Below are 130,531 nucleotides of genomic sequence, written 5' to 3'. Positions count from 1 at the left end.
GCAGAATCATCTAGCATGACGTGAACTAATTAATAATTATTTTACGGTTTAAATTTTTGAATAAAAAGTAGTTTATATCAGTTTATTTCATTTATAAACATTCCAATGTTTTTGATTTAACATGAATACCAAAGTCAAAAAGAGTTCAATTCAAAGTTCATGGAATTTAGAGTTATGTTTTCCCTACAAATTAGTAGTTAGTAAAAAACCCTAGCGGACCGCTTATCTATACATATAATAAAATGGTAGGAAAGTCAAAACTGTACATTGAATATTTTTTTAACAGAATACTTGGGGTGTGATCTACAATCGATACCGAAGCCAAAAATATAGTACAATTTTTGTCTGTTTGTATGTCCGGGATAAACTCAAAAAGTACTGCATGGATTTACTTCAAATTTGGCAAGAATATTATTAAGAAGTCGGGTCAACATTATAGGCTACATAATATCACGCTACCACCTATGAGGAACGAGCAGGGAGCCTTTATTTTTTCAACGCATTCGGAACAACGTGTAATCAACGACGCATATTTGAATGTTGTTGTTATTATGTTAGTAACCATGCTATAAGCTAGCTTTACACTACAAATAAAGGCATTCTGTAGTATATTTAGTATCAGCATTGCACCCGTGCGAAGCCGGGGCGGGACGCTAGTAGTCAATAAAATAACTATTAGATCCCAATAATTTATTAATAAAAAGTTGAAAAAAAAGGAGTGCCACTTGTAACGTTATACGTACATTATTTGTGCTGCTAAATTAAAATATCATCATTACAGCCTATACAGTCCACTGCTGGACATAGGCCTCCACAAGTTTACGCCAAAAATAACGTGAACTCATGTGTTTTGCCCATAGTCACCACGCTGGGCAGGCGGGTTAAAATATGCTTAAATTTAATATTTTAAATACGTGAAATGATTTTTCTTTAAAAAAAAAACATTAATTTATTATAATTAAATCTTGCATGAAAATCTACAGTAATTTATAAAACATAATTTTATCATAAATTATTTTTTTTTCTACAAACAAATAATATAAATTCATCAACCGGCATTTATATATTCGCGCGGGCAACATTTTATCTTTTCAAAAATTCAAATGAATTTTTGTCTCGGGTTATAAAAACGGCAGTACTGGTCGCCGCCGCGTCATTCATTTTTTGAATTTTGTCTGAAGAAAGTAGTTAACGCACATCACATTTTTTATTACGGTCTCTAATACGGTGTCTAATATATATTTAAGCGTAACCGTAATTACTAAAATTAGTGTGATCCTTGCTTAGCGTTGTCTCGATTCAACAAATATATATAGTGTCAGTGTTTATCGCCCCCAAACTGGGTAAGTGGTATTTTTATATCGCAGGCAATTTATGTAGTTTTAATGCAAGTAAATCATGCCTAATGTAAAATATAATATTTGTATTCAGTAGCATAAATCTCATTTAAATTATGTTCTTAGATTTCATCATCTTTCAAGTCTACCCTCATTTTTAATATTTTTTTATTATAATTGTATATTTCAATATAAGTTAACCTACTTTTAAAGAATAATTATCTCCGCTTCTGGTTTTATGATTCCAGGGCACTACTGCTACAATTTAGGTGCTTTCTTTTATAACGCAGTGCCGTGGATGTTTGCAAATAGTGCTGGAATGCTTATTTTTATATTTTGATGGCGCGTTCCAGGGTTCAACGTTTGGGTCACCAATTTTGAAAGTTTTCATCTAACCCATTAACTCCAACGACGAGAGTGCACTCCGCCGGGTTTTGAACTACCCGTTCCTGCCGCCCCCGGTCGATAGCGGAATCTTGCCACGCGACTCCCGGGATTATCACCTGCACGGCGAGACAGGAGAGTACCTGAGCCGAACTGCATTTGGAGCTTGTGTGAATTGAGTGCTCGACCCCGCCCATATACATACATTTTTTTATCTACCTCACTGGGTTAATATAATAAATTTTTTTTTAATTCATGGTACCCTGGTTTCATTTACATCTTTAATAGACCAGGGGAACCGTGACACACTATACGTATAAACATCACAATCAATCAATTATAATCATCAAATCAATTATCACTTAACACTATTTTTTAATTGTTCTATTTCTAATTGTAATTTGATTGTTTCAAGCTCCACTTTTTTTGCCTTGGTTCGATAATAAGCCGCCATTGCTTGCTCCTTATCACATTGAGCTCTCTGAAGTTCCTCAGAGAGCTTTCGTTTTTTATTTTCTGAAAAAAAAAAAGTTTTACCATATGTCACAAGTATTATCTTCGTTATACAGGTACCTGTGTTAAAATATAATAAGTTAATTAACCTTACTTCAATAAAGCAAGTTCTAATAAAGACTAGGGTATAATCATGTTTATATAAATCTTAGGTGCAATACAAAAGGCAATTTTTCGCATAAGTTCTGTTTTAGCATTTATTGCTGATAGTATCTGTCTTTATGTCTAACAGAGGAATATTTTCATAAAAAAAATCTTTGATGAATATGAACATGTAACAAATATGAAATCAAATCATCATATATTTTTGTTAGTATTTTCCTATTTTTTATTTTCTATACTAACATAAATTAACTGAGTTACTTACGGCCACTTTTAGGAGTGTTAAAAACAATTTTTTTAGGAGTATGCTTCAAATGACCAACAGACTCTAAATTACTGCTACCTGCCAAAATTTCCACATTTTGTATTTCAGATGCAACTAGTTTCTCCCTATCGCCGCCGAACTTCACTGTGAACCCGCTACATAGTGCACCTAGCATGGATGCTACTCGGTCCAGTGCCTCATCTGGAGGGATGTAGGTCTTTCCGCCACCTGTCTATAAAAAAAGGATTTATTTAATTGAAATCTAATGTAGTTGTTGGCGAAGAGACTTAAAAAATATTTTTGCATTTGATAGACTAATTCTTTTAAGAATCTCAATTTACTATTGCTGCTTATTACTAATTCATATGCTATATATTCAACAGCACACTACAACTCGAAGAAACGGAGAACGGCAGTGCCCCGCTAGTTATTGGAAAAATGACATTAATACCACCTAGTTTGATCATGAAATAAGTACAAACCTTGATAGTGTTTTGTCGTATGAGTGCATTACGTTTTCTGGCAGCTTTCTTCAAATTTTCCCACTTGAGACGTAACTGCTCAGGGCGCTTAATTTCTCCCGTCATTGCACTGAACTCTTGAGCGATGGATTTCCAAGCTTCTTCCTTCAATTTATTATTAGTGGCGTTGGTCGCCTTAGAAGTAATTATATTGTGCTTGGAAATCAGATCCAGTAAGGACAGCACTTCATCCTTTCTTAGAGATCTCGATTTCATCTGAAATTATGTAGTGAGTGAGTTACATGTTTTTGCCGGGAAATTTACGCAAGCATTTGATGTCGTCTTCTTTTAGTTCTATAATACAAATGCGTTAGTAATACTTACGATTAATTGTTGAGCCATATTATTTCCAATGATCACGATTTTAATATATAAATATATATATATAATAGAATTCAATTGATAACACGACAACTAACGGCTGAACCCAATATTCAATCTAAAGATAGAGATAGGTAGTTATCATCGACTGCTAATAACTATCTATCCTTTGTAGTTGTCGCAATAATTCGCTTGGGATAAGTGTTTAATCTATGGGGGACTACTATCTCCAGTTAGCTGTAGATAGACCGGCTACCTGAGCTCTTCCTTACATTCCAGTATACGCAGCGTCACAGACGGCCTCAGTTATGTTACACAGATGTTTTGTAGTATTTAAATTTGTCATACAAATTTTATTCATATTAAAGTAATCTTGTTTATAAAAAAATGGACAAATTAATTTTTACACAGACTTTTTAATTTATAATGAATGATATTATTTTTATATGAAATGCATGGTAAATCTAGTAACGGAACGTTTTAACACGACGCGACAAGACGCTACGAGGCCATTACGCTTTATTGAATCGTCGTTTCGTTTGAATTTGTATAACTTTTTTACAAATCAAAATTCAAATTACACAAATCATTGCAAATTATACAATCATTCACCAAATTGTTTGTTTTATTCACAAGATGAGTAAAGTAAGTACTACTTCACAAGAAATTTATTATTTTTATTCAATTAATTGTTGCAAAAGAGCAATATCACTTGAACTGCTACTTGAACTTGAGTCTGCCATTATTTTTCACTCGAAATTAATTTATTTTAAACAAAGAAAATACTTTTGCAATTAATAAATCTTAGTTATCCCCCAAAAACTATAGATCGGATATTGTTGTTACCAAAGGTTGTTACTAAAGCCCATTATTCAGTTTATCTCTGGTTATGTCCTACTAGAGACAGAAATATCTATCTATCATTCATTTTACTGACCCAATAAACTTGTCGACGATAGGCAATCTTATCCTTCAAAGCTATCTATCGACGAGAGGGAGGATAGCTTACCAGAGATAACAGTTCGTATGAAAATGACAGTGTAAGCGTCCCAATAATAATAGAGTTCTACCTGTCAGTAACGTTGGTTATCTTTAGTAACAACAATATCCGATCATCTGAGATCCGATCTATAGTTTTCGTGGGATAACTAAGATTTATTAATTGCAAAAGTATTTTCTTTGTTTAAAATAAAATTAATTTTGAGTGAAAAATAATGGCAGACTCAATTTCAAGAAGCAGTTCAAGTGATATTGCTCTTTTGCAACAATTAATTGAATAAAAATAATAAGTTTCTTGTGAAATAGTACTTACTTTACTAATCTTGTGACCCTTGTGAAACAAACAATTTGGTATAACTTGGGTCGCAAATTATACAAATTCAAACGAAACGACGATTCAATAAAGCTTATCGGCCTCGTAGCGTCTTGTCGTGTCTTGTTAAAACGTTCCGTTACTAGATTTACCATGCATTCCATATTAAAATAATATCATTTATTATAAATTAAAAAGTCTGTGTAAAAATTAATTAGTCCATATTTTTATAAAACAAGATTACTTTAATATGAATAAAATTTGTATGACAAATTTAAATACTACAAAACATCTATGTAACATAACTGAGGCCGTCTGTGACGCTGCGTATATTGGAATTTTATTTATTTTATTTTATTTTCAAATTTTGAAAACTTACAGCTAAAATACAAATAAAAAAAAAAACAATGATCAGGTTACGGTCAATTACAAGTTTTCGCAAATAGTATGATGGACATATGGAATAAAAACAATTTAATATAAGATCGAAAACAATAATTACGCAAATAACTCCATACAACGGCCAAGAACACACCACTTCTGAAATAAATATACTACCGTTGATTTGCGAAAAAATCGATACACAACGCTCTTTTTAGTCTTGTCACAGTTGTGCTACATATATCAATATCGACCCTCCGGCACACCGCATTGAATAACCGACAAGCTCTAATCATGAATGAATTCTGCCTATAGATACTACGGGTGGCAGGAGTGTAAAGAAAATCATGTTTTCGTAATTTAGCTGATGGTACGCGCAGTCCAATTTTGCTCACCAGCTCGGCTACATCCGTCGACCCATTTGCAATTTTAAATAAAAAGGCAATATCCGCTATTATTCTTTGCTGCCACAAAGGAAGTAAGTGAAACTTTCAGCATCGGCTGAAATAGTCCGGCGAATATGTTTTGGAACGATATTGTATGAACCTTAAGAACTTTTTTTGAATATTTTCTAAACGTGAGATATATATATCATAATTGGGGTTCCATACCTGAGAAGCGTATTCGAGGTGACTACGGACAAAAGTGCAATATAAAATTTTGATCGTTTTAATGTTTTTAAGATCTTTTGATAACCTGATGATGAATCCTAATTCCTTATTTGCCTTACTAACTATGTTTGAAACGTGTGCATCAAATAAGAGCTTTGATTCGAATGTTACCCCAAGATCTCCGATAGCGTTAACTCTAGTTATTGCGATACCAGATATTGTGTATTGGCAAACTATTGGTTTAGGCTTGCGTGTAAAAGTACAAACATAGCATTTTGAGATGTTCAAGTCCAGTTTGTTCTTTGTACAGTAAATTCGGAACCGATCCAGGTCGCCTTGCAGGTCAATAGTATCCTCATATGAACATACTTTACGAAGTATTTTCATATCGTCTGCATACAAAAGTATTTTTGACGTACGAAAACAGGATATGACATCGTTTACAAATATATTAAATAACAGAGGTCCTAGCAAGGGCCCCTGTGGAATTCCTGAGGGGATACACAAAGACCTCTTCGACGAGTAACCGTTAAGAACAACAACTTGACTTCTGTTCTCAACATATGATGAAAACCATCTATACAGATTACCGCATATACCCATATGTAACAGTTTCTGTCTGAGAATAAGATGATCTATTCTGTCGAAACACTTGTTGTAATCTGTGTATACAACGTCTACCTGGAATCGTTGTGACATGTGTTCCTAAACTATAAGATTTGATGTGGTGGAGCGACCACCAAGAAAACCGTGTTGATGCTCACCAAAGTTAAGTCTAATAGCCGAATAGAGTTGCCTGTAAATAATTTTTTCGAGTATTTTAGCGAATACACACAGCTTGGAGATAGGTCTATAGTTCACCACCTCATCCCTCGGACCTTTTTTGTGTATTGGAGTTATATATGCCGACTTCCAAATCGCAGGTACTTCTCCCTCAATGAGAGACCGTTCAAAAAGGATCGTAATAGGAACAGTTAGAGATTTAGAACATTTAAATATGAAGATTGGTGGAATATTGTCGGGTCCTGAAGATTTATTCAGGTCAACCTGTTTTAATAACTTAAACACTTCGGCTTCTTGTATTTCTACCGAGCCTATACCTGAGTAATTCCCATAATAATAATTATGAGTCAGCTGGGACTCTTGTAAATCAGCGATCACGTTAGTATCTTGAGATCGGAGTGTTGAAAGTTAGAGTAGAAATATTCCGAGAACATATTGCATATGTCTTCCCCATTTTCCAATGACTGCCCCTTATATTTTAGTACAGAGGGATAAGAATGTGACTGATTTTTATATTTAATATGTCGCCAAAAAGCTCGTGGGTTCCCAGAAATATCCGACTCAATTTTTGGCATATATTCGTCAAACATAGTTTTCTCTAATTCCGTGGCACGCTGTCGCAGTGTAATGAAGGAAAGTTGATCAGATACATTACCATATTTTTTAAACTTTTTGTGTTATTTAGGCTTTTCTTTAAGAATTTTCATTAATGGTTTATTATACCAAGGGGGATATCTACAAATTGCCACAGCAGACCTGGTTGGGACGTAGGTGTTCTTCAGTTTATTAATAATATCGTAGAAAAACACCACGGCGTCGCCAAACGATCTACAACGCAACTCAGTGTCCCAGTCATAAGTATTAATTTCTTTTTCAATAGCAGTGTAGTCAGCCTTATGATAGATATACTTCATACTGGAACAAATGGGAAGCTTTTGTAGTTGAAAAAAATTTACCGATAAGGATATAGCTCTATGGTGTACATCTTCGGGAACCAAAGGATCGCTGCAGTGATCAACTTCAACTTCACTGTTAGACAGCACCCAGTCTAATATACTACCGCTGCCACTACTGAGATGATTATATTGTGACAAATTGCAAACCCTGAATGTATCTAACACGTTAATCTGACTTGTACCTTGTATGTTAGTAGGTAATAAAGTATTTTGATCCCCCGGCAGCCACATTATATTCGGCTGATTAAAATCTCCTAAAATTAAAAATTTGTCCGCGGGGTGTCTGAGGACAATGTCCATTACATTATCAGAAAAATTAACAAATTGTTCCCTCAGAGAATTGCCTAAATTTTGAGAGCAAATATATAAGACACCTATGTGCATCCTGTAGGATATCCTGGGTTTTTTCTGATGTAATGTTAAGGTCACCCATATATCCTCGGCAGACGAATACCAGTCACATCTGTGTGTTGCAACCAGTTCCCGACGCACGGCGATTAAAACACCCCTTCCCATTGTTTGATTAGTACTTACGTAATTCCGATCACGTCTCCATACTGAATATCTATCGTCGAACAACTCACTGTCGCCAATACCGTCAATAAGCCAGCCGGCCTAGCATGCATACAACGAGATATCTCTTGACGAGAGAGAGAGATAATGTCTACATCGAGTATTTTCTCGATTACCCTAACATGCGCACTACGAGAGACAAAATTCTCTTCCGAAAACTTCGCCTTGTCGAGTAGAGAAACATTATCAACCATAATCACAACTGAATATCATTCTTATTTCTTATGTCGTAAAGTTGAATTTACAAGGTTATTGACCAATCGTGCCAAACCGGGATGAGCCAACGTTTGTATAATTTCAAACGAGTGACACATGTTTTATTTAACAATGTTCTCGGCCTTTTGGCTAAGATAAAAAGTGTATATCTAATTTAAAAAATCTAATATTGGAAAATAAAACGCGAAAGTAAATGAATTTAATTATATATGTAAAACAATATGCTCGTGTTGTGCTTTATATCTTGTCGCACATTAGATAATTGTAATTCTATCACGCATTGTTTTTTTTTTTTTAATTTTTAAAATTTTTTGAATTTTTGAATTTTTTTTTTTTTTTGATTATTGATTTTACTTTTATTCTATTTAATTTTATTTTTACTTATTGATTTTTTTAATATAATTTTGTTTTGTTTTTTATTTTGAATGTTGTCTTGTCTTGTTGTACTAACCCAATATGGACTTATACTTTGGTCTGAAATAAAGTATTATTATTATTATTATTTAGAATAAGAAGCAACAGGGCGCAAATACGTTTTTTGTGTCATTATATGGCACACTTCACTCGACTTTTCGCATTTCCCGCTCTTCGTATACCGAAATTATATAATTATAATAGGGAAACGCCATGGTATACAAAAAATAGGCACCCGGTTTTATTTATTTTTTATTTATCGTCTTTCTCGTCGATAATATTGAAAACGAGAAGTTTCTCTTCCTAAAACGACAAAATTCGACAAAATTACGATGTCATGTTAGCTTCCGTAGAGATAAATATCACAGATCACTAAAATTTAATGATTGTCTCTTCTATTGACGTAACGAGAAGAGTATCGCGTGCACGCATGTTAGCTACTGTAGACATAGAGAGATAATACGAGAAAAGGGGTAGACAAAATTTTGTCGTGGCGCGCATGCTAGGCCTGCTGGTCTCCGTCAAACAAACAACATCAAAGTTACTAATGCACACATTTCTAAAGAAAACAGCTGTTTTAGTCCGTAATCCCCGCACATTCTGATAATAAACGCTAAGAGGTGCCATCATAACACATTGTAAATAGCTCGAAAATCGTAGTGACGACTAGTGCGTTTGTTAATTTTTTTCGTCTACTTACGTTATATTAAGTACTTACTTGTCAATGTAATTGAAGTCGGTTTTTTCGTTTGCGAGCAAACACAATTATTCGGTATTTCAAATTCTTGTCTCAAGGATTGGCATCCTCATGAAACCTCTGATCGGGGCTAGTACCCCCGTTTGCCCCCCCCCCCCTCCCCTCTTAGATCCGGGACTGAGTACCTATTGCATAAGTGAACAAACACAAACTACAGATTTTTTTACTTTAAAAATACATAATTAACATCGCCACAAGTTAGAGATACATAGATACACCAGACATAGATGAAACAAACAATATTCGTTGCGCAATAATTTAGATAAATATTCCAGCAATGAGCCTCACATTGGGAGCTAGACCCTTTATTTTAAATGAAAACGCAGACGTGTTTACGTAAATGTGCGTTTGCGTTACGTAAAGAGGTTTGAAATGCGCGACGGGGCGCGCGGGCTTATAGTCACGTGTCGGCGAGCGTGGCGCAAACACAGACTAACTTCGATATAGACATAATAAGTTGCTTGCTGTGCCTCGCGGTTCCACTTTCGTTAATTTAAGGGAAAATATATCAAAATATCTTCAAACCATTACTGTTCAACTCGGGTGACTTACACTAGTCACGACGCGACGTCGTTTCATTTAATTTTACATTGTCTCATAAATTATAAGTCCAAATTAAATGCTATAGTAGTAGTAGTAGTTCCTGAGATTAGCGAGTTCAAACATACAAACTCTTCAGCTACATAATATTAGAAGCTGTGCTTCGCAGTTTTACTCGCGTTTTGTCTTCAGCGGCTTCAGGTGTATTTCTTACAAGACTCGAATTTTCGGTCGTAAAATAGTTTTCACATATCATTCTGTGATTTCTTCAAACATGACAGCATCACTGTGTGTAATTCGATACGTACACGAATGGCAAGAAGAATTTAAAAGGCACAGGGGTAACGTTAACGGTGTTTCTCACTACACCGACAAAAAAAATAAATAAATGTAATGTAAATAAAAATAAATAAAAATAAATGTTTGGTATCACCAAGTATTGGGCAAGAAGTGGTACTGTTATACCCTGGATACAGATGGAACCAGGCACCGTATTAACACTAAAACGGATCTTGATTCTTTTGCGAGTTAGGTTGACACTAAAACTCCCCTCCCGTCGGAATGGACCCCAAAACTGTAAAGGATTCCAAACCTCTCCTTCCTAGATCAAAGAAGGTTATTAAGGTACTCCTTAAATACCGTAAATAATAAATACCGTAAGATTATTTACTAATAATCTTACGGTGTTTATGATTTTCGTCATCGTCGGCATCGCTTACAACGTTCTACCTTACCACTTCATTTCTTTTTTTTTCTATTATAAACTTAAATTTTATCATGTCTTCTATATTTAGTGATTAATTTATGTCTTTCTCGTCTAGCGATGATTCTAGTGAGGCTAGCTTTCGAATTACAACTGAATGTAACTTTAAACTCTTATTTCTCGGATTCACCGAAAGATTTTAATATTATCCACATACGCTTACATGTCAGATTAGGCTTTAATCCTTCGTCTATATAGAGACAAGGCCTTTTCCCAGCGGTATGGTGTTAACAATTTGATTCTTCCAAGGTCCGTTGAAATACAATTTTGTTATAATTTTATTCAATAAAATAATCGTGTTATCTAAAATCGTCGTTACATTCCTCATGCCATTTCTATGGTGACTATATTTATATTTATTTACCAGACCTGGATCAATATTGTTAGTCTAGAATGCCAAAAGTTTATGTTATACTGAATATTCTAGAATAAATTATAAAATATACACATTCACATTTCATATTATAATTTATATTTTATCATAGATTTTATCATCCAAAATTGATGTAATAATTAAAACCAATATTATTCCGTTGACACATTTACGATAACGTAGGTCAAATATGTGGTCAAATATATGGTCACGACATGATATTTACAATAATTGTGTTTGCTCGCAAACGAAAAAAAACCGACTTCAATTACATCAACAAGTAATACAACGTAGATCGACGAAAAAATAGTCAAGCAACTACGCGTTATCAAAGATTACTCAAAAAGTAGTTATCGAATCTCGATAAAATTTATATGTGACCATATGATAAACATCAGCTTTCGATTAAATTAAAAATTATCAAAATCGGTACACCCAGTAAAAAGTTAGTGCGGATTTTCGAGAGTTTCCCTCGATTTCTCTGGGATCCCATCATCAGATCCTGGTTTCCTTATCATGGTACCAAACTAGGAATATCCCCTTTCCAACAAAAAAAGAATTATCAAAATCGGTACATCCAGTAGAAAGTTATGCGGTATAATACAACGTAGGTCGACGAAAAAAGTGTCAAGTAAAAACGCATTATTAGATATAACTCGAAAAGTAGTTGTTAGATCTCAAATAAATTTAAATGGGACCAATTGGCACACACCACCTTTCGATTAAAACAAAATTTGTCGAAATCGGTCTACCCAGTCAAAAGTTCTGATGTAACATACATAAAAAAAAAAAAAAAAAAAAAAAAAATACAGTCGAATTGAGAACCTCCTCCTTTTTTGGAAGTCGGTTAATGACGAAGAATGAAAAAAAAATACATCAATTACATCGACAATAAAGGTAGACGAAAAAAATTGTCAAGTAAATATGCGTTATCAAAGATTACTCAAAAGTAGGTACTCATCAGATCTCGATCAATATAAATAAGACCACACGACACGCAACACCTTTCGATAAAAAAAACCGGCCAAGTGCGAGTTGGACTCGTGCACCGATGGTTCCGTGCAAACAAAATTATTAAAATTATTTTTATTATATGATGTAACTAAAAATTTATACTTTTCGCAATTTTTTCTGTATCTGTACTATAAGATGTTACTTCGTACCAAATTTCAAGATTCTGAGTTCACGGGAAGTACCCTGTAGGCTTTGATTCCCTTACGAGTGTCGAAAATTTACAGCATAAACGGCTGTATCTTTTAATTGCGTTAGGTTAGAAGTTTGATTTTTTCACAGCACCAATGGGATAAGTAGACTTGAGACACGCGTTCCTAAGAAAAAGGGTCTTGACAACAAAGTGATCCTATAATCGTTTCGTTTTTTCCTTTTGAGGTACGAAACCCTAAAAACTATTAAACCCAGTCAAAGGTTCTGAGATAACATACTGAAAAAATACAGTCAAATTTGGAACTTCTCGTTTTTATTGAAGTCGGTCAAAAACAAGCCTGTGATGTGTTTGTTATTCTAGATTTCAGCTATTTAGGTATCAATTTATTGGTTCAGTGGTTTTTGCCGTAGATTAATAAAAATATAAATACAAACTCTCGCATTTACATTAGTAGGATTTTGTTGGATGATTTTGAATGTATAAGGTGAGTTGTCTGTTTGTTTACATACTCTATGTCCCCGAGCGGGCGTGGACCGCCACGTTTGGTCAGGGATCTGATGTTATTAACACAGATCTTATTATTACGTCCGATTCATATATTCGATATACTTTCATTAATAAGTACAATCTACGTATCGATGCATAAAAAAAACATAAGTATATGACCTTTCTATGAATTCACTATATGCAACTGGTACAAATTTATGGAAACGTTTTTATTATTAACAAATATAGGTATATATATATTTTAGCTCTCAAAACAAAGAACTTACAAATGAAATTTATTAGTTTATTAGTACAGTAAAACAAACAAACGAGAAGTATTTTTAAATAAGTCTCACTGTATGCGACAAGTCCCTAATTTTATTAGTAAGTAACTACGTTTACTCTTAAGTAATAATACATACTTAACATGCCAACATATCAGATTTTTTTTTTTTTTTTTTATGTCACTAGGTCGGCAAACAAGCGTACGGCTCACCTGATGGTAAGCGATTACCGTAGTTTATAGACACCTGCAACACCAGAAGCATCGCAAGCGCGTTGCCGACCCAATCCCCAATCCCCCAGGAGCTCTGGTCACCTTACTCACCAACAGGAACACAATACTGCTTGAAAACAGTATTATTTTGCTGTGATCTTCTGTAAGGTCGAGGTACTACCCCAGTCGGGCTGCTCCATATTTTGAGCAGGAAATTCCTGCTGTGCCCTACCTCAGTTAGAGATCGATCAGATACTTTTTCATAAAATTAAAATTCGTTGTACATCCTAAAAAAATAATAAAGAATAGTATGAGAGTACAACATTTCTATTTAACACCCTATGGAAAAAAATCTCATAGAACATGGACAAATGCAGACCAAATTCTCATACAGGGTTATGAGAGTCTATGAGATCTGATATAAGTTATACCTATGTATAAATCTAATTAGAATTACCTCTATTTGTATATACCTACATACTAGCTGACCCAGCAAACGTTGTTTTGACATATATATTATTAACTCCCTTAATCCCCCCCCCTCCCCCTTGTAACTTAGGGGTATGAAAAATAGATGTTGGCCGATTCTCAGACCTACTCGATATGCATACAAAATTTCATAAATTCGGTCCAACCGTTTCGACACGAGACGAGAATTTTATATACAAGATTGATTTATTGTAATCTATTTTTTAACCGACTTCAAAAAAGGAGGTGGTTACTCAATTCGACCGTACATTTTTTTAATGTATGTTCGGGGATAGCTGCGTCGTTCATCAAGCGATTTTAATAATTCTTTTTTTGGAAAGGAGTTATCCCAGGTGTGGTACCATGATAAGGAAACTAGGATCTGATGATGGGATCCCAGAGAAATCGAGGGAAACCCTTGAAAACTCCGCACAACTTTTTACGGGTGTACCGATTTTGATGATTTTTAATTTAACCGAAAGCTGATGTTTATCATGTTACATTTCAATTTCATCGAGATCTGATCGTATTGACTATTTTTTCGTCGACCTACGTTGTATTACTTTTCGATGTAATTGAAATCGGTTTTTTTTCGTTTGCCAGCAAACACAATTATTACATTATGCATTAGAAGACGAATGTTATCAAACTACGTCATCAACGAAAACCTACACATTCCTATACCCGTGCTATATTTTGACGGCTGTGTAATCACATGACTAGCCGGCCGGCGTCAACTCGAGTTCACGAGCAGACCGACCGCGAACGTCTCTCGGTACTGACGTACGTGAATTGCGTATAACAAAAGAAATAACAACAATCAAAAGTTTTCTATCTCAAAAATATGGTAAGCGAGGAGCTCACCTAAATATAAAAGTGCTCAGTGAAGTGTTGTGCCCAATACGGGAACAATGTGACAGATAATCAACGAATAATATTCGGTGATAGTGTTGACAAAGTGATATTTATTTATTGTTGTGACAGTATTTTAACATGGAAACACGTCACTGTTGGGAAGAGAACGGTCATGCCGTTAAGTATGACAAGTGAGTAGCTTTGTTCTCTACCGGATATAAGTAATAAGTTCGGGATGATACAAATCAAAAACAATTCTATAAATATACTTATTGGTCAATACATTTTGGTACATATGTAAGATATTTCAATTATATGCTCGAAAATATCGTTTTGATCATAGTGCAAATGAATTTCTTGTTTTGTAATCTAAGTACTTATATCACTAGTGTTCAAGGACGTTAATTCACATATATTACTGATGAAATACCCCGTGCACATCAACTACTTTTATTATTCTATTGTCAATACACTTCCTTTTCTAAATATATATACTAACTACTAACTATGTAGGTATATAGCAGGTTTATGCTATATCAGCTGTGTCCCGCGGTTGCAATATACAAATTTATTCGTATAAACAAACATTTTTATACAAAACCCGAAAAAGACAGTATACCTATACGAAATAGGAATAAACTAATACCTCCAAGCACTCGGTTAACTAAACTATATTCATCCATATTTGTTAAATAAATAAGAGATGTAAATTACAATATATTTATAAATAAAAGTACAGAAACTACTATTTAGTAAATGTTACTGTACTATGAGATTAATACTTTAATGATAAACTATAATACTGTAATAACATTATATACCTAAAAGAGCTTTCTGTCTAACTTTACTGAGGTAGGGCACCGCACGAAATATCCTGCTCAAAATCTGGAGCAGCCCGACTGGGGAAGTACCTTGCAGAAGATGACAGCTAAATAATACTGCTTTCAAGCAGTGTTGTGTTCCAGTGGTCAGTATGGTAAAATATGGAGCAGCCCGAATGGGTTAGTAGGTACCTCGAACTTACAGAAGATCACAGCTAAATAATACTGCTTTCAAGCAGTGTTGCGTTCCAGTGGTCAGTAAGGTGACCAGAGCTCTTGAAGGGGATTGGGGGTAGGGTCGGCAACGCGCTTGCGATACTTCTGGTTTAGCAGACGTCTTAAGGCTACGGTAATCGCTTACCATCAGGTTGCGCAAGTCGACTTAGTTGTATAAAAAAAAATACTTAATAAAAAAAACTTAAACTGTGGTATCTATAATTATACCTTTCGTGCCTAGTTTTTTTTAATAAATTGAGACTTACGGATATGAAATGAATAAATAACAACACGAAGATTCAAAGTACTTAGCTTGTTCTTGTTGTATATGTATGTTGTTGTACTTTGCTCAAGGGAAAAAGGGCAATATTCTATTTCCGCTTCTTATTACATAATTTTATTTTCTATACATATTGCGTATCTCTAATAAGACGAGGAGTATATATGATAAAATATTAATTAAATACAACAGTTTGTTGAAAACAAATGTCATAGATGTATATTCGTTAATTATATTATAATCTGTGAAAACTCACAACTAAAACCACACCTGTTATTCTAAAGGAAAAATATTTAATATCATGTGATTAAAGTCCAGTTCATTTATATTTAAAATTTTAGTTTTTAAAATCTATATCTACTTATTTCGTAATGTATTGTAACTAATGCAAACCTAGACGAATCGGTGATTCCACACGCGGCTTACTGCTCCGATTGTATGAGAATGAACAGGACAAAAGTCGGCACATTAGATCTCGAGATGAGCACCAATTATCAAATTCTATTGATTTACAGTCTGGTATAGATTTTTAAGAAATGCCGGCAAAAAGAAAAAAAGTCCTGGAGACTTCTATTATTCATTAGAAATATAGATTATCCAGATTGTAATACATCATAATACGGATAACGTTAGCAGTAAAAATAACAACCTTACCTCAAATATAGTATAGTTTTGATTCTGCGTGACATTGGCATGATCAGTGCTATCTTGACAATGACGAAAACCATTAATTTTAATTGTAACTAAAATACCGTTTTAAATTTAATAACTTTTTTATTTTAGTAGTCGCAAGTCTTGTGACCGATATCGAAATAAGTGAAGAACTACGTCACTATAGAAATCAGGTCACCGAGTTATAATATCACGAATCACGAGGTAATGATTATAAATAATATTGTATCATATCCTGCTAATATTTTAAAGACGCAAAAAAATCTACTTATCCTTGTTACGTTATTTGTAACAACTGGGTTGGCAATCAAGCGTACGACTCACATGATGCTAAGCGATAACTGTATCTTGTAGACGCCAGCAACACCAGAAGCATCGTAAGCGCACTGTCGACTCTTCAGAAGCTGTGGTCACATTACTCGCCGTAGGAACACAATACTGCTTGAAAGCCGTATTATTAAGCTGTGATCTTCTGTAAGGTCGAAGTACTTCCTTAGTCGGGCTACTTTAAATTTTGAGCAGGATATTTTCTGCTGTGCCCTACCAGATGGCTTCTAGACACTCAGAAGTACTCAGAACACAGTCGACTTTTTTTCGAACATTGCCACGATAGGTAGTTAGTTATAAAGCTAAAACCGCGAGACAAAATTATTAATACATATTTTGTAAATAAATGTGTTTGTAAGGTAGATAAGATGCGAAAAAAAAGCTTTTGCGTAATTACCATTGCATGTAATAATCGTAGATAGATACGTAAATGAAATATCTGATTTTAATTTAAAAAAGAACGATTTATTTCATCATTAACATATTTCTAAAATTATATATAGGTATAATATTTATAAAATGTTTCGTTATGATTACGATTTTTTTTTTAAATAACCTAGTTATTGAAGTAGAGTTCGTTCAGCTTATTGCAGCCCACAGCAGCACATAGGCCTAAGTTCGTGCCAGAAATCACGGTTCTCCGCAATCCTCATTCAGCCTACACAGGCAATCTTACGTAGTATATAAATATCATGATAAACATTATACTATTTGTTTCCATTAAAACTCCTTGGTGAGTCACAGATACTGACACAGTTTTATCAGTTATCATAAACAAATAATATACTGTGTTAACTTGTGAAGGATTTAATCAATCAAACATATTTTACTAATAAAAAATTAAAATATCGTTTTTCAAAAACTGTAAGGTGTGATTTTAAGTGCAATTTAATAAAGAAAATCAGTTTAATGATTCCTAAATAATTGCTTGTGGGAAATCCCAATAGCACAAAGATTGCTAGTAATATAAATGATAATATAAATGAATCATCGTTTATTATACTCAAAATTGTAGTCTCTCTTTCTCTCTTTCTTCAGAAATGTATATATTGTAACCAAAAATATATTTAAAAAAAAGAGTAAAAGTACAATATTATCGTAGTTTTTAATGCATTCGCATCATAAGTATGTTGAAGATTTCCATGAATCTTATCGTATCGTCGTGTCGTACGATAAAATAATATTATGTTATATATAATCAATCATTCAGTATTTCATCAATTTAACTAATTTTCATTGACTTCAGACAATAGCCTATGAGTATACAATATTAAATTAATAAATGCTCGCAAACGAAAAAAACCGACTTCAATTATATCGACAAGTAATTACAACGTAAGTAGATGAAAAAAATTAACAAACTCAATAATCAAAATCGGTACACCCAGTAAAAAAAGTTATGCGGATTTAACAAACGCATTAGTCGTCATTACGATTTTCGAGAGTTTCTCTCGATTTCTCTGAGATCCCATCATCAGATCCTGGTTTCCTTATAATGGTACCAAACTAGGGATATCTCCTTTTTAACAAAAAAAGAATTATCGAAATCGGTCCATAAACGACGGAGTTATCCCCGAACATACATTTAAAAAAAACATACGATCGAATTGAGTAACCTCCTCCTTTTTTTGAAGTCGATTAAAAAAGAAAAGGACAAATAATAAGGTGAATTTTATGTTAGTTTAAAAACAGCGTAACATAGTTTAACAGCTATGACTGTGTCACCAGTTGTAAATAAAGTTTTTTCTGTAATATATAACTAGGTCGGCAAACACGCGTACGGCTCACCTGATTGTAAGCTACTCGTATTACCGTAGAGACGTCTACAACACCAGAATCATCGCAAGCGCGTTGCCGACCCTATGCCCAATTCCCCCCAGGAGCTCTGGTCACCTTACTCACCAACAGGAATACAACACTGCTTGAAAGCAGTATTATTTAGCAGTGATCTTCTATAAGTTCGAGGTACCTACTAATCCAGTTGGTCTGCTCCATATTTTGAGCAGGAAATTTCCTGCTGTGCCCTATCTCAGCTAAGTCAGGTAGACTGGAAATAGCATTTCTAATGTTCTGAAGTTTATATTAATAGTTGTTATTTAAACGAAAAAGTTTACTTGTTTGATTTAGATAATCTTGGGTATTATATTACCAATTAAAATAAAATACTTCTATGTTGCTAAATCTTATTTAAACCCTTCTCAGTTTATAATCATCTAAGCATTTTTTTATATAAATTAATATAAAGAGTAATGTTTTTCTTAATTCTTTATGAATAGGATTGTAATATACTTAAAGTAATCAATCAAAATCAAATCAAAAATTACTTTACTACGTATACCTACTACAATAAACTTTTGAATCGTCATTTTCTAAATTAAAATTTTTATATCATTAATATCGAAATAATATACAATTTCGCTACATCATATTACTAATTACATCTTTTATACTATAATATAATATTATACCTATAGCTGAAAAGTTTGTTTGTTTAGACGCGCTAATCTTAAGACCTGCAGGTTCGAATCGATTTTTTTTTTTGTGTTGGATAGTCCATTTACCGAGGAAGGCTATAAGGTTATTTTTCCTCAAATTAGTGCGTGTGAAAACGCGGAGCACAGCTAGTAAAAATATATCGATTGTTTTAAACAAAGCGCCCCGTACCTCCGATTAGAAGTAGTGTGATTTGTGGCGAAAGCGCGCGATAAAAATAACCGAACACGTGACGCGGGGACGGGGAGCGCTACACGCGTGGAGCGCCGGCCTCCACACGCCGCGCGAAACGTGACCGCGCGCCTCACGCACACATACATGAAGCGCTGTCACGTCCGCAGGCGTATGATCGCACGCACACTACAATATTACACCACGAATCCACGCACGATCAAGTCGCCTGACTTGATCGTCGATTCGGCCTGAGGATTTTTTCATTTATATAATTTGTTTAAAACGAATATAGAACTATCGAAAATAGATTTTTAATTATGATTAATAATATGCGTTATATTTAAATCATATTGACTAAGCGAGTGACATTCAACAAAATATCCAAGGTTTTCCTTTTAATATTGTGACTAGTGCAATTATGCTGCTAGAATTACATATGTTGCAATGACTATGATGTTTTTGCTGACACGTGTAGTATTAATGAAGCAACAAATAAAGGCACATTACACCTGAAACGCAAATTATGATACTTCCCGAGACATATTGTGATTTTTTGTAGTCTTTCATTTATCCAAATAAGTTAATTAATATAATACTTATAAATAAATAAATACATAAAAACACATTAAGTATATAGGTATATATCTAAATATATATATTATATTTATTTATTTATTTTACAATAAAATAAATAATAAAATAACAGGATCGAAACCTTCAAAGTGGCAATATTTAAGTCACCGTCACCTTATGTCTTACTCTTAATATATCAATGAAATAATTTTTTTCATTCTTGTATATTATCTAACAGCCTGTGTCAAATATCCAGCTCTGATATCGCTAGCTAAAGATACAATTTTGAAAAAACTTTACATGAATGACATCAGAAATCTGTTAATTCATTCATTTACATTAATGGCTTCCAAAAGTGCCAACGTAACACGGATGATTTCGCTAATGTCACGTAGAATGGAGAAGACAATCAGAAATCTATTGATATCTTATTATAGATTGTCGAAAGGGCCGATTGGAGAATTAAGCAAAACCTATTTGGATACACGTACATTGCGCATGTCCACATTTAAGCCTGGTTTATATATTATTGTGTTGCTAGTTGTGCAAATAAAAAAAAACCGACTGCAATTATATCGATAAGTAATACGAAGTAGGTAGTCGATAAAACAGTCAATTAAATACGCAAAATTAAGGATAACTCAAAAAGTACTCGTCAGACTTCGATCAAATTTAAATGATACCACAAGAAAGACACAAGCTTTCGATTTCAAAAATAACTTTCAAAATCGGTACAACCAGTCAAGTAGGTAAGTTAGGAGGTAACTAACACACATAAAAATACAGTTGACTTGAGAACCTCCTCCTTTTAAGGTGATTTGAAAACGACTCGAGTTTTCGTGACCGTTCAATTTCGAACACGACATTTAAAAAAAATCAACTTCGAACACTACTACGTGTTTGAATATGTGTAACATGTACATTTTTCTATATGAACAAAACGAATAGTTTTTTGAATAATGAAACCGGACTTAAAAGCATGAGGTAATCATAATTACATAGGTAAAACGAAAACGAATCCACGCTTTTGAGTCAGATTAGAAGTAGTGTGACCAATATTGCAGGTGTTAGCGCGTCTTATCTGACTTAAGTGTATATTATATTTTGCTTTTGTAAGTAATTATATTGATTTACTTAGTATTTTAATGAAATTTCATGAAATAACGATTAATTGTAAACAGTCTTTTGATTAAGCTAACATTATGTAACTAAACCCACAACAAAGACTAATTTTATTTTTATTATAGGTACTAGCTGACTCGGCAAACTTTGCTTTCTTCCGCTAAATGCTATTTAAAAATACTACCTTTAACATTTAGGGGGATGAAAAATAGATGTTGTTCGATTCCCAGACCTACCCATTATGCACACAAAATTTCATGAGAATCGGTCAAGCCGTTTCGGAGGAGTTTAACTATTTTACAAACACCGCGACACGAGAATTTTATATATTAGATAACTGTTATTAAAAATTGTATTATATTTTTCAACGTAAGTATTCAGTATAATAAATAAATTCTTATTTGTTATCTTTCTCACACAAAACAGAGTACTCAGTATGATAATGACTTAATTAATTAAATATAAACTTATTAAAATAACAAAATCTTATACAAATTACACATCTATTTATAAGTTATCTCTCTCACGAAGTCTGACTTGCACGTAAAAAATTAAGAAATTAATTAAACGTGTCGTCTATTCCTTGCACTTGACGATTTGACATAATTATACTTTATTTTTGTGCTGTGTGGCTACGGCACTAAAGAATTTAGCCACCCCCTCTCTTCCCGTGGGTGTCGTAAGAGGCGACTAAGGGATAACAAGGTTCCACAACCACCTTGGAACTTAAGAAGCCGACCGATGGCGGGATAACCATCCAACTGCTGGCTTTCAAATACACAGGCCAAGACGGGCAGCAGCGTCTTCGGTGCGACAAAGCCAGTACTGCGGTCACCAACCCGCCTGCCCAGCGTGGTGACTATGGGCAAAACACATGAGTTCACGTTATTTTTGGCGTAAACTTGTGGAGGCCTATGTCCAGCAGTGGACTGTATAGGCTGTAATGTATGTATGTATGTATACTTTATTTTACAAATTTTTTTTTTCCTATATTTTAGTTATAAACATCAGGCAACCTAAAACCTACCCCTAAACCTAAACCTAGCTAGGGCTAGGATCCGTATCTATACTAATAAATGGAGAGCCGGTTTTTTGTTGTAATACTTATACCATAAGATGATGTGTGTTTCGGAGGAGGTTTTAGTATATGACATGTCAGAGGACAGAGGTCGCTAGTATTATATAAGTCATGAGAAATGTTTGTCACGCTACGTACGCACTTTCAGAGACAGTAACATAATTATAAATAATTAGATTTATCCCGTCTTATTTTTGAACGTATTTTATAGAAAACCCTTAAAAGGGTCCGTATCATCAGTTGCTAATTAAATTTATAGCGAACATAACTTTCAGGCAGATTTTATCAGCAGGTGTAACAGATCCTTATTGACTGTTTTATTTCAACTAATAATAAATAAATATTATTATGTTAACAACATACACACACGGTCGTTTGTTCCTACGGTAAGCAACTTCAACGCTGCAGCCCGTAATATCCCTCAGCTGGGCATAGGCCTGTTTCTCCATGTAGGAGAAGGATCAGGGCATTTTAAATCATTTATAGATCTATATAAATAAAATGGTATAAAAGTACTGGACAAATTACAGTAAGTTAATACATCAGGTTTTTTTTTTTTTAGTAAATTGGTCACCCTTAACTAAAAGAAAAAAAAAATTATATCTTTGTAATCTCTATAAACTTACACATCACTTAAAAAAAAAATAAGCATTGCATGTTTATGATGACTTTTATTGCAGTCTATTGGAGTCTAGCCTTTCCATGTTTTTTTCTTCTTCTTATATAAAATACACCGTTGACATGATAAGTAAAATTCATACGGAATCGCGAATATCAGCTAGCTATGAGAACTTTGGTCACTTCGCTTGGTCATCGTCCTTCTCAATGTCAAATTTAAAACACGTGCGCGGCGACAGCTGGTCAAGCATCAAAATAAAATCACGTTTGATACGTATTGATAATTTTATACGATTACTATTTGAACGATTAAATGCAAATATATATTATTTGCTTTTAATTTGTAATTTTACACAATTTTACCGTGTTTTTCTTCTAACTTCGAGCGTTATTTTTCGTTAAAGGAATGTGTGTTATATAGGGTTATTGCGCCTGTTCGCGTCCACCGCCCAATTCGCGTCCATTTTACGGATCTCACTTTGGAAAGTCTCGAAATTAAGAATACTAAGACACCAATAAGTCGAAAAGTAATTACCGGCAATACCTCAATGTATAAGAGGCACGCACGCATAGACAAAAGTTCCGGGCGTCCAAGCAATCCTGGGTAAAAAAAATAATTAGTGAGGGCTGTTCAACAAGAGAGCGCGAAGGCACGGAATAATGAGAAGAAAATAGTGGGCAGCGGTTCGTTTGAAGGTAAGTCTTTTATTGTTTTATGTCTATTTTAGATACATAGCTGTTTCTAGGCGTTGGTTATGATAAAAGGAATTATAATAATTATGAATTTGCTTATTTTTTTTATAGTTAACAGTTAAAATAAGGTGGACGCGAACTACTACACCGAATTTATAAAACTTCCACTTTGCGTCCGCAATGGACGCAAACTATACCTAAAGGTATTAATAATAAAACTAAATCGCGTCCATTTCTTAAATTAATTCTATAAGTTTAATACATAAAACTAATAACTACAAGTTTAATACCTATTCTACTTTGAATGAAATAAGTGATTTCTTTCTTATTTTTTTTTTCTGTTTAAGATGAGTTCTTTGCAGATAAGAAAGAAGAAGGAAAAAAGAACATACACAGAGGAAGATTTAAGGGAAGTTTTGCATGACATTCAAGAGAAGTAGAAATCGGTAAGACAAGCACCTATGCAAAAAATATGCTATTCCGATATTGGACAAAATCCGTGGGTGCAGACCAAGAGGGTACAAAACTTATCTACACAAAAAAAAATTGGAGTGTCTGTTTGTAATATTAAAGTAACAGCTTTTTACTAAATGCATATTGATTTATACACGGTACATATACCAAAATAACATTTTTTAGAATTTTTGTCTGTTTGTTTGCTCCGACTAATCACTGAAACGACTGGACTGATTTTGACGGGACTTTCACTGGCAGATACCTAATGTAATAAGGAGTAACTTAGGCTACTTTTATTTTAGAATTTTATTTATTTTGTAATTCTACGAACAGAACATTTTTTTTTAAATTCCACGCGGATGAAGTCACGAGCACAGCTAGTATCAAATAAAACCAAGTAACGAAGAAGAAAACATAACGGTATTATTAATATTTAATGCGAATAGAGATATGTGTCCACCTTGTATTTTGTTTCCATAATTATTATTAATCAAGACTAATCTTTGTGGTGCTGTGTGCTCACGGCATCAAAGAATATGGCCACCCCCTCTCTTCCCATGGGTGTCGTAAGAGGCGACTAAGGGATAACACAGTTCCACTACTACCTCGGAACTTAAAAAGCCGACCGATGGCGGGATAACCATCTAACTGCTGGCTTTGAAATACACAAACCGAAAACGGGCAGCAGCGTCTTTGGTATGACAATGCCAGCCCTGCGGTCACCAACCCGTCTGCCCAGCGTGGTGACTATGGACAAAACACAGGAGTGAACTTGTCGAGGTCTATGTCCAGTAGTGGACTGCGAAAGACTGCTGTGATTGTAATTGCAGGCTGATCTTTAGTTTGCTTACATTCCTTTAAAATTCACAGAACAGATAATTGTGGATTTTTAAAGATGAAATTCCTATTTACTTACTACATAGGTACCTAATTTTTTTTTTTAATTTTAAGTTCTATCAATGTTTAGAAGAATAAATAGGTGTTTTATTTTCTTTATAGTGATTTATTGAGTGTTGATTTTGAAATAACTATAATTCTTCAATAAATAAATTATTAAAATACAATCTCTCTTTACATTATCATAAAAATATCACCTCTTTATGCCTTTTCTAAGCGAGTGGACGCGAAGTGGTCTAGCGGGTGGACGCAAATTGGATTTTATGGACGCAAACTGGGTAAATCGCCTAATTCTGAAGTTTGTATTTAAATAAAATAATAACAAGATGTTTCGAACAAAACTGAAAATCAATCTTGAAATAGACTATATAATGAACACAGTAAATAAATTTTTCATAGAAATTAGTGCGGGGACATTTTTATTTTCTTCTTCAAACTTGCCAACTGCACTAAGTGGACGCGAACAGGCGCAATGACCCTATACCTATATCTTTAAATATCATTCATTGAATCAGCCTGTAACATCCCACTACGAGGCCTCTTTTCTCTTTGTAAGATGCAGATCGGTTCCAATGTATTCTTTATGTTTTTTAACCGACTTCAAAAAAAGGAGGAGGTTACTCAATTCGACTGTAATATATATATTATGTATGTTCGGGGATAACTCCGTCGTTTATGAACCGATTTTGATAATTCTTTTTTGTTGGAAAGGAGATATCTCTAGTTTGATACCATGATAAGGAAACCAGGATCTGATGATGGGATCCCAGAGAAATCGAGGAAAAGCCTCGAAAATCCGCATAACTTTTTACTGGGTGTACCGATTTTGATGATTTTTAGTTTAATCGAAAGCCGATGCTTATCATGTGGTCACATTTAAATTTCATCGAGATCTGATTACAACTTTTAGAGTAATCTTTGATAATGCGTATTTACTTGAAAGACTATTTTTTCGTCTACCTACGTTGTATTACTTGTCGATATAATTGAAGTCGGTTTTTCTTTGTTTGCCTGCAAACACAACTATTACATTAAGAATTCCGTAAATTATGCACTGATAAGGATTTTTTTTTTGTTGTTTGCGAGCATACATTATTCTTTTGATGAAAATATAGGCATGAGTTTTTGGGCTCTTTTTACAATTAGTTACCTTGAAGATTTTTCCTAATATTATTTTGATGTCGATAAAAGCAAAGCGCGATATTTCCTGCCAATTATTCAAAATTTGTGTTTCTTTTATTTGTTGATGGGTTTATACTGGGTTTATATTAATTCATAAACGTTATTAGCTAACCTTAAAAAACAAAAACAAGAAATAGTTTAATTTATAGTTTTGTTTTTATCTACACTACGAGTAGTCCAATCCGTGCCAAAATAGCACTGATGATTTCGCCAATGTTTAAACGTAGAACAAAAAAGGACGCGAATTATAATGATTAACACTAAAGAATAATTTCGTTTGACAATTCCATAGCACTACATAGTATAAAACAGTCGCTTCCCGCTGTCTGTATGCTTAGATCTTTAACACTACACAACGGATTTTGATGCTGTTTTCTTTACTAAATAGAGTGATTCCAGAGGAAAGTTCATATGTATAATACATGCATAATGTAGTAGAACACTGATAGTTTTAGAGGTATATCGGTAAATAATCACATTATGAGGTGATGTCGTAAATAAACATATTTTTTCGCGCAAATATTATATTTATTTTATTTTATATACTCAGTATTAGCATTGCACCCGTGCGAAGGCGGGGTGGGTTTTTAATAAACTTATTTTGAGCGCCATTATGTAGAAATAAATGAATGAAACATTCGATTTTGAGGATAAATAAGTAACATAAGAAATCATTCTGTTATATAAGGATATTTTTCCAATACCAATATAGAAGCAAAACAGCTAAGTTAAATAATTTTTGTTTTGATAAAGATTAAATTACAAAAAAATGTAATCATTAAAAAAACGAATTGTGTGGTTATTGCTATCTTTTTCTATCTTAAACGTGGAAGGATAAACCTTTATTTTTGTTTGTTGTCTCATGTTATTATTTGTAACGAATTTTGAATACGACAAAGAGTGGACAGTTTTTGATTTTAAAGTGTTACGAAATTTACACTAAACTACATAGTTTTTCCGATTTTGTGGCATTTCTTTTTTGGATTGCTATACGTTTTTAAAATTACATAAACTCGAAAGGGAATATTTATAGGTAAAACATTTTTTACAATCCACACACAAATTATTTAGGGCTAAGATGAGCACGTGAACTTTTGAAGGGTAAGAAAACGAATACATTGACTTTTTTAGATTCCGTTGTTCAACTTTGAACTCTTTTCTGAAAAACATAAGATTTAGTATTTTGTTTGTAGACGTGACTATACTAAACTCATTGACCTTAGATTTCTAACTATATACGCGATAGACATCGCGACCAGAACGATCTTGGCTATTGGCTTGGCATAGGTTATGTTTATACAGTTATAGTGTGTAGTTGGCCTTTTAGCTTAAGATCCCGCTGCAAAACCATTACGTACATCACGTAGATAATCAATCTCTAATTTCTACAAAACTTTACGAATAGGTAACAGAATATATTGATAACAGAAGCCAGTCAAAAAGTGCTTGAAAAAAACTTTTGATTAAAACAATTTTAATTAATTTTCCAAAAAAAGCATTCGTTTCTTGGTTAAATTAAATATTATTCATATCACATCACAGCAATCGTACTTGAAGATTATTTCAAACAAACAAAATAATTATTTGGTGTATATGGAGAAGATGTATTATTTGATGTAGGTATATGGAGAAGACAGAAAGCCAGTACAAAAACTTCATTGTAAAAAATGGATGCAGAAATATTTATTTTGAAGACCCACCACGGTCTGGTAGAGAATTTAAAACTGACAGAGGCTCAACAAAGGCATGATTGATATCTATATAGGTAAAGTATTTATGGTAAAATTGATTTCTAAAACAGAAAACACTAGAATTATTCAATAGAAAAGGTGTAGTGTTTCATCAAAATAATACGACCCCTCGTACAAGTTTGTTACCTTGAGATGATATGACGGGCTTCTCGCAAAAGTGTTTTGAAATATGAGAACCTTTTCTGGCAAACAGCCCTCTTCTATCAGGGCTTTATGCGATAATTTGCGTTAAAATAGCTACGTCACTGATCCTCGGTCATGTTATGTTATGTTTTGTGTAATCTGTGGACGCGAATTAGTGATTCAAAAACATCTGTCAAAGCTTATTTATTGTTAGAAATGTTAAAGTAACAGGCACAGATGTAACAGGTATAACACTTTTTACCTTTAAATATAAATACCTAATAATAATAAAAATAATCAAAATTTATCTGTAATTGTATTCTTATTAATAAATTACTAACTTATATTATTTTAATCCCTTATTAAATGTTAGCAATAAGTAAACAACTTTCAAACTTATCTTTTTCGGTTTGCCGCCAAATATGTATTAAAACCGTTAAAAAAAATGTCAAAAAATTTGTTTAAAAATTATTCAATTTTACTTATTTTAATTATTACTGAGGTAGATTAGAGCAATAGATAAGACTAAGAGTAATGAGTAATCGCTAATTATCGAATCCTGTCTGAATATTTATTAGACAGGATTCAATTGAGCGGGTACTGACTTTAGTTTTCGAACTTGTGTATTCTTTTTGAAACTGGCATCAGAATAAAATTTCTAAGAATTTCCTCCAAGTCACGTAGGTCAAGGTCAACACAGAATTGGCATTTCTTAAAATAAACTTCATTATAATAAATAGTAAGACAAACAATGTAGTGGCGGTCTAGTTTGAACTAGTTTTAAAATATAATAAACTCTTGAACACTGTTCAAACACTAACATTAAAAAAAATTAATGTCATTGCTCGATAATCGATTTAATGAGGTTTTATTACCAAACTAGCTTCCCGCCCTGGTTTCACACGGGTATTTAACAAAAATTTCCAATCCCTAATTTTTTTTTAAATAACTTCTTTCCTTTTCGTTTCGAAATCGGTTGTTTCTGTGTTCAAGTCGAACTAACTCTGGCGGGCGACACCAGTGTATATATTCAGAGAGCTAGGCTCTAGGATATTCGAGAAAGTTTGAGATTATTTTCTTTCTCACACCTTCTAGAATGTTCTCAACATTATCGTATATACGTAGTAAAGGTGCGAAATTTAAAAACTTAAATTTTGAAATGTCTTCAGATCTAATTTCAATAACTAAAATTATGTCGTTTTAACTCCAAAATGTAAGATATCTACTGCTGTATAAATACATAACATTTAATAACTTTACTATAGTAACAAATGTAATTTAAGACTATTGAAATTGGAATTTTAAATTTCGCGCCATCACTACACATGCTGCAATTGCTCGCAGCGCCTTTCGAAATACAACCCAAATAATCGTTGTTCTGAATGAAGTTAAAATACTCGACAACAGATGGCGCCACTACAGTTAATTTCCAAGTTGAAGGGTTGGAAAAGCCCTTGTATCTTTAATAACACGCCCTTTCGGTTAAAACGGGAACTTTCTTGTTCGAGGGGGGATAAAGGGCTATCACACTATATAAGTTCATTTATGGTGCCGGGACTCCTTTTTAAGTTTTATCGGCACGCACATTTTATTAACTTAGTTTTATTATATAGTTTAATGATTACCAAACCGTAACCGCATTATTGTATTAATAAAGTAAAAGGAAATTTATATTGTTAACAGAGTTCAAAATAAATGAGTTAAAATACAATTAAAGTGGACTTAACATAAAATTTACATAACAACATCAGATTTAAGTATATAAACAAGTCAGCAAGACTGAAAATTATTATCTGTAACAGTAGATAAGGTAATCTTAACAGTGTACTTACATTATATCGTTCTATGACTAAAAAGCCACAAAAACTACTTATTTCTTAGATTAATGGAGGCAGATAATTTATTATTTTTGTACTTCGTATACTTAATTTATGCCAACAGTCCTATGTTTAGTAAATATTTTTATTTTTTAAAATAACAACAATATCGTAATCTTTATGTAAATACCTTCAAAATTAAACATTAATCTGTATATTATCAATTCACAACTTAAGAACTAATTATTTACAAATAGTTATGGTACAAATTTTTGGTATTTTGGGTTGCTTCCACTGGTGACAAGCCCACTTGTCACCAGTGGAAGCAATAAGGCGAGGAGATATCTCATTAAAAAAAAATTATGTGAAAATAAACGACTTAAGTGATCTATTTATTTATGTATTATTTGTAAATAGAATGCAATAATATTTAAATTAAATCTGTTGATTTACACACATGGGCTTATTATCCAGCTTGTCACTACGTCTATTTTTAAATGTTTAAAATTACAAGCTCGATATTATCTGAATATATATAGTATACACATATTATATACATTGTGGTGGGTAAAAAACAAGAAGTTGCAGGCACTTCCCCTCATCCGGCCGAAGCGGACGTGTAGTGCTTGCCACGACTGTCGATTATCGACTTAATATTAACGACTTATCACGTTGATAGTTAAAAAAGTAAAAAAAGTCTACTTTTTTTTAATAGACCCATAATATCGCCAGTATTGGGATGAAATTTTGTGTGTGGAGTGAAATATACAACACAAACTAAATATATAGCTAAATATACTGCTTACAAGTACTAGTAGTAGTGTGTGGCTACGACACCAAAGAATACAGCCACCCCCTCTCTTCCCGTGGGAGTCGTTAGAGGCGACTAAGGGATAACACAGTTCCACTACCACCTTGGAACTTAAGAAGCCGACCGATGGCGGGATAACCATCCAACTGCTGGCTTTGAAACACAAGACAGCCCTGCGACAAAGCCAGCCCTGCGGTCACCAACCCGCCTGCCCAGCGTGGTGACTATGGGCAAAATACATGAGTTCGCGCATTTTTGGCGCGAACTTGTGGAGGCCTATGTCCAGCAGTGGACTGCAATAGGCTGGAATGATGATGATGACTGCTTATAAGTAGTGTTGTGTTGTCCTGTGGTGAGTAAGGTGACCAGAGCTTCTGGTTGATTGGGGGTAGGGTCAGCAACGCGTTGTGATGCTTCTGGTGTTGCAGGTGTCTATAAGCTGCGGTAATATTATTTTATTTATTTATTTTTTAATTTGGGAAACATACAATTTTATATTACATTATTATATTATGACTAATTACAATAACTGAAATCAATAAAGTTTCCAATATTAGCTAATACATAAAACAGCACTATAACATTGCGTGAAACATATTGTTTGGGAAAAAAAATTATCAAAAGAAGGTGGAGATTTTTTTTGTTAAATTTAGGGTAAAAGAAAGGAAAAATCTCTTATCTAAGTAGGGTATATATAATATATAATATTTTGCAATTATAAAAAATATTGTCATACTTGTGCGTTTTCCAGACGTTGGAAATGTTCCACTTATTATCACTAGCACTCTATCACGTCGTACATCATGGTAGTGACAGTATAAAGTTATAGTATACTAAGACAGAGTATGCCTATGTCAAAACACATTGCTAGCAATTCTTCCTATATAGGACACAAAGCGTTTAATGTTTTAACGATTGTCAGATCTCTCAACTTAATAACTCAATAAGAAATATGTGATTATATTATAATTTTTCTCTAGTAACGTGAACTTAAAAACTCAAACCACATTAAATTATTTTTTGGGGCAACAAACAAAACAAACGCCAAGGCTACGAGGAACATTTGTATTGCAGTACAGCCGTAGAATAGCAACTGAAAGATAATTTGTAACAAAAATATTATGACTAATATGTTTATCACGCGAAGGAAACCTAACGCGCGAGGCAGCACGTGATCACAATCGACACACTATAATCTAAGCTGGATTCTTGTTATGATGAAATATACTTTTATATCTCATAACTTTCTACTGGGTGTACCTGTGACTTTAATGATTTCGTGTGATGATGGTGGTCTTAATAAAAAAAAATTTTCGTTTGTGAGCAAACATTTTTTTTTACTTATTATATTTTAATTAATTTAATTTTTGTCCAAAGGCCGTTTTCAATAATCTATCTCTATTTAACGACTGTTGAATGGAATTTTACTTTCATGATGGACAAAACATCATAATTTTCAAGAAAACATTTTCTGTATATCAATTTAAAAAAAAAACTTATGCACTACTAAATTATGGCCTTTTTCCTTTCCTGGGACTGGCCGATAAAGCACCTTACTTTCTTATAGCCTATTTGAGATTGTTGACAGCGGGGGTAGAGTCCGGAAGAGAACGAGCTTGCTATCAAATTTTAGTAACCGTTCATTATAAGGTGTAGTGCGTAAGCATAAATTTTTTATATAAACTAATGCCAAATTACTGTTTATAAGTAAGCAAAATCAGAGACCAATAAATGGTTGATTCTGTCTATTACCAACATAGACTTACGTCACAAGGCTAAATCAGACTTTTACACTTTTAAAAGGCCAAATAGTATCTAAAAATAACTCGCGTTTTGCGTTACTTAAAATAGAACTGTGTCGTAATAGCAGATAATTGTTGTTTTGCGATATAAAGCGACTGATAACTGTCAGATATGACAGCTGTAATACCGCTTAACCGTACTAACATTTCTTACATATAAAATCTCCTCCTCTATGGATTGATGACTGTATCGGGTCGTCCGATACAAGACGCTCGGATTTTTATAGCCTATATACATACAAATGTTTGTCATAAGCGGGGATTGAAAAAGAGACCACTAGTATAATTTTCTATTAAAGCTACAATTGTTTTATTTTTGTATTAATATGATGATTTTTTAATATGATACTTTGGTGATCCTTATAATAATAATAAATATAAAGATATAAATAGTTAATTGCTTTGACAACTGCTGCAACACAATATTTATATTTTTACAACGATTAAAACTAAATTATATTTACTAAATCGCCAGATTTTCAAATATGCCAGGGTTATCTTGTTCCATTTTGAAATACTCAAAAGAAATTGTAATTAATTAACTGGCATCTGTATAAACTGATAATAATTACACCTGCAGCACGAGTGGGCAAACCCAAACACGTGCGTACACTATAACACAGAACACAACAAGAAAATAATTATATAAATGGAAGGATTGGAAAATCCGCCAGAGTAATGACCGAAATTAGCGTTTATTTGTTTGTTTGTAATTGTCAGACAAAGTTTGAAGGTTTGCGTTTTTGTGCAAGAAAAATAAAAAATAAAAATGTATTAACGAAAAAACTAGCTAAGCGTAGCTAAACATCCAGAACAATACATAGGCACAATAAAAAAAAAACAATACATAGGCTACATTTTATCCCGATATTCCCACGGGATCAGAAGATACTCAACTAAAACCGTGGGAGTTAGTAATATATTATAAAAGTTCGAAAAAAATATAAATTCATTGAATACTATTCGTTAAAATAAATTTATTAAAAAGCCCGTTAAGAAGTCGTCTAATGTTATATATTTAACAAAAAATAACTTTTTATGATAACGTGCAGTCGAAACACGTGAATGGAAATTTTCGTGGAAAAATCCAGCGCTAGCACGTTTTATTTTACAACAATGAAGCTATGGTAATTTTTAAATAAAAATTATAATATTCAGTCTATAAATAGATATTTAAACGTAGTAATTTGTTTAAAATATTTTGCATTTAATTAATTTAGACACAAAAATATTTTTAAATATTTAATTGAACAAACAGCGTGACCACTTTTATATGTTATTGAAATAAAACTTTCTTACGAACGCTTGACTTGGGATTTTGATTGAATGCGTGATGAGAGCGTTACGAAAAGTGTTTTGCAGGTGAGACAAACGGAAGTTGAGAGAGAGATATAAGTAAGATGGAGCTAAAGAAGTTTTACTTTAGTTAGATTCTAAGGCAAGATTTCACACAAACAATTTTTATCATGTAAATACATATAAATTATGTTACATTACACAATATGCATGTTACATTCGGCATGTACCACGTTTTATCACACGAGCAAAAAAGCTACAATTTCAGAACTCTTGAGAGGTTTATTTATTACAAAATACATTTATCGAATATATGTTTTTACATTTAATTTTTAAGAATTTCTCACCACACTACTTGAACTATATCGAGTAATATTTGTACCTACATACTTCTCAAAGAGGGACGATATGTTTCCATAATCTATGTGTCGTGAAACTTATACTATTTATAGTAGTAGATTTTGATATTTTTAATTATTCTTTAAGCCTTAAATTTAGAGTGTAAAACAACACGCATTGTCTCACAATACCGAAACTATTGTTTTCCTTGTTATTTTTTTAGTGAATTGTTCTGTAAACAAGTCATTCTAAAATTCTTGAATGTTGGATCTTACTATGATTCGATATCACATGTATTAATTGAAAGTAAAAAAAAAATTCGATGTCACGTATGCGTCAGGGTTATAGCGTGACCGTTATAATGTTGGTTACGTCACACAAACGGCATTCGACCGCGATCGCCTCGTGTACCGCAACGTGACCGCACCGCACGTGTCCGACCACGGCGAGCGACGAATCGATCTATTTGATAATCACTTTGTTTATTCGGCTTTTCATTTTATATTTGCAACGAAAGCAGGGTTACAATGATGCGCGCTATTCCATTTTTAAATATTTTAATAATTATTTTATTTGAGTATAAATAAATGAAATACATTGTCAAAATTATTTAAAAATTGTCGTGATTTTTCTATTTAACAGATATTTCTGATGAGTGTGTTGATGACTTCGTATATATTTGATAGTACATACTTATCTAAAGTCTATTTCATGTGTTATTGTAATATATCATCAAAAATCTTTTAAATAATAACTATTATAATATTTCGTCAAAAATAAAAATAAAAACATTTTTGAAACCTATTCGCAATCCGCTATTTTGACATTTGACATTAAACAATAATTGTGTTTGCTCGCAAACGAAAAAAAACCGACTTCAATTACATCAACAAGTAATACAACGTAGATCGACGAAAAAATAGTCAAGCAACTACGCGTTATCAAAGATTACTCAAAAAGTAGTTATCGAATCTCGATAAAATTTATATGTGACCATATGATAAACATCAGCTTTCGATTAAATTAAAAATTATCAAAATCGGTACACCCAGTAAAAAGTTAGTGCGGATTTTCGAGAGTTTCCCTCGATTTCTCTGGGATCCCATCATCAGATCCTGGTTTCCTTATCATGGTACCAAACTAGGAATATCCCCTTTCCAACAAAAAAAGAATTATCAAAATCGGTACATCCAGTAGAAAGTTATGCGGTATAATACAACGTAGGTCGACGAAAAAAGTGTCAAGTAAAAACGCATTATTAGATATAACTCGAAAAGTAGTTGTTAGATCTCAAATAAATTTAAATGGGACCAATTGGCACACACCACCTTTCGATTAAAACAAAATTTGTCGAAATCGGTCTACCCAGTCAAAAGTTCTGATGTAACATACATAAAAAAAAAAAAAAAAAAAAAAAAAAATACAGTCGAATTGAGAACCTCCTCCTTTTTTGGAAGTCGGTTAAAAACAATAAAACTGTATGAATGATGGTATGATAAAAACAATTGAATATTATAAATAATAAATTCACTTCTTATTTTAAATAAATTAAGAAGGTAGCGTAGTATTTTAGTGATTATAACTAAACCTCGACTTCATCGCATCCGCCTGACCTCCATAATTACGCTCACGTGATGCGAACAGCTGTATTTACTATTTACCAACCATCAACTCACTGCACTTAATATTATTGGTTTTTACACATTGGGCGTAAGCTTGTCGCTAGGGCTTATAGCAACAGTAAAGAAACATTTTCATTAAACTACCTATTTTTTTGTTATTATTTTTTTTTACAAATTCTTGTTTAATTCCGTTGTTATTTAGACAATTTGTTACTTAGCAAAAACACCGCCTGGGTTCATTTATATTCTAATGTATATTTAAGTAATTTATGTTAAATCGTAAGTGACGTACAATTAAGTATATTCTCTTTTCTATTGTATTCATAAAAATATAAAAACATGTTCTGGCATGTAAATCAAAAAGTAAATTAAATCTTCTAATATATAAAATTCTCGTGTCATGGTGTTAAACATTGAACTCCTTCGAAACGGCTCGACCGATTTTAATAAAATTTTGTGGGCATATCGGGTAGGTCTGAGAATCGGCCAACATCTATTTTTCATACCCCTAAGTTATAAGGGGAGGGGGGGGGATTAAGCGGGTTAATAACTTAAATGGCAAAGAAACGTTTGCGGGGTCAGCTAGTATGATATAAAATACTCATTCTCAGGAGTAAGTAGGTGTATAAAGTTTTTAGTAGGCGAGTCTGCCTAACGAATTAACAAACAGTAAACATATCGCGTAACCCACACAAAGCAATACATTACATTAGAACTATCTATAAAAGTATTTGGTAAAGTTTTGCACGTGTATTTAACTATTTATTGTGAATTTAGAGGCGTTAATTTTTATTTCAAAATTTTAAGAATTCATCCTAATAGTATGTGCATAATTATGTGCCCGTGACCACACAACATACATAATTATAGCGAATCTAAATCCTAATCGTAATCTAATATCCTCTCAATACAAAACCAAAATAATAAGTGTTTGTGCTAGCTCCGATGGTTCTCGATCATAGCGCTGGTTTGTGGCTGTTGCGCTAGCGGTTGCGGGTTCGATCCCCGCACATGACAAACATTTGTATTTTCCATACAGATGTTTGCCGTGGTCTGGGTGTTTGTGCAGTCCTTGTGGGTCTCCCCACCGTGCTTCAAAGAGCACGTTAAGCTGTCGGTCCCGGTTGTTATCATGTACATGTACATCTAATAGCAATCGTCTCTCATAGTAGGGAATATATCCGCCAACCCGCATTGGAGCAGCGTGGTGGATTAAGCTTTAATCCTGCTCATACATGGGGAAAGAGGCCTATACCCAATAGTGGGATATTACAGGCCGAAGCAGGAAGCGGTTATACAACTAGTAGCTTTTAGCTAGCATTGAGTGTAATTAGCAGCTCGAAGTGAGCGTCATGTACTTGTAAAAAAAAGGAAAAAAAAAATTGGTTTTAGTTTTCAAGTTTACGTTACTAGCGTCTTTTCTAGCGTAATTTCTTATTAAACAATTGAGAATCGTTAAAATATTAAATGCCTTGTGTCCTATATAGGAAGTATTGCTAGCTTCTAGTCAACAACGCTTTCCAATGTGTTTTGACATAGGTATACTCTACTGTCTTTAACTCTATATTGTCTCTACGATCTCTACGTTCTCTACTTCTTACTTCTCATCTCATCTGATATGATTTACGATCGATATCAGATGAGATAAGAGTGCTAGTTATAATTAATAAGCGGATCGTTTTAGATGTTTGGAAAACGCACAGGTATGAAACAACAACACAAACCTTTTTTTACATCCTTTTCGTACAATCTTTTTAAAAAACTACCGTACCTTATAGAGACCTGCAATACCAGAAGCATCGCAAGCTCGTTGCCAACCCGGGTAGGGTACCTACCAATCTTCTCTAGGAGCTCTGGTCACCTTACTCACCGCAGGAAATTTTAAGGAATATTTAGTTCTGATCTTTTGTAAGGTACTTCCCCAGTCGGGCTGCTTAAGATTGTGCTTGTAACACAACCTAACAGTATACAAATATTTGCTTAAATACTTTTCCCGACTTAAAAAAAACGAGAAGCTTCTTAACTCAAACTTTTTTATATGTAACTTTTTAATGGATCTATTGATTTTTTGTATTACTTTGTCGATGTAAATTGAGGTCTTTTTTTCGTTTGTGAGCAAATACAATTATTTATTACCTAACAATCAGAACAAATGTTTTTGTATGACTACTTTCGTGTATAATTTCATCCAAATCAGTTCGAAACAATTTACCATCTTTTACCACCATCTTTACTTACCGTTTTTTATTGCGTACAATATGTTTAGTATTTCATTCTGAATTATCTGTTGCATTCTAGCATTATCTGTTGCATGTTCTCTCTCGCTCTTACTCTGTATAGATACTTTATAATAAGGACTTGTTTGAAGTGGTTCTGCAGTTTTAATTATAAAACACAAGTTAAAAGCAAGTGATCAACAACAATTTAATAGTATAAAAGTGATTGCCTGAGTGCCGCAGTGTAATAAAACTATAAATAAATACATATATATACAATAATCCCAAACACAATATTAAAATGTTTTTCAAGATTTCGAGATAACTGTAATGCAAATATTGCAGATCCGTCTGTATAGGTCAAGGTTACGCATTCACAATCGAAGTTTTGCATACGAACAGCCCAGACAATCAGTTCGACCCTCTTAATGTATTTTTTGTTCTCATTAAAATAAGATAAGTTCCATGGAAATCTATGGAGGACACGTCAAAGCAAGAAATATCTTACTCAAAATTTATTTATTCATTTACACGTTATATTATTGTAAACATTTTTAAAATATTATTATTTGTTATTAATATTATTTAAAGAAATCCTACTGGTAAAGTACCTTAACCTTACAGAAGCAATTATGTTTTATATGTATGAATTAAAATTGAACTTTGGCCATATAAATATTTCCTAACTTCATCATCCAAAGAAAATGAAACAAGACACTGAATACACGTGCTCTGTATAACCGTGCCTTGTTATTTGAGCCTGAATACCTTTACATTATTTTAAACTTGTGTTTGACTTTGAGTGATGTAAACAAAAAAAATAGGTATATTTATTGCATTTTTAGGGTTCCGTACCTCAAAAGGTAAAAACGGAAACCTTATAGGATCACTCTGTTGTCCGTCTATCTGTCAAGACCGTTCATCTCAAGAATACGTGGAGGTATCAAGCTTAAACTTCATATCAATTACTCAAGTCTACTGTCTCTTAGAGCTGTGAAAAATCAAACTTCTAAGCCAACGCAATCAAAAGATACAGCTGTTTATGCTGAAAGTTTTCGACACTCGCAAGGGAATCAAAACCTACAGGATACTTTCAGTGAACTCAGAATCTTGAAATTTGGTGCGAAGCAACGTCTATAGCACAGATAAAGGGAAAATTGCGAAAAATAGAAATTGTTACTTACATCATATAATAAAAATATTTTCGATAATTTTGTTTGTACGGAACCTTCGGTGCGTGAGTCCGATTCGCAATTGGCCGTTTTTTTTATTTATCTTTAAAATTATATTTAAATTCCACGTATAGATTTTATTATTAATTTATTGCATTTATTTAAGCACAATTCCCTACTATGAGAAACGATCGGCGATCGCTATCAGGTGTACTTAAATAACAACCGGGACCGACGGCTTAACGTGCTCTCCGAGGCACGGTGGAGAGACCCACAAGGAATGCACAAACGCCCAGACCACGGCAAACACCTGTATGGCCAATACAAATGTTTGTCATGTGAGGGGATCGAACCCGCAACCGCCAGCGCAACAGGTGCAATCCATGGCTGTGACCGATGCGCCAACGCGGCGTCAACCCGCATTGGAGCAGCGTGTTATCCACCCGGTAAGCTCTGATCCTTCTACATGGGGAAAGAGGCCTATGCCCAGTAGTGGGATATTACAGGCTGAAGCGATTTAAGCACAATCTGCATAATTTCGTGTGGAAGAAGACGTTTTAAAACTATTTTTTAAAGTAAAATTTCTTTATGCACGTTTTACTTAAGAAGTAAGCTGGTGAATGTGTGACGAGAGCGTTACGAAGAGTGTGATAGGGCGAGATGACCGGAAGTTAAGAGGAGATATAAGATAGTGAAGATAAAAAGTTTTACTTCAGTCGTGTGGTCTAAAGCGCACTCGTTTTTAACCGACTTCCAAAAAGGAGGAGGTTCTCAATTCGACTGTATTTTTTTTTTATGTAGGTTACATCAGAACTTTTGACCGGGTAAACAGATTTCGACAAATTTTGTTTTAATCGAAAGGTGGTGTGTGCCAATTGGTTCCATTTAAATTTATTTGAGATCTAACAACTACTTTTCGAGTTATATCTAATAATGCGTTTTTACTTGACGCTTTTTTCGTCGACCTACGTTGTATTATAGCGCATAACTTTCTACTGGATGTACCGATTTTGATAATTCTTTTTTTGTTAAAAAGGGGATATCCCTAGTTTGGTACCATGATAAGGAAACCAGGATCTGATGATGGGATCCCAGAGAAATCGAGGGAATCTTTCGTAAATCCGCAATAACTTTTAACTGGGTGTACCGATTTTGATAATTTTTAATTTAATCGAAAGCTGGTGTTTATCATGTGGTCACATATAAATTTTATCGAGATCTGATAACTACTTTTTGAGTAATCTTTGATAACGCGTAGTTGCTTGACTATTTTTTCGTCGATCTACGTTGTATTACTTGTCGATGTAATTGAAGTCTTTTGTGTTTTTTGTTTCGTTTGCGAGCAAACACAATTATCATTAATTATGGCAAGTATGGAGTATGAAGTGAGTGTAGGCGATCTTTGTCGAAAAAAAGTCTGTAGTTTTTTCTTTATATACATTAACATATTCAAATATTATTTATTTTGTAATAAAAGAAATAAGGGATGAATAACAAAAATGAATATATGGGTAAATTAACGAACAAAAGCCTGCGGCTATATAGCTATCTCTTCCCGATACCCTTTGGACTAGAGACACGAAGGATCTTAGCAAAGGTTAACGCGAATTCGGAAAAAGAAATTTAAGTGTCATTTAGAATCTTCGATACTTGCCAGTTTTCATAATAACTATTCCCTCATAAGCAAAGTAAGTATTGTAAATTAAGAATTATAAAATATTGTTATTAGTTAAGATAAAATTATAATAATTGTGTAAAATAATCATTAAAGTTGCTATAAAATGGAACACGTTTAAAATACATCCGTTAAGACGTTTACGAAATATAACTCTCATTATATTAAAATTTATAAAGGTTATTCGAGATGTTTATTTATGAAGTCACGTGCTCGTGACACATACGCAAGTGAAGTGCCGTGTTTCATTTCACGTTGATTTTATCATAATGGATTATTTATTTATTTATTTTTTATTTGTAAATATACTGGCCACCTGACGAAGTTTGATTTGCCATATTTTTTCGGGTGTCGTTTTTTTTTAACTTAAAAAAAACTTTGTCCTGCTCCTGACAACAATTAACACAAAAAAAAAAACAATATTGTGCCATCGTTCGAAAGATACATTTTGTGCCATAGTATTAGATATTTGTATTGGCCATATATGTTTGTCGTGGTCTGGGCGTTTGTACTTGTGTATTGTGTTTCCGGACCCCCGACACAGGAGATAATCATACTGGGGGCCGTTGAATGTGAAGCGTTTATGTTTATTGATTGTTAACTGGTAGACGCTACTTTGTCTGCCTTTCTTATTGTAATAACAACGGCGGTGTTGAGAAACGTTATTTCAAATCTATTTGTCAAAGGTATACAGGGAACATTTTAAAGAAAAAATGTCTATAACAATTACATTGCGTAAGTAATATTAATAAAATTCGAAGCTTTGACTAGTTTATAATAGCAAAAGTAACTTTATATTTGGATATTTAGTTGACTGAAAGTTTAGTTGTCACTTTGTTTAAGCTTCACTACAATTTTTTTATAATGACTCCTATTCTATACAGTGTATGCAGGGGCGGACCCACCGTAGTGGGCATGGTTGGCAATGTCCACAACCTTCACCGAAACATTTACACATTATTTTCCTTTGACTCGATTATTTTATGAATAAAATTATATACCTAAATAATTGGTGCCGGCATGCCTAAATAAAAGGTCAGCGGAAATATATTCCGGATATTCCCCTCCATTATTTTGATTATTTTATTCAACTATGAACCGGCTGGCATAAAAAAAAAACTGCCAAAAATTTCTTTTTCCCTTAATGCATGGGGAGTCAAATCTAAATGGTCTGAGTCTGCCCACAACCCTAAATCAGGTATTAGGTATACTCCACAACTAATAGATGTGCGATTAAAAGGAAATAATCAAATTCGTTATCATGTTTATTGATATTTTATGGTTGTTCATGAGCGAGTTTGTTCCGCGTACCCCTGGGATATGGAGATGAAAACTTCATTAGATGTTAAATTAGACATCCGGGATGATAGCTGTGAAATCTTTATCCAATTTTCATGCACCAGATTTTGCTTATTATGTGAACAAGCATCCGTAAAATGTCTAATAGTAATTGTTGGATTTACCTGTATTTCACGTTATTCAAAAAAAAAAAAAAATTTAAAAATTCAAAATAGTTTATTGATAATAATAAGTTTTAACAAACAAGTCGCAAGGGCCCCTGTACTGGGTGGTGTCCCGTATTACTGGGTACCCCGCTCATCCACCAAGGCTTACAATATAAATCAATATCAGACAAATAATAATCAAATAAAGAAAAAATGATATGATAATTCTTATTATCTCGTACATGTGTACTTATATCACTTATATACACGAATAAGCAAACCTCTTCAGATTTTTGTGATTTTTTTTTTAAATAGGTATCACAATTTTTTCTTTAATACAGAATATATTCAAAATATATAAAGTTACGGTTATTAATATATCAATTATAATTTTCATTATTTTGTCAACAGTAGAATGACGACAACCTTTTTGCTTTTGTTTTTTTTTTAAACGACTCGTAGGATGCTTGACACGTGTAGGTTATGGAGAATCCTATTACCGTATTCATTTTTTAAACGCATGTTTTCAGAAAACGTGGAATTTTGATGTGTTATTACTTTGTTATTGCCTTCGGGACTGGATCATATAAGCAGTGGTGAGATCACATTGACACTAAAATTATAATTTATAATATGATATTGCTATGATATCATTAAGGATATAAAGGTATAATATAAAGTTAAGGTAGAAAATATTCTGATCAACCTCAATCTTAGAAAAGATAAAAATATCTTTTTTCAAATAGGTTTCAAAAATACCTTCGAATAATCATTTTACAAATTAAAATTTTAATTATTTTAAAAGCGAGGCTACCACCGCGTGCACCGGTCAGAATGCAGATTCGATAGAGAAGAACAGACAAAAACCCCACCGTTACTCTTTAAAAAAATACAAACACTTTATACAAATTTGATAATATCTTGCATTAAAGCCCGTATATCTTTATCATTTATGTAATCCTGCACCGAATAAATAAGCTTTATTAGCAATCAATTTCTTTTTAATACAAAATTTAAATTTATTCGCAGAAAATTTCAATATCATTTTTGTGATTTTATTATACATGCGAATACTATAAACCAAAAATTAAACGTTTACGTTACGTTAACAGTCGGAAACTTGGAGTTACAATTTTGTTATTCCTTCTTGTGTTTAAACTGCGATTATTACTATTTATACCAAAACAATGGGTATCTTGTTAATATACGTATTATTGTTATAAATTTATTGTGATGTTAATATAACTAGCTTATGAAAAACATCCCGTAGGGAGATTCGAACTCCAAGGTCATAATGTCATATGAATTTAGTGAATAATATTATAAGGTCTTGTCAATTTATTAAATACATATACCAAAATTATTTTTAACCGACTTCCAAAAAAGGAGGAGGTTCTCAATTCGACTGTATTTTTTTTAATGTATGTTACATCAGAACTTTTGACTGGGTGGAGCGATTTCGACAAATTTTCTTTTAATCAAAAGGTGGTGTGTGCCAATTGGTCCCATTTAAATTTGTTTGAGATCTAACAACTACTTTTCGAGCTATATCTAATAATGCGTTTTTACTTGACACTTTTTTCGTCGACCTACTTTGTATTATACCGCATAACTTTCTACTGGATGTACCGATTTTGATAATTCTTTTTTTGTTGGAAAGGAGATATCCCTAGTTTGGTATCATGATAAGGAAACCAGGATCTGATGATGCGATCCCAGAGAAATCGAGGGAAACTCTCGAAAATCCGCAATAACTTTTTACTGGGTGTACCGATTTTGATAATTTTTGATTTAATCGAAAGCTGGTGTTTAATCATGTGGTCACATATAAATTTTATCGAGATCTGATAACTACTTTTTGAGTAATCTTTGATAACGCGTAGTTGCTTGACTATTTTTTCGTCGATCTACGTTGTATTACATGTCAATTGTAATTACATCGGTAATTGAAGTCGGTTTTTTTTTCGTTTGCGAGCAAACAATTATTTAATATTTAAAAAGGCCCTTAAAAATGAAATATTGTTCAGAGATTTTATTGTCTCTAGCTTTTGCGCATAAAATGATTTTTAAGTGATTTTGCCGGGCTTCTTAGTTTGTGAGCGGTACCACGTGACTTAAACAAATTGTCACATTTTTTCTTTCATTTAAAGTCAGTACGGCAAAAGAGACACACCATGTCGACGCATTACTGTGAAAGGGACTAAAATAAGAAAGTATTTTTTTTTTCATATTCGAAGAAAACAAAAATTCATATATTTTCATAGAAAAACCTTGAAGTGGTATGACATATACGCACCTTGAAATTAAAAACATGTAAGTACAATTATTTTAAACATTTCATTCTATTGATGGTTCTTATTAAATAAATAGTTTTTATTAATTAGATATTCTATATTATAGTTCTTTTTGAATAGATATTTTGGAAGTATCTCAACATAAATTTAAAGTTTTAATTAAAAAGAGATCAATAGATAAAGCGTATTATTTGGTGCAGGATTACATAGTTGATAAAGATCTGTGGACTTGTGGCGCTGTTTTTAATGCAAGATATTACTAATTTTATACTAAAACACAGTTTATTTATTATTTTCAAAAGTAACTGCGGAGTTTCTTTCCGATAATTCTCTGCAGAATCTACATTCCGAATCAGTGGTAGCTTATTTTTACAAAAATAATGAACACCTTAAAATTTTAAATTTGTAAAATGACGATTCGAAAGTGCTCTTGGGGCCTATTTGAATAAAGTTATTTTTGATTTTGATAAATAAAAGTACCAACTTTATAGTAATTAATGAATATATTTTAAAACGAAATTTAAATTAATCAACTAGTCTTTATTATTTTTACTTTACTTACTGTACTTTTATTGTTGTTATTTTACGTGGCATTGGAGATATCAACGGTGCTATGTTGACACTAGTATAATTATTAATGCAAATGAATAAATGAGGTTTACGTTAAATCTTATGTTTCATATCGGCTTGTTTTTGTTATTGCTATTACACATATTTATCGTAAGAAGTACGATTATTCGTGTTTACAAAATAAGCTTATTTTTTTTAATTTTTAAGTCATTCCGTACTATTTATTGAAATATATAGGTGTTCTTGTAAGCGATTTCGAAAAATCTCGAGAACAGTGTACCAAACTCATAGTGGAAAACTCGTAGCTGCGGAAGTGTAACGAATTAACGTTCTACAACTATTTTCGTTCTACGGTGTGGCGACTGATGATAATGATAGGAACACATTTTAATTTTCCAGGTTTACCTTAAGTGTTATATTTAATACTCATAACTTCTTTCTTCTTATTCACTTATTCATTACTGGGGCATAGCAGGACATAACCGGCTCAAAATCTGTAGCAGCTCGACCGGGGAAGTACCATTTTACATAAAATCACAGCTAAATAACACTGATCTTAAGTTGCGTTGTGTACTGATTAAGGTAGTCAGAATTTTTGGGGAAGTCGGAGGTAGGGCCGACAAAGCGATCGCGATGCGTTCTGGACTTCTGGTCCTGTCATCGTTTTTACGTTACGGTAACGGCTTAGCGTACGGCCGTAGGTACACTTGTTTGTTGACCTCCTAATCGTCTAAGTAATTAACTAAAAAAAATTTAACGTACGTTTTTAAGCGTAAACAACGCTTTAGTCTGTTTCCCACAGTTATAGGCCTCTTTCCCCGTATAGGAGAAGGATCAAAGCTTAATCCACCACGCTGCTCCAACGCGGGTTGGCGAATATATTCCCAACTGTGAGTAACGATCGCTATCAGGTATGCATGACAACAACCGGGACTGACAGCTTAACGTGCTCTCCGAGGCACTGTGGGGAGACCCACAAGGACGAACAATCCGATCAGAAATAAAATGTGTATAAGCTATCTATAAACCAAATTTTCCACTCCCAGCGGGAATCGAACACGCACTATTACACCAGAGCGGTCGTTTAACTGTTTATATCACATAAAAATATAGTACTAGTGGACTTTTATTTAATAAAATATTTATTATTTTCAGCTACAACTCGAACGACGGCTTCGGTCGCGCCGGCGAACTCAACTTCGCGGCGCCCTCCGAGGACGAGGCGGAGTACCCACCCGGCGCCTACCTCAAGAAGGGGAAGGTCTCGAGGGCAAGTCATACTGAACATGCCCATTTTAACAATCTCTACATTTTTTTTTTATAAACGCTTCACACTCAACAGCCCTCAGTAGGATTTTCTCCTGTGTCGGGAGTCCGGAAACACACACAATACCTACACAAGCACAAACGCCCAGACCACGACAAACATCTGTATGACCAATACAAATATCTGTCGTGAGCGGTGATCGAACCCGCGACCGCCAGCGCAATAGTCAGTACTGTGACCGCTGCGCCAACGCGTCGTCGACGTGTCATACATGTCTCTAATTATATTTTGAAATCATATCAGATGTAGATTGGCATTTTGCTATCGCAAAAACAATCGTATTCATGACTGTGTTTAATGATAAATTTTGACAGATTTAGTACCTATTACTACTAATTTTTAATTTCGTTAGTGTCATCATGACTTTATAAAATGAAATTATATCGATCGACAGAGTCTGAAATTGTTATGCTTTTGATGTTACGGTAACCGCTTGCCGAACGCTTATATATTATGACAACCTAATTGTATAAAAAATATGGCTAAAGATTGAGATGGTTCGATTTCTTTTCTCGAACATCTTATTTATTGTAAGGTGTTGTTAAACCAATTCGTTTTTAAGTATTAATTACATGATATAAATTTAATGTTTTATTAAACGTCATACATACAAACCGATATGATTTTAAAATTTTTGATGTATTGTTATTTATTTATTATTATCGATACCATATCTTTTCAAAATACCTATCCCCTACAAAGGTCATAGAAATCTTTGTTTTTTTTTAAAATCATCTGTAACAATTACAGATCCATCTATTGCAGTAATACTAACAAATTACATATAATTAATTGCCAGCTTAATCATTAAATTATTTTGGTAAAGAAAAAATAAATTAGAGCAAATTGTTCAAAATACGCTAAAATCCAATAAGGTTATTTTAAAAGTAAATTTCGTCTCCAGCAAGACCCGATGTCTCATCGTATCATAGAGAAGCGTCGTCGCGACCGAATGAACAACTGCCTGGCTGATCTATCCCGCCTCATACCCCCGGAGTACCTCAAGAAGGGCAGGGGACGAGTCGAGAAGACCGAAATCATAGAAATGGCGATACGTCACCTCAAGTTCCTGCAGGATCGCGTCAATGGTTTGTAAGGCAGGGTTCTGATTACTCCCAATTTCATATTTACCGAATTCTATTTTATAAAATATCTTTCAAATGTCACTCACTCTCTTTTTTAAACTCTTATAGATTCTCTCATTCATTTGGAAAATTATTTTTTTATTTTGTAAGTTAAAATTATATATAAACTACTGTAGTATTAGATATCACTCACTCTCTTTTTTAAACTCTTATAGATTCTCTCATTCATTCATTTGGAAAATTATTTTCTTATTTTGTAAGTTCAAATTATATATAAACTACCTTAGTATTAGTAGCCTCGGGATCGACTTTCGACTGTCGTATGCATAGTTTTCTTCAGATGATTTCCAGTGCTTTAAGATTGATGTAGAAATTCATTCACAATACCATTAAACAATATTTGATTTTTATTTATGATATTAAGATTTTTACTTTTCTTTATCATAAATATAATCATATGATTGTTGCATCTACACATATGTGGCTGTTTTTACTTTTTAATTGAAATAAAAATATTATTTACGTAAAAATTTGATTACATTTTAGCTCACAATTACTTACTTACTGTCAAAATGTCCTATTTAGTAAGTTAGAGGTTAGTTATCTGTGCGATGTCTTTTTTACTTCCCTTCTACAGCACGCATAATTTTCATTACTAAAATTTAGTAAATCTATTCTGTAAATATTCTCTGCTAGAAAAGGATCTTTACTTATACATACATATCTTGCTCTTTGATTAATAGGTTGTAAGCCTTTTTAGTTTCAGTATCAAAGTTTAATTTTTATTCAATTACCTAATATTCGTATCAGAAATATTATCAATAAATGCAAGTATGTTCATTAAACATTCGTTTGCACAGAATATATATCACAATAACGTTTTTGAAAACTCTGTGAAAATTCTGTATAGACAAGGTTACGCCTTTACCAGCTATTTGGCTTGTTTCTTAGCATCCAGCGTTTCAACTGAGCATTCCTAATGGGACAATTTTTGAAGTCAGTTAGACTTATTCGTCCTGTTAATCCTGTAACACAATCAAGGTAATAGGTATAATAATTGTGTTTGCTCGCAAACGAAAAAAAAAACCGACTTCAATTACATCGACGAGTAATACAACGTAGGTCGACGAAAAAAGCGTCAAGTAAAAACGCATTATTAGATATAACTCGAAAAGTAGTTGCTAGATCTCAAATAAATTTAAATGGGACCAATTGGCACACACCACCTTTCGATTAAAAAAAATTTGTCGAAATCGGTCCACACGGTCAAAAGTTCTGATGTAACATACATTAAAAAAAAATACAGTCGAATTGAGAACCTCCTCCTTTTTTGGAAGTCGGTTAAAAAGTCTAAACAGCCGCACATATCAATCAAAGTATAAGTACGATACGCTGAAGGATGCTAACGTTGGTCGCGAGTCGCCCGCCGGGAAATGTAGCGTCCTTCCTGGGTTGTTGCAGCGGAGCGCTCGGGGGAGGAGTACCGCGCCGGGTTCCAGGAGGCGGTGGGGGAGGCCGTGCGCTTCCTCGTGGAGGTGCAGGGCTTCCGGCCCGGGGACGGGCTGTGTCTGCAGCTCGCCTCGCACCTGCAGCGCCACTGCGAGATCGTCACTAAAGGTACTTCTGTTGTACTGTTACTGTACGTGTCTGCAGCTCGCCTCGCACCTGCAGCGCCACTGCGAGATCGTCACTAAAGGTACTTCTGTTGTACTGTTACTGTACGTGTCTGCAGCTCGCCTCGCACCTGCAGCGCCACTGCGAGATCGTCACTAAAGGTACTTCTGTTGTACTGTTACTGTACGTGTCTGCAGCTCGCCTCGCACCTGCAGCGCCACTGCGAGATCGTCACTAAAGGTACTTCTGTTGTACTGTTACTGTACGTGTCTGCAGCTCGCCTCGCACCTGCAGCGCCACTGCGAGATCGTCACTAAAGGTACTGTTGTACTATTACTGTCCGTGTCTGCAGCTCGCCTCGCACCTGCAGCGCCACTGCGAGATCGTCACTAAAGGTACTTCTGTTGTACTATTACTGTCCGTGTCTGCAGCTCGCCTCGCACCTGCAGCGCCACTGCGAGATCGTCACTAAAGGTACTTCTGTTGTACTATTACTGTCCGTGTCTGCAGCTCGCCTCGCACCTGCAGCGCCACTGCGAGATCGTCACTAAAGGTACTTCTGTTGTACTATTACTGTCCGTGTCTGCAGCTCGCCTCGCACCTGCAGCGCCACTGCGAGATCGTCACTAAAGGTACTTCTGTTGTACTATTACTGTCCGTGTCTGCAGCTCGCCTCGCACCTGCAGCGCCACTGCGAGATCGTCACTAAAGGTACTTCTGTTGTACTATTACTGTCCGTGTCTGCAGCTCGCCTCGCACCTGCAGCGCCACTGCGAGATCGTCACTAAAGGTACTTCTGTTGTACTATTATTGTCCGTGTCTGCGCTCGCCTCGCACCTGCAGCGCCACTGCGAGATCGTCACTAAAGGTACTTCTGTTGTACTATTACTGTACGTGAGCCTACAAAGCTCACGTTCAAGCAAGGGTTGGCAGTGTTGAATTTTCAAGTTGCTACAATTGTTTTTAATTGATAAAATGCTCGAGTGGAACGAAATTTGATGTTTTGATATGCACACGTCCCAATTCGCGATATTTGCTTTTAATAAGTCTTGACCGTTTGACTAGGTCTTCTCTAGTCAGTGTTGAAAATTGGTTGATTAATCGTACATTTTTTCTCAGTCTATTTCCAGAAATTTGCAGTAAATCGCTTTGTAATAGGTTATATTTAAAATGAGGACAAACTGAAAATTATGTTTCACAATACTATATCGGAATTGCTTTGAAAGAAGTACATTAGTTCCAATATTCAGACAAAATAGCTGAAAAATTTTGTCCAAAAATATACATATATATAAAATTCGAGGATACCATTTTTGATTTTAAATATAAAATTGCTTTACCTCAAAATTTATTATTTATTTGTGTGTGTAATGATTATCCCCAATAATTTACGCAACTCTTCGTACTCTCCCAAGTGCCCATAGACAAGTCCCGCGACAAGGCGCGCTCGCACGCCTCGTCGTCGGAGACGGCCAGCTCGTCCAGCAGTTCGCACGGGTTCGCCGTGAAGGTGATCCAGCGCCCCGAGCCGCCACCCTTCCCGGAGCCCTACGAGGAACGCCCCGAGCCCTTCGCCATGGAATGCGACAGAGGTATGCGTAAAGTGGACTCGAGATTGAATTGTTGTATCCTGCGATATTTTTGAAAATTAAATACGACTACGACGAATTTGTTTAACATAACCCAGCAAATTGTTATGGTAAAAAGTTATCACCATTCGTTTTATATTACTGTAAATTCAGTCTATAACGTCGCACTGCTGGTCAAAGGCCTCTTACTTACTCCATTTTTTTTTTATCACAAAAATGGCAAACAAACACGGTCTGCATGATTGTAATAGGATTCCATAGCTTAACCACGTAGCGTAGGGCACCAACAATACCAGGAACATTGCAAGCGCGTTGCCAATCCTATCCCCTCCCCTCCCCAGAAGCTATGTTTACCTTATTTACCACAGGAACACAACACTATTTTGAGACCAGTGTTATATAGCTTCTGTACGAAGTAATTCCCTACCCAGTCAGCTGTTCCAAATTTTGAGCAAGATATTTCCTGCTGTGCCCTACCTTACCCATATAAAGAACAGTCCATGCATACAGCTAACAAATCGTTCTATTTTCAAACTTTGTTTTTCAATCCATACTCGCCACCTGTTTTTCAATTTCAAATGACGTAAGAAAATATTGCAATAACAATAATCGTGTTTGTGGTCAGTGTCCGCGCTGCCGGCGGCGGAGGCGGACGCGCCGCTGGACGAGCGGCTCAAGCGGGAGCCCGCGCTGCGCAAAGTACGCAAGCCGGACCACGGCGACGACTACCTCCACTCGTATAAGTTCAAGAACTCCATTGAAAGACGATTCTCTAGGTCGCAGGATTCAGAGGTAAATCTAATAACTTATTTATTTTAGCCTCTAACTTTGTGATTATGATTTTAATACTTTTGTAATAAAATTATTAAATAAAACTAAAGAAATTGCGTTAAAATATAGCATTCAATTTTTAATCTGAGTATTAACGTTATTTCTTCACAAAATGTTATACAATTGATATTTGTATATTTGATAGTTCCAATTACAAATATACCTATATTATGCTCTCATAGTCTGTGTCATTGTCTGTTTTGTCTATTTCTAAACAAACACTTTATTATTTATTTATTTCCAAATAAAGATTAGTTCAGAAGGATGAAAATCAGTCCGTAATCTGCCAATCCTCAGTGGAGCGGCGTGGCGGATTATACGCCGCTCGAGTATTAAAAGATTGTAAAGCCATGTACCCAAGCACTGAATTTAAGTGTATATATACATAGCTTTACTTTATTTTTACAATGGACAAAGTATGTATAAAATATCACCCCCCAAGTCCCTCATATTGCCAAGATCTTTGGTATAAATTCTGATGTACTACTGAGGAAATTGAACTATTTATTCTTTTCATTTTCGTTGTCTTTCTAAAAGACTTACACTGGCGACTTTTTATATATTGATCATACCGTTGTTTAATATGTCTTACAATATATTTAAAGATGTAAAAAAAATCAATAGAGTTTTCTTTATGCCCAATAATTAAAACGAATCTTCAAGAAAACCTCATATTTCTTCGAAAAAAATCCTATATTCTTTGTCGATGTCGAGAAACACGGAATTTTTTAACTAGTTCTCTCAACGTATTATATGATTTGTATGGTCTTCTGTGACGTAAGGAGGGTTTCCCAGATCTCGTTAGAAGAAATCGACGGAAGCTATAATTTCTAAAAACTCTTGAGTTGTAACTCTAGTTTTTGCCACAATAACCATTTATTTTGCCACTCACCGAGATTTTAGCCTGGGCTATTTTAGTGATGAAAAATGTTTAGAAATTTGTAACTCAAATTAATACATAAACAATATTAACATTGGCATTAGCAAATGAAATCGGTCGAATTAATAAAATTTCCAAAATAGTTGATTGTCAAAGTTCTGACTACATCTTTTGTACAAAAGCAGTCCAAATTAGTTGCGCTTCATAATGCGCTTAAATATTTAAATTTGAATTAAATTGGACACAAAATAGTCGTCTATACATGGTCTTTATCTTCATGGTGTAATGTATTGTTTCGTAAATAGTAGCTTATTTATTAGGAGCAGACTTTCAAGATCAATAAAAATTTCGTTGTGTTTATAAAAGTATAAAAAATATAAAAACGGGTCGTCTATAAAAAGGGTTCGCAAATAAGGGGAAGGGAGTTTGCTTAGCCTTATGAGATACGACAAGGGAAAAGGTCTAAGAAAGCATGAGCATATTATATCGTAATAAATATAAAAAGTTTAGTTCAGTGTAATCAGTACCATCACGTTGAGCCCAGTCGCAGTGTCCCGTTCGGTGCGTGTCGCAGGCGGCCGAGGGCGCGGCGCGCGCGGCGCACGGCAAGCTGTACTCGCACAAGCGCCGGCGGGCCATCAAGCCGCCCGCGCCCGCCTCCACCTCCGCCTCTACCTCCGCCTCCGTCTCCACCGAAGACGCGCACGACACCTCGCCACAGGTACGGACACACACATACAGACACAGACACACACATACAGACACGGACAAACACATACAGACACGGACACTCAAAACACAGTCGTCATGTACTCACGCACGCATGCACGCAGCACGCATGAACTCACGAACATACACACACAAACACACACACACACACACACACACACACACACACACACACACACACACACACACACACAAACACACGCACGCAAACACACACACACACACACGCACACAACATACAACACGTACATACACGAGATTGAACTCAAAATCTGGAGTACCTCGAATAGGGAAACTAGAGCTCGGCGGGTTTGGATGGAACGGGGTTAGGGTTCGCCAAAGCGCTCGCATCGCTCCTAATGTTACAGGCGTCCGTAGAATACCTCGTACCATCAGCGGACTGTACGCTTTTTTGCCACATCGTAAAATCAAAAAATAAATTAATAACCCAGTCACTTGCACGCTGCTTACGCCTCGCCGCGGGTCATATCCAAACTGAGTGGCGAGTTCATTTATACGTCCAATAATTCTATTTATAGAAATAATAGTAGATAATAATCAAATATATAATCGAAACTTAATTTCATAATTTTCAGCCTAATATATGTATAAGTAGGTAAGTATATATGTATAAAAAGAATTTCAATATATGTTAATTTAGTAAGTGATATCACTTGCCGTCTCGTTTGTCGTCTGTTTTCAATACAAAACAGTTCCGGATTGTCAAAAAAGGTTAAAAAAAGGTTATTTTACATTCTAAATAATTTTATAAAACGTAATATTAAAACAGCTAGTTAAATAAAAACATAATGATGTGATTCCAGGACACATCGAGCGACTCCCCACACCACCACCAGTACGATAAGCCGCCGCCTCCGACGCAGTACGTTCCTGTTTTCGCTTTGAATTCTCTCGGTAAGTGAATAATCTAACATCATTAAAATTTATTAGTTTATCAGTCACGTATTAATCGATATCACGGATTGTAGACTCTCTATAAGCTATATGGCTACAGCAGTAAAGAATATAGCCACACCCTCTCTTCCCGTGGGTGTGGTAAGCGGCGACTAAGGGATAACACAGTTCCATTGCCACCTTGGAACTTGAAAAGTCAACCGATGACGGGATAATCATAAAACTGCTAGCTTTGAAATACACAGGTCGAACACGGGCAGCAGCGTCTTCGGTGCAACAAAGCCAGCCCTGCGGTTACCAACCCGCCTGCCCAGCGTGGTGACTATGGGCAACACAGATGAGTTCACGCCATTTTTGGCTCGAACTTGTGGAGGCCTATGTCCAGCAGTAGACTGCGATAGGCTGAAGTGATGAGATAGGAAACTCTATATGAAAAAAAATCATTCAAAATGGTTTTTCCACAACCTATATCAAACATCTACTTAATGCTTGTGTTATAGATTACAGCCGACTGGTATACAGCTACATTTTTTTTTCAATAAACATACTTATAAATAATACATATATAAATGTATAATTAAAACCGCGTAAGGTTTAAGAGGCCGCCCAAGGAAAGTGCGCCGCCGGGCCGTCGCAGCCGCGCGGGCGATCGATCGCAGCGCACGTTACAAGAAGCGTAGCCTGGCAACGAGCGCGTGACGTCACGTGCTGTAGACCTTCTAACGAGAGCTAGTGATCTAAATACAGTAGTGGCATCACACTAAAGAATACACTTCCTATAAATGTATAAATAAATATTTATATTACACCCAGACTCGGGGTGGGAATCGAACCCACAACCCTCGGAGCAGAAAGCAGGGTCACTACCAACTGAACGACCAACGAACTACCAACTTGACGAATATCACAACCTATTTGCTTATAGTTCAGACAGACTGATTGCAAATACTACTTAAAAGAAAAAAAAAAAAAAAAAAGAAAAACTACCAACTGCGCCAACGGGCTAGTCAAACACTCACAGCGTTGTCCGCAGGCAAGTACTACGTGCCGCTGAGCGTGGAGTACGCGTGCGTGGCGCGGCAGCTGGGCGCGCTGGAGGCGGGCGCGCGGCCGCTGACGGCGCTGCACCCCGTCACCATACACGTCAACTTCCAGCCCTGCCTCGACTACCACGTCAAGCGCGAGCAGCCCGACCACTGGCGCCCCGGCTGAGGGCAGTGCGACCTCGCGTTCGCTGTTTAAAAAAAAACAAAGAACTATTTTAATTCACCACCACGTCAATATTATAATGCTGAAGAGTTTGTTTGTTTAAACGCCCCGGCTGAGTGCAGTGTGACCTCGCGCTCGCTGTTTCAAAAAAACCTAAGAACTATTTTAATTGACTACCACGTCAATATTATAATGCTGAAGAGTTTGTTTGTTTAAACGCGTTAACCTCAGGAACTACTGGTTGGAATTGAAATTGCATTGGTTATATTTTAGCACCTTTTTTTTTAAATTAACCGCTGGGCAGTTAGTTAAAAAAATAATTGTCTTTGTTTGCAAACGAAACCGACTTCAATTACATCGATAATACGCGAAGGTAGACGAAAAAATTGTGCAGTAAATACGCATTATTATAGAATTTTTAAAAAGTACTCGTCGAATCTCGATCAAAATTTCGGGATCATTTGACAAGCACTACCTTTCGGTTAAAAAAGTATTTTCAAAATCGGTACATCCAGTAAAAAGTTATAAGGTAACACTCATAAAATAATAAGGTCGAATTGAGAACCTTGTCCTTTTTGAAGTCGGTTAAAAGTTAGGAAATATATTCATAAGAAAAGACAATGGCTGGAAATATAAAAATGTTCCAATTTTAAATTTTCATACTATTACTACATGTCAAACACAAATTATATTTAACAGTGAAGCCAAATTTTATAAATTTGGTTTAATACGCTATTTTTTACATTGTTTATATTTGTGAAATATCAAAAAATTATTATAACGGCTTAAGTAATTGAAAACTCTAGCAATTGAAATTTGTTGCTTCGCTTATTTTATTATTAAAAAAAAATATCTAGAAATAAAAAAAGGAACATAATGTTTAAATAAAATCAAGAATGAGTCAAATGGTAAACATTACTTTTATTGATACTTATTTTAAAATTAGATGGTATTCACGCAAAAAAACTTTAAGTGACAAATGTAAAATAATATAAATTTTTTATTATTCCTTTCAAAATTTATTTAATTTGCATTTTAATAGTGGTATATAAATTTCCGAAGTCAGAGACTTGTGTCTTAAAATAAGATGAAAGTGTCGTATACGAATTTATTATTAAGACTTAAAGATAAACGATGTCTAAAAGGATATTTTTAGACGTGTAAATATTCGTGTACAGAAAGTTAAATTTGTAATAATTTTAGTTTTAAAAAGTATATTTACTCGCTTTTTAAATATTTTATATTTTGGTGATAATGTATCTGTTAACATTTTATGTCATTCTTAGATTATAAAGTTAATATATTTATGTTAAAATCGAGTGCCCAGACAATTAATTCAAAACATTCCGCGATTATAGAAATGCTTGTTTTTTATATTGTTTTAAAATAACCATTAAAGTTTAAATAATTTTTAATTGAATTGATACACATTATACCTGTTATATGTTATATAATATCGACACCTGAAAGGAACAATACAAGTACTTGATTTATCGTAGGCATACGGAGAATTTTTTTTAACCAATTTTAATTAATTTTTACTTTGTATCCAGCTCATAGAAGAAATGTAATATTATGACATTTATGAGTATTAACTTATTATTTAACTGAGGTAGGGCACAGCAGGAATTTCCTGCTCAATATATGGAGCAGCCCGACTGGGGTAGTACCTCGATCTTACAGAAGATCACAGCTAAATAATACTGTTTTCAAGCAGTATTGTGTTCCTGTTGGTGAGTAAGGTGACCAGAGCTCCTGGGGGATTGGGGATTGGGTCGGCAACGCGCTTGCGATGCTTCTGGTGTTGCAGGTGTCTATAAGCTACGGTAATCGCTTACCATCAGGTGAGCCGTACGCTTGTTTGCCGACCTAGTGCTATAAAAAAAAAATGTTTTTCTCTTAAAAACTATCCTTAGAGGTGTCGATATTACTGATGAGATGAGCGCATTGAAACGCTCATTGTTGTTAATTCGTGGGCGAGCTTCAGTGTCCCGGCTGTGATACAAGATTGTACCTAGTCAAGTGTAGGTCATGCTTGACTAACTGATTTTTTGAAGATTATTATTAAGTCATAGCTATTATATCGTATTTTAGGATGAACATATTTAGTATAAATAGCAGCTATATTTTATTACTAGTTTATTAATATGTAGCTTTTAATTTTTGATTGAGTTGTGTAAAATATTGTATGTAAGTGATAATAGACAATATAATATATGTGCAGTATAAAATAATATTATTTAATATGGATATTATTTCTGGGCCGTTTCAAGCAAGCTTAAGGAAGCCTGTGTCCAGCTGTGGACTGCATTAGGGGGCGTTCATAAAATACGTCAGATGTTTAAGGGGTGGAGGGGGTCGAGTCAAATCTCATCTAATCTTACGTTGGAGAGGGCGGGGCAAATATCACGCAATTTTGAGATTTTTGATTGAGACAAAAAAAATATACTATTTTGGTCCGTTTAATCCAGATTGTACATGCTTAGATTTAATCTTAAGCGTAATCCGGTTAAGATCATTCACTAATTCGTTCGAAAGAAAATAATTTCATTCATACTTCGACGTTATACATCTACTGAATTTCATACCACTATATTTGTTTTATGCCAACGGCTTAGAGTGGCTAGATCAGAATGAAGTTGAAGGAGCAGTTTTTTTTACTGAAAATCATATGGACATGTTGGTTCCAATAGTCTCTCTTGAGACCGCGCATGATTCTGGACTGAATGACTTGGACTGAATTAGAGTAGATATTCTTTTTAATCACAGTAGTTACGATTTAAGTATTCTATTGTTAAATTTTTATTATACTTATAATTAAACTCGCAACAATATTGATTACTAGTCTTAACTAGTCGTAAATAAAAGCACGAAGCAATTTTTTTTCCTTTTTACAATAACAACGCGTTTACGTAAGAAACCCACATTTTGAAAAATCTCGCGTCAGATTGGGGGATGGGGAGGTTGAATAAAATCTCACGACATCTCACCAGGGGGGAGGGGGGGACAGAAAGCTTAAAAAAACACCTCACGTGATTTATGGACGCGCCCTTAGGCTGAAACGAGCGAGCGAGTTTTGGCAATTATTTTCACTGCATTTTATTATAATTATTATGACTGCAGTTTTTAAAGATAAATTGTAAATTAAAGTTAGTATGCTGTTTATTGTACATATATTGTTCCCGATTACCTATATTAGTGCCAAAATAATAGGATAAGTACAAAGGTTTCTGTTACGGGCATTACCGATTTGAGGTTTAAATATATACTTGTGTTCGGATTCGTAGTACTTATTATGTTGTGAGGTTAACTTGAGAAGTTGTTAATAGTACTGCTAACAGTGTGATCATTGGAATTATGTGTAAAGAAGACGTTTTCGGAATTCAAACGTAATACCCACCGTATGTTTGTTTATATAAGTCGATTTTATGGCGATTTAATCGGGAGTTAGTTTGCATGCATCATCGCATTTGCATAATCGAAATTAAGATTTAAACTAATAATTTAAATGTAATTATTATTATTGAATAATGTAACGGAAAAAATAATAGCGAGACGTCTTCAATTGGGTTTACCACTTAAAAGTGAAAGAGATGTTTAATATTAAAAAGTCCAATGTGTAGTTTTAATGTTTAAAGTTCGCTGTTTTGTTACAATGTATATGTCTACATGTGGTTACAATTTACTCAACCATTTATTGTTATATTTGGTAAATACGAAAGTTTAAGAAATAAATTTTAATTATTTTACGGCTCTTTTATTATTATTTGTTTCATTCTTTCATTGTTAACTATGCATACCCTGAAACATTAAATAACTTCCTTAATCACTAATATTTAGAAGGTAATCTTTAAAAAATAAAACGAATATGCTTCCACCACACGTTTGAAGTAAAACTTTGCACAATAGGCCTGCAGTGCACTGTGTCTAAAGGCTAGTTTACACTTTGATTAAGACGTGTGAAAGTGTTTAGTGCTTATCGATTTATTAATCGATACAAAACACGTGTGGACTGCAACTGATCAGTGCGAGTGATTAGTAATCAGCGTAGTCAAGTGAATAGAAATGTGTTCTATTTTTTTACGAGTAGCCCCGTCCCGCGCGCCCTTCCTACCCCTTGACTCGCAACTTTTTTTTAACGACCTATACATTTGTACAGGAGTATCTATAACTTGAATATAATCCAGTCCACACTTGCTGTTCGACGTCCAACCACATTATTGGACACAACTAGCACTAAGGACTCGTACTAAATATATAAAAATTAATAGGAATAGTAAATTTTTTTGGGCTTTCATTAGGTCTGAAAGGGCTTTAATAATATACCTAAAGACGTTTTTTTTAAAGAATGAGTGCAGCTCCGATGCAAGCAAAATATGACAATTTAAATACTGAACACTTTATATCTGTCTATTCAGCGCCGCCTAACATTACTAGTTTTTATGGGCCCCACTGATCAAATATCTCAGGTAGCGGAATATAGATAAGGGTTCTGGACCAGATGGCTTGCCACCTATTATGCCACAAATCTTTAGCTTATCCGCTTCTGCCTTTGTTTTCTATATCTTTACGATCGGGTATCATGCCTGATAAATAAAGCCTACGTTGTTCCTGTGTACAAATCTGGTGATAAGCATAATGTTGGAAATTATAGACCGATTTCAAAATTGTCTACTGTAATTTTATTTTTTTGTTAAATTGTTTGAGAAAATTGTGTATGACAGTATTTATCCAAGTCTTAGGTCATTCTTAATGAGTCAGCATGGGTTTGTAGACGGGAGATCCGCGGAGAGTAATTTGTGTGAGTTTACCATGGCGTTTCTATTACCATGAATCAGGGTTACCAGGTGGATGTCGTGTATACCGACTATTCTAAGGCATTTGACAAGATACCACATGCAATATTGATAAATAAACTAGAATGAGTCGGTATACATGGCGATCTACTTCGATGGCTTTCTTCCTACCTAGATAACCGTAGCCAAGCAGTGACAGTGAAAGGGCTGATGTTTCCTCTTTTGTGTCCGTTTCTTCTGGTGTCCCCCAGGGCTCGCACCTTGTCCTCTACTTTTCAATATTTTTATAAATTATATACATAAACTTTTCGAGAATTCAGATATACTTGACATGACATGTAAAATGTACAACCAATGTTTTCATCACATTGATTTTGCTACTTGTTCAGCGCAATCTTTAAAGAGTGAATTACGATATGCAGTAAATTTTTAATTTATTATTATTTACACAATTCATAAATTTCTAGTAGGTTAGTTGATTATTGTTTTTGTTATAAATTAATTTAATTATAATTGTATTGTAGTTGGTAGGATTCATTTTTAATGTTGTATAGAACTGAATTTGTTATCTTTTAATTATTTAATTGATAATTGTATGAAACTTTTCTATTCGTATGTTTACCTAATTATTAAATTTACTACTGTTTGAATTATTTATATTTCTGTGTGTATCGATTATTTCTTATTAATGTGTGCTTTTCAGCTTATTGATGAACTGTTTACTATTGGAAACTTTATTGGTTTACGTATCAGTTAAATGAGATTTTTTTTCCTTGTATTATTGTAGTTTATTTCTTAAATAAAATAAAAATAAAATTGACATCCTTTCGATGAACTTCTGAAATCCTACAATATATTTTTTCACTTAAATATTTCAGGGACTTACAATTGTGTAAAAACTAAACGTATTTCGGTAAATTTTCATTTCTAGTCGTATTAAAATTATAGTAATTTTTTGTAGTAGTGTATTGTTCAGGCCGAAGACGGGCAGCAGCGTCTTCGGTGCGACAAAGCCAGTACTGCGGTCACCAACCCGCCTGCCCAGCGTGGTGACTATGGGCGTAACACATGAGTTCAAGCATTTTTGGCACTAACATGTAGAGGCCTATGTCCAGCAGTAGACTGCAATAAGCTGAAATTATGATGATGATGATGAGTGTATTGTTGACTAGTAGAGATTGCTAGCTTTTCTTGTACCTGCAAAATTAACTATATTTTAAAATGCACTGAAAATAAGTTAAGGGTTTTACATTTCTATAAAACCCTTAACACGATGTAAAAGGAAAAGGAAAGGCAGTAGATTCAAATGAAGGTTTTATGTAATTAATTATCATAACATCTTTTATTCTATATTATTATTTTAAATTTTACATGCTTATTTCAAACATTAAGAGAGAAATAATAATATTTAACATCTGGATAATATACAGCGCCACTAAGTTACGATCCACTTAAGAATAAAAAAAATTATATAATTTTATTGCAAAATATTCCATTGTTACAAATTAATAGATCGAGAAAGGCCGATGTGGGACACAACACTGAGATACAAGCAAATTATAATTAATTTGCTCTTCGAACACCTTTAACAAAATATATGTAGCTTTTTTTCACTTATCATTAATATTATACTATTTTTACAAGACACAGTTTCTCTACTGAATGATATTTAAAAGTTATCACAAAGATTTTTCTCTAATTAACTACATATTTCATACGTTACAGCGCATTGTGCTGTTTGTATATCCAATCCAACTAAATGATATAAATACATAAACATTGATTTAAAATCGGTAAGTAAACGATACAAAACATTATATATGAATTTACGACATTTAATGTAAAAAAATATCAATCACTACACTACATAGCGTCTCCCACTCGTAAACACAAAATATAATTACAGCAAAATGCACTTTAACATTGGGAAAAAGCATTAAATTTAAATTCTATATAACAACCTGAGATATATACACAGTTCATGAATTGCGATCATGACGCACCACTTTACCAATACTCGAATATCTAAATTGGATCGAAAAAATAATCACCAATCATTTATTTATACAAAAATATAAAATTACACGAATTAAATAAAACTTCTTATTATTCCGAGCGCCTTCTCTTCTGCCCACAACACTTTTTGCCTTTAGGCGAATTATTGCAACACTTTTATTAATAACTAATTTTAAACATTATGCAAATGTGAGGTTTCTTTAAGTAGTTATTAAATAGTATAATATTGTCTCATCTTTGAAGTACCGCCTATAAAAATATATGTTACGTAAAGTTGAATATAGAAAGAAATGCCCTATTTTTAATAAATTAAAATATGAAATACGTGAAATTTTTTCACTCAACAAAAACTGTACATTTATTTGCATATTTAAATTTTAAAAAATTAACATTAGTTTGGGGAGAAATCATAATAACGTCCAAAAACGTGACAATACTATTTACAAGAAAACGTTCTTTATCCCTCGGTGATCGGTCGCTACTGAGTGGTCGTAGTATTTTAGTTTGAATAATATTATCAATAAATTATCTGGAAGATAGTATCACCTTGTGAAAGTAAAGCGTGACAAATAATATTAAGTATCGAATTGAACACAAACTTCGTATGGCTCAGCCTACTTATCAAATAATTTAGGCGGTAATTTAAGGCCATGCCCCATGGCTCGCCACCTACGTGGACAGTTATCGATTTAATAGCGATTATATTTATTATGGTCGGTTTGACTGTTATATTTTTATTATAAAATCGTTATTAAATTTATAACGTGAGCAGCTGCTAGATTTCGGTCTTTACTTAGGTATCTTTAAAGCAGTTTGGTTTAAAACAGATTTGATGTTTACACGCTGTGCTATTTATACATATTATTACCCGGGCCGATTATATTTTTGTTTCAGATGGGATAATACGAATAAGAGTATTTATTATTCGATCGTTTTGAGCAATATTAGGATGGATTTTAGCGCGCACTGGGCTTAGTTGTAGTATTACTATCAAAATTGACTAAAATTTATATGATAATTAAAAACCAATTAAACAAATTATCTAGCGCATTAATTGCTATTGAAATAAAATTCGAAGATAATAAACGAGCCATTCTTATTAGGCCACGACTGAAAGAGAGAAGTCTAAAAAATAAATAACAAACAGAATATTTTGCAAGTCGGTCGTAAGATTTCACTGGGATAGGTTTAGCCCGAATTTTTCACAACATATATTCGTTGTTGACGAGTCAGGTACTAACGACCGTGTTACATTATATTGTAGACGCCATTTTTTATATAAAAAAAAATTAATACCAATGTTACCAGCACAAAGAAAAAATTGAAATAATAAAAACTACATTGATATACAAAACGATTCATCAAATTAATTTCATTACAAATCTGTAAAAATGGCGCACACAGTTATAGTTATAAGATTCATCTGTAGAGTACAAAATACAATCACACTTAACTGAAGTCAGTTACGTTTAGTACGGCGTCTATGTTACGCGGTTGTTTAATTGCATTTCAAACTAAAATTTTATATCTATTTCTGAGAATAATTAAATAAATCGTTTTTAATCTATTGAAATCGGGCCAAATTGTGTCAGTTATAGATTCCATCAGGTCAGTTAGACTATTGTGATGATATCATCATCAGCTCACGGACGCCCACTGCTGGGCATAAGCCTCCCCTAAAGCTTTCCGCGACGATCGGTTCTGCGCAGCACGCATTCAGCAGCTTCCCGCGACCCTGACAAGATCGTCGGTCCACCTCGTGGATGTGATATGGCTAATTGTATTTTAAACTGGATTTAGAATTTTTTTTTACCGTCTGTTTATAAAACTAAGTAATATATTATAGTTTCTAATATATCTGCTTCATCATTAAACTCAACTTTATCTGTCAGATATTTCTATTATTAAGTAATGCAATTAAAAGTTGTTGTTAGATGAAACAGGCTCTTTAGGCTGAAGCCAGGCCTGAAACCTGACAAGTGACAGTTACATGTATACAATCAATTTTAACCACTTTTAACAGGTGTTAAATAAATTTTAACAACAATAGCTACTATAATTTTACAACAGAGGCTAAGAGTTTAATTTTAACTCGGAACGTTTTCAGAATTGTACGTATTGGATATCACATAACAGTTAGTCTAAGGGGGAATGGAATCTAGAACCGAGGTATCATGTCCAGCGATTACCCAGTCTGTAGAGTTTGTGATGGTGATGTATGCCACATGCGCTCTCTTAATTATGACACGTATTAAATTCTAAAAATGGCTTACGACGATTCGACACTAATTTACATCAGAAACACCTAACACTAATAAGATACCTATATACCATACGGGAGAACCGTCCCGTCGTATATGATAAAAAAACTTTAAAACAATAAAAACAACTATAATTTACTTACAATATTATAATGCGTACAAAATTCTTATCCGACGTCTGCTACTAATCTGCTCTCCGTAATAAATAAAATATCAATAAGATACATAAAGATTGTACATATATAAAAAATCTTTTCTTTCATTTATCATTATACATACGTTACGCGTGAATCGCCTCGATATTACTTTGTCTATATACAATATTTACAGTAGGAAATAAAAACAATTTGTACTCGCAGAGAAACCTTGGGAAATAAGGAAGAAGACTGAAATATATACAATAAACGAGACGCGACGGGTCACAAAGTCAGTGTTTCACAACAGTCGCCCTCGTCACTTTTGTCATTAGTACTACACGCGGGCGCGCCTCTACCTATCGCAGCGCTTGGCGCCCATGTCTGCAACAGAGAAAAACATACTTTTTATTTTCAGTTCATTATTTCCTACTTTACTTAAACATACCGTTGTAATTATGAATGAAGAACAAATGTATGCTCGCTTGTGTGTGCTTTTATATATGCGAGTGATATGTATAAAGTACACGTGTATTGACGTACATTATACAACTATGACATTATATTAGCGCACATCGATGATAGTTTTCATGTCTTATGGCAAAGAATTGCAGTAAGCCCCAAAAGGTTATAAATTGAAAAATAATAAAATAATCAGGATGGATCCCCTTCGCTTAATCTGGTAAGTATGGCATTGCACCAAGTGACGCGGTCCGTTTTTTGAGTCTCGGTCAAATTGTGTGGGATCCACCGCGAGCATAGCTTTCTTACACCCAAATGTTTATGTGGGATTGATTGTATTTGACTCATGCCTATGTCTAACGATGCCCGAATCTCATGGTAGGTCACATGCCTATCTGTTTCAATCATACGGCACACAGCATCAATGTTTTTGTTGTTCACAGCGGTGGACGGGCGACCATTGCGAGATTCATCACAAAGATTGACACGACTGCGCTTGAATTCCGCAAACCAGCTATAAATAGTTGTCTGGCATTGTGTTTCGTCGACAAAAGCAGATTGAAGCCGTACGAGGCTCTGCTAAACTGTCAAATTACACTTGAAATCGTAGAAAATCATACTACGAACATTTTCCCGAGTTAAACCCATCTTAACGTAGACACGCAATTTTTAAAATGGCGCCACAATATAAAAACAATTGACAGTCAGATAAAACAAACTGCATTCTACAGATAGAAAGTAACTCTACATAAAGAGTTCCATTTTCAAAGGTTATAATTACTCTGTAAATATTGTTTATGTAACTGGCCACTTCCGGAATATTTTAGTGCGCCCTATGTATATATATATAAAAGCGAAATACCACTCACTGATTAATCACGAAATCACAGAAACTATATTAGCTACAAACTTGAAATTTTGGAAAGTACGTTTCTTATAGGGTGTAGACATTCGCTAAGAACGGATTTTACGAAACTTCACCCCTAAGGGGGTAAAACTGGGGGTTGAAAGTTTGTTTGAAAGTCCTATGTTTTTGAAGTAAGATACTTGAAATTTAAAATGACTGTATCCGCTATAGATGATGTGGAGGACGTGGTTAATGAGGTTGAAGGACATACGTTGAAGTCACTGTGTGTGCGTTTCTCTTTGTCGTGCGTGTGTGCGAGTGAGTCTGGGTGTGTCAGTGGTGTGCGTCTTTCTCTGTAAGTGTGTATACGTGTGCGTGTGTGTCTGGGTGCGTCAGTGTGTGTGTAAGTCTGGGTGCGTTAGTTAGTGTGTGTGTGTGTGAGTCTGAGTTTGGGTGCGTCAGTGTATGCGTGTGTTTTGAGTCTGGGTGCGTCAGTGTATGCGTGTGTTTTGAGTCTGGGTGCGTCAGTGTATGCGTGTGTGTATGTATCTGGTGCGTCAGTGTGTGCGCCCCCCCTGCGTGTGTGTGTGCGCGCCCCCCAGCGTGCGTCAGTGTGTGCGCGCCCCCCAGCGTGCGTCAGTGTGTGCGCGCCTCTCCCTGCGTGTGTCAGTGTGTGCGCCCCCCCCTGAGTGTGTCAGTCGCCAGTGCTCACCGGGGGCCGCCTGCGCGTCGTCGTCGTCGGGCAGCGCGAGGCCGAACTCGCGGCGCAGGCGCGAGCTGAGGTTCTCGCGCTGCCGCTCCGACGCGGTGGGCTGCGCGTCGAACACGCCTGACACAAACCATACCATATAAAATAGGGATACAATTATTATCTAGGGGTATCAAAAATAACACTATTTTACGAAGGACAATATGCCACAGAAACGTGTTTTTGTTTCATTATTCTTTTTTACCATCGAACTTTACTATATTTATGAGATATTTTTATTCGCATATATCAATCTTAAAGTTGCAGTATAATATTTGAGCAGAAACAGGTCCTACTGGCCTATGTTTTAATAGACGAGGTATTTTTTAAAACCAATACATACAAATTTATTGAAAAAACACTATACATATATTATTATCTATTTTAATTAAAACAAATAAATACGATAACAGTTTAATGCATAATGTAAATAAAATATACCAACAAAATAATATCAACCATATTGTCCTGATTATCTCATAGTTGAAACACGTAGACTTGGCAATGATACAATAAACGTTAGTTGTCTACATACTCAACTAGTTCTTAAACACGCGACATAAGGATCAGAATCGATTAAACTATACATGACACAGTTGAGCGAGGTGTAAACAAGTACATCAATTATTCAAACATGTATTGTATTTGTAACAATGGAACACTCATTCTCATTACAATGACGATATAACTTTTATGAATGTTTAAATTTACATTGAGTTTTTAAGAGAAATGCTACTTTGTTGTGACTATTCAAATGACATAAAATGACGACTCAAATGCTTGTGACGCGCTTACTTGAACATTTTTTTTTAATTTTGAGTTTAGTAAGACCATTGTTAACTATTTATAAAATCATTCAAAATGTATTAATGTATAAAAAAACAAATTAAGGACCTCTTTATTTTATAGTCAATTGAAAATGACAAATGCAAAATCCAGAAACATTGCATGGGTTTACTAAGATTTCTATATACAAAGTGACTGATTAGAAGTCTATTCTTTTTTTCAACATTATTTCGTTTAAAATTTATATGATATTACACTGTTGTTTTGTATTTCATGAATGCTGTATTATCACTAAAATTATTATTACGAAACTATTATCACTGTACGAGTGTTGAGAAATTGAACTCATTGTGTAAACTATTTACGATAATTTTTTATTGTTTTGTCATTTAATTAAATTAGATGTTTTTATATATTTAAAAAAAACGAGTGCTTTAGACCACACGACTGAAGTAAAACTTCTTCAGCAATAGGCCTGCACTTTGTCTTAGATATAGGAAACGTAACTAGCTCTGAGAGAAAGAGAAACAAAATGTGTACTCGCACCTCTCTCTCTTGCTTTATTTGTCTCGCCCGATCATATCGTAACGCTCTCGTCACGCATTCACCAGCTAACTCCCCAAGTCAAGCGTGCGTGAAGAAGTTTTACTTCAAAGAACAAATAATTTTTATTTATTCCTAAGATAAACAAGAAAATACTTTTATAAGGTAGCAGTCGACTAACATTTAGTAATTCCGGGATATATGCCCAACTTTTTTTATTTTGCTCATTGCTCTTAGCATACGAATAATATACAATTGATTTTCATATGCCCCTTAACTTTATTCGAATAAACGTGTATTGTTTTTGTCGAATAGTCAATAAATAAACTGTTCATTATAAAATGAAAATACTGCATACCGGGATATACGCCACAAACGCGATATATATAAGAAATACATCAATGTCAGAAGTTACCGAATAAGATAAAAGAGAATGAAAATGATTAATTGTCATTAATATTTTTAATTACTTTATTGAAATAAAAGTTCATTAATTAAAAATTATGCTACAGTAAATTATTCATTAATTAATTTATGTATACCAACTTTTCGTCAATTAATAAATTACATATTTGTTATTAAAACACTCCAATCTAGCAAACTGTCGAATAACTCAAGAAACGTAGTCTGTCTGTTTACTACTGCGCTGGAGGACGTCCCTTAAGACATTCGATGGAGGGGGGGGGAGGGGGGCATAAACATCTACGGCAAGAGCATCTTACACCTTCGTTTCGCCGACAATATCGTCACCTTAGCTTACGTTGAATGAGCTAAGCGAAATGCTGTGTGGCCTAAACGAGTTCTCCCGACGAGTCGGTCTCAGTATGAACTTAGACAAAACGAAAGTTATATTTAACAACCAAGTCATACCGATACCGGTATCGGTCGATGGTACCCTTTTCAAAGTTGTTCAGGATTATGTCTACCTAGGCTATATCATCCAACTAGGCGGCAAAAACTTCGAGGAGACCGATAGGAGGATTCAGTTGAGCTGAGCAGCGTTTGGCAGGCTTTGTCGAGTCTTCACTTTGAAGACTTCGCAATGCTTGAAGACAAGTCATCGAACAATGCGTCCGCCTACACAGGCATGTATGTTATACGGAGCCGAGACTCGGATACGTTTAAAGTCGCTCAACATGCAATGGAACGGGCTATGCGTGGGGTTTTTTCTCAAAGATAGGATTAGAAATGAGACTATCTGCAAGAGAATGAAAGTAACCGACATAACCCACAGTTTTATCAAGTTGAAGTGGCAGTTGGGCCGTTGGAGCAGACGTGTCCTGGAGTGGAGACCGCGTCTTGGCAAACGCATTGTGGGACATCCTCCGGCCCGCTGGACCGACGATCTATGTAAGATTGCCGGTGTAGGCTGGATGAGGATTGCGGGAAACCGGGGTATCTGGCGCGAACTTGGGAAGGCGTATGTCCAGCAGTGGGGTGCGATAGGCTGAAGTGGGTAATGCAATTTCTGAATGGCCTAATAGGCAGCCCTATTTACGTCGTCACATTAATTTTTACTTCCCCCGAGTTCATTCATGCCACTTGACACTTGTTTTAGTCACTATTATTTTTTTACTTTGTTTGGTCACTTTCAGTGCTATCTTTAGTAATATCTGCGTAACTTGGGTTAAAGTTAGTCACTACTATTTTGCTTTTTTGCTTTGGTTTTTTCAAAGGAACTCTTTCTTTATATTTTTTCTCTGGTATCCCTTTCATAGCTTTTTTTCTTTTCATCCATTATTTTAAAATGGGGATTTCAGTACTCCAGCACCTTGTTTAATCTTCTTTGCAAAAGGCATCGGAAGCTTGGGAACTCACAATGATTCATAAAGCAGAAGAAAAAAAAATCAGAAGCAAATTTGCATATTTTGCATTTCTGCCATTGCTGCAGTCAGCGTTTTCTCGGTTTAAGTTATAAAACGTGGATGGACGCTGGATCTACGCTTACATTTATGGGGCATTTTTGATCTGAATCATATAAAGTACATTAAAATATAGCTAGCAATATATGCCTTTATGGCCATATACCCCAAAACATATCTAGGCACATATCCTTTCTCACAGAGATATACAAGCTCTTGAAAAAAAAAAATATAGAGTAAATACGATTATTTGACCATCAAAGTGTAATTAATAACAATTAACATATCCAACTCTTTAAGAAGTAAAAATAAAACAAACTTACTTGCTACATCCAAAATTATATAAGGTCGAAAATCATTCGCAAAGTAAAATTACGACTATATCTCGCCACCGCTAAAACTCTCATACGCAGCAAGGCTGCAAGCGTCAACCCTTTTTGGCAGACTGAAGTGGGGGAGGAGTGTATTCCTATTATAATTGTTTGTTCACATGTCTTCGAATTCACACAATCACATCGAGGCGTTATCTCGCTTGGCCGCATATCCCGGATTTACCCTATTTAATTATTATTTTTCGACAAATATACACATAAATAATCCAAAAATGACATCCAAACTCGAAGCGATAATCGAATAGATAACTTCAAGTCAAGGGGGTTAGTTGAATTAAACAGTATCGGCTATTTCCGTTTAATTTTGTTTTTAGGAAAAATTAAATGCCGAATCGACGTGTTTCAAGTGAAGCATATATTATCTGTTTGGGCTTAATTTGTAAACATGCTATAGTAGCGAGTATTATAGTAGTTATTATCTTAAATTCGCCTTTATTGATTGTTTCATTACTTTATGATGGTATATCATATTTTTATTTATTTATTTATTGTCTATAAGTATTAGAACGATGATATTTGTATCTATGTATGTTTATTACACAACTACACCACCGACCCCAATATTGCTATTAAGTTTTTAATTCTATGTTTGGGTTATCTGGAAAAAAATGGCTAATTAGCCATAAATCCACCCAGTGCACCACTTACAAACATACAACATACCCATACTACGTGACCCATTTTTTACAAATTCAAACCCCCCCCCTCTCGGTGACCAGCTTTAGTAGTTGCTAACATGTCATTTCCTCGAGTTTTCACGTAGTCATTCAAAAGTATAACTTAAATATTTTTTTGAAAAAAAAAAAGTTAAAAAAGAAAATTATAACCTGGGGATCTTTAAGTCGCGAGTGAATAGGTTACTTCTAGGTAAGCGTGCTCCATCTTAGACCGCATTTTCACTTATCATCAGGTGTAATAGTGGTCAAACGCAAGCCTATCATTGTATCAAAAAAAATAAAATAAAAAACTAAACATCATCGTAGATACAACAAAAGCGCCATATGGAATGCATCTCGACAGGGCCGAGCGCTAGGAGCGCTAGGGGCGCTAGGAGCGCAACGTACCGCGAGCGCGCGCGGGCGGCGACAGCGAGGCGGCGGCGCGCGCCGCGTCCCCCGCGCCCGCGTCCGCGCCGTCCTCCGCGCCCGCGCCCGCCTGCCGCAGCCGGTACTCGCTGATGGACAGCTGCGGGGAGAGCGCCGCTCTATATTCTCTTGTAAAAAGTATCGACGAGTGTGCTTTAAACCGCACGACCGAAGTTAAAACTTCTTTAGCTCCATCTAACTTATCTACTTTTCGTAATGCTCTTGGCGCTCATTTTAAAACTTACTCCCCGAGACGAACTTGCGTAAAGAAGTTTTACTTCAAAAATCGTTTGTGTTGCATCGATTCCAAATCGGACGGAAAAAATACTGACAATTTTTAAGGCATTGCATTCAATTTTAAATATGACAGTATTGATTAGTTTTTACATTTTTTTTTAAATAAAATACTTAAAAACTGATAACAGCGATTTATTACTAAAAAAATAAATAAATAAATAAATATAAACGACACGAGAAGTTTTATATTTCATTCTTTATAGGTAGTACAAAGGTATAACGGATAGCAAAAAATTAAGTTTTGCCACACCTCTATGTAAAATCAATAAATAGTATTAATAATTAATAAAATGCAAATACGAAAATAATAATCTAGTGCAAAGTATGTCAATGTAAATATTTTCATCATATTAATAGATTGTAAGGAATACAACAAATGTAAATCGTTATAAATAAATATTCTTATCAGAAATCTCGCTATAAATACGTAATCTTATCAGCAACCTTGATCTAATTGTAAAGAAATGTCACCACATACTTTCTTTTGTACTGATAACAAAACTATTACGTAAGTACATTTTGTGACAAAAAACTATATATATAATTAATTTGTTAACTATTATTTTTTTATGTTGACGAGGTTGGGCACATTAATTAAGTGATGCGTTAGTGGTCCATATATTAATGTTTGTATGTGTCATACAAATATTTTTATAGATAATACAAAATAATGTTCGTCGTGTTCTGTGCGTCTGTGATTGTGTTGTTTTCCAGACACCCGACGCCGATTCAGAACCTACAGGAGGCAATTGAATTTGATACTTTCATTTTTTTATCAAGTGCGTGTACATTAACAATATCAAAATCTAATAATGTATTTTATTAGAATATTTAACATTATTAAAAATATATATTTCTATATTTTGACGTCACAATATTTGCAGAAAAATGCATCTAAAAACTTGTACCAAATACATGTATCGAATTTAACGTTATACCGTATATTACCGTAAAAAAATTGTAACAGATACGCGATCGATAATCAGCACATGGTTTTAATCCGGTTTAAATCAAAGTCAATATACTACAATTTATTTTACGAAAAGTAACGAGACGCGTTGACTTTAATTATTTTTTGCATAAAATCAAGGTCAACTTATGGGCCTTGCCATCTCTGCTAAACCTGTTTTTCTGCATGATTTTTAATTCGTTATTCAAAAGCCACGCTTGCACATAATATGACGCAACTAAAATGCCTCAACATTATCGTTTTAAACCCAGTGCATAAATTGATAACGTTTTCGTCGTTTACTATATATCTATACCCATATAAATTGTTTGACAGTTTTAATATTGGAAAACTTAGTTATGTAGCAATTGTAACGCTGAGCTCAGTCCGTAGCGAGACGGTGCTGATGGTCAGTGCGAATACGATCAATTCACGAAGTATAGATACAAGGAATCCGAACGGTATAGGCTTTTTCATAGTATTCATTGTACACAAACACAATAATAAACCCTGATCTTATAACTCTTTTTTTTGCCACTGGCTGCGCTAGAATTTAGGATGTACCCACAGTGTTTTCACACTGAGGGGAGATCAGTGTCCAGAGGGAAAGAAAACGGGGAAAGACATGAAAAGGTGTAATCGAGGGAAATCGTAGGTAAAGATAGTGTTACCGTATAAAAGAAACAGTGGCGACACCTGCAGCTTTTATATATTACTGGTCAGGCTATAAATAGGAATACGAAATGTTGAATTACACTTACATTCTTTATTCATGCTGTCAATTTTTTTTAGATCCGCTTGCAGTTGCATTGGACTGTACTTGAGGTGTGGTATTTCAAACTGATAATTCTTTAGTTGTTCAAAGGTTCTTCCCGTTCTTTATAAGTCAGATTTTACGCACATGATTGATACAATTGTTTCATTATCGAGCTTATTACATTTATCCGTTTTAATAGTTTTTAAATCACTAAATAAAAATTCCTAAGAAAATGAAATCTCAACTGAGGTGCTGGGAAAGGAAATTATTACAGTGGAAAGATTAGTAAGGATTAAAACGAGTCCTTCTTGAACAATGGCGTGCTCTACCGGCAAAAATTAGAATTAAGATTCTGTCCTCTAAATTGAGATCATTCGTTTACGTTCGGACTCCTTGCATCTATACTTCGTGAATCAATTAATCAATAAGTAACATGTGGGATGGTTTTTTTTCTCACCTTTCTGCGTACAGGTTTTGGCTTGTCGCGTGGCGGGGGTTGCAAGCGCGGGTCCGCAGGCGCGCGGCGTGTGGGCGTGGCGGACAAGGTGGGCGTGGCAGACAGAGTTTGCGTGGCAGACAGAGTGGGCGTGGCAGACAAAGTTGGCGTGGCAGACAAAGTGGGCGTGGCGCGGAGCGGGCCAGCCGACAACGCGCCCGCCCCCGCTACCACGCCGCCCACCCCCGCGCCGTGCGCCTCCACGCGCGACAGTATCTCGCGCACGCTGCGCAGCTCCTCTGCGCCCGAGAACAGCCCCGACGAGCCGAATCGCGCCGAGAAGACCGCCTCCGCCGGCTCACGCTCCGCTAGAACCGCCGGCGGAGCCACGGGCGCGAGGGGAGCGAGGGACACTAGCGGCGCCACGGGGGCGAGCAGAGCGGCCGGCGCCAGCGGCGACACGGGAGCGAGCGACACCGCCGGGGCCGGGGGCGCGAGGGGGGCCGGCGGGGCGCAGGCCGGGCGCATGGGCTCCTCGGGCAGCGGGATGGTGGCGGGCGAGGGCGCGCGGGGCGCGGGCTCGGCGGGCAGCGGGATGCTCTCGGGCGCCGGCAGCGGGATGCTCTCGACGGGCGGCAGCGGGATGTTCTCGGGCGCCACGTCGTCGGGCTCCCCGCCGAGATCGGGCGAGGCGTCGTCCTCGGTTCGCAGCTGGATGCTGATCTGGTCGTCCACCATGTTGAGGTCGAAGTTTAGGTTGACCTTCTTCCGCTTCTCCTTGGGCGGTTTCTTGTTGCGGCTCTTCAGTATTTGGATGTTCTCCGTGTGGAAGGAGTGGATCTTCTTCTGGATGTCATCCATGTCGTCTCGCTGCGGCGAGGAGTTCCCGCTCGTGTCAGCCGACTGTGAGCTGTGCACCTTGTCGTTTGGACTCTCCGTCCCCTTGATCTCCTGTATGTTCTCGTTCAATTCTAGTTTTGATTGCATTATGACCGTCGTATCTATTTCCATGGGAACTACTTTATTATACATATTTTGCTCTAGCTCTAAGTTATTGTTATTTACGGCGACGTCCTCGGGTTTTGTTATCTCCGGCGGTATCTCCTCCTCGGGAGTGGGTACGCCGATGATCCTTCGTATGTGCTCGCTATCGTGAGGTCCTTTAATATTAACGTTGAGAACGTCGTGGTCAATGTTACACTGGTCGTCCGAGCCCTGCCCGCTATCGGATCGAGTTCGATCCCTACTGTACATTTCCATAATATTTCGCTTGTACTGTCGAGCTAGCGACAGAGCGTCCTCTTTCACAGGGGAGTCCTCGGACGTCAATACCGGTGAAGTCTCGTCGTTACACTAAGCAAAAAGAAAAACATACAAATACACAGAAAAGATATAATGCGATGTGTATTGCAACACGTTGTATACAAATTTTTATTAATGTTAATTATAATTCTTCGTTGATAATATAGTAATTATTATTAGTGGTCGCCTAGTGGTCTAGAACCGACAATAATTCATTTATATTATAAGTTTGAACTATATTAAACAAACTGAAACTAACAATACGTCAATGCGAAACCAACGTGTAACAAGTACTCCCAGTTTTTTTTTTTTTTTTTTTTTTTATCGAATTCACTGTGAAATTTAACCAATTTCTGCCACACATTGCAAGATTCTTTAGAAAGACGAAAGTTCTTAAGGTAGGTACGCTTAGATCCTTATAAAGCTTTAAAATTCTTGATTAAACACCTTAATATTCAAGTAAATAATACCACTTTAATATTAAAGTAATTTAATTTAAAACCTTAAGAATTAAGAGTAAGGGTGTAGAAATATTTCAAATTCCACTCAAAACCAAGAAGTGATAGATTGTAACATCTGACAGTGTCACCTGTCAGTAACAAGCGCAACCAGTGTTGCCAACCTTACATGATAATTACGTAGATATTATTTTGAATTATGAACCTGAAAATCAAATCTTGTTCCAGATACCTACAAAAAATTTCGAGCGGAAAATATCTGTCATGTTCTCTTTGTAATGAACGGTACGATTTAGACTGTGCTACTAGATCGTTCAATAAGTCCCGAGACTAACCTGGAAATGGCGCATATATTAAAAACTCTTTTGATTTTTAAAAAGTACTGGCTATCAATACAAGAATATGTGTCAAATTTTTAAAAATGGAACAATAAAATTATTGATTTTGAAACATTTAAGTGACGCTACGGTTGTAATTTCGATACAATGGAAAAAAACGAGTTTCGCGTGTTGGTAAAACATTGTTTTTTAATGGGAAAAAATATCGTTGAAGCACAGCAATGGCTTATAAAATGTTATGCAGGATCAGATCCCTCTAAAGCAACCATTTGTCGGTGGTATGCCGACTTCGAACGCGGTCGCATGGACACCAATGATGGGGAACGCTCAGGTCGTCCAAATGAAGCAGTGACTCAACAAAATATTAACCAAGTCCTCAAAATCGTATTGAAAGATCGGAAGGTAAAAGTGCGAGAGATAGCCGAGATAGTGAAGATTTCAGCTGGTAGTGTTTTCACTATTTTACATAAAAATTTGGCCATGAAAAAGCTTTTTTCTAAGTGGGTGCCGCGTTTGCTTACAACTAATCAAAAGGAACAACGTATCAATGATTCAGAGCGATGTTTGGCGCTGATGAATCATAATAAAAAGGATTTTTTACGTCGGTATGTAAAAATGGATGAAACCTGGATATACCATTTCACTCCGGAATCCAATCGGCAGGCAGCGGAGTGGAGAGCGGCTGGTGAAAGCCGCCCGAAGCGTCCAAAGACTCAGAAATCGGCCGGTAAGGTTATGACGTCTATATTTTGGGTTGCGCATGGAATACTTTTCATCGACTACCTTGAAAAGGGGCAAAATATAAATAGTGACTATTACATGTGCTTATTGGAGCGATTGAAGTACGAAATTGTGGATAAACGGCCTCACATGAACAAAAAGAAAGTGGTGTTTCACCAGGACAACGCGCCTTGTCACAAGTCCGTGAGAACGATGGCCAAAATTAACGAATTGGGCTTCGAATTGCTTCCTCATCCCCCTTATTCGCCAGACTTGGCCCCCAGCGATTACTGGCTGTTTGCAGACCTCAAAAAAATGCTTTAGGGTAAGAAATTTGAGTCAAATAGTGAAGTTATCGCAGCAACGAAGGCTTATTTTGAAGCCAAAGACAAATCGTTCTACACACATGAGATAGAAAAGTTAGAAAAGCGTTGGAGGTCGCTCTTGGAGGAGACTATGTTGATGAATAAAAATTAATTTTATAAAAAAGACCTTTTTTTTAGTACTTAGTCTTGGGACTTATTGAACCACGTGTTAGTATTAATTCTCATGAATTTTCTGTAATGTTTAAGAATAAGAAAGGTAAAAAAGAAAAGAGTGATAACATTAATACACCTGTTGTATCAACACTCAGTCAGAAGCGTGACCTACCTGTCAACTCTTATGTGCTCACTAACTGTTGTATAATAAATGGTGTATGGTGTATACAAAATATTAAAAGACATATCATACTGTATTGTATGTTTAACTGTGAATTTCTATTTGAATGTTTTTATAATGTGTCGATGATGTGTCTGTTTAATAAATAAATAAACATAAAAATGGTTAGCTTCACAGATTGAGGTAGTTGTGCACGTAATTATACTTACAGGCACAATGGAATTTTGTTCACACGATAACGACTCACGCGCCATTCGTCTTTTCTTCAAAGGTGTCAAAATTTCGTTTGGCAGCGACTCTGAAACAAATGCATCTACAATTGATATTGTAATACGACTTTCAGCTGGTTAATTATTAAGGTCAACTCCACAGAGCTTGCTTCATCAAAACTTGTAAGAAAACATTTTTATCATATCAGAGTAAAAAAAAAAAGTTGGTTATGATACATTAATTGATAACCACAAAACAGGCATGCGAAATTGACCTTCAAGATTTAATCTTCTCACCAGCCGAAGGGGTATCACTTTCTTCACTGATGGCTTGCCGCAGCCAACGTTTCTTTGCACTGTGTTGGACTGGGATCACCTCAGCTACTTCTACGGGCGGAGTACTTCTAGTTATCCTCTTAGCCTTCTTTGGTGGTCTATTTCTCTCTCTCCCAGGCGTCCTTGGAGGTGAAGAACGATCTTCGTGGTAATCCTGGTTTCCACTCAGGTCACCAATCATAGTCGAAGCCACTCTAACGAGGCTTTCTAATGACGGAGCGGACATTAATGGCGGTCTATAGGGCGAGGTGTAAGGCGACGGGGTACGTTCAGGCGACCTTCCTATCCATTCGGTAGCCATCGTCTTCTTGGTCTTGGGTAATTTGAATGCCGATTCAACAGAACCCACTGCAGCTTCAACAAGCAAACATGCTGAACTCAACCCAAGATCCTGGAGACAAATATTTATATATTTCAAAAGACCAAAATAATATGTCTATTAGGCTGATAAAAAAGATCGGCTATTTTTTGTTTTGAAAGCCTGCATCGAAATATTTTCAGAGTACCGAAAGAAGATGTCTGTAAAAATTGGCCCTCTTATTAGTATAGACATTATTAGGCTGATTAAAAAAATTGACTTTTTTAATCAGCCTAATGTCTATACTAGTATTAAAAGGAGGAATTTTTTTTATTTTTTCTTTGTAATGGATAAACTCAAAAACTGCTGGATCAGTTTTAGTGCTACGTTATCACTGAGTACCAATCCAAAACTATCCATCAACCACGTAATGCACGCGAGCGAAGCAATGAGACAAAATATATTTAATATTTTATACATAAATAATAAATTTAATTTCATAACATAATTCTAAGTTACCTCACTGACGGTTTCATGATGCCTTTCATTATCTGCCGTAGTTAAAGATTGTTCTGGTTGCGAAGGTGCTCGCGGTGACAAGGGCGTGGCTTCGTCGCCTGACGTCACAAGGTCACTGTCAGCTGAGTTTAATCGTCGTCTGTTTGACTGAGACGCCGTCCGAGCACGTCCTTTACGCCTAAAACGAGACATTACTTGTACTTTTATTTTCTACACCAAATGTACTCTAGGAACTAAATACTAAATAAATTATAGAGCTTACTTTTTCCGCTTTTTAGCACTGTATTGAATGTCATCTTCGTCGTCCTTCTCGTTGTTACTGGGATGCGGGTCAGACTCTCTACGCTTCTGTCTCTCTTTGACTTCTTGTTTTCTTTGTTGTGCTTTCTCCATCCTTTCAAATGCTTTCATTATCGCTTCCATTTTTCTTTCCTCCCGGGTCTTACATGTAAAAAAGAATTTTAAGTACACGCAACATACATATTTAGTTAAACTAGTATTCGCCCAGTGGTCGAAATTCAACCAATAAATTAATTTATGGTTATGTTTGACATTCAGACAAACAATATTAATCTATAATCTATTCTCAATTTGACCACAGACTTTTAAACAAATTATTATATATGCGTGTATGTTAAATATATGGTAGTGTGTAATGTTTTTTTTAAATTTATTTTTATGTATTATTTTTAAAAAATATTAGCATTCTGCACTCCACTATACAAGCTGACTGGTGAATTACTATCAATATTTAAGAAGGATAGCATGGTGTCGTCTTCTGTCAAAGATTTTCATTGTAATATGAAAGGGGACTGTCCATTTTCGGCCCAGCGTGAACAGAATTTATACAAAAAAACAAATATACCAAAAATTTTCATATATTATATCATGATTATTCGTGATTTTCAGTTGTATCAATAAAAACTGATAAAAAGTTTATATAATAAGTATTTTAATTCATTAATTATATACGTCTAGTTTATTTCCGGTTGGTGATTTGATTATACCACGTTGCCAGTCTTAAACAAACAATTATTATTAACGAACAATCGATTTTGAAATATTTTTAAATCAATTATTTGTTAAAATCGATTAAAAGTATTGTTAAATCGAATTATGTAATTAGAAAAAAAGTCTATAAAAGTGTATTTAGTAAAAAAAAAATAACTTTGATGAAAAATAAACTATTTTAGAAACATTGTTATTGACTACATAAAAAGCAAGCAATTAATTATATTAAATTCGATTATCGATTTAATCGATTTATTTTGTTTATTGAAAATATTATTTGTTATGGCAACCCTAAACTACAGACTTTTGCGTCATACATTCATTTGACTTCCATATTCTTTCATAGTGATATAGCAACCTACTGAAAAGTTTTCCGTCAACCGAGAATTCATCACTACTGCGACGTAAAATACACAGTAGGCATATTTATAAGTAGGAAAATATATTTTGTATTTATTTTATATGTAAACAATAAAGGTCAGGCAGAGAAGCCATAAAAAAAATATTATTGCAACTGCATGGTTGGTCGACGTACAGTAGGTTGTTGTGCCCATGTCATGACAATTATTTGGTTTTTGGGCTGGAAATGGTTTCAAGATTTTATAAATCTACCTGCCTAGTTTTTAGATAACATTCTGTTAACGTACGAATCCAATAAGTAGAACAAAAATAACAAAAACAATGATTTTTTATTTCAGAAACCTTCTTGTAATTATCCACAAAAAAACAAAAAAGAAACACCTGGACACAAAACTATATCATTTTTCTAATTCCTACTTGTTAGTACTACTAACATAATATATAATTATTATTCTCAGTGACTGTCCACTCGGGGCCGAAACCCCCATACAAAGTGGACAGTCCCCTTTGAATAGTTACGGGTCTCTGTAAAGAACTCACTATAGACGGCGCCACGGTTCGCTTAAACCGAAAATAAAAATCATCATATCAAGAATTTCGCTCTGGCGGGTACATCGTTCCATAGCTTAATTAGCTAGAGCGCCGACACGGTCAATCGGAGACGCGGGTTCGAAACCCGCTGGAGCGGTCAATTTTTGATATGATTTTCAAAAATGTTTAGAATCCCTAATGTGTGGGTAACACAAAAATAAAAATCGTACATTTTAAGAAGGATATTCGGTAATCGTTTCTCATTCGAATTATGTAAAAAAAATAGGTACTAATTTTTTACCAAATTGCCATACATTTCAATTTAAATAAATGAAATGTAGGCACATTAATTTTCAGCCATAACGGCGGCGCATGCGGCCTTGGCCTTGTACCGTGCCGCTTGCCACCGCCCACCGCAAACCCCGCAACCCCCGCCAATTCTAATTCCCACTAAATTCGATTAGTAGGTCACTAGGTTAGTTGGGCGAGCGTTGCCGCCACCGCCGCCGCCGTAAGATTTGTGCGTTGAAGTATGTATATCTTCCCGTGCGCACGCCTAGCGATCGATCTTAAGCGTATACCTAATATGTCGTGTGTGAATGTGACCTGTCATTAGTAATTAGGTATGGCTTATCAATACACAAATGCAGAGTACTTAAAAGTGACCCATTCGTGTTATATCGTGTGAAAGACAATAAGTATGGTTCATTTATTACGTTAGGGTCGACCATGTCTATTTTCTTACAAGGGGGTGGGAGGGAGCCTTGATAGTTCTTACGTAAGATCACAAAAATGCGCAAAGTTAAAATTATACTTTGAAAAATCGCGAGCAACCGCGCGAGTGCCGAAGTTCGCTCGGATGCGTATGGGTAAACTAACGACTAGTTTACTTGTTTGTAACGTCGATAAAAATCAATAAGTAAAACCAGTTTATTACTACCAAACAATAAAATTATTAGTACCTTTGTAAGTACAAATAAAAATAAACATTAAAACAAATCAAACGTGTATTCATTTTTTCCTTTAGATTCTTACGTAATAAATATAAATAATGGGGGAGGGCGACAGCCTATTCTTATCTTGGTATTTTTGCCTGCCCTAAGCCAGGATTAAAGTATGAAAGGGGATTGGATCATGCTTGTTTATCAAAATTAGCCTGCTACCCTGTTAACGCGTGACGGCGTTTGGGCGTAGGTAAACGACCGCGCGATAACGAAATGTACCTACCTACCTATACACCTGTTTTGTGTCGTCAGCGCAGCTAGGGCATCCAGACGACGCGTAATTAAGAAGATAACTGTTGGTTTACTTTACTCAGAAGTTTATTAATATTTAAGTTTTACTTATTAAGTGTTATTATTTTGTCATATATAATCGTCAAATATCACGTCCTTAAATATTGATAGTAATTCACCAGTCACCTGTATAAACTATAAGTGTGCGAAATTTCATACTGCTCCATCCGCACAATTTTCGTAAAAAGGGGTACAAACTTTTTGCTTCACATATTAATATATAGATAAAAAGTATCAGCTTACCATTTTACGTTTTTCTTTTTCTTTACTAGCTGTCGTCGGTAGCTTGTCCTGAGAGTCGTCAGTTTTGTCATCTAGCGAGTCCTGGTTGACGCACGTCGTCCGACTGGATCTCGAAGACCTGTCGTGGCAGGCAGACCGAGCCGTCAGCTCGCGAGTGACTGGCCTCTCTTGTTCTACCTTAGGCTCAATTACCTTCTCTTCGATTTTATTTTGAATGTCCTCATCACACTTTTTCTCTATTTCGTCGGAGATCGCCGGAGGCGGTAGTACTTCTTCCTTAATTTGAGGTTCCAGTTTTACGTTAATTTCATTCATTTCATGTTTTACCGGCATTTCAATCGGAGTTACTTGTTCCGGTTCCGTTTCCGGTTCTGGTTCTGGTTCCGGTTCCGGTTCTGGTTCTGGCTCCGGTTCGGGCTCAGATTCGGGTTCGGGCTCTTTCTCCGGCTCGGCCTCTATCTCAAGCTTTACTTTCGGCTCTATCTTGTCTACAAAATTTTCCATAGGGGGCTCTATTTTAACAAAGTCCAGTTCATCTAAATCTGGTTTCATTTCTTCTTTTGCTGTGAGATCCATTTCTTCTTTTTCTTCCTTTAACTCCACGGCTTTAGTAGGTGCATTAAAATCTAAGGAAAGTAACGGCTCCTTGACGGGCGACGTTGGCGGGTACTCGTGCTTGATAGGCGATTTCTTTTCTTGTTTGATAGATATAAAGGGCGACGATATGTCTTTGACAGGTGTTGTTATAAGTGACGCTAAAGGTGGCGATACTGGAGAAGATGAGCTAAAACATCTGTTTCTACTCCGTTTTTCCCTTTGCGGATACTCTAAGCTCTTTCGAGGCATAATTGGAGTTAAGCCGTTTGCCTTGCAATGTTTAGGATTACCACATGCGCACGGTTGCTTGCCGCCGTTCGTATCGTGTCCAACTGTAATCTCTGTGTTAGAAGGAATATCATTAGTAGTTACTAAATAGACGTGCAAAGTACCCTTAACAATACAATGTTGTAATTCGGCATTTGGTTTACATGAGCGCCGAACAAATCTCGCTTCGTTTCCATACGTTCGCGTGTCGATACATATTTGCGTATTATCTTTTGGTAATCTGTAGAAAAATACGAAGGGTCCGGGTTTTTGACTACCAGCGCGAGCCGAATTTTGTATTTGTGGTCTATGCTGATTTGACAACATGTATTTCCCTCTCAACTCGATAACTGGGGTATTTTCTTTAAGATCTTTCGTAGCTATGAGTATTTTACCCCCAGCGTGCGGCACGGTCGTGCACAAGTGCGCAGTTATCGCCGAAGCCATGTTCGGCGTACTACCGAGTTTACTGCTATATTTCATCACTTTAGCCCGCAACTCGGGACTATAATGGTTCGTCATCGCCAGCTCGTACAAATCGCGCCAATGCGATTGATTCGATAGAGAAGAGTTGTACTTATTCCTATTCAACAACATGTCCTTCTTCCGTTTGACTCTTTTCTCCGTGAGTTTTCGTTTGTTTCCTTTCCTCAGGACCTCGGTCTTCTTGGGTCGCTTGGGGCCTCGCTTGGGGAGCGGCGGGGTGGGCTGCGGCGGCGGGGGCAGCGCGGGCAGCGTGGAGTTGTAGGTGGTGACGCACGCGCCGCTGGTGTCGGAGTAGGTGGTGACGGTGAGCAGGCGGCGGCGGCGGCGGCCCGGGCGCGCCGCGTCGGGCTCCGAGTCGCTGTCGTCGGCCAGCGCGCTCAGCTCGGCGCGCTTGCGCTGCTGGATGGCGCGCGCGTGGCGCCGGTCCACGGGCCGCGGCTGGCACAGCTCGCACATGTAGGCGTCGGGGATGTTGGCGCGGTCCACGCCCATGCAGTCCACGTGCTGCCACTCGCCGCAGCGGTCGCAGCAGATCATGTACCCGTCGTCGTGCGTGAACTCGCAGATGCAGCGCGTCTTGCCCTCGTCCTCGCCCTCCGGCGCCGTCTCGGTGTCGCTACCGCCCGGCGCCGGCGGCCGCTCGCCCTCCAGCGACGAGATCACGGACGCCGTGTCGTCGTCCGGCGGCGCCGCGCTCTTGTACGAGAGCGCGAGCGCGGCCGCCGACGATATCGGCGAGCTCCCGACCGGCGCGGCCGATGTCGGTGGGGACTCGTGCGCGACGGGCGCCAGCGGTGACGTCTTGACCGGGCTCGAGGGCGCGGGGGTTGCGGGGACCGCGGGCGGCGACGGAACGATCGGCGACGTCGTCGTCGGCGCGGTCGGGCTGCCGACGGCGGGCTGCTTCTGGGCCGGTAGGGCGTACGTGTGATCCAGCATTAGAAACGCGAGTGTGCTGAGTGGGTACCGGCGCAGTTCCTCGGCTAGATTCGGTCTCTCCTCCATACCGACTATGTCTTCCGCGGTCAAAAGGGTTGATTTGTCACCGCTAAAAATAAAAATTATATTTTATTAATATCAAGGACAAATGCATAAAGATAATAATTTTCATTTTAATTCATAAATACTTACAAGACGTATCTTTTTTGATTCACAAGCTTAATTTCCACCGGTTCTTCAATATTAGCCACTGAATGATTAACGTTCATCACTTGATGAATAGGGGTGGGGCTCTGATGTAGCATGAGCTTCGGTTGAGATAGAGACTGTAATATCTGTGCAGTTAATTGTTGATTAGCTGATACTTGAGAGACTGTAGAGAGCTGGTTGTCCGGTCCATACGTTTGTACATATCTGAGGTTGGGTGTGCAGCCAGACTGTACATAATGTGGTCCTTTAGGCAAGTTTGTACCAATTGGAGAGGTAGATAGCAGCACTGGTCCACATGGTGATTGTAGAACAAGACGTTCATTTTTCGAAATGGGCTGTTGTGTTTTTTGTGTAGGACTGCCTACTTTTTGTATAACTTTTGAAGTATTAGATTCTACACCATAACTGGAGGCTGGGCTTTTGTACGTAACATTAGTAACAGGCCAAGCTTTATTTTCAGACTTATGAGTGGTCCCAGCCTGCTGAATTATTTTAATGGCTCTAGATTGATTCTTCTGATTAGATGTTTGAGAATTTTTCGATCCTTTAAATGTATTTATGGATTTTCGTCCAGAATGAACCGATATTTTATTTGGTCCAGAGACCACTCTAGACAGAATATGACATTGAGTACTACCTGATGAAGCAGCAACCATAGCATTCAAATTAGCACCATTATTTACCTTATTTAAATTTGTGCTTTTTGAATAAGTGTGACTATATGGCACATTTTTAACTGGACTACTATTTATAACAGATGGGGATAGTGAAGCAGTGCCTATAAGAGACTGACTCTTCGGTGGCTTTGTGCTTAACATAGCGTTGTTTAAATGTTTTTGTGACACAACATTGGCACTCAACTTGTAAACATGATTTTGGGTTCCATATACAGGCGCACTTATTTCTTTACTTTGAGCTATGTACTGCTGTGAATAATTTGAATTTTTAGGTAAAGATATGTTACTTAAAATTTGAACTTTGGAAGTCTTAGGGCGACTTATGTAACTTGTTTCAGTGATAATGTTTGTTCTTCGACCTGTTTGTTGTGTGTCATTTACATAGCTTTCACTGGTTATAATAATCTGTGATACACCTGGTTGTCTATCTTCTTCACTTTTACTGTCCGTAGCAGTACTAGTAGTTAGGATTGTCGGTAGCCAAAGAGTTTGGTTGCCTGAAGAATCCTGAGACACATTCTGTATAGCAGTAATATTACCAACAGCGGCATCTACATTTATTGTAAAGTTCTGTGGAAGCTTTGTAACGTTTTGAACAATTGCTGTATTTAATGGGGTTTGGATAAGAGTTGCAGCATTTTCAACATAATTTCCATCTCCCGAATCATCTGTATCTTGAATTATAGGGTAGGCTAAGCGGCCAACATTATCTAAAGTTTCTTCAATTCTTACAATCCTTGAGAGAGAATCAACAGACATATCTGCATCACATCTCTTTTCCTTAAAATGATATTCAATATCTTTGTCAACTTTATGAACAGCTTGAATTATGCTTTCAGGGTTAGTGGAATCAGGCTCAGGGTCACCTTGCGTAGGCGAAATGGGAACGGCCCTCAATACTGGGGTCCTTACACTAGATATATCCATAGTATCTGTTAATTTGTGATCCAACACACGCTCATAGATATTTTCACTGGAGGAGGCCGGCCCGTAACTCTATAACATTAAAATAAAAATAATTATTCTATAAACATTTTATGATCTATTCGCAAAGCTTAAACCACAAGTAAAAATCTATACAAATAAATAAAATTGGAGTGTCTATTTGTAATTTTAAAATAACCACTTTTTAACTAAATACATATTAGATGTATACAAGATATACCAAAATAACCTTTTTTTACAATTTTTGCCTGTCTGTCTGTCTGTTTGTTTGTTCCAGCTAACCTCTGAGATGGCTGGACTGATTTTGACGGGATTTTCACTGGTAGATAGCTGATGGAGTAAGAAGTAACTTAGGCTACTTTTGTTTTTAAAATGTATTTATTTTAAACTCTGCGAACTGAAAAATAACTTTTTTTGTTAAATTTCATGCAGACAAAGTCGCGGGCACAGCAAGTAAATAAAAAAATACTATCACATTTCAATACACAAATGTCTCTATATAATAAGGCACTGACATAAATATAACCTGCAATTATAAACAATAATCAATTTGTCAGTTACGTGGCTTTATAATTTATGATGAAAAGTTAATACTGAAACTTCATAACTTCTAAATACAGCACAGAGATTACTTTTTAGAAATTTTATATCTAATCAGGATATGAATACACATAGTTTTAACGGGGCCCTAAAGACGGAATGGTTTTCATAGGATACAACATAGCACTCTGTATTTGAATACAACAAAACACCATATCATATGCCCTCATTTGACTAAACTTCTGATAAGTTCACTGACAAAAATAATATATATAAAAAAATACACAACACTTGTTAAGTAAGTACTCACCACTAGAAAATACTACAAAAAAAAAAAAAAAAAATATATATATACAGGCTACAATGATACAACTTTGAATTTTTTGAATTTCAAATATTTATTATTATTATTTTTTCACTTTTTAGATGTTTTAGGATATGCAATGACAATATAATTTATAGTGGAATAAAAATTAATTATTTTATTAATGAAGATATGATATGTAAGATAGTAAATTAAATTGGAAAATAATGTTTCATAGCACTTATGTATTCATATAGAAATGAAATATATTCTTTTCATGTGTCTATTATTCTGTTTATTAATTAGCTTTAAGGGACACACACATATATAAATTATAGTGCAGCAAGTTTGAATTTTTTTGGGTTTTAAATTATTCAAACAAGAAAATTATAAGTGTTACTTACATGCCGGACCTTAGGTTCATATTCTGATGTCGCTGACATGCTGTGAATAGCATCTTGGGTCCAGCCCGAGATGACGCGACGGAGAGCTCCCGGCCTCCAAGGTTTATTTCATATGACTGCAATCGAAAATCGACTTTTTATCCATCCACCTTCGTAATCCTCACAACGTTTGACGGCATAACAATCTTGTTAAATATTTTTTTAGTCCAGAAATATATGACAGTCGAGGTCATTGTTCCAGAAAATACTCGAATATCACATTTTTATTGTTTCCTACGAGAAAATATAAGAAATAACAATAAAAATAAAATATGATAGCTTATGGTATTCAAGCGTAAATAAGAAAAAAATTACGGATAGGTTAAAATTGACTGCCGCCATTATTGTGGCACGAAAACTGAAATGTCTCTAAACATCAAAAAAAGTAAACACTAACCTTAAAGTGAAAAACAGCGAAGAAAAACAATTTTTAATGAAAACAACACTAAATTAATTGTAGAACAATATTAAATAATCCTCTTAGTAACAAAGGATTAAAATATATAAATACATACAAAAATGAGGTTTGTATATTTATATCACATCTTTTATCACATAAATGAATTAAATATAACAATATTAGTGCAAAGACATTGATTATATTGGTAATAGTACAAATAATTCTTAATAAAAAAGGACATTACAAAAGTTAGACTACGAAATCCAGATGTAAACACTTTTCTTCAAAATTAAGAAGGAAAACAGTACTAACCTTTTCACAAACAATTTAACGATTTCTACAACGTAGCGAAACGAATTTTATCCAGTATTCGCATAGCACAAATGAAAAAAGCCTCAAAGTCCGAAACTACGACCAAAACATTCACAAGAGTCGAAGATGGCGGCCATTGCATTTTCTTGATACAAAACAACGGGGGGTTTCACGGAACATGTCCAAGTACTTACGGCTTCCGGTTAGAATTAGCGTAATATACTTAAAGTTTCACTAAGGACAACAAAAACATTTAAATTAGATATAACATTATCTATAATTAAATATTTTAAAAATTTTATAATCATATAAAGTACAATTTAATTTATAGTATTTGCTGGTGAATAAAAAAGTTTTTAAATTTACTAGTATTTTCATAGCCAATAATAATAATTTACTATTTTATTTAGTTTATGATACTACCACAGCCAACAGTGTTGTTTTTTTAATTTTACCATAAACATTCATTTTTAATGCCGTGTTCAGAAATAAGAAAAAAAATTTTTTTAGCCGAACCTGAAAAACTGTTTTCATCAGAATCGTCGTGATCGCTGTGATAATACTTGGTTAGGGATAAATGCTTCTTTCCTCCTTTCTTCATCGTACTGCATCATTTAATTTGGCGTCGTTGCTGAGATACCACCTGTAATAATACGTGGAGTTCGTTTTAATGATCAATACACATTATTAGATAAAGTAGCATCACTGATCACACACACACACACACACATGAATCACAGAACAAATGAATGAAATGTACCTGACATTTCATTCATGTGTTTTATCTAAATCGTTAGATAAATAGCTAAATTTAAATAAAAAAATAAGATCAATCTAACCTTTTAATGTTAGGATTTTTTTCTTTCTTGTACGATGAAACCCAATAAGGTAGCGATACGACGCCATGTAATTAATTAGGTTCAGCTCTTTCACTAAAATAAAAATATTTTCGTGGTCATTCATGAGTATGAAAATTGCTATAATTCATAAAATAGTTAGGAAGGAACATTTAAATAGACCTACAAGTACAACAGGCAAAAGTTGAATAGGTATATTTAGATTTGATGAATTCAGAATAAAACGCATACCCAATAAACTTTAAATATTGTAAATGGTAATAATATGAATGGAATTATATCAATAAACCTTTTCATAGTTAGCACGATGATAGAAAACTCGCTTATAGTTAGTTGTAAAAAACCGTTATCTGCCAATAAAAAGTGGTTTTTGATGGTTAATTATTCTACTGTGATATGGAAATGTATAGTGATATTACCTGAAAAAAAAAATGTTTTAAGTAAACAAAGAAAAAAAAATCGAAGCACTATAAACAAAAATATTTACGATATTGACGATACGATGAGACACAATTTTTCGACGTATTCTCTAAGTCTTATTCAAACATTTACTGGTATGCATTTCTAAATTAAATTATTTTATTAGCACACATTCGTTTTAATCTTGTGGGCTAATATTTGTATTTTTTACCTATTAAGAACTAATATAAAGTTTCTAAGCAAAACCGATATACCTACACTGAACTATTTATTTATTTATTGTCTAAGTCTAAGAGTATTCACCGAATTATTGAAAAACACACGAGGTAAGTTAAAAAGTACCCGTGAATTTAAATAACTTCGCGCACTCAAATACTCCAAAGGCGCAGGAGTGGAAGCAATAACACAACCGTTCCACGAGGCAACTTTGAGCACACTGAAGCTAGACAGAGATAGTTTGTAAGAGAAAGTTTGTATCTCTTTTCTCGAAAGTGATAAGATTATCGTAAGTACACATAATTGTGTTTGCTCGCAAATGAAAAAAAAAACTGAGCTCAAACACAAAAGTACTTATCAGATCTCGATCAAATTTAAATGGAACTACAATACAAGCATCAGCTTTCGATTGAAACAAGAATCATCAAAATGGCTGCCCTCTAGTGGATAATATAACTCACTTCGTTATAGTAGATCCGGCCGTGTAACATCATTTGATCGATAGTTCGAACCGAAATAGTTTATGATAATGCCATCTTCAAAATATATTTATTTATTTATTTATTTTACACTTTATTGTACACCAAACAAATAAAGTAAACAAGCAACATTAACAATAATTTGTAGAAAAAAAAATGTACAAAAGGCTGCTCTTCCAGGCAACCCTAGGGCAAAGGAGATGATATACAGTTTAATTTTATAAAAAAATAATAGGAAACAACTCAATAAATAGACATACATACTTACATAGATAGATTGTTTACATACATATATATGTTGCAGTCAGAACTCTTAACCAGTCAAAAGTACTATTGACTAGCGAAATCAGTCAAAAGTACTTTTGACTGGACAAGTTGGTCAAAAGTGGTTTTGACTGAAAATTATTGGTTATTAGTACTTTTGACTGCAAATTCGCGGTTAAAAATACTTTTGACTGACGCTCTCCGTCAAAAGTAGTTTTAACTGCAAAAAAGCGTCAGTCAAAAGCACAATTAACTCGTTAGATGTGAATAAATTAAGTCAAATGATCCTGATAAACTATAATAAATTTATGCCCGCGATCTTCTTGCGACTGCATGTCAATCAGATCGACTTGGCGGCGACTGTTCATTTCAGTGTGCAGGATCGGATCCTAAACCTGACCCATCCTTTTCTTGCTTTTCTTCCTTTGGCGTACTTTGCACATTGATAAATATATATTAATCATTTCTTTTGTAACATTAACGTACTTTTTTGCCGTTTCATTCTTAAGTCTATCGCGACCACCATGCCCTATAGAAATATTAGCAGCATCAATAATGTCGTAGATTTCCTCAGCTGGCAAAAATATTTGACAGGTTCTGTGTTTGTAACTAATTTTTTTATACCACAAACTTCAATGTATTAAAGCATTGTAGCCTACTGTACTGTAATGGTGTTTCCTTTTCATTAAATTTCGCGTCTTCCACATCCATTGCAAACTTTTCGAATTTTTCTTTTGTCATCACATTGAAATGACTATCTTTCATATCTTCCATCGCTAAAATTCTTTACAAAAAGCCTTCTTTCTTTTCGTAGTCACTCATTTTTGTTCTAATATCAGCACGTTCTCCACTAATAATGAGTAATATAAAAGTTTATATGTGCGTTTGTCGTTATTTTTATCGACCACCTTAACTTTTTAAGAGTTTTGACTGATACAACCAGTCAAAACCACTTTTGACGGAATCATTTAGTCAAAAGTACTTTTAACCAGCTCCATTGGGCAAAAGTACTTTTAACTGTTATTTTAGTCAAAAGTATTATTGACTAAAGCAAACGGTCAAAAGTACTTCTGACTGATTTTGCTAGTCAATAGTGCTTTTGACTGGTTAAGAGTTTTGACTGCAACATATACACACACATAAACACATAAGTTCATACTACTTAAATAAGAAGTGTTTTAAACAAGATTAATAGTGACAGATAAAGATAATCATAAAACTGGAAACCTAAAGCAAAGGATTAAATACCATTTATGTTGAGAAAGTGTTGTTTAACGGATTTCTTAAAAATAGGAAGAGATTGAGAACGTCTAATCTACAAGGGCAAAGAATTCCAAAGTCGAACAGCTTGTACGGTGAAGGATTTGGTGTAGAAAGTAGAGGAATGAGAAGGAATTTCAAGAAGTAGATTGTTGTTCGACCGTAAACAACGTTCATGTAAATCATTTAGATATTTAAACCACTCTTTTAAGTAAGATGGAGTTGCCGGATTAAACATAATGCAGTATAATAGCCTGAGAATGTGAGTATTCCTGCGAAGGCGAATTGGGAGCCACTTGAGTTTTTTTTGGACGGGTTGGGAAGGGGTAGACCTAGGCGGACGTTCCTAGACCAAATAAGGGACGTCTTGAAAAAAGGCCAGGTCAAGAGTACCCTAAACCGAAGAGCATGTATGAAGGGAATAATGAAAGTGGACGATGCGAAAGAAGTATGAAAGGATCGTAGCAAGTGGAAAGAAGTGGTCTCTGCCTACCCCTACGGGAAAGAGGCGTGATTATATGTATGTATGTTGAGTTTTTTACGACAATCGGAAATGTGATCATATTTGCGAAGACCAAATATGAATCGGATACATAAATTTTCAATGCGCTCAAGCTTATTCAATTGCTCTTCGGTTATGTCAAGATAGCAAGTGTCAGATAGCAAGTGATAGATAGGTAAAAGAAGACTATGTACGAGTGCAATTTTGGTGGACGTAGGAAGGAAATTTTGCAGCATGCAAAGGGATCCCACAGTAGAAAAAACCTTTCGACTTATCTCACAAACCTGTGGACACCGAGAGAGGTTTTGATCAAATATGATTCTCAAATTTGTCACTTTTTCACTACATGGAATTTCAACACCGTTAAAAATTACAGGAGATAATTGTGTCTTATTTACGCGAAAAATAAGTTTAGAGCCTCCTATAATGATAGCTTGTATTTTTCTTGGATTCATTGTTAAGCCAAAAGATTTATTCCATTTAGAAATGGCTACTAGGTCTTCGTTAATATGAGAAACAGCCTCTGGTAATTCTGTAATGGTACAGTGGGTGTAAATTTGCAGATCATCAGCATAGAGATGATAGTTTGAAGATATAACGTTAGTGACTGAGTTAATAAAGATAGAGAACAAAACAGTAGACAATATGCCACCTTGAGGTACACCAGCACTGATCTCGGCCCAATTGGAAAAGGAGTCATTAGCTCTAACTCGCTGCCAACGACCTTGCAAATAGTCGATAAACTATTCAGTAGCTTTAGGAGATATGTTAAAGGTACGCAGTGTATCGATTTACAAATGAAAGTCCACGGTATTGAACGCATTACTAAAATCTAACAGTGTCAACACCGTAACCTTCTGATTGTCCTTATTAGATCGGATGTCATCAGTCATTTTGATCAGTGCAGTAGTGACCTGGACAAAAACCGGATTGAAAAGGATTGACGAGATTATATCTAAAAAGAAAACGGCTAAGTTGCTGATGTATGAGACGCTCAAGAGCTTTAGGGAGAAATGGGAGAATGAAAATAGGACGGAACTCGGATACAGAACAGGGATTACTTTTTTTAGGAAGTGGAATTACATCGGCATTTTTCCATGCTGACGGGAAAGAACTAGTGGAGATGGAGAAGTTAAAAATAAATCCAAATCACAAAAAGAAACAAAAAAATATTTATAGTAAAAAAATATTGTTTGTTTAATCTAAATAAAATACACAGACAACAAACACACAATCGGACAAAGACACTATCGGTGAGAGTGATAAAAAAACAACAACTCGAAATCACAAAATGAAGAGACCGATTGAAGTTGTGAAAAATTGAGAAACTTCCATCAATTCTTTTATTTTAATTTTTTATCCTTAGCTGTGGTATAGTTTTGTCGCACCGTTCGAGCGGCATGATCTGATGCAGAACTTATAAGCTAAGAATAGCTGTAGCTGTGTGTGTGTGTAGCTATAGCTAATAATAAAAATAGCTGTCTCTTTCTAACATTGACATGAATGCCTTGACTAACCGTCTTCAATCGTAGAATCGAAAAGCTATTTTTTATTATTAATAAGATTCATTATATAAAATTTATTTTGTGCTAAAGTTTTGTCGTGGAGTGTAGAACCCATGTAACCTGAAGAGAAAAGTGGGGTTGCTACTAGCTGCACCAACAAGCCCATCAATCCTCATCGTGTTGCTACTAGTAGATTAATGTCACAGAGTACATTTTAATAGTATTAATGTTATTGAAGTAATATTTAAATTCTTTATGCAAGCTTGACTATGGATGCGTGACGAGAGCGTTACGAAAAGTTTAATAAGGCGAGGAAAACAGAAGTTGAAAGGGAGATATAAGTTAGATGGAGCTAAAGAAGTTTTACTTCAGTCGTGTGGTCTACATCACATAATCAATTTATAGAACAAATAAATACTAAATCTAGCCGATTAATCGTTAGTTTAAGCTCGCAGTGATAATATAATTTTAGAACAATATTAATTTTGTGATAATTCTAATAGATGCCTCTATTTGTCTGTACTAGTTGTACCTAAAATACTGACTTTATTTTTCAATACAAAATCAGGTAGAATAATAAAACAAGGGCCATTATATAAAACTTGTTTGTGAAAATATAATGTTTATAACAATCACATTTTCAGTCTCATTCTTTCAAATACCTTTTCTTTTAAGTTAACTGCGCTTATCTGTTTTTTGCAGTTAAGTTTCGGTTTCCAAGAACTAACGTATTTTGAAATTAATATGGCTTAATATTAATGTTCGTATGTTGTAGAAATGTACCGATACAACGCTCCGTTTGGCTATGTTCCATAGTATATGTAAGATTACCCAACTTTCAAGGCTACTATACTATATACGAATTAGTATGTACTACATAGTATATAATAATTCCCTGCGGCTGGTTAATTTTTAATTAGGTATATTAGCAACCAATGGAATATAGTCAGTTAAAGTCAAGTTAAAGTTAAATTGCGTAATTTTGGATAAGTGCTACAAAATATTTTTGTCGATATTATTAAAAATTATTTTAATAATAGGTTTATATTATAAAAGATATGTACATTGTCTGAAATTATAATTATTATGTGTTTTATTTTAAACTATTATTCATCACCATATTCACTATCATTGACGTTAAGTGTTAAGACAATTATTGCCTAGCAAGCTCAGCAATGGTTTACGTAACTCGTAATTTTTTTGCTTTAGTCAAACTATATTTACAGCTATTGTTATGTTAAATTTGACATTGGTTACAGTCTTATCTTAATCTGCTACACTGCTAGTAAAATTTAAATTCTGATATAATGAATTACATTTACAAAAAATTATTCCGCTTATCTAATTGATATACAACATAGCTCGACGTAGAAATAGTCAAGTAAATACAAATTATTAATTATAGCTAGAAAAGTACTTGTCAGATCTCATTTAAATTGAAATGGGACCAAATCGAAATTGGTTTACCCAGTCAAAAGTTCTGAGGTATACATAAAAAATACAATCGAATTGAGAACCTCCCCCTTTTTTGGAATTCGGTTAAAAATGTGAAAATTCATCCTTCGGATATCGATTTTTCACTTCACTTAGGAGTTGACCACACAGTAAAAAGATAGATTATTTACCTTTTTCTATGTTGCAGTCGGATATTAATAACCGTATTTTATCGGTAGCTAACTATAAATTTGGTTAATTATTGGTAGCTAACTAAATATATATTATAAATAACCGATATAAGACTAGGCTGAATTGAGTGATACCTTTGCCTCCTTTCCAAGTGAATAACGTGGTAAAAGCTCTCTCTGTGTTTCGCACGTTGTTGTCGTTACGTTTTGAGGTTATGTTAGTTTTCTATCAGTGTTGTAACTTGTAAGTGATAACTTATTTTATGAAATTAATAATTAATCAAAATGAGTGACTTTGTACTCAATGACAGTGAAACAGAAGTTGATTCCGATGAAGAGGTATTATTAATTACATACATATAATTTTATTTACTGATCAAAGAAAGCAATTAACAATTTTTTTATTAATTAGCTTCAAGAGGCTTTCGCCAAAGGTCTCCTTAAACCAGGTCTTAATGAGGAAATTGAGAGGGTCGAGAAGAAATATGTGAACAATGTAGCTGATTTAAAGGCGAAATTAAAAGAGTTTGAATTAAAATTACCATGGATTGAAACATTGGATTTGGTGACGACTGTGGCTCCCATGGCACCTGATGTAGCTTTACAAATGCAACAGACAGCACTAAGGAGAAAGTGAGTAAAAATATAAATAGGATATTTCAGAAAAAAAAATTAAATTGTAGGTCAAACTTAAATAAAATTTGTTAATTAACCACATCATAATATTGTATTACAAATAAACCGAGTACTAAAAACTTTCATCATACCACCAACGACATCCTAAATTAAATAACAAGCTTGCTCAGGCACAGTTTCGTAGCCAAACTGGGTTAGAATCATAGTAGTAATATATTGTCGCATGTATCAACTATTGAAATATAATTTGATCTGACTCAACTGAGGTAGGGCACAGCAGGAAGCCAGGAAATATTCTTCTTATAATCTGGAGCAGCCCGACTAGGGAAGTATCTTAACCTTTCAGAAGAATACAGCTAAATAATGCTGCTTTTAAGCATTGTTGTGTTCCTGTGTAAGGTGACCAGAGTTTCAGGGGCGATACGGTCGGCCTCTGATGTTGCAGGCATCTGTAGGCTACGGTCTTACCATCAAGTGAGCCATACGCTTGTTAGCTGACCTAGTTGTATATATAAAAAAAAGTAATACATTCTATTTGTCATTAGTTCCTATCCTCTTTATAACTATTTATTTTATATCCCTTTAAAGGTTGTCTTGAAGAGATAGCTCTTTTAGCGATATAACTACCTTTTGTATTTTAATTTTCTTTTACCATATTTTGTTTATCTAATACTATATAATGAGCAATTCTTGTGTATATATAATCTGAATCTCGGAATCGACTTCAACGATTTTCATGAAATGTAGTATGCTGGGGATATCGGGGGTGACAAATCGATATAGCTAGGATTCATTTTTAGAAAATGTTGTTTTATCCCTGTTTATAGGTAATGAAAAAATGGCTACAATATCATTAGAATATCTAGGTAAATTTTGCAAGTGTCAATAAAGTTGTAATAGCTCAGGTGCGAAATCAGTTGGTCGGGATAGACCGAGAAGAACAAGGTTCAAATCCCCATGATCAGATCGATTATTTTTCCTTTTTTTTAAAATTGCACTCATGATTTTTTAATTCAACCAGTTCATATTTTTTATTATTATATCGTTAATATCGGAAAATATTATTCATATTTTATCAATTTTTTTTTTTGATGTATTTTCTGCTTTATGGCAATCTGTTCGAAAACAATAAGCCACTTGTTTGGCTGGAACTACCTGATACTCTTATATATTTTATCAATGTAATTCATATTTTAATATGATTTCCAAAAAAATACAATTTACCAAAAATACCGAGGTAAGCTCGGTCACCCAGGTACTATATCTTATGGTCAACAATAAACCATATTTGTAATTTATTTTATGTTCTAGAAATATTACAGAAAATACTAAGGGCAAAGTAGAATATGATCCAACTCAAGATCCTGTCTTGAATGAGTTTAAGAGAGAGAATCTTATCCATCGTCAAGCACAAGCTGCTGTTGTTGATGGAATCAAACGTCTTAAGGAACTAAATATACCCACAAAGAGGTAAATATGTTGTGAGGTAAAATAGTGTGTAAAAAGTATGTCTTTTTACACATACTTTGTTATTGTCTTTAGTATAGCAGCATTAACATGAGCAGTTGATGTAAGCTGAACTTTTAATATGTTATATTAAACTTAAAAAAAAAATGTGACATTATGTTTATTGTTTTGTGCCATCTCATAAATTTGTTATGTGAAGTTCCTGCACATTTAAACACAGTTAGATTAATCAAGCAAAAATGTAAAATTCTTCTAGAACTTGATGTATTAAGTTTTACGTTATATTTAAAATTTAGTACTTTCTATCTTTCGAAATTGTAAGGTGATGTTTAAATATAATTTAAGTTCTTTTCAAAAATTACTATTTCTTAGGCAATTTTTTTTAAATTATTCTCTTTGTCTCAAGGCCTGACGATTACTTTGCTGAAATGGCAAAATCAGATGAACACATGCAGAAAGTACGTAAGAATTTAATGGCGAAGCAGGCGGCACAGGCTCGTACGGAAAAAGTACGACAGTTAAGAGATCAGAAGAAAATAGCTAAGAGAGTTCAGGTAATCTTTTAACTAATATTTTTATTTGATTTTTCTACACAAATGTTATAAAAAATATGTATTTATGTATACTACATACAGTGCTGCTGTGGCTTTATGTATGCCCTTATGTACTACACTTATGTATGTATACTACACTTAGTTTCGGTTAAAAATGTTCAAGAATTTTCTGTACTTTGTTTAAAATTTTATTATTGTTAAAATTAATTTACATATATTATCACTAATTGCTTTTACAGATTGACACAAAACTGAAACAAGCAGCTGATAAGAAACAGATGCTGGAGCAACTCAAGAGAGTGAGGAAAGGAAAATCGACTGATTTAGACTTTTTAGAAGACAATAAAGGAAACAATTCAAATAAAGGCAATCCTAAAAATAAAGTTAACAAAAAGCGAGCAATGAAAGATAAAAAGTTTGGGTTTGGAGGTAAAAAGAAGGGATCTAAGCTGAATACTAGAGAATCTACTCATCAAATAGATGGATTTAATAGTTCAGCTAAGAAGAAACCCTTCAATTTTAAAACTAAGAACTTTAAACCGAACAACAAAAAGAAGAATCAGAGGCCAGGAAAATCAAAGAGAAAGAATGCTAAAAGATAGTCTTAGCATGTTAATATAAATAAATATAATTTTACTTCATGTATGGCTTTTTATTTTAGCAAAGTTTATAGATATAATTTATTTAAGTTACTTTAGTACTTTAGTTGGGTATAAGAAGTTAGACCGTTAGATCAGCTCTCAAGTTCTATTAAATACATTAAAAACTATTTAGCTACGGTGCAGTGTTTTGGTGGCCGAGAACCAAACTAATCACCGGCGAAGCAAAGTTGCAACAACTTCAAAGGCTGGTTTGCATGGCGACTACGGGCTGCATGAGGACCACTCCGACTGCGGCCCTGGAAGCTCTATTGAACTTGTCGCCGCTGCATCTGTTTATTGGCTGTTAACAGGAGGCGGGAGCGGCCGCGGTAAGACTCAGGAAGCTAAACCTATGGAGGAACGTAAAAGTAACACACACAGTAGTAATATTTGATTTATAAATAATCCAGTTACCCCATTAAATATTTTTATTGCGTATAATTGTCTATAAATTAAATACAGGAAGTCACCTGCGTTCACATTCCTGAGAACTAGATGGACTGATATAGCTTAGCTATTATCTAATATATAAAATTCTCGTGTCGCGGTGTTTGTAGTTAGACTCCTCCAAAACAGCTTGACCGATTCTCATGAAATTTTGTGTGCATATTGGGTAGGTCTGAGAATCAAACAACATCTATTTTTCATTCCCCTAAATGTTAAGGATAGTCCACCCTAATTTTTTTTTAAATTTTAGATAAAAAGTTATGTGGTATCATGGGAAGGAACGAAGTTCCTTCGGATAGTATAAAAGCAACACAATTAAAAAATGTAGAATTTTATATATATTTTCTAGTTCATGATTTTTTTTTAAATTTGTTGAAGTATTTAGGAAATTTAGTATTTTAGAAAATAACAAATACCGTAAAATAAAATAAATCAAACAAAATAATAATAATAATTCAAACTTAAGTGAAATAAAAAAACATGTCTTTATTTATTTTTGTCGACAGTATGAAATTACATAAATATTTTAAAAAAAAGTTTGCTAGTAATATTTTAGTTTAACAAACGTCATATTATACAGTCGTGTGACTGATATTACGTCACTTCCGTTATATATTTTTCTTACGGTTTTAGTATCACATTTTTTTCAGGTCGGTCGCACAGCCAAATGTCAAGCCTGCCGTAAGGAACTTCGTTCTAATTATTTATTTTTTTATTTAATTATGATTTGGCGTTGAAAAATACACACAACCCTTAATTTTCACCCTTCTACCACCAACCCCTATTTTTAAATAGCGTTTAGCGGCAAGACAACGTTTGCCGAGTCAGCTAGTCTAATATATAAAATTCTCGTGTCGTGATGTTTGTATTTAAACTCCTCCGAAACGGCTTGACCGATTCTCATGAAATTTTGTGTGCATATTGGGTAGGTCTGAGAATCGAACATCTATTTTTCATCCCCCTTAATGTTAAGGGTAGTCCACCCCAATTTTTTTTAATTTTTAGATAAATTTTTTATTTTAAAAAGTACATACAACCCTAAATTTTCACCCTACTACCACCAACTCCTATTTTTAAATAGTGTTTAGCGGCAAGACAACTTTTGCCGAGTCAGCTAGTATACTATAGATTCGCCATTCACAGACACGTCAAGGAAGACATCATCATCATTATAATTTTTGTTTGTTTATAAATAGTCAAAGTTCCTGCTTCCCGCTTAGAGGTTGGCTCTACTCCGGTCCAAATAGTGTATCTTGGAACTTGTATTGTGTATAGGTATATACTTATTTAAAAAAATATAAGATCGGCTGGCTGTTATCCAAAACAGGTTCTTATTTTAGACGGACATTGTATGTGTATGTTAAAAATTATATACTTATACATATTTAGTTTTGTATATGGGAGGGTATATAAATAAAACAGATTTCCATCTCAAAAGTTTATTACGGAACTACCATTTTCCCTTAGCCTTGCCCTTTTTCTTCTGCTGTTGTTTGCGTTGCCAAGCGTTATCATTTGACTTGACTTCCACACGAGGGCTCTTAGCAGTGACCGTAGCACTGGGAGTTTGTTTGCTCATGTCACTGTAAATTATTAACATTTTAATATTTTGTACTTTAATTAAATATCTTGCGTTTGTAGACAATAAAATAGAAATTACAGAAAATATATAATAGAAACAGTCAGTATAAAGAATTTCTTCAAAAGTAGGAAAAAGCATTATTCACTACTAATATTAAATTGTTTTATATTTTTAAACAACTATATAAAAAAACCTTTTCAGTCAGTAAAAGATACTTAGCAAAGTTTTATGTAAATTCGACAAACATGACAAAACTTTTACAAGTTTCTAAGATGATATATATATATATATATATATATATATATATTTTATACTATTGAACCGATATCGACGTTAGATTTTAAGACAATACTTACTACTGATCAACGGCGTTTGTAGTCATCCCCTGACTGCCCTTGATGACGTCACGGCGGATACCGCGCCGTTTACGGTACGCGGTGCGTTCGTACTTAGGCAACCATCTATATGGGAAATGTTTAATTAAATTACTTGCTAGTAAATTTTTTATTTAACTAGCTAGAAAAATGTTTTGCAGCTATATTTAAATACAAAATTATGATGTAATGTTTGTATTAGTGCAGTGGCGGATTTGCCAGTAGGCTAAGGATCATTAAATAATTGTGTTTGCTCGCAAACGAAAAGAAAAAACCGACATCAATTACATCGACGAGTGATACAACGTAGATCGACGAAAAAATAGTCAAGTAACTACGCGTTATCAAAGATTACTCAAAAAGTAGTTATCAGATCTCGATAAAATTTATATGTGACCATATGATAAACATCAGCTTTCGATTAAATTAAAAATTATCAAAATCAGTACACCTAGTAAAAAGTTAACGCGGATTTTCGAGAGTTCTTCTCGATTTCTCTGGGATCCCATCATCAGATCCTGGTTTCCTTATCATGGTACTAAACTTGGGAGATCTCCTTTCCAACAAAAAAAAAAAGAATTATTATAATCGGTACATCCAGTAGAAAGTTATGCGGTATAATACAACGTAGTCGACGAAAAAAGCGTCAAGTAAAAACGCATTATTAGATATAACTCGAAAAGTAGTTGTTAGATTTCAAATAAATTTAAATGGGACCAATTGACACACACCACCTTTTGATTAAAAAAATTGTCGAAATCGGTCCACACGATCAAAAGTTCTGATATAACATACATAAAAAAAAAACAGTCGAATTGAGAACCTCCTCCTTTTTTGGAAGTCGGTTAAAAATAAAGAAACATTATATCGACTCCAAAAAAAAAAAGATTGTTCATGCCCACAACCTTTGTACAACAATGGATAACTAAAAATAATCGATTATTTCAGGGAATTATTGAATGGGCGACCTAAAAATTATCTGGTAAATGGATTCGCGCCTGACTGTACTCCTACTAAGATATCGAGCTTGAGGTCACTAGAGACGTCAAAAATTGAATAGCCTACTGGCGGCAAATTTGTAAATCCGCCACTGTATTAGACGAGACCTATAATAGGTATGTAATACATATGACGAAATTAGCAACAAGAAATGCTGATAAACGAATATCGAAAATATTTTTTATGAAAACTTTGATGGGTATTACAATTGGTCCATTGCAAATCGTATGATATTGAAATATTTTACAAGGATTACCAAGTATGGGATTTGATTCAGTACTTGTTTGATGTAAATAATAAAAACAATTCCAAATCAGGTTCTATTTGGCACTAATTCATAATTTCAGTTTCTAATTGATAGCTTGTATTAAAAAAAACTCACAATATTATAGTGAAAAAAAATATGTATAGGTATAAAAGCTATGTATATATTTAACTGAGGTAGGGCACAGCAGGAATTTCCTGCTCATAATATGGAGCAGCCCGACTGGGGTAGTACCTCGACCATACAGAAGATCACAGCAAAATAATACTGTTTTCAAGCAGTATTGTGTTCCTGTTGGTGAGTAAGGTGACCAGAGCTCCTGGGGGGATTGGGGATTGGGTCGGCAACGCGCTTGCGATGCTTCTGGTGTTGCAGGTGTCTATAAGCTACGGTAATCGCTTACCATCAGGTGAGCCGTACGCTTGTTTGCCGACCAAGTGACATAAAATAATTGTGTTTGCTCGCAAACGAAAAAAAAACCGACTTCAATTACATCGACAAGTAATACAACGTAGATCGACGAAAAAATAGTCAAGCAACTACGCGTTATCAAAGATTACTCAAAAAGTAGTTATCAGATCTCGATAAAATTTATATGTGACCACACGATAAACATCAGCTTTCGATTAAATTAAAAATTATCAAAATCGGTACACCCAGTAAAAAGTTATTACGGATTTTCGACAGTTTCCCTCGATTTCTTTGGGATCCCATCATCAGATCCTGGTTTCCTTATCACGGTACCAAATTAGGGATATCCCCTTTCCAACAAAAAAAGAATTATCAAAATCGGTACATCCAGTAGAAAGTTATGTGGTATAATACAACGTAGGTCGACGAAAAAAGCGTCAAGTAAAAACGCATTATTAGATATAACTCGAAAAGTAGTTGTTAGATCTCAAATAAATTTAAATGGGACCAATTGGCACACACCACCTTTCGATTAAAATAAAATTTGTCGAAATCGGTCTACCAGGTCAAAAGTTCTGATGTAACATACATAAAAAAAAAAAAAAAAAAAAAAAAAAAAAAAAAATACAGTCGAATTGAGAACCTCCTCCTTTTTTGGAAGTCGGTTAAAAAATGCAAGCTATTGCTTATAAGCAATAATTTAATTACATAATAGACGTGTAACCTTTACCTTTCTGGATCCGGAGGTTTAGACAGATCAGCGTTGGGCGGAAGCTTGGTCTTGCGCTTTCGTTTGGTCTTAGTCTTCTCCTTGCTTGGATCAGACCCAGGTGGACTATAAATAAATATAAACATGCATATTTTTTATATTGCCAAAAAATAGGCAGTAAATTGAAAACGATATATATAACGTATTATTGAAATGACGTCCTTCCCTTTAGGCAAACAATAGCCGAAATTATACGTGAAAATAATGAAGCAGTAGTCACTAAAGCTTATTACTATGTAATTGAAAATTTTTAAAAACAAAAGTAGTGAGAAGACATGAAAAAATTTGCTACAACTAACCGACTTTACGCGACACTAACATATATACGACCATATTTTATAAATAATAATTATTTAATAATTAATTTTATTATTTTTATTAAAGCGTTCGAACAAGTAAGTGGCATATTTAGGTTACGATATCGATTTTGTTGTTGCAGTTACATGGAAGGACGCCAAATTGACAACAATGTACATATATATTTATATATATAATTGTGGTGGATTTAATAAGCAATTTTTATATGTAAACAGTAATTTAATAAAAAATTATATTCTACGTTACAAGATGTATGTTTGTTTCTGTTGTTGGGATTTAACATAATAAAATTGATATTACTACCGGTACGAAAATATCAATATACAATATGAAGAATTAGTTATGTTATAGTCATATGTATACTATTGACTTTATTTTTACATTTTCAAGTAAGTGTAATACAAACCCAGGTGATTGTTCTTGTTTACTTTGACCTGTTTTCTTAACAACCTTCGCTCCCATCATCCAATTCGACGATTCCAATGCATCGACATCGATTTTACCCTAAATAGAATATAAAAAATATATATCAGAAAGCTAGTCCATAGTTCATTGCTTTGGTGTAAGTCTATTGTTATGTTGTTACTTATAAATCCTGAGAACGGTGAGGTCGTTTCTCAGTTCATTAATATCAGCTATGGGGTCGGTAAACTAGCGATCGCTATCATATACTTGTCTTTGTCTTACTTATATATCTATCTTGCTCCACATAATCTCAAGTAACGGTACATGTCACACTAGTTAACTTGCGACTGTAGTACTTTTTTTCTATGTCACTAGGTCGGCAAACAAGCGTACGGCTCACCTGATGGTAAGCGATTACCGTAGCTTATAGACGTCTGCAACACCAGAAGCATCGCAAGCGCGTTGCCGATCTAATCCCCAATCCCCACAGGAGCTCTGGTCACCTTACTCACCAACAGAAACACAATACTGCTTGAAAACAGTATTATTTTGCTGTGATTTTTTGTAAGGTCGAGGTACTATCTCAGTCGGGCTGCTCCATATTTTGAGCAGGAAATTCCTGCTGTGCCCTACCTCAGTTAAAGTACTACGAACTTATCAATAGCTAATCCTATTTCTGTCTCGGTCGTTCGTATTTATCTATGTCGCTCGCACTTCGAGGTCGGACACGGGCAATAGTCGCGCGTCGATACCTACATTATAGCTCCTACATTCTAGCACCTGTCCCTGCCTCTCTTTGGATCCATCGTATACATCTATCTCGCTCGCACCTTGAGTTCCGCGACGGGCGATAGATAAGATAGCTCTTGCGACTACATGCTAATATCCCCTATGTATCCACCTTACGCACACCTCGAGTTTCGACAACTATAATACATCTATCCCGGTCCCCCTTTGGTCGCCCGTGTGCATGTGTCTCGCTCGCACGCGATCCCCGACAACTAACTGTACACACACACACACGCACATGCACCTCCAGCTCGGACACGGGCGGCAGGCGCGCGGCCAGCTGGCGCGCGCGCGGCGAGGCGGCGCCTCCGACAACTAACTGTACACACGCACACGCACACGCACCTCCAGCTCGGACACGGGCGGCAGGCGCGCGGCCAGCTGGCGCGCGCGCGGCGAGGCGGCGCCCAGCGCGCGCACGAGGCGCGCCAGGCTGCGGCGGTCGTGCGGCGCGGCGCGGGCCAGCGCCTCGTGCGCGCGCGCCGCCTCCGACAACTAACTGTACACACGCACCTCCAGCTCGGACACGGGCGGCAGGCGCGCGGCCAGCTGGCGCGCGCGCGGCGAGGCGGCGCCCAGCGCGCGCACGAGGCGCGCCAGGCTGCGGCGGTCGTGCGGCGCGGCGCGGGCCAGCGCCTCGTGCGCGCGCGCCGCCTCCGACAACTAACTGTACACACGCACACGCACCTCCAGCTCGGACACGGGCGGCAGGCGCGCGGCCAGCTGGCGCGCGCGCGGCGAGGCGGCGCCCAGCGCGCGCACGAGGCGCGCCAGGCTGCGGCGGTCGTGCGGCGCGGCGCGGGCCAGCGCCTCGTGCGCGCGCGCCGCCTCCGACAACTAACTGTACACACGCACACGCACCTCCAGCTCGGACACGGGCGGCAGGCGCGCGGCCAGCTGGCGCGCGCGCGGCGAGGCGGCGCCCAGCGCGCGCACGAGGCGCGCCAGGCTGCGGCGGTCGTGCGGCGCGGCGCGGGCCAGCGCCTCGTGCGCGCGCGCCGCCTCCGACAACTAACTGTACACACGCACACGCACCTCCAGCTCGGACACGGGCGGCAGGCGCGCGGCCAGCTGGCGCGCGCGCGGCGAGGCGGCGCCCAGCGCGCGCACGAGGCGCGCCAGGCTGCGGCGGTCGTGCGGCGCGGCGCGGGCCAGCGCCTCGTGCGCGCGCGCCGCCTCCGACAACTAACTGTACACACGCACACGCACACGCACCTCCAGCTCGGACACGGGCGGCAGGCGCGCGGCCAGCTGGCGCGCGCGCGGCGAGGCGGCGCCCAGCGCGCGCACGAGGCGCGCCAGGCTGCGGCGGTCGTGCGGCGCGGCGCGGGCCAGCGCCTCGTGCGCGCGCGCCGCCTCCGACAACTAACTGTACACACGCACACGCACCTCCAGCTCGGACACGGGCGGCAGGCGCGCGGCCAGCTGGCGCGCGCGCGGCGAGGCGGCGCCCAGCGCGCGCACGAGGCGCGCCAGGCTGCGGCGGTCGTGCGGCGCGGCGCGGGCCAGCGCCTCGTGCGCGCGCGCCGCCTCCGACAACTAACTGTACACACGCACACGCACCTCCAGCTCGGACACGGGCGGCAGGCGCGCGGCCAGCTGGCGCGCGCGCGGCGAGGCGGCGCCCAGCGCGCGCACGAGGCGCGCCAGGCTGCGGCGGTCGTGCGGCGCGGCGCGGGCCAGCGCCTCGTGCGCGCGCGCCGCCTCCGACAACTAACTGTACACACGCACACGCACCTCCAGCTCGGACACGGGCGGCAGGCGCGCGGCCAGCTGGCGCGCGCGCGGCGAGGCGGCGCCCAGCGCGCGCACGAGGCGCGCCAGGCTGCGGCGGTCGTGCGGCGCGGCGCGGGCCAGCGCCTCGTGCGCGCGCGCCGCCTCCGACAACTAACTGTACACACGCACACGCACCTCCAGCTCGGACACGGGCGGCAGGCGCGCGGCCAGCTGGCGCGCGCGCGGCGAGGCGGCGCCCAGCGCGCGCACGAGGCGCGCCAGGCTGCGGCGGTCGTGCGGCGCGGCGCGGGCCAGCGCCTCGTGCGCGCGCGCCGCCTCCGACAACTAACTGTACACACGCACACGCACCTCCAGCTCGGACACGGGCGGCAGGCGCGCGGCCAGCTGGCGCGCGCGCGGCGAGGCGGCGCCCAGCGCGCGCACGAGGCGCGCCAGGCTGCGGCGGTCGTGCGGCGCGGCGCGGGCCAGCGCCTCGTGCGCGCGCGCCGCCTCCGACAACTAACTGTACACACGCACACGCACCTCCAGCTCGGACACGGGCGGCAGGCGCGCGGCCAGCTGGCGCGCGCGCGGCGAGGCGGCGCCCAGCGCGCGCACGAGGCGCGCCAGGCTGCGGCGGTCGTGCGGCGCGGCGCGGGCCAGCGCCTCGTGCGCGCGCGCCGCCTCCGACAACTAACTGTACACACGCACACGCACCTCCAGCTCGGACACGGGCGGCAGGCGCGCGGCCAGCTGGCGCGCGCGCGGCGAGGCGGCGCCCAGCGCGCGCACGAGGCGCGCCAGGCTGCGGCGGTCGTGCGGCGCGGCGCGGGCCAGCGCCTCGTGCGCGCGCGCCGCCTCCGACAACTAACTGTACACACGCACACGCACCTCCAGCTCGGACACGGGCGGCAGGCGCGCGGCCAGCTGGCGCGCGCGCGGCGAGGCGGCGCCCAGCGCGCGCACGAGGCGCGCCAGGCTGCGGCGGTCGTGCGGCGCGGCGCGGGCCAGCGCCTCGTGCGCGCGCGCCGCCTCCGACAACTAACTGTACACACGCACACGCACCTCCAGCTCGGACACGGGCGGCAGGCGCGCGGCCAGCTGGCGCGCGCGCGGCGAGGCGGCGCCCAGCGCGCGCACGAGGCGCGCCAGGCTGCGGCGGTCGTGCGGCGCGGCGCGGGCCAGCGCCTCGTGCGCGCGCGCCGCCTCCGCGCCGCGCCCGGCGCGCGCGTGCGCCTCGGCCGCCGCCCGCCACACCGCCCGCAGCTCCGCCACCATCTGCGGAACGGCATATACGTTATATGTTGTAGTTCCAATATTCAAACGGATCGTTTTTAAACGATTTTCTATGTTTAAAAATGATTTGAATATAGAACTTCGTTTAAAAACGATTTTTACTGATCGTGACTTCGTTTAATATGGAATATATTAAAAAAAAAAAGCTTTGTGAGCTCCTTATTTCAATATAGTAAACAGGCTTTAGAAATACACAAAATAAGCCTTCTCTTTTTATGATATAGACACGCATTTACATCATTTCTTACACAATTTTTCAAAATTTTTGTCCCATTAAAATTGAAAACATTTTAAAAGAGAAATTAATTATTTTCAAATTGAAATATATTAATGCTTGAAAAAAAAAAACCTACAAATATACGCTATAAATGATCAATATGATGATCTTAAATAAAAATGTAATAACCAACCTCATCACTATCCTTATAATGTTCATACACATCGGTGAACAGTTCGGAAGCTTTCTCATACTCATTGTCGGCCGTCAACAGAGTACAAAGTAGACCAATAATTCCAGGTTTATATTTAAATTCACTCTCTTCTAGCAACTTGACAACTCCTTTACGGTCACCCTGTAACATAAACAACATATTAGAAATAATTATTATTATAAAGTCTAATAACATCAGCTTTTTGCTTAGTCAGCGTTATCAGTTATTCACTTTTGTTGTGTATGCGCTTACCGCGCACTATAAGTATAACGGTCAACTGTCAATAAATCAGTGTGCAACTAACTAGTTCGTTTGATTGACGTGTACCGCTCTGCTTAAGTATCTCACAACTTTGTAGACGGGTAAAGCGTCAAAATAATGCTGTTTTTATTTATTTATTTGTACAAAAATCCACAGCTGCATTTTATGTTTCTTAAACCAATACAGAGAATCCAAACAAAAGCCAATTTTGGATTTTACATTATTTAGGTTACACAGTTAAGGTAGACAAAGTTGAGGTAGTAAAACACAGTTACAATAAAAATTAGAAATATATAAAATGTAAAATATCCATGGTCAATAATGTTAATATAATAATATACCTATATAATAATCAATATTTTTTACACAAAAATCTATCACCCAGATCATACCTATATAATACTGGTCTAAGAAATGTGATGGTCGAGGATAGGGTGTTAGATGCTCATAATGCTTTTGTAGACATTCATAGAATAGACCAATCATCAGGCAGACTGCCACTTTAGCAGTATATAAAAAATAACATAAATAGTAAAAAGTTAATAAACATACTTGAGCCAATAAAACCTGAGCGGCCGCTAGAACTAATTGTCCTCCATGTTTAAGCAGTAAAGTAACGGCTTGGGAACGCTTTCCCTCCTTCACTAACGACGATGCTTCAACTAAGGCTGCCTTTTTCTCTTGATTGAATTCACGGGTTAGTTTTACACAACACTGCTTGCAAAAGTCCGGCTGAAAGAGGTATTTTAGTTACTTTAAATTTTGCTTCAACAAATTAATGGATTGACTTTTAATATTAGTAAAATGTTTTATATTAAATTTGGTATGTATGTAGTTGTATAGCTTTTTTATCCTGACATTCGTGTCCTATTTTGTTAAAACCGCAGACTATTGTATAAAATTAGTCTATTCAGATAGAATTTTTTGCATTTTATAATCTGTATCTGCCTAGACTATACCTAGATAAAATGGTCAGACTCATATTTATCATGGGAAATACCGCGCCTTTCATTTAGTTTCTAACAAAGTTAGATTCATACCTGATTGGAGTAAATTGCAAGAATAGCCTGGTTGTAAGCGATTGTAGCACGTTGCCTTGAGTTCAGTTTGTGCTCCAGTCCATCTTGAGTCGCTGCCTTCATACGTTTACGAGAATCAAATACGTTAGTGTCTCTGCAATAAACATTTAGGTGATTAAATAAAAAATTACAAAAATATTATAGATGGGAATACCAATGCAGGCTGGTCTAGAAAGATAAATAGATTTATCTAAGAAAATAGTTATATTTTGAAAATAGCATATGAAAAAAAAATTAATTCTTTTATTTTAATATTGCCAAAAAAATTGCACTTGTAAATAATTTTTTTGTACTTTCCTTAGATTATAAATTAATTTTAGTCAGTCTAATTTTACAATTACTTCATGAAATTAAGAAATTTAAATACTAATACATACCTATTAATAACTATAAGGTTGTTGCTTGCGACAGCAATTAAAGCCTGATCAGAGGGTTTATCTTTTAATACATTCTGGTAAATGGTTGCAGCCTCCTTTTCTTTGCCCATTTGCTGTTGACAGTACGCTTGCTGTACTCTGAGAAATAAACATAAATTATTTACATGGACAGTCATACAAAAATAATTTAGGCTTTATACTATGAAATAATAGCGAGTTTACCAACCCCAAAAATACTATAGTTCTGTATAGCGCATTCGTTCGCTGCGGACTCGAAAACGCTTGGAATGCGTTCAAAAGTGATTTAAGTGACACCTTGCTTTTAAATTTGACTTGTCTAATAAAATCCGGCATTGTCACAATAGTTCAAGTCACTTTAATATGAAAACTCTCGAACGTCGAAAATGCTTCTTGACAACTTTTTTTATGCTTTTATTATCCTGTTGCATATTCTTTGAAAACATGCATCTTACTGACTTATACATACTTAAACTGTCATTATTCTCTAATATTTGACATATTAGTAATAAAAATGTATATAGTAATATGATATTACTGATTAAACCCTAGGCACAAGTAAGTAGTTAGTATAAGAACCTGATAATAGCAGCTTCCTCCTTGGCTTCCTCTTCATTACCACCGTCTTCAATGACGCTCTCCGAGCACGTCTGTTCTGCTTTCTTAAGTACTTGTAGAGCCTCATTGTATTTTCCCCTCATAGCTAGAGTTGTACCAGCATTGTATGACAGCTCATATGTGCTCTCTTCAAACGATGGTAAGTCTGCAGACTGTTAAGTGTTTTTTTGTTAATAGATAAAAAGTAACATTTTTATTTACAATATTCATTCATGCAGTATTCCACATTAATAATTTTACTAGCAGTAGTTTTAAAATAAAGCATTTTTAACAGACTTCAAAAAGGAGGAGGTTACTCAATTCGACTGCATATATATATATATATATATATATATATATATATATATATATATATATATATATATATATATATATATATTTTAATATATTGCCGGGGATAACCTCATTGTTTATGAACCGTTTTTGATAATTCTTTTTTGTTGGAAAGTAGATATTCCAAGTGTAAAGTAATATTCCAGAGAAATCGAAGGAAACCCTCGAAAATCGTAGTGACGACTAGTGCACTTGTTAATTTTTTTCATCTACTTACGTTGTATTACTTGTCGATGTAATTGAAGTCGTTTTTTTTTATTTGTGAGCAAACACAATTATTTGCTGTTACTTAATGTTGTCTAGTTATTATAAGGTAATCAATAATATAATTAAGACATCATTAATTTTGATTTTGAATTTTGATTTCAAATAACAAACTTACAGGATTAAGAGCAGCTAAGTTGGCAACAACAGCAGACATATTTGCTTTTCGCTCATCTTCATAATCATCGGTGGTGTTCTTAACGATATCTCGGTAGAGATTGTAACATTCTTGGTATTGCTCTAGGCGATATAAAATTTGAGCCCTAAAAGTTTATATAATATTTGGATATAACTGAATTATTAATCATTAGATATAACAAACATACATGTAATGATAGATGACAATGTTTACTGTTTATATGTTTTTTGATAAACCTAATTAGACATCTATAGAAATAAATAATAATAAGGGTTGCGGAAAACCGGGATATCTGGCGCGAACTTGGGGAAGCCTAAGTTCAGCAGTGTACTGCAATAGGCTGAACTGACTGACTGACAAATAAATAAGATTGGAGTGTCTGTTTGTAATATACACAGTAAATATACCAAAATAACATTTTTTACAATTTTTGTCTGTCTGTCTGTTTGTTCCGGCTAATCTCTGAAATGGCTGAAACGATTTTGACGGGACTTTCACTGGCAGATAGCTGATGTAATAAGGAGTAACTTAAGCTTACCATACCATACCATGGAGTAACTTAGGCTTCTTTTATTTTAGAATTTTTTTTATTTCGCAAACTGAACAATATTTTTTTTTAAGTTCACGCAGACAAGTCGTGGGCACATCTAGTACATCTAGTACTTCAATAATTTTGTCTGTTAGAAGTAAAATCTTAAAGGAATTAGATTTGTCTTTTACTATATGTAAATTAAGATTATTGACAATTCTCCTTGTTTTCATAATAATCATATGGCTAGTAGTAAAATGAATCTATTTTGTATGTTTGAAGCTAGTAAAAATTTTTTTCTATGAATTATTTATAAATCTATTCTTCAATACAATTTCCATACAAGTATTCATTAATAACTCCACTTTTAGATGTAGAATTGGAAGTATTATCGACACCAACAATTTATACTACGCCAATTCGATTTTTCGATAAGTTTGTTTTTTAATGCGAACTTGATAAAATGTGTTTTTATATGTAATAAAAAAAAATGTGAAATTGCAATGAATAAATTAACTATTAAAGATACCAAACTTCAAATAAATTTCTTAATTAATATAAAAGGTATCACGTTTTTCCCTTTTATAAGCCTCTATTGTAAAGTTCACTTTTAAGAGTTAGCTTAGTATAAATTGCTGGTGTCGATTTTAAATAATTTTTATGATATTTGTTAGAGGATAATGTAGATACATGATGTAGATATGTAAGACCATTATAAAATTACCGAAGTTCTTTTAAAGCTGGTGTCAGCTCCGGCGCACTATCAACAGTCTCCAAAGCATCCTTCGGGCAGTTCAGTCGGTATTGACTGTACGCCTTTTCGAAATGCAAGTCAGCGGCTAAGGCGGCATTCTTAGAGTTACAAAGTACAGATAATGCCTCCTTAAAGTTATGGAGTTGGATGAAGCATATCACTTTGCAGTGAAAAGCCTTCTGTTCATTTGGTGCAATCTGCAGGACTGTAGTGAAAAAAAATAATATAAACTCGTAATTTCTCAATGTATTTTTATGAATAGTACATTTATAAACTAAGTAAAATGGGTACAAGTACAGATTTCATACAGGATAATGTATTCAAATATGCGATAACAGATCTTCCTATAACCGATGTGTAGACACTTCGTATAAATAAATAAAACATTTTATTCATGAATACCTTTGCCTGCAGCTTTTAACGCTCTCTCATAGTCACCGCTTTGGCAGAATTTATTTAATTCTACATAAGCCTGAACAAGGTTATTTTCCTTGTTGGCTGACATTTTTTGATAACTTGGCACTTTGGCAGCTGATTTGTCTTAAGTCGTGCCTTGTATTTGGCGTTTAAATATTGCATGTGTAAAAATAATTTTCAAATGATGCTGTAAAAGTAAAAATGTACATATATTCATTAAAAAAACAAATAGTCTAATGAAATAATAAAAATTGCACGTTATTAAATATGATATGAAATTGATTGATTGATTGTTTTAATGAATGATAATACTGTAGTTCAGTTTTGGTAATAGTGACAGTTCAATTCAAACTGTTAACGCTAGATGGTGTAATTGGCATATTTAAAGAGTGTTTTAGACTTTACCAAATATCTATACTTCATGATTACAAGCACGAAGTATAGATACAACGAGTCCGAATGGTATAGGCATATTCATAGTATTCATTGTACACAATAATAAACCCTGATCTTATAGCTCTTTTTTCCGCCACTGGCTGCGCTAGAATTTAGGACGTACCGACAGTGTTTCAACACTGAGGGGAAATCAGCGTCTAGAGGGGAAGAAAACGGGGAAAGACATGAAAAGGGGAAATCGAGGGAAATCATGGCTAAAGCTAGTGTTACCGTATAAAAGAAACAGTGGCGACACCTGCAGCTTTTATATATTTCTGGCCAGGCTATAAATAAGAATACGTAATGTTGAATTATATTTTCATGCTTTATTTATGCTGTCCAATTTTTAAAGATCCGCTTGCAGTTGCATTGGACTGTACCAAACTTAAGGACGTAAACTTAAGGTATTTCAAAATGGTAATTCTTTAGGTGTTCAAAGGTTTTTCCCGTTCTTTTTAAGCCAGATTTTATGCACAGGATTAATACAACTGTTTCATTATCGAGCTTATTACGTTTATCCGTTTTAATATTTTTTAAATCACTAATTAAAAATTCCTGAGAAGAGGAAATCTTAACTGAGGCGTGGAAAGGACATTATTAAAGAGGAAATACTGGTAAGGATTCAAACGAGTACTTTTTTAAAAATGGCGCGGTCAAACGGCAAAAATTAGAATTATGATTCAGTCCCCTAAATTGAGACCATTCGTTCAACATTACGTTCGGACTCCTTGTATCTATACTTCGTGATTGTAATGCCGAATATTTTTTTCTTCAATTATTTGTACAAATTCTTAGATCATCATTCATATTCAATATCATTATAAATTCAATAGTTTATTTTCTCGTTGGCTGTCTTAAATCCAAATTATAACTAATATAAGTTCCAATAAAGATCTTCTATATCTGTATTTCTGCTGATCTACTAATGTCCATTTTGAATTGATTTTCAAAAACTTTTTTGTGGACCAATGTTTAAAATTTTAAAAATTATCGAGAAATTAAGGTAAGAGCTTCTTCGAATTTGAAATAAAACCGAGAAATCATTAATATGGTTTAGGGCTCTAGAATGGGTCTAGTCTTCTTGGTGGAGGAATGGATAAGTGTAATTGATGGAGGTTTTATATTTAGGAGGTTTTATATCTATGCTATCATTTAATTGCTTATTGGTTCCATTTTTTTATTATGAACTGGCTGTGCCCGCGACATCGTCCGCGTGGAATCTAACAAAAAAGTTATTGTTAGTTCGCAGACTTATAAAATAAATTTCTAAAATAAAAGTAGCTTAAGTTACTCCTTATTACATTAGCTATCTGCAAGTGAAATTCCTGTCAAATTCAGTCCAGCCACTTCAGAGATTAGCCGGAACAAACAGACAACAGACAGACAAACAGACAGATAGATAGACAAAAATTAAAAAAAAAATATTTTTTTGGTATAATATGTAGATACCGTGTATACATCGCGGTCGCATCGCATCGCATCGTAAGCGGTCATTTTAATATTACAAACAGACATTCGAATTTTATTTATTTATTATATTATATATATAGGTAGAGTATAGATGTATAGAAGATGTATAGATAAACGTCCACCTTAGGATGCCATTGTATAATAATAACAAAATTTAGTTTTGAATAATAAGTATAGTATGTAAATAACGGTCATTGTTTTTTACACATAGATATAGTAAAAAAAAAGTAGATAATGCGCGGCCTTTGTTGTTAGTGAAGCCACAAAACTCGGCTCCTTCAAGTAAATACACGCGCTCACGCACACATATGCATCAAACTACGCTCATTTTCGTTAGTATGTCACGAGGCTTCATACAGTAACTTTGCTTATAAAATGCCGTCTTGTGTGATTAAATGGTGCAAAAATAATACCAAAGTAAACAAAAAATCTGAAGGAATATCGTTTCACACGTAAGTACATATAAAACTTTAAATTTATTGTTATTCCAAAATAATATTGAGGTTATTCGGAACTTATAATTTCAATGTCACGAAATGACGTACCACGGGAGTGTTGCCAGTAGTTCTTTTTTTCAATACCCCCAAAATGTGGGTAAGTAAATTGTACGTAACCAGAAAAATAATTAAGTAAAAAGTAGACATAGTTATTGTTTTTTTTCTCGTGTCATTTTATGTTACATAAATTGAAAATAAAAAAATCAAAATATATTTATGAATTATTAACTCGTTTGTTTTCTGTTTTAACTTTTTACAATTTTTGAGTAAACTAGGTACCCATATTTTACTATCAAATTTCATGGTTTTAGGTTTCCAACGAATATTTTAATAAGAGGTGAATGGGTAGCGGCTGTAAGACTGAGAAAATGACCACGATTATGCTGGCCATGCGCATAAAGTCAATTTAATACGATTAGTGATTGAAAAATATTTGAACATAAGACTACATCATATTAGTAAAATGCAAACAATGACGATGACTCTGAGTTCTAAGCGACAAAAATTTAAAAAACTTATCCAACATAAAGGATTCTAGGTTTAAGAAAAATAGTTAAAAAAAACCGACTGCAAACTGAAAAGAGATAAACAGAGGGGATAGGAAGTGTCCATTCATACGATTATCTTAAGAATATATTTTTTTATTATTCTACCGATTTTTTGTTTTATTTTTAGTAAATTTATTTAAAACTATAAACAGGTTTTTATTTTCACATACCCATTTTACCTATATTAAATTAATTGTTTAATAAAAATTTTAGGGACTTTTTTTAAAAGGTGTCAACACTTCACTCACTCACACATCTTTAAAAAAGTGGCTTCACTTTTCTGTTCTAGGTGCGTTATCTACCTTTTTTTACTTGATCTATGTTTTTACAATAAAAAATTAATCTAATATATAAAGTTCTCGTGTCGCGGTGTTTGTAGTTAAATTCCTTCGAAACGGCTTGACTGATTCTCATGAAATTTTCTGTGCATATTGGGTAGGTCTGAGAATCGAACAACATCTATTTTTCATACCCCTAAGTTATAAGGATGGGGGGATTAAGGGGGTTAATAGCAAATATGGCAAAACAATGTTTGCGGGGTCAGCTAGTCTAATATATAAAATTCTCGTGTCGCGGTGTTTGTAGATAAACTCCTCCGAAACGGCTTGACCGATTCTTATGAAATTTTGTATGCATATTGGGTAGGTCTGAGAATCGAACAACATCTTATTTTCATCCCCCTAGATGTTAAGGGTAGTCGACACCTAATTTTCTTTAATTTTTAGATAATTCGTTTATTTTTTATTTTTTTATGATACAACATTAAAAAATACATACAACCCTAAATTTTCAACCCTCTACGACCAACCCCTATATTTTATTTGTTAAAATTATAAACTTTAATTTGGCATGATTTTTGTTTTTATTTTGTCATGATTTAGAATAAAAAAAATTATATTATTAATTTTCCACCTCTCTACGATCAACCCCTATTTTTCCATCGCAATTTTTATTATTTTTAATAACTTGCTTTAATTATGATTTTTTTCTCAATTAAATTTGATTTCCTGTCTTCGTTGGTCGATAATTGATCAATCAGTTATCCCCGCTAGATGTCTACCATTGTCACCTCTCATCCAGTCACGAGTACATTGTAATAGAAGGGAACATCCAGCAAACATCACGGAGTAGGGATGAGAATGAAGCCGGTCTCCTGTCTTACTCACTATACCGTTTTCGGCCATTTTTTTTAGGTTCGGTTTAGTTTTAGGTTTTATTTGTGTATCGATCGTAGCAGTGACTGTTATACGTATTATTTTAATGTTTCTGTGCAACGCTCATGTTAATTTTACTCTCATCGTAAATTTATCATTAATTTCCAGTATTCCAGTGCAATAATTATTTATTCACAATTTATTATTAACTGATAAAGACAGTTTTAACTATTATTTAATTAAGTGATCTCATGTAAATGAACACGTGTTGTGAGCTCCCGCCAACAACGGCCATTACTTTAACATTTTTTATATAGTTTGAAATAGTTTTACATCAAAACGAAAACGTGTACGTGTTTAATAACTATACCTGTTTGATAATAAAAATATGAATAATTATTACTATTATACGAAGATGTTTAGTAGATATCGAGAATTGTAATTTAAGATATATTTGTTACTTTAATAAAGATTAATTTATTAAACTAAATAAAGCATACTTTCATTGTTTACAACGCTTTCGATTATAAGTAAATCCCTGCTCACTTATAGTAGATAGTTTATTGGCAAAACAACGTTTGCCGGGTTAGCTAGTTTAAATTATAAAACTTTTTAAAAAACTGAAAACCTAATTGCTTTATTAAGAAGGTTTGTAGATTGTTGGAGGTATGTAGATTATTCGTAACTTTTTCAAACGATTTAAATTTTGTGATGATCTTTTCAATTGCTTCACCATCAACAAGCCGCGTTGGCGTAACGGTCACAGCCATTGGATTGTGCCTGTTGCGCTGGCGGTTGCGGGTTCGACCTCCGCGTATGACAAACATTTTTATTTGGCATACAGGTGTTTGCCGTGGTGCAAGCACCCAGGTGCTTGTGCGTTAAACCGTCGGTCCCGGTTGTTATCATGCACACTTGATAGCGATTGTTACTCATAGTAGGGAATATATCTGCTAACCCGCAATACAACAGCGTGGTGGATTAAATGAACTCTAAACATTTTTGAATATCATATTAAAAATTTACCGCTCCAGCGGGGATCGAACCCGCGTCGCCGAATGACCGTGTCGGCGCTCTAGCCAATTATGCTATGGAACGATGTACTCGCTAGATCGAAATTTTTGATATGATGATTTTTATTTTCGGTTTAAGCGAACCATGGCGCCGTCTATAGTGAGTTCTTTACAGAGACCCGTAACTATTCAAAGTTTCATATTACAATGAAAATCTTTGACAGGAGACGACACCATGCTATTTTTAATATATACGATTTTATTTTTGTTTTACCCACACATTAAAAATTCTAAACATTTTTTAATATCGTATCAAAAATTGACCGCTCCAGCGGGGATCGAACCCGCGTCTCCGACTGACCGCGTCGGCGCTCTAGCCAATTAAGCTATGGAACGATGTACCCGCTAGATCGAAATTTTTGATATGATGATTTTTTATTTTTTATTATAAACTTGTTTTTATCGTTTTTCAGGTAAGAATTACTCCTGAGATATTGGTATGAATAATACATGAAATTTTATTTTCTTTTATGAGAAAGCATACGAAACTTAACGTTCAATTAAATTCACCTCACTTTTGATTACAAAATCTGCAACATCAACTACCTACGTTCCATGTTTTTTTATACCATTTTTGTACCAAGCGTATGGTCTGCCAGATTTTAAAAGATTACTAGGAGCTCTGACTACCTTTTTCACCACAGGAATATAACACATTAATAGTAGTTTTAGTTTATTTAGGTGTAATCATCTGCAAGGTTAAGTTACTTCCTCAGTCGAGCTATTGCAGTTTTAGGCAAGATATTTTCTGCTGTGTACCATAGAATTATCTCAAGTTTTATTTTAATTTTACCGGGTCGTTTGCCTCGGTAGTTCCAGCACGAAAGAGCGGACCTTCGTTGAGAATGGATCAATCCGTCTAACCATTATTTCATTTTCATATCGTAACTACTCGTGTATGCAGGGACTGATTAACCTATAGTGCCGGGGGTGCTGTGTACCCCAGAGCCGGGTTTTAGAGGGCACCGAAAACCCTATGCAAGGACGCAATGTATCGGTATAATTGCGTATAAATAAAAAAAAAGGTAAAACATAAACGCGTAGAATTGATATGAGTGCGTCCCGGTATTGTTTGCACCTGGGTGGGCGTGGGCCAGAGCCTGCCAATACTTACGGTTATAATATATATACGGTTTAAGTACTAAAAAAATATACTCAGCATTTCCAAATTAATTTTAAGTGCACCGAAATGATTTTATTGTCGCTATAAAAACCTGAACTCACACACTGTCATGACTATTTTCATTTTTCGCCTCAATTCGTCGGAGTGTTGCCAATAGCACGTCCCGTCTCGCGGACATGTCAACATGGCGTCGCTTCCGGCGGACGTGGCGGGCTGTGGAACACCACTGTTATTCCAAATAAATAAAACAAATCCAGCATCGACTACCTTTGTTTTATTTAATATTACTTTAGCGATATAAGTGTGAAATGATTTTTAGGATTGACAACTGAAAAAATTAATATTGTTAACATGTTCAGTTATATAGAAGGTTATATTTCCTTTGAGATTATAGGTAGATAATTATATCTTTTGTTTAATAATAAGTATATATTGTTATGTAGCTGATGATGACATAAATAAATATGTATTATAACGGTCGGATTTAAGAAATACTAGTGGCCGCGAGCGGTCGAAATTCGACCATAATTAAAAATTTAAATTAAATAAAACTAAAAAATAATGAAAATTAAGAACCTTTTTTAAAAATTTTCAATTAAACTACAGACTTTGACAATCAACGAAATAATATAATATGCGTGTGTGTGTCAAATACATAGTAGTGTGTGTAATGTTTTTTTATTGATTTAATATATTTTTATTCATAATAAAAAAAAAAAATAAGCAATCTGCACTCCTTCCCTATATAAACTATAAGTTTATTATGTACGATTTTATTTTTGTGTTACCCACACAGGAATTCTAAACATTTTTGAATATCATATCAAAATATCATATAAGTTTAATTATATAGGGAATAAATTACATACTCCTCCGTCCACACAATTTTCGTAAAAAGGGGTACAAAGTTTTTATTTGTCTCGTGTAATAGAAACTCAGATTTTTTTTACAAAAACCAGTTATTTACATATAGAAATAAATGTACGTGTGTTATAATAAACTTTTTTACTTAGTATATTTTTAGAAATAATTATATATTTACAAAACTATATCGTTACTTATGTAGAGTAATTAATATACGCATCATTCTTAAAGTCTTAACCGCAAACAATTTAAGTACCTATGTGCTTCATTTCTACTTACAATTGTTGTTTAGTTTTTTTATATTTAGGTTATATTTTAATTTTGTTTTAATTTTAATATTGATTTTTGTTTCTTTTTTGATTTTAATTCCAGTTTTGATTTAATTTTAGTATTGATTTTGTTTTTAATTTTAACTATTGTAATTTTGAATTTTAGTATTTATTTTAATTTTTAATTTTAATTATTGTAATATTGATTGGTTTTTAGTATTGAATTTGGTGATCATTTTAATTTTGGGTTTGATTGAATTGTAGTATCTATATTGATTTTGATTTTAGTGTTGTTTGATTGGATTTTGATCTGGTATAATTTGTTTTGTCACAATTGTTAAAACTAATATAGTTTAGGAAAAGAATGTAACTAACAAAAATATGCACATATGTCTTAATTAAATTATTATTATTATTATTTAATTGGCAATCGAGCCGACAACTGCCAGCACAACAGCCAGTTGATGCGACATCCCCACCAACCCATCAGTATATGACAACTAAGACCAACATATGACTGTAGAGTACAAATATGCCAAGTTTTTAATCGTAGGTCGATTAAACTTGTGGTTTTCTTTGTATAATGTTTCCAAAATGACGTGATAAAATTATTAAAAAGTATAAGATCAGCGAAATACAACAGCATCAAAGTGAACGAGCTAGTTTGGAAGAAGAATGGAACAACTATTGTGCAAGTCCACGCTTACACGGGTCCGTGTGTCGAACTCATCAAACTTGGAGCGATACGTCGCTCGCCGTCGAAGTATTGAAAATTCCGCGCTTCGAACATGCAACGCTCTGAATTTTTATTTACTGAAAATATTTATAAAAGAAAAGTTTATTTTTATATTTAAAAACAGATATAATAACGGTTATGGCGTGTCATCTTTCTAGAAATACTTTAAGTATCTATCTGTACGGAGCTAATACCTATAGTCCTATGTATTCATTCTATTAGTAGATAAGGTAACACAATAATTACATAACGTAAAAATACATAAAATGAACATACATGGTATTCAACAAAACCAACCATTACGACGAAAAAGCAGACTGAACTTACAAAGGTAGAATTAAAGCAACGTTAATTTTCGTTTAAAAATAACTAAAATAACTGTCCTATTGTTTAAAATAAAATTTAGGCATAAAATATACCTACCTGTTTTAGTACCAACAAACATCAATATTACAAATAAGTAACCGTAATCGAGTTCATAGAGTGATTTTAAAGTTAAACTTTGACAAGTTATGTAGCAATTCAAAGTGTAAAAACAATTTCAATGGACAGTATTATCGCCTGTCAAAGAAAAGTTTAATCGCATTACATCTCGAAGTTTCCACGAAGCCAGGAAACTTTCACGGGCCGGTGGACACATTGCGTTGCAATATTGCTTCTTTGCATCGTTTTTTAAAATTGTTTCTACAAAAGTTTATATATAAAATTATAAGTTTAAAAACAGTTTTTAAAAATATACAATTCTGATTTTTTTTTTGTTTACATTGAAAAAGGGAAAATATTTTAAAACAGGTACGTAGATGATATCTTGGAAGGTATAAATATCACAGTAGTAGGTAGTAAGTCAAATGTCAGACAACATGTCTGATTGCGGAAAATAATTCGCACCATATTTATGTAACTATTCCATATATTATATCCTTCCTAACATGCGAGGATTTAAACTTTAAGCTACGGATATCCTTGTATTTCATTAAATAATTTCGTGGTTTAACTTTGAAAGCGTATTATAGTAAGTTACTTAAGGATAATATATGCAAAACACTCTTCGATTTACACAGTTCATGTTTTCAGCTTAAGACAGGACAGCAAAGTTTAGTCCGAAAATATTTTCCATGAATATTAGTTTAAATTCATCACGAATAAATAACAGAACAATCACTTCGAGGATTAAATCGTTCCGAGGGGTGAGGGGGAACATATTTTATCAGGATCTGCCTGATAAATTGTGCGAAATTCAATTTAAAAGGGTAATGTTTGTGTCCCTATTACGACATCACTCGACGCCCGCCTATAAACTCTGTCGGTCCACTGAACAATTGAAATATCGATGCCTCACATACCTTCCTCCCATAAAAATATTGGTCTTAACCCTACTATGGGTTTCCGATCACGATTTGGCCGATTTGGTAATATGTTCCACTGTGAAAGGATTTAGTTAGAAGAAGTTATTTTCTCAGTCTAGGATTTTACTGAGGATGAACCAATTTCGCAGGAGGCAGTTGACATTTTTTGCGAGATTTTTAACCGACTTCCAAATAGTAGAAGGTTTAATAACCTTTCAATTCAACTGTATTTTTTATATAGGTACCTATGTTCTCAATTAGAACTTTTGACTGGGTGGTGCGAGTCATTCGGTCCATTTAAATTTATTAGAGATCTGATAAGTACTTTTTGAGTAACATCTAACAATGCGTTTCGAGTTATATCGCTAAAATCGCTTCTCCTTAATACAGATAGCTCAGCTACCTAGCTAGGAGAAGTAGAGATCATACTTAGTAATTACTTTCAAATTACACCTAGAAACTAATTGTTCCCTTTTGTTACTTATTAGTTGAATATGTTGTGTAAATACGGAAATAAATAATTTTGTTTCGTCACAAACGAAAAAAAAAACCAACATCAATTGCATCGACAAGTAATACAACATAATAATACAAAAAAAAATGATCAACTAAATACGCGCTATCAAAGATTATTCAAAAAGTAGTCATCAGATTTCGATCAAATTTACTTAAATGGAACCACATGTCAAGCACTAGCTTTCGATAAGTGGATAATTGTGTTTGCTCGCAAACGAAAAAAAAACCGACTTCAATTACATCGACCAGTAATACAACGTAGATCGACGAAAAAATAGTCAACCAACTATGCGTTTAAAGATTACTCAAAAAGTAGTTATCAGATCTCAATAAAATTTATATGTGACCACATGATAAACATCAGCTTTCGATTAAATTAAAAGTTATCAAAATCGGTACACCCAGTAAAAAGTTATTACGGATTTTCGAGAGTTTCCCTCGATTCCTCTGGGATCCCATCATCAGATCCTAGTTTCCTTATCACGGTATCAAACTAGGGATATCCCCTTTTCAACAAAAAAAGAATTATCAAAATCGGTACATCCAGTAGAAAGTTATGCGGTATAATACAACGTAGGTCGACGAAAAAAGCGTCAAGTAAAAACACATTATTAGATATAACTCGAAAAGTAGTTGTTAGATCTCAAATAAATTTAAATGGGACCAATTGGCACACACCACCTTTCGATTAAAACAAAATTTGTCGAAATCGGTCCACACGGGCAAAAGTTCTGATGTAACATACATAAAAAAAAAAAAAAAAATACAGTCGAATTGAGAACCTCCTCCTTTTTTGGAAGTCGGTTAATAAAAAACGAATCATCGAAATTTATTGGCCCAGAAAAAAGTAACGAGGTATAAGACAACTTAGGACGACGAAAAAATACTTAAGTAAATACGCATTATTAGCGATAGCTCAAAAATGCTTTTTTTTTTTGGATTTTCGCCGAAATATTTATATTAAAACTAGCTAATCCCGCAAACGTTGTTTTGTCATATATTTTATTGTACCCCTTAACCCCCTCCCACCTTATAACTTAGAAGTGTGAAAAAAAGATGTTGGCCGATTCTCAGACCTACCCGATACGCACAGAAAATTTCATAAAAATCATTCCAACCGTTTCGGAGGAGTATTGTAACTAACATTGTGACACGAGAATTTTATATATAACATAAGTATGACACGTTTAAATTAAAAAAAAAAAACGCATTTATTTAAAAATATATGATATAAGTGAGCTTGAAGTAGGGTATTTTTATCCATCGTAAAGCATTCGATTAGTGCTCGCTGTCCAGATAAGTTTAAGAGCCTGCACCTTAACTCTACTTTGAGGAGTCATTTACTTTATGTGAAATATGAATCTTGATGCTTCACAAGATTGCTGAAAACTACGTGAGTTAATGTTGCTTTACTAAAAATATTCGTTTTTAAAGGACTCAAACAATAAGTTCACTTATAGAAATAATATAAGGCGAGACTTAAACATTTTTAAACATTAATTAAAATTAATTCATAATTAGTTTAAAATTTTCTAATTATGTAAAAAAAAAAATCTAAAATATTTTTCGCAAAAAAAGGTTTGGTTAGATCACTGTCTTCATATTTAAATTTATATTTGTTCGGATACTTCCCACGTTTATTGTTTTGTTGAGATCCAAATATTTCGGCAATGCTTCAATCGCCACGATCACGGGGATATTGAACAAATATAAATTTAAATATGAAAAGTGATCGCGTTACCTTTAAACAATAGATCACAGTCTGTCTGAAAGGCCAAGCAGATCTAAATAAAATTCAGCACAGATCTATGTTATAGTAAAAATAAAGTGTACTTTAGACCACACGACAGAAGTAAAACTTACGAAATTTAACTCTCCCTCTTATTACATTCAGTAAATTATATCTCCCTCTCAACTTCCGGTCGCCTCGCCTGATCACACTTTTCTTAACGCTCTTGTCACGCATTCATCAGCTTACTCCCCAAGTCAAACGTGTGTAGAGAAGTTTTACTTCTATAAATAACGCAAGGTAGCCGTTATATCTTGGACAATGTACATTTTTTTTCATACAACTAGGTCGGCAAACAATCATACGGCTCACCTAAAAGCAATCACCGTAGCTTAGATACGCTTGCAACACCAGAATCATCGTAAGCGTGTTGCCAAGCCTACCCCCAATTTCCCTCAAGAGCCCTGGTCACCCCACTCATCACGGGAACACAACAGTGCTTGAAAGAATGTATTATCTTATTATTTAGCTGTGATCTGTTGTAAAATCGAGGTACTTCCCAGTCGGGCTGCTCGAAATTTGAGCAAAATATTTTTTGCTGTGCCCAATAATAAAACTAATACATCAGTTACATCAACAAGTTAACAACGTGTACCTCGGGAGCAGTTCTTTTATTCGGGACAAAAAGAACCTTGTGCTATTTCTTCCTAAATACTACTACTATCTCTTTATACTACCTTTTTTTAATATTTCAGGTAAATGTTAATAGTTTAAACAGTTCTGGTGTTTTCCACCATCCAATTTTTACATTTATAATCTATATATTAAAACTTTGTACCCCTCTTTACGAAAATTGCGTTGACAGAGAAGTTATTATGAAATTTCGCACACTTATAGTTTATATAGATAAAGAGCGCGAACGCAAATATTTATATATATTTTATATATATAAATATTTTTTTACAATTATATATATAAATACATATACTTTTTTGTTTATTGTTAAAGTCTGTGGTTAAATTATGGTCGAATTTCGACCACTGGGCGACCACAAAAATAACATAAATAAATTACTGTGTGGCTACGGTACTAAAGAATATAGCCACCCCCTCTCTTCCCTTGGGTGTCGTAAGAGGCGACTAAGGGATAACACAGTTCCGCTACCACTTTGGAACTTAAAAAGCCGACCGGTGGGGGATAACCATCCAACTGCTAGCTTTGAAATACACAGGCCGAAGACGGGCAGCAGCGTCTTCGGTGCGACAAAGCCAGCCGCGGTCTCCAACCCGCCTGCCCAGCGTGGTGACTATGGGCAAAGCACATGAGTTCACGTTATTTTTGGCGTAAACTTATGGAGGTCTATGTCCAGCAGTGCACTGTATAGACTGTAATGATGAAATAAAGCACAAGGTATTACAACAAAGCATACTTATAACATAATTTTAAGATGTGCGATTCTGCACATTGCAGTTGGTTTGGAAAACTCTTTATTAATCTCTATACATTCTTTTTAATTATATTTTTAGACACTTAAAAATTATGACCTTTACATATAAAAAACAATAAATTGTATCAAAAATGTTTGGTACAAAATGTTTACAGTTAACATAACATTTTAATACAAAAAAAAATCATATTTATTTAAAAAGAAGTTACAAATCAATGTTAATCAATGTCATTTGGTAAATGCATTAAAATGAGTAAAAAAGAAAACCATTAGAGTAGAACCTCATGGAATATGTTGAAAATAATAGATTAGAAAATTCCGTTAGGCTGAAAAAGGTTGGACCATTTGTTTCGGCGAGACACTTTTTCCTGACAAATTGCCTGAAAGTAATTTTAAGCCCAAGATCAGTTATTTATGTGTATTACCAGCTTTATATTTCTATATAGCACTCTCGGACGCGTGTGGGTTATACGTAAAAATAAAATTTTATATAGGGCCGTATAATATTCGCCTTTTAGCTTATTACAGACCATCCCCAGTATTTTGTTATATATCTACAAGAACGAGTATAAATATGTAAATTTAACTTGTTTTTCAGAATTTTGTTGTGAAATTAATTTTTAGAAATGCCTGCTTTGTCGTTTAATAAACACGTATCATAGCTCAAGTAATACGCTACATTATATTTTCGATAAAAAGTAGGTACCTACAAGAAAATAATAAAAATGTTATTATTTATTTACTTATTATTTTACAATTAGCCTTCATATGATTACAGTCGTTCTTTTCTTATTCGATGATTACAGTAAGTATTATTTATTTTATTTATGTTAAAATACTGATTACGATTTTAAATTTTACACAGACAGAACTATAAATAGGTATTATAAGTTTAAATTTCCCTGAAAACACTTTTATGACACTAAAAAGTTTTGTATTACCGATACGATTTCTTTGTCATTTCTTGTCATTCAAAATGTTAAACCATGTTGAATAATAATTTCATGTGCGAATTACAGCACCTAGATGTTTTGACGCAAATTGGACAGGCGTCAAGACGGGCCGACGTGTCGTTAGTGGTACTTCTAGACTTAACGAGGTTCCCCCTATGACGCAGGGCTGAGGGTTGGGGTATTCCTTGAAGAAAAACGTGACAAAAATAATTTAAACGGAATTATCTCGCCTGGTTTTATTACACTATCATATTACTTATTTCGAATAAAGTAACAATTCGTTAATATAATAATTTGCTTAGTTGCTGACATTTGTAGGTCTAATCTGGATTTTTTTTTAAATATAAATCAAAGTACCTAATGAAATAAAATATTAGAATTTAACATGTTTCATTTAAACTATCTTAAGCATATTATATTATTTGAAATAAAAGTATTGCATAGTATTTGTTTGTCTAATATATTATTAAGAATAATTGTGTTTGCTCGCAAACGAAAAAAAAAACCGACTTCAATTACATCGACAAGTAATACAACGTAGATCGACGAAAAAATAGTCAAGCAACTACGCGTTATCAAAGATTACTCAAAAAGTGGTTATCAGATCTAGATAAAATTTATATGTGACCACATGATAAACATCAGCTTTTGATTAAATTAAAAATTATCAAAATCAGTACACCCAGTAAAAAGTTATTACGGATTTTCGAGAGTTTCCCTCGATTCCTCTGAGATCTCATTATCAGATCCTGGTTTCCTTATCACGGTACCAAACTAGGGATATCCTCTTTCTAACAAAAAAATAATTATCAAAATCGGTACATCCAGTAGAAAGTTATGCGGTATAATACAACGTAGGTCGACGAAAAAAGCGTCAAGTAAAAACGCATTATTAGATATAACTCGAAAAGTAGTTGTTAGATCTCAAATAAATTTAAATGGGACCAATTGGCACACACCACCTTTCGATTAAAACAAACTTTGTCGAAATCGGTCTACCCGGTCAAAAGTTCTGATGTAACATACATTAAAAAAAATTCAGTCGAATTGAGAACCTCCTCCTTTTTTGGAAGTCGGTTAAAAAGTAATAATGTTATTTTGCACTCTAAATGGGCCACTTTTAGCAAAAGTACTAAAACGTTTTCTTGACTGATCTTAAAAATAGCTCCATACAAAAACGGCTCAGATACAATATTTTATTATTTATTACCCGTAGGTGTCCGGCATCCTTTAAATAATAAACCACAAGAGCCCATTTCAAATATTTATCTTTATTAAAATCTCTGAACATAGAAAGGCTCTCAGGACTCACGTCACAAAACTAATTCAAAACCTTTAGAACAATCGGGCGATATCGGATAAGTCAGTTTGTAATACGTAATTCACGAGTTGATTGAAACGTTGATTCAGATCGGTAACCCTGAGGGTTGTCAGCTAGAGCCCGACGCTGATAGCTCAGTACTGCCTAATAAAGGCTCCACGTACGGGATTTCAATTTGGAAGCTTTTAAGCCTTGACGGGGGCTCCAATTTTCTGTAGCACTAACTCAAGCGATGTTTCTGACGTCACGATATAAACTTAATCGATATGATAAATAGGTTTTGATTGATTGCACACGATGGGATTGTTAACCATGTTGATGGAGAGGTGATATTGATATGTGTTTAGGATTTCGGTTGAAGATGACATGGGTTTACTTAAATTTATGATGAGGTAGGATGAGATATTATGTATAAAGTATGTCTAGAGTAAACCTATAAGATGAAATTACGCATAGACAAATAGAGACCTAACCTTTTAATTTTTAAGTCTGTTATAAAGTATTGTTGATTTAATATATTTTAATGTCAAACAAATAGATGGTTAAAAAATAAGGTCCCATATTTAAAAAGTTAACGCAATTTAATGACATTGGGTATCTTTCTACTTGTAATAGATATATGGGTATAATATTTTTTATTTATACCGAAAAATTTAAGGTAAAAAAAATAAAAAGCAGTGAAATAAGTCCGCGGATTGGAGGCTAACAGCTCAATTATAGAGATCGCATCGAGTTAGGCGCTCAGCTTGCTCACATCTAGATTTGATTCGTTCTAACTAGACATGGCAATTCGTTTACCGCATGCGATGCTACTATTGAAAGTTGTTCTACAATGAACGGAGAAAGTATTTTCATTTTCTAATTTTTTTTTCTTGGTGTAATTAAATAAGTACATCTAAGAAATCCGAAGAAAATTAATTCTCCGTTTTTGATAAGTCTTCATGTTTTTATTATTTTCAAATTAAAGTTTTTGTTTTATCTTTACGTAGATTTAAAGTGAATCTTGTACAGTAAAAAAATATGAATATTTGCTCTCGTTCGTCGTTTGGTTTTGGTTGGTCGTCTAATGTTAACGCGAATTTCAGTCATCAAGTCAATAATGAAATAACTTTTTCGGATTTTATCGCGATTTTGCGGGAGGACTCCTCACGGTTGCTGTAAAGTATTCGAGACGTCAGGCATTTAAAAAACTTAATAATTCACAATCTATTCTTACGTACATGAATTATGTATTCTAAAAATAATTTTTAACAAAAACAAAAACCGACTTCAAAAAGGAAACTAAAAAGTGTTTGTATTTGTTATTGTAGCCAGGTTGTTGTAGTATTTACTTGGCACCGACTTCAAAATTGTAAAATATTTATTTAATCATTTCTGATTAACTAAATCAAAATACGAATTACTTTGTACTAAGTAAATTTATTTTTCACTTTTTAGTTTCCTTTTTGAAGTCGGTTTTTGTTTTTGTTAAAAATTATTTTATTTTACAATTTTTAGTGATGGGTAGACCTAACAAGGATGCTTTTCTCTTATGTCGGGGGTTCGGAAACATACACAATACACAAGCACAAACACCCAGATCATGACAAACATCTATATGGCCAATACAAATGTCTGTCGTGTGCGAGGATTGAACCCACTAACGCCAGCGCAACAGCCGGTGCTGTGACCGCTGTGCTAACGCGTCGACATACTATGAGTAAAGTTCGCTATCAGGTGTACGTAATAACAACCGGGACTGACAGCCTAGCGTGTTCTCCGAGGCTAGGTTGGGAGAACCACAAGGATTAACAACTAGACTGAAAATAAATATATGTATAAACATAAATATCCACTCCGAGCGGGAATAGAACCCGCGACCGTCGGTGTTTAGGCGAATAAGTTCAAACAGCAGGAAATTGGTATAAGTCGTTGAAGAGTTCCCTCGACTATCTTTCGTCTCCATCATCAGACTGA

The 130,531-nt window shown here is 35.4% G+C and overlaps 4 protein-coding genes across 4 annotated transcripts; 2 read left to right on the top strand and 2 right to left on the bottom strand.

Annotated features, from left to right (window-relative positions):
* Positions 1-47,367: 47,367 nt before the first annotated feature.
* LOC123654777 lies at positions 47,368-55,423 on the top strand. The gene is made up of 11 exons (XM_045590661.1): positions 47,368-47,542; positions 49,001-49,230; positions 49,351-49,415; positions 49,506-49,638; positions 49,743-49,796; positions 49,901-50,021; positions 50,569-50,745; positions 51,368-51,534; positions 53,028-53,174; positions 54,007-54,097; positions 55,131-55,423. Exons 1-11 carry the CDS (start codon positions 47,368-47,370, stop codon positions 55,307-55,309), a joined length of 1,539 nt encoding a protein of 512 aa, XP_045446617.1. The 3' UTR covers positions 55,310-55,423.
* Positions 55,424-64,493: 9,070 nt separating this feature from the next.
* Positions 64,494-87,581, bottom strand: LOC123654776. The gene is made up of 13 exons (XM_045590660.1): positions 87,327-87,581; positions 84,439-86,129; positions 81,958-84,355; positions 78,780-78,958; positions 78,518-78,695; positions 77,662-78,091; positions 77,365-77,468; positions 73,699-75,030; positions 71,218-71,338; positions 69,848-69,867; positions 67,016-67,067; positions 66,535-66,651; positions 64,494-64,897 (listed from the first exon to the last, which is right to left on the bottom strand). The coding sequence occupies exons 1-13, from the start codon at positions 87,363-87,365 to the stop codon at positions 64,869-64,871; spliced, it is 6,690 nt and encodes a 2,229-aa protein (XP_045446616.1). The 5' UTR covers positions 87,366-87,581; the 3' UTR covers positions 64,494-64,868.
* Positions 87,582-95,373: 7,792 nt separating this feature from the next.
* LOC123654685 (probable rRNA-processing protein EBP2 homolog) lies at positions 95,374-98,503 on the top strand. The gene is made up of 5 exons (XM_045590576.1): positions 95,374-95,544; positions 95,618-95,838; positions 97,153-97,311; positions 97,715-97,862; positions 98,102-98,503. Exons 1-5 carry the CDS (start codon positions 95,491-95,493, stop codon positions 98,462-98,464), a joined length of 945 nt encoding a protein of 314 aa, XP_045446532.1. The 5' UTR covers positions 95,374-95,490; the 3' UTR covers positions 98,465-98,503.
* A 1,870-nt stretch (positions 98,504-100,373) lies between these two features.
* LOC123654684 (signal recognition particle subunit SRP72) lies at positions 100,374-113,252 on the bottom strand. Its single transcript, XM_045590575.1, has 13 exons — positions 113,080-113,252; positions 112,648-112,882; positions 111,374-111,518; positions 110,620-110,810; positions 110,023-110,160; positions 109,607-109,739; positions 109,119-109,298; positions 108,285-108,446; positions 107,644-107,856; positions 104,075-104,172; positions 103,312-103,416; positions 100,889-100,993; positions 100,374-100,533 (listed from the first exon to the last, which is right to left on the bottom strand). The coding sequence occupies exons 1-13, from the start codon at positions 113,180-113,182 to the stop codon at positions 100,401-100,403; spliced, it is 1,941 nt and encodes a 646-aa protein (XP_045446531.1). The 5' UTR covers positions 113,183-113,252; the 3' UTR covers positions 100,374-100,400.
* Between the last annotated feature and the right edge of the window lie 17,279 nt (positions 113,253-130,531).

The sequence above is a fragment of the Melitaea cinxia genome, chromosome 6, assembly GCF_905220565.1.
Source record: "Melitaea cinxia chromosome 6, ilMelCinx1.1, whole genome shotgun sequence".
Lineage (NCBI taxonomy): Eukaryota > Metazoa > Arthropoda > Insecta > Lepidoptera > Nymphalidae > Melitaea > Melitaea cinxia.
Note: the sequence above shows the minus strand (reverse complement) of the source record. Positions and strands in the feature narration are given on the sequence as shown.

Bases quoted from the DNA above. Each gene is read 5' to 3' on its own strand.
- LOC123654685 (XM_045590576.1), top strand. From the start codon at position 95,491: ATGAGTGACTTTGTACTCAATGACAGTGAAACAGAAGTTGATTCCGAT. The intron at 95,545-95,617 runs GTATTATTAATT...TTTATTAATTAG, and splicing joins AAGTTGATTCCGATGAAGAG to CTTCAAGAGGCTTTCGCCAA. The intron at 95,839-97,152 runs GTGAGTAAAAAT...TTTATGTTCTAG, and splicing joins CAGACAGCACTAAGGAGAAA to AAATATTACAGAAAATACTA.
- LOC123654777 (XM_045590661.1), top strand. From the start codon at position 47,368: ATGTCTCATCGTATCATAGAGAAGCGTCGTCGCGACCGAATGAACAAC. The intron at 47,543-49,000 runs GTTTGTAAGGCA...GGGTTGTTGCAG, and splicing joins CCTGCAGGATCGCGTCAATG to CGGAGCGCTCGGGGGAGGAG. The intron at 49,416-49,505 runs GTACGTGTCTGC...CCGTGTCTGCAG, and splicing joins ACTTCTGTTGTACTGTTACT to CTCGCCTCGCACCTGCAGCG.
- LOC123654776 (XM_045590660.1), bottom strand. From the start codon at position 87,365: ATGTCAGCGACATCAGAATATGAACCTAAGGTCCGGCAT. The intron at 84,356-84,438 runs GTAAGTATTTAT...TTTTATTTTTAG, and splicing joins AATCAAAAAAGATACGTCTT to CGGTGACAAATCAACCCTTT. The intron at 78,092-78,517 runs GTAACTTAGAAT...ATTTGTCTCCAG, and splicing joins ATCATGAAACCGTCAGTGAG to GATCTTGGGTTGAGTTCAGC.
- LOC123654684 (XM_045590575.1), bottom strand. From the start codon at position 113,182: ATGTCAGCCAACAAGGAAAATAACCTTGTTCAGGCTTATGTAGAATTA. The intron at 103,417-104,074 runs GTTTGTATTACA...ATTTATTTATAG, and splicing joins AAACAAGAACAATCACCTGG to TCCACCTGGGTCTGATCCAA. The intron at 100,534-100,888 runs GTAAGTATTGTC...AATAATTTACAG, and splicing joins ACAAACGCCGTTGATCAGTA to TGACATGAGCAAACAAACTC.